Here is a 135,601-nt window from a genome sequence, read left to right as displayed (position 1 = left end):
TTCTAAAATTTATAATAGTTTCTTAATTATTTTGAATTTTGACAAACACCATCGGTAAACAAAATTATAGAATTGTTTACCAAAATAAAATAAATTATAGTATTAAATTATTAAAAGAATAAAAGTTAATTATTGTTATTCCCATTTATTCTAATTTGATGACTACTTTATCTCCTGTAGTTTTTCAAATTACTAATTCAATTGTAGACATTACTTGTTTTTACGGATCCTTCTGCCATTAAGTTCCATTAGTTAAGTGATGATGTAGCGTCTTTGTTTATTCAAAAACCTCAATTTACTTTTAAAATTTTATATTAATTCTTTATACTTGATATTAAATTGCATAAAAAAAAATTAACCTAGACTTATGGTGCTAAACAGTCTTCTTCTTTATGAAAAATAAAAGGGATAATTACTGTTGCCCCCTGTAGTTTGACTTTATTACTAATAAAACTTTGTTCTTTACAAAATTACTACTACCCCCATTCCTTATAACGGTGTTAAGTAGCCATTAAGTTAGAATATGTAATTTCTAATTTGCCTTTCATTAAAATTAAGAAATCAAAAAACGATACTACCCCATTTATAAAAACCAGATTAAATGTCAATTTTACCCTAAACTTCATTTATTTTGAATTAATGAAATGGGCAAAAACCAAATCCGATTTGGTTTCCCACCTTCACTAAACTTCATTTATTTTGAATTAAAGAAATTGACAAAATCCAAATCCAATTTGGTCTCACATTCAATAAACTTCATTTATTTTGAATTAAATAAATTAGCAAAATCCAAATCCAATTTGGTTTCCCACCTTTACTAAACTTCATTTATTTTAAAAATATTTTAGGTGATATTCATTTTTCAATTTGAGTTGAATTCGATTTTCCTTCCTCTTCGGTTCTATTTGTGTTTTATTCAATCATTATTTCTTTATTTGGTGGTTTTTTTTTAGAATAAAATGGATTATAGTAACTTTTTTCTCGACAGTTAATTAAGGGTACTACTGTAACTTGACAAAAGAGTAAATAAGTAAAGAGATAAGTATAAGGGTATTTTGGGGTTTTTGAAAAAATATAAAGATACCACATCATCAATAAACTAATGGAACTTAACGGTAGGGGGCAATAGTAATTGCAGACAAAGTTAAAGGTTGGATTAGTAATTTTGAAAAGTATGGGGGATACAGTAGTAATAAAATTAAAATACAGGGGGGCAATAGTAATTATCCCAAAATAAAAACTTGTCATTCTTCCCATACCATTCTCCTTTGACTTGCCATGTATAAAAATAAAAATAAAAATTTAACAAAAAAATATATTTTTTTCCTTTTGGTAAAAGAGATCACATAGTTTCATTTTCCTTTTTTTTTTTTGGTAAATTTGATTTCATCATAACTTTTTGATAAATATCACTTACTCCCCTTTTAGCTGGACAAATAGCACTTACACCCCCCCTCCCCCCTTTAATTAGATAGTATCACTTACCTCCCCTGTCTTACCTAGTAAATATATCCCACACCTCTCCTTTATTAATTTTTTCGGTTAAATTTAATTTTTACCTTTAAATATTTTTCTAAAATCCCAAACTACTCTTGGCTAAAAATAATTTTTTATTTTAAGCCCTAAATTACCAAAATCACCACCGTTAAAATACTAAATTATCCTCAATTAAGATAATTATTAAAAACCAAAACACCATAGTTAAAACCTAAATTTTGTTTATTATTAAAAGCCCAACATACCCATTTTAAAAAAAAATTATCAAATAATTAAAAAAACCCAAAATAATAGTACGTGTTTAATTTTATCAACATATCCTTTTTTTCTTTAATTGCATTTTTTATTTTACTCAATAGTAGTAAATGTTTTTTTCTAATTGTTTGATAAATTAAAAAAAAAAAAGTCGTACTATACCATACCATACCAAATCAACACCCTTACCTCCAAAATCCTCTCTCATAGTTCACCTGACATAGACTGGCTATTCTAGTTCACCTATGTCAAGTAGATTGTGAGAGAAAAAATTTGGAGGCACTAGGATCGAGTAGTGGGGATAGAGGATTTGGATTCGATTATGAAAACTATCTAAGTGTCAATTCTAGGCTCGTAGAGTTTTGACATTTATCCATAAAGTCAATATGGTATTGTAATTTACTTATTTATTTTTTAAAATTAGTAGTTTTATGTTAACTTTTTAACATACAATTTTTAATAAAGTTCGGGATGGAATATTAGATATCTGATCCAAGGAAATTCAAACACTAACTTCCTACTTGGAGGTATTAGTTTTTTACCAACTAAATCACCTCCTTGAATTGGTGGTTTTGTATTAGGAGGTGGGAACTACCATATATACCATAAGATGCATCCAACTTATGATCTCTTCACTAATTAGGAAAGATGTGCTAGCCATTTGATACTGAAAATCCCTTCTTTGGTATATTGCAATTGATTTCAAATCTATAACCACAATGCATATGTAAAAGTCATTTATTTGGTATCTGTGTTTTGATCATGATTTACATAGGAAAAAGAGATATATTAAAATATTTTGTAGGAATATAAATGTTTGAATTCAAATGAGTAAATAAATAATAAATTACATTTATACTTCCTGTGTTTTCAAATTACATTTACACATTTTGAATTCATTCTTTTACAAACGTCTTCTGTGTGTAACACTATTAATTTTAAATAGGGATAATTATTGTTGCCCCCCTATAGTTTGATTTTATTACTAATAAAACCATGTTCTTTACGAAATTACTGTTGCCCCCTTCCTTATAACGGTGTTAAGTAGCCGTTAAGTTTGAATTTGTAATGTCTAATTTGCCCTTCATTAAAATTAAAAAAAATCAAAAGACGATGCTACCTCATTTATAAAAACCAGATTAAATGTCAATTTTACCCTAAACTTCATTTATTTCGAATTAATGAAATGGGCAAAATCCAAATCCGATTTGGATTCCCACCTTCGCTAAACTTCATTTATTTTGAAAATATTTTAGGTGATATTCAATTTCCAATTTGAGTTGAATTCGATTTTCCTTCTTCTTTGGTTTCTATTTGAATTTTATTCAAACATTCTTTCTTTATTTGGTGGTTTTTTTTTTTAGAATAAAACGGGTTATAACAGTTAATTAAGGGTACTACTGTAACTTGACAAAAGGGTAAATTAGCAAAGAAATAAGTATAAGGGTACTTTGGGGTTTTTGAGAAAATATAAAGATGCCACATCATCAGTAAACTAACAGAACTTAACGGTGGGGGAGCAATAGTAATTGTAGACAAAGTTAAAGGTTTGATTAGTAATTTTGAAAAGTACAGGGGATACAATAGTAATAAAATCAAAGTACAGGAAGGCAATAGTAATTTTCCCAAAATATTAAAAAGATGACCTAAATGCTCAACTATTGACCCTATTTGTTCAGATGGGTATTTAACCCAAAGTGTTCCTGGACTGTATGCATACATCCATAAGTAACTTAATGCAACATGACAATTTTCATTTAGAAGAATCAGCAAAGACATACTTACCATAAGTCTTGATGTACAAAAATAAATAGATACATTAAAATCAGTCAATTTTTCAAGTAGAATCAGCTTTTTCCCATGAGACCTTTCTGGAAATTAGAAAAGACTTTTTTTTTTTGTAAAAGACACGATTATAATAAATTAAATAAAAATATACAAAATTACATTTCTATCTTTTGTATAAAATAAAGAAGGATTATATTAGAAATTTTGAAAATATAATGTATGCTAACTCATCAATTAACCATATTATTCTAACAACAAGGGTATGGTTGTTATATAATACAAAACATAAGGGGTGTTAATTACATTTCTATGAGATTACCATTTACCCAATCTATTTGTTACGGTAAATACCGTAGCATTTACCGTATTTATTGCTATGGGCATCTGTTTCCGTAATATATATCTTATTTTGCCACGGTTATTACTTACACTGGCATATACTCTAATAAACAGACTCTTCGTATGGTACCCTATACATGCTTCAAACTATGGCTACGGGTAAGTACCTACCGTGGCTTAGGAAATTGGAACTGGCTATTTGCCACAGTAACTTACTACCGTGGCAAAAATCTAAGTGCATGCAAAAATCTAAGTGCATTTAGTCCTTACCCTATTTCGTCAAACGGTTCAAGTGTTATCGATTTAGTTAATCTATTTGCCACGGTAATTTAGTACCGTGGCAAATGGTCTGTGTGCTACGGTAATAATTACCCTAGCATTTAGTCAATCTATTTGATACGGTTATTACTGTAGTATTTAATTGATCTATTATTACTGTAGGGTTTTACCGTCATATATATCAATTACCGTGGAAATTAGTGTAATTGTTATGAACAATTGTCACAGGGTGGTATATAATGAGTTTTTACCACGGATATTTTTTTCCGTGATTTAGATGGCCTTTTGCCACGGTTATTTTTTACCGTGGCAATTGCCACTTTTTCTTGTAGTGTTTAACTCTTAAATGCTTTGTATGTCTTTATCATTTGAGGAGAAAAAAAGAAAAAAAAATACCCACACTCAAAATCCATCTTCTTACTTGCTTTCGAGTTTGATTCTTCTATATTATCTCCTCTATTCGGGCGCGCACCTCGATGACATCCTCAGATGGGAACTTTGTCGTCCTCAACAATTAAGGAAGTTTTGCAGGATCTTGAGTTATGTCTTGCAGCTGCATGAAACTAATTTGATTCGCCATGGTTGGAAGTTGGAACAAGGGGTGATATTTTCAGTTGTTCGATTCAAATTTCTACATTCTTATTAAAAGTTTCTTCTTGTAATGCAACCACGGGGAGTTCTTAATGTTTGTTACAATGTATGTGTTATATAACTGTAGACAACAAATGTGAAGAAGTTACTCTTGATGCCCTCCGATATAGCTTGTAAAGAACGCGGTTCGCCATAGCTAAAACCACCCTTACCGCAGAGGCAACAATAATTCTTCGGTTATCGGGAGACGAATGGATTTGCTCGCTTGAAGCCCGAATCCCAATTAATTTGTTGTTTCCCGTTTGCTTCTCCTCAGAGTAGAGAATCTTTCTACGGCGAAATCCCATGAAACCTCCACTGGTAAAAGAAATCCTTGAAGAAAAATGATGACGAAATCCTGTGAATGAAGAGCGAAAACTAAGTTCATTGCCTCTACTATAAGAACACAGTGATAGAGATGGACTGAAACTAACGCATGAAGCATGCGTGTATCCCATTAAAAGGCTATAATTCTCACTGTCTTCTCAGGTATTCCGAACAAAGATGAATTTTGTAGTCCCAAGCACGTAGAAAGGGTGCCCTATGATTCTATTATTTTCTTGGCTAGAAGGTGCCAATGATCAACTCTTGCGTAGTTGGCACATTGGGCTCTCCTCCAAAGCCTTCTGTAGGGGTGTCGCTTGGGCTTCCTACGTGGGGTTTGTTGTCGGAGTTTTGGAGGCGGCGTTTGGGCTGCTTAGCCTGTTAGTTAGCGGGAAAGGGTGCTTGGGGGTTTGGAAAGATACTGTTAATGTCAAAAAGGTATGTGACTGCTAGAGAAGGTATGATTTTTAAGGGGTGCTATCAAAAAGGTATGTGACTGTTAAAGAAGGTATGATTTTTAAGGGGTGCGGTCGTTTGATACTGGGTTTATCGAGAAGGTTGTTGTCTATTTAGGAGGGGTAATTTGGTCTAAGAAAATACGTACCACAAGTGTTGGAGGTTTTCCTTTTATATAATAGTATGATATGATATGATAGTATGATATGTGTGGACGAATTTATGTATCCAAACACGGTCGGTTCACCAATAATTAAAACAAAATTGAAAATGGAGGACCTCTTGTACCAAATAGAATTTTTTTTTTTTTTTGTAGATACCTACTAAATAGTTAGGAGGGTGAGATTCCCTTTCAAGTTTCAAGCATAATGGAAAAAATCTTGAAAAGTTAAATAGCCCCAAAGAGATTTATAGAGTTTTTTTTTTTTTTTTTTTTTATTTTTAATGTCATATCATGAGTAACCTATTGTCCGAGTCGACTTCATGAGCCTCAGTTTTATGGTTCGGATTGTCACCCCTGACGTCTGTGCTCCCTCTACGGTTGTTGACCATGAATCTCATATCATGAGTACCCCAAAATATGGGTGTTGAGTTTTCTACATATTTTCATGAGCCTTTTTGTGGACCTTTCATAATTTGTTGTTGTGACTAAGGTTTAAAGTATCCCACGATACCATACGATACTAGCCGATACGTATCCATATTTGACCCACCGATCCATCGAATCTCCATAGGAGGACCCTAAAATAATTAGGGATACAATGACGATTTTTTATATATTTTATTATTTTTTATTTGTGGACCTTTCATAATTTGTTGTTGTGACACTGTTGGGGAGCACAGCACGACAGCACAAAGTTAAGAGAGATGATCCACACTCTCGACTAATATAGCTTTTTGGGAGAAATTTTGAGACACTCCTAAATAATTGACAAAAAAGTAAACACACTTCAAAACTCAGGTAAATTTATTTCATTAAATCTTTAATTGGTTTGACAAAATGACAAATATATACTTACTTTTATTGTTCTATATCTTATATTATAATATAAAACGATGAAAAACAAATAAGGAACTCATACACAAAGATAAAAGATGAGATTTTAGAGCCTATTTTACTAAGGGTAATTTAGAAATTATAACAGTTATCCAACCATGACTTAAGGGTCAGTTTGGTTACTTTAGTCAAGAGATTTCAAACATCTAGAGATTTCAAATCTATGGAGTCATGATTCATAAAATTATCTGTTTGGTTAACCTGGATTTTTGGAATGAAAACCCTAGAGAGCTCTTCATTCTCGTTCAAAGTTGAACTTCAAAAAGTTCGGTCAAAATGTTTAGCTCTTTTGTAATAGGGATGAAATTTATAGATTTTGCCCTATACCCATAAATCTACATATTCACGTTTTTAGTGTTAAAAAAATGAATCTCTAGATTTCATGAATACAAGAATTTTCACAACCAAACGGGTATAAATCTCGCATTGATGAATCCAAAGATTTGAAATATCTAGATTTATATAACCAAACAAGCCCTTAATAGAACTTGTTAATGAGGTCTACTATTGTGCAAATCTAAGAGAAATTTTACGCAGATCATTGGCAATTTAACTTAGTTTTGGATATTTGTGTTTTTCACCAATTATCTCAAGGAGTCCTTAAAATTTTTCCTAATTCTTTATATGTATAAAATTAGCATTAATAAATAAAATGATAAACTTTTTTTTTTTGGTGAAAAATAAAATGATAAACTTATTCGAAGGGAACATATATAATGGATCAAATACATCATTCTCCAAATCCAATCCACATCCTATTACCATTCTAATGTCAATCTATACAATAATTTGTATGTGATATTCATTTCCTCATACAAATATCTGAATAAATAGACACCAACCCAAGTAAGAATTTGGATTTTTGGATCATTAATTTTTATATTTTATCCTAAATTGAGCATAGGATTTAGAAAACCAAAATATATAGTTGAATAAAATTTGAAGAACATGCCAAATAAAAAAAAATGTATCAAAATTGACTTCACCTTCTTACATCATAGAATGTTAATGATATCCTAAATTTAGACATAAAAGAGCATTGTTATCGGTCTCCCAAACTCAAACATAAGAGTACACGAGATGGACGTATTGGACCTTTCTTCATCCCCCCCGCGATTTCCCGGTCTGACGATTTTGATCACGTTAGCCTTTTGATCCATTGATATTTTCCATCTCGACAAAAATTTCGGATCTGACAATCTGAAATTTGACTTGACAGTCCTGCCTATTAAATGCACAGTACAAGCAATTTCCGAATGTACTATCCAAAATAAAATAATAAATATCAATCAAATTTACATTGATGCATATATGTGCATTATCATTGGTCCCATTAAAGTGTAATTGTTGCATGACTATAGACATTGATATCTTATCTTTCAATTTTTTAATTAATTCTATGTTTAAGAAACCAAGAGCCAATCAAACGCCTCAGTTCAAAATTTCTTCCATAATTAAAATTGCAATGCCACCGGCCTTTCCAGCCAAGCAGTATATTGCAAGTAAATAGACAATGACCATCACTCAGATTTCAGCTGCAAGGAGTGGTCTACCTGTCACAAAGAGGTTTCATTAGTGCAAAAGGAACTTGCATAACACGTCAAAAGTAGAAGCTATGAGTCAAGTTATTTTGTCAACAAACTAAAAGTTATCGCAAAATTACTTTCTTTATTATTGTTGCGTCTAGAACTTCTTCGAGGGCCGGATACTGAGATGACCACCTTAAGAGCTCTTCATCCAAGTTGGAATAGCTGAGATGCCTGTACTCACAAAGAAACCAAGAACGGACCAGCCAAGTTTTGGCCGGGGAACCACCTCCGACGCCCAAGTCAGCCTAGGCAACAATAATAGTTCTTGAGAGAGTTCTCAAGCCGTAAGGAATAACTGATAAGATGAATCTCATACCTTTCTCCTCGTAGGATGTGGGTTTATATAGAAGATACCTAGAGGCGGCGCAAGATACCTGGAGGCGGCGCTTCCTTGGATCTCGCATGGTTAGTTGGAGAGTGGGTGAGATACCTTCGAAATAGTGACTCCTTTAGCGGGCCAAATAGAGCCGTTACTCGCTTGTTTATCTCCCCAATTTTCGGAATGGATATGTTGAGTTGTTATTCCTAACTAACTCCTTTGACATAGTCTAGAAGGTCTTCTGAAACTTATTTCAAGCGTGGCTTTCCAGGGAAGAGTACACACCTTCCCAAGTGGGGGTGTGTGTCTCTCCCGAGGGAGTCCTTCGGGACCTTGTGAGGGAAGGGATACACCAGCCCGAGTAGGGTGTGTATCTCTCTCGAGGGGGTCCTTCGGGACCTTGTAAGGGAAGGGATACACCAGCCCCAGTGGGGGTGTGTATCTCTCCCAAGGGGGTCCTTTGGGACCTTGTGAGGGAAGGGATACACCAGCCCTAGTGGGGGGGTGCATCTCTCCCGAGGGGGTCCTTCGGGACCTTGTGAGGGAAGGGATACACCAGCCCCGAGTGGGGTGTGTCTCCCAGGGGGTCTCTCGGGATCCATGCTCTCCACAACAATTAATATTAGGACGATGAGCAATGAAAAATTAAACGAATTAATTGAAGCAACACAAAGATTTAATATAGTTCACAATTCACACATTAATGTAATCCACTATGCTGGTAGGTGAATTAAAAAAAAAGAAAAGACTTCCACTATGTAAGAAGAATATTAGATCTTTCAACTAGTCGTCAAACAGACGTACGTTATAAAAATTCTCACCGAAAACCTTAAGACAATAATAGTCTTTAAATCACACAATGACTTCATAAGGGAACTTTTTTTTTTTGGTAAACTACTTCATAAGAGAACTTAAGGTAAAGCATTTATAGAGTTTTAATCAGGTAGTCGCCTCAGAGGCCCAAGTAGAATTGGAGGAGATTAGAGACATCAATCATATAACGCGAACTCTATGTTATTTATGTGGACTTGATTCTGCGTGACTGCAGGGGGTTGTAAGGGGGAAATAGATTACCTTGAGATTCTTCACATGATGGCCCAGATTACCCTGAGATATAAACGGTATTTTTTATTTATTGATTTCAAGTTTTTTGGTATAAATATGTAACTCTTCTCATTTTTAATTGGTTTCTCAATTTGTTGAAATTAGTGGATTATTTTGATGGCCGTGGGTTTTTTTCCCCTTGAAGATTTTCCACGTAAAAAATAAGAACAAATCGAATAGTTTTGATTACATTAGCTGTAGTATTTCTGATACCATTAAAGACATGTTTGTAATGTTTGATCCTGTGGAGGTTAATTTTGTAGTAAGATTAGGGAACTTTAAAGCATAAATGCTTGCCAAGGGATTCAGGATTCTAGATATTTCAAAGGTTTGGTGGCTGAATCCACCTTATTGTATCAAAAACTATGTTCCTGATTTGTTTAGGAGACTTTCTCTAGACTGATTTATATAAAAAAATGTTTTACTGTTTGATTCAAGGGAAAAAAGAAAAGAAATGTACCCAAGGTCAGGTACCGTACCATCTCTACTTCCATCACAGATCTCAGAATTAAGGTTTAAAGTATCGGTATCGAGTATCATATAAATCATGTGACTTTAAGAGATGTATCGAGTATTGTATCATATTGTCTATTGTATTTTTGTGCAATTCAATATAGAGACATATTAAGATGTATCATATCAGCTGTATAGATACATATCAGCTAGTATCATATAGTATTGTGGGTCATCCGAATTGCCCACCAAAATATATTGATACAGATCAATCGTCACAATTGAGTACAAGAATTTGAGTCACACATAACAATCTTCAAAGTCATCATGCTTTGTTCTTTGTGATCTTAAAACAAATCCATTTCAAATCTACTCATGGGAGAACCACTAGATTAGGAGTAATGGGCTTTGAGTGGGCTCGCCTGGGCTTTCCATTCTTCTGTAGAGAATGAAGGGGAGAAGGACAGACAAGGTATTGGGTCATGGCCTACCAATATTTTTTTAATGGGCCTCATGGGCTCTGTAGATCACCTTCTCTGGGTTCCAAGAGTGTAGGTTAGGGAATCAGCTTCTTCCTTGAGGAAAAGAGAAAAAGCCTATAATAGGGTATGGAAAATCTCTTATAAGCATATTTCAAAAGGAAAATTATTCTCCTTTCCTGAAGAAAGTATTTAAACCAACGTAGAATTAATAAAAATAATCAAATAATAGATTTTAATAATCATAATTACAGTTGTAAGACATACGTGGGCACATTCAAGACGTTGAGTAGCTGAGACTCTAAGAAGTCCTATGCTTGACATGTGTCTAATTCGACAAAATGTTCAGTCTATCCAACGTTACCACATATGTGGATCAAATAATACATTTTAATACCTTCACTTACAAAAAGAATATCCTTTTTAAGATATTCTATTGTAGAACTTCAAATAAATTCTTAAAATACAAAAAATGTCAATTTCATCACATTTTTATTATATTGACGAAAATATATTTTATCATACACATTTTCTGAAAATATACTGCTAGTTAAAATTGAGGGGGAAAATTATGTCATTATAAAGCAATAAAAAAATATATATAGTTTCAAATTTTTTGTCAAAATCGATTTATTTTAAAGATGTTAAATACTCAAAATGGTACACAGATGAGGTGAAACATAGATCCATTAAAAAATTTGACTAAATCAACCTAAACATCCATAGTATGTGGTTCAAAATTATTGAAAAAAGTTTTCATTATAAAATTGATTATGGAAATAATAACAATATTGAACACTAACAATAATGATTAAAAATGGGAAGTTTGGCAATTGTGATGCCATGTTTGTATGTAATAGTTCAATACAATAATATTTTTTACATTTCGTTTGAAAAAAAAAAAAAAATCCTTTGATGTATGTATAATGTTTTTTATCCTTTATTAATAACAATAATAATAATAAAAGAAAAAAGTTAAAAAAAAAAAATAAAAATTAGTCATTCAAAAGAGAAAAGAAAAAAAAAAAAAACAAAAAACATAAGAACCAAAGTAAGTTAACAAATAAAAATGTTTTTTACTCAATAATGGCATTTGCAACTAAACCAAAAATTAAGAGCTTCACTAATGATCTTCTATTAGTATAGGATTGCATATAATTATTATTTATCCATCCATTTTCTAATAAATTTTTTGTTAGTTTCGTACACAATGATTCTAAGAATGGTTCTAAGCATTGTATGGATTATAGATTATATTTGATATAAAAATGTCTATAAAAATATTAAAAAAAATTGTTTTACATTAATTTATTATGAATAGGGGTAGACTATTACATTTATGATTAAAATCCTAACATCTCCACTACTAGGGGTTGGTCAAAATAGTTGTCACCTACAATTCCAACAGCCTTCTCTTTACTATGATCTTTTAATTATCTATATATTCTTGGAAATTGTTTGAAATTCTCCCAATAGGATATTTATAAAGAATATTCTTTTCCATGAAAATAAAAATATACAACTCCTAGACTAGAAAGAAATACAAAAGCATGATAGGCATAATCAAATTGTATCCACAAGTTTAATTACAAATTAAAGCCTAAACAAAGATAAATTAATTGGTTCTTACCTCTTCTAATCAAATCCACAGATTCTAATTGATAAGGTATTTGAAATATTTTTTTTAATTATTTTGGGAAAAGAAGATTGAAAGAGAAAGCAAAAACCATAGGAGAGAGAACAAGTGTCAATCAACTATGGAAGAAAGGGAGGAAAACATATCATTCTTTCAAGAGTTTTAGTTAGGTTCCAACCCTTTTCTTCTATATTTTTAAGAGACATGGTTTCCCACACCACCATTGTGGGAAATTCCATGCAACACAAATGTCTATCTCATGTATGAAAAGTAGGAAAGATATTATGACTAAAATTAATATAAAAAATTCTTAATATTAGTTCCCAAATAATATGTGATCACTAATTATTGAATTTTAAGGGTTTTTTTTTTTTTACTAAAATTTATATTTAATTAAAAATAATAAAATTTGACTTTCAAATTTGAGAATTTAAAATGTCAGATTAGATAAACCAATAATAAAAATATTGGAAATTGATGGAATGTATCCCTAATGGTAGACACGTAGGGGGAGAGGGGAACAACGATCACCTATCCTTATTCTCATGAAAAACAGTTATGATCATGCCTTTATTTGTTGCTTTAGTTGCGACTCTTTTTTGTCTTACACATGCATAGGAAAATTAAAATTCTCCGTCAAAAAAATTATATTTGTGAAAAAAAGAAGATAATTTTTGGTAATTAAAAGTCTCATGCCAACCAGGAAAACATATTAGACCGTGAAGCCAACGATCGAGATCGAAATCTCGACCGTCCATTTCGATTTATGGAACACACCAAAATGGATGGTCAAGATCGAAATTTTGATCTCGACCGTCGGCTTCACATGATGTTCATTAAATGCGCCGCATTGAAGTCACACTGTGTTTTTTGACCTGGTACAAACATCGGATTCAAGTATGACTGAATTGTTTATTTGTTTATTTATTATCAATTAATAATAAATAAAGTCTATTAAAATTTTTTTATTTTTTAGATAGAAAAATATATTAAAAGTTGAAACCAGAGACTATCTGGAAGGGAAGATACTTCTTAGAGACCACTAATTTGGAATCTTCAATAATTAGGATTTCATAGGATATAATCCATTTTGCAAAGCAGGAGGAAAAGCAAATCTACTTATTATATCCAGTCCGTACATCGTGATCAGACCTAATTGCCGGTGATATCTTCAAAATGCCACTCATCGTAAAGATTCCAAATTAGTGGCCTTAAGAAACAGTCTATGACTCTATATAAAAAATGGAAAAATATATGACCGGGCCCACCAAAAGTCTCAAACGGCTGCGTGGTCAACGTCACAATTATTAATCCTTCGCTTAGAAACCAACAGCTATAGAGGCAGGCGCGCACACACTCGTTTTGTTTTTTTTTGCGCACAATAACAGTGGCCACTACTATGGAAGCGGCGCGAGCAGCCGCTGGCGTATATTTCAAGTTCGGTGGAACCTAAATTTGGAAAGAACGACGAAACTACATTTAAACCGCCTTAGATTAAATAAATAAAATATAAACCATGACTGCTAAGTAAAATCTGGTTAAAATATTAATAAAATAAATTAAATGTAAGACATCACCAAAAATCACCTAGATTATTCCTTGGTTATGTGCTAAGAGCCTGTTTGGTTACATGAATTCAGAGATTTCAAATTTCTGGATTCATGAATCTGAAAATTATACCCGTTTGGTTGTAAAAATCTCTAGATTCATGAAATCTAGAGATTCACCTTTTTACACTAAAAACGTGAATCTGTAGATTTATGGATAAATGATGAAATCCAAAGATTTCAAAAAAGCTATACATTTGCACATTCACAAAAATGACGTCGATCAAATAATTTTTTAAGATGGATCCACAGATTTCATTCCACAACCAAACATCTAATTTTATAAATTATAACTCCATAGATTTGAAATCTCTAGATATTTGAAATCTCCAAACTCATGTAACCAAACAGACCCTCAAGAATTGTAAGAGAAATACAAACTTATAAATGGATAGTCTAAATCCGTCTTCAAATTCACATCCGTATTCTTTTAAGGTAAGTAACTGGATTTAGATTCAAATAATTAATTATCAAACAATATTCCATAAAAATTTATCTGATTAGAAGATAATATTAAATAATTATTCTCTAAAATGGTTGATAAATGAATTCAAAAATTGAAAAATTGAAAATCGTAAATCATAAAGCAAAATAATGACAATTAAAATCTAGTATTCGAATAGTATATCAAATGGGATTATTATTGGATATCTAATAAAGTTTTAAATTTAAATTTAAATACTACCTAAAAATTTCTGCCAATATCAAGTTGCAATTTTACTAATTGGTAATGCATCCGGGCAAATCCAAGAACAAATCAGGATAAAGGATTTAGACTATGACCTTCACTCCCACAGCACAAGACACGCTTCCCTTACTCTTAGTGCCGCGTGTTTTCCTCTTTTAATTCTATACCATAGTTGGACACGTGGCAAATGCGAAAAAAATCAGAGTTGAAAAGGAAAAGTTAAAGCTCATTGAAAATCCTTGAGAGTATTTTACGCAAAAAAAAAAATCCTTGAGAGTAGAAAACATGTGGGACCCGAACTTCCGAGAATATAAAATTCTAAATTTTTCTTTCCCTTTTTTTCTGTACCAAAATTTCTATTTCTTATTTCTTCACTAAATGAATGGTCTAGAAAAATTCTCACTCTGTCTATATTTTGGTAATGATGCCGAAAATACACGTGGCGGCTCCCTAATCGGGTCGGCAAGTGAGGCTGACGTGGTTAAAAGTGCAAGAGAAAGTCCAATTGCTCTTTCTCGATCTACTCCGCTTTTCAGTCCACAACTGTTGGCATTATATATATATAGATATAAAATTTAATTTAATTTAATTTTCTATTTTACTAGGCAGAGATATTTAAGATTTTCTCCTCCTTACAAAATTAATATTTTAACCAAAAAAATATTATCTCCGTTGGGACTTCGTACATCACCCCTACAAAAAAAAAAAAAAACTTCGTACATCACCATTTTGCCTCGTATTCTGGTGGTGCTATTTTTGCGTGTTGTTTTTAGATTGGAATAGGTACCCATCCAAATGTTATAGTATTTTCAAATTTGAAGCTGAATATGTGACACGATGGGTCATGTAAGACAAGATTACATAGGATAGGGTTGTCAATTGATTGGTTCAATTTAATTTTGTTGGAGAAATTAACTTGATTTGATTTGGGTCTATCTTATTTCTTATGTAATTCGATTGTATTTTGAGATTGTGATAATTCGATTTGAAGTGTATGAAAAATAATTTGATAGTATATATGTAAAAGACATCCATATGTTTTTTTTTTTCTTTTAGTAGACAATACCAACATCATAAGTGTAATTCGATTGTATTTTCTTTTGGATCCATGTTGTGTGGATCGTGGGAGGTTTGGTCTTTTAGTTGAGCGAATTGGTGTTTTGCTGCATGAGATGGTGAGTACGCGATGCGTGTATGTTGGACGTGTATGCTAATAAGGCTGCTGATTGGATGTCTAAGTTTCCACTCGATTTGGAGTGCTCTTGGATGTTCTTTCAGGATGTTCCCCACGGGTTGGAGGAGATCCTTCAGGCGGATTGTGACGCTGCTTCCTTGTAGTTTCTCTTTGAGTCCTTGACTCCGTTGTTTTATTATCGAAAAAAAAAAAAAAATGCACTTCTGCCATAGTTATAGTTTCTTGTGTAAAGATAATAAATACGAAAAGATGTTATATTCAACCTTCCGTTGCTCTAAATGTTTTCCTCATCTCCTTCTGCAAGAGCCTTAATCCTTATGATTCAATTGAGACCAATAAAAAAGCATTTGACAACGACAAAACATTGAAATAATAATAAAATTTTGTTACTCTAAGTCGTTCATATGACCCATATGAATGCATAGGCGATGAGAAATTTTTATTATTTCCAAAAATACCCAATGGTTAAATTCTCACACTAAATATTAAAAAAGGTAGATCTTTGTGGGTTCATCCATAGATACTGACCTGTCCATAAAAATCCCTTTTAGACTTATCCAAAATTATTTAAAGGAAAAGCGAGGGAGACAAGATAAGGCCACGCCACGTGTCAGCGGACTTGTGCGACGTGAGCCACAAGATTCCAACCTTTCTCGAACTCTCCTTGAGTTCTTAAAAATTAATTAAAACAAGACGGTCTGATGTGGCAATCCCTGCTTTCTTCTTTCTTCTCAAAAGCCCGAGTTTTTCATTTCTTCTTCTGTGTTCCTCGTCTCTGACTCTCAACACTTTTATCTCCTTCTCTCTCTATCTCTCGTTTCTGGTATCTTCTTCTTCTTATACTCTTCTTGCTCTCTCTTGCTCCCTCTCCCTCTGTCTCTGTTTTCTGCCGAAGATAGGCTTTGATTTTCCTTTTCTGGCGACATTTGCAGAGACGGAGTTTATAAGCTTCATTGCTGGACCATCGATTTGCTTCTTCTATTGCTTCTCTATCAAACTAGCTTAATTTCATCTCTCTTTGGATTTAGATCCGTTTTACGATGTTTCTATCTGGAGTTGCTCTGTTCTCGTTGTACTGTTGGTGTATCTTGTAACAGTAAATCGGAAAGTCGGTTTTTTTTTCTTTTTTCAGATATTAATTTTGCCTACTGGTCATCAATTCTCTGTTGAAGAAAGAAGATTGTTTGATGGATGGTTTTCCGTTTCAACGAAGAAGTTGTAATCTGGTTGTGGTTGGATCAAATCCTGGAGTGGAAAGAAAGGCGACTGGACTGATCTTGTTTGTTGAAGGATCATTTGTTTCTAGGGTTTCGGTAGATTTTTGTAGTAAAGAAGTTGGATTGGAAGGGTGAAGTAGTTGATTCTATATTTGTATTCGGTTTTTTCGGACCGATCAAGATTCGTTCTTTGCATATGGACGGAGGGATGATTTTCATCTGTGTTTCTTGTGAAGATGAATTGGAGAATGCGAAACGGTTTATACTCTTGTAGATCTTCGTTGAATCTGTTTCTGTTGGTGGATAAATTTGATTCAATTTCCTAAGTCGTAGTTCTAGGGGAAAGGAAGGATTAACTTATGCGTATTTTGGTGCGAAGTTTCTGATTCGAGTTTTGCTTCCGTATGAGCCACTGAAAAAAGTTATAGAAGTGGAATCCTCATACAATCAATCTGCTCCTCTGAAACGGAAGCGAGATTACCGAGTACTGAAGTAGCTAAGGAGTTCTTTAACTATGGCCGACCAGGTATGCTATCATACCACACTCCTTCCCCTGCACTGTTTCCATGAATTTTTATGTACTTATGCCTTATTGTGTAGGAATTCGTTTGTCAATTTTATTGCAATTGTTTGTTGATAAGAATAGTAAACTGACTCATCGGATGGGAGAAATTTAATTGGAATCAGTCATTGATTGAAGATATTTATCTCTGAAGACGTATTTACCAGTTTAAAGGGATTCCTCTGGAACTGTGTTTGAACTTTGCACGGATATTGTTGTAGCTTTTGGCTCTCTGCATTAAGTAAAGTAGAATCATTTGTGATTAATGGGACCCGGCATTTCTAATTTCACCTTTTGTTCTTGCTTTGGATTTAGGATACTAGCGGAGGCACAAGTACACTTGCTGCTAACATCCTTGGCAATCCTGCTTCTTTGGATGGTGGTACACGATCTGTAACTGGAGTCCAACTCAAGGAGATGTATCCCTCTGCAGATGAATATGCTCCAAAGGTTCATTTTGTCTATAAATCTGAATCCCAGCTTCGTTTGAAAGAATTACCCAATGCAAACTTCTATTTTGCTTTATTATTTTTTGGCTTCTTAGGCCTTTGTTCTGTTAACAGGTGAGAAAACCTTACACAATCACAAAACAACGAGAAAGGTGGACAGAGGAGGAGCATAAGAAGTTCCTGGAAGCCTTGAAGATGTATGGTCGTGCTTGGCGTCGGATAGAAGGTTAGAATGAGTGAAACAGATTCCTGAAACGATTTTCAATTCAACTTCTCTTTAGCATGTATCCTGAATGCACTTTGTTTCTTATGCAGAACATGTGGGCACAAAGACTGCTGTTCAGATTCGAAGCCATGCTCAGAAGTTTTTCTCTAAGGTTCTAATCTCAGAACCAAGATACTCTTTTTTGTTCTAATTTCTCAGTAGCTATTTTCTACCATAATGTACATCAGAAGGTTGAAGTAAGTATGCTAATTCATAAGAGGAAGGCGTGAAAACCTTCTTCAAAGGGGTTTTAGCTGTAGAAGTTAATGTGTGTTGCTCATCTTATTTGCCTCTTCTTGGTTTAGGTGGTCCGGGAATCAAATGGCAACAATGCCAGTACTGTGAAGCCACTTCAGATTCCTCCTCCCCGGCCAAAACGGAAACCAATGCACCCTTATCCTCGTAAAGGGGTTGTTCCAGTCAAGAAGGGGAAGTCGGTTCAGGAGCAACAAGAAAGGTCTCCATCCCCAAATTTATCGGTTTCGGAAAAAGCAAATCAATCTCCAACATCAGTTTTGTCTGCATATGGATCTGATACAGGAGGGTCGTCAGCTTCCAGTTCACCAGGTGGTATTCATTCACCAATCCCGTCTGGTGCTGGTGCTAGTGCTATCAATTTGTTACTTACTGAACAAGGAAATGAACAAATGCCATCCACTTCATTGGAGGTTGCTGGAAATGGATATTCTCCATCCGTCATGGACACTGACACTGCTGCTCCAATTCTGCAGGACCAATCTTCCATGGTAATCTAAGCCATTTTTCTTAATTTATGTGACCTCCCAACAACGTTTAAAAATTTGGATCCTGATTAAATTACTACTGTGTTTATTTCCCTTCAGAACATGAAGAAAGTTGTCGTGGGATTGAAAGAAAGTACATCTGCCAAAGAAGATCCATTCTCAGAGGAACCCTCAACGAGTCTTAAGCTGTTTGGAATAACGTTGTCAGTTACAGATTCCCGCAAGTCAAGTTCTTCAAATGTTGAAGGTCACAACTCATTGCCCTCTGAAAACTGTCAGGAGACCCTGGACAGCAATGTGGAAAAGGCGGTGCAGACATCAGAGTTGAATGTACCCTTGGAGACGAGCAAGAATATTTGGACTCCATGGGCCTGTGAAACTCAGCCAGTGTTCTACCATTTGGAATTGCAGAAAGAAAGCCAAAAGCCAGTAGAAGCTGTATCTGCACTGCCTTGGTGGGCAACATCTGGAGATTCTTCATTCCTTCTTCCTCCCCAGAAATCAAACCCAACTCATACGCCACCGGATTCCTGTCTGGAAGGAGATTCAGACGAGAAGGCCATTCACAGAGAAGGATCTTGGACTGGTTCAAACACAGCATCAGTGAATGATGTTGGTCTAGGAGATAGGAATGGGGATGTTGTCAATTTCCGAAGTCGACGTGAAGAGCTGGGCATGTTTTTCCAATTGAAACCAAGTGAAACATCAGCCTTCTCAGAGCCAAAAGGCAATCCCAGTACGCGCACAAAGGGTTTTGTACCATACAAAAGATGTATAGCAGAAAGAGATACCCACTCGGCAATAACAACTGGGGAAGAAAGGGAGGGACAGAAAATTCGGCTGTGCTTGTAGATATCCAGTTGGATGATCATCCAACAACCCACATTTCCCTATATTTTTTTGCCTAGATGTCTGCTCTATTAAAAAATCGAGAGCAGATTCTGGCAGGTGTTGCCATGATCCAGGGTAGTCTCAGCAGTTGGATGGAGAGAGCGAGAAATCAAAGGATAGGGAGGCCCAATCATCCACCTCTGCACCCTTGAAAATAGTTGTTATGTTCATTCCCTTTTCAACTGTTCATAGGTGTTCCCCTCAAGAGAGTCCCTTCTCCAAATGTGCAAATTTTCTTCATTAATTTCTCAGGTTATCCTGTGTCGTCTACAAACATCTAGATGCTCTTTTTGGATTTTGGGTTTTATTCGTTTTTTGTAGTGCAAATGCTTAGATACTTGAAATATCCTTCAAATTGTTTCCTCTATCTACAACACTTCGAGGTGTGTTGGGTACAGCATGTGTATAGTGGTTGAAATGTGAATAGCGTATAACAAGTGTGAACAGCAATCCGGCATTTCTAGTTGGGACCTGAAAGCCCCATGTGAATTTAGTTAGGGGAAAGACAAAAGGAGTGAAGGACCACCATTTGATGACAATAACACTTTTCGATCAACATTTTAGGCCAAATAACGGGTGCATGAATGAATTGAGATGTTTGTAGCTGATGGGCATTCCTAATGAGGGATGAGAACAATAAATCTGAAGGATCTAGGTTGCTGAGAAAGGAACAAGGATACCGATCTTAAGTGAAGTTGCTGAGAGAATATGTCGAGCACATGGCGTGCATTTTTCAGTCATATCCAATAAATTCAAATCCAGATTAAAACGACAAGGATAAACATAAGAGAACCAAAAATTGATAAGAGACAAACAAAGGTGGGTTCATCAGAGGATTACCATATCTTTGCAAATTTGTCAAACGTTTAGATTTTCACACAGCATGAAGCCCTTTTCATTCTGCGTCTGGAGTAGCCATCGATCAAATGGATTTGACATGGGGAAAACGTGAGCCGTGGGACCTGAATCGTTCAACACCAGATGTTTTCGGTTCAACACGAGCCGTCACGTGGTGTCGGGCCCTAAATGACTCAAAACGCTTTCTTCTCCTGGTCCAGGCAAAAATTAATGATTTGACCACATCACCGAATTACTCTCTCCTCCTTGATTATGTGTGGGCCCCACCATCACATACGAACAAGTGTGATATTTCTGCGTACTCATTTGCTCTGGGGTGGACGGCTCAACTTCAGTGCTTAAACCAAAATTTCAACCGTTGGCAGCAGGTGCTGTGTATTAAATGCATAACATTCAAATCTTGATTGAGTGGAAGAGATAATGACAGAATTTTTCATAGATGTTAGTTATGACCAAGTTTTCCTTCAAATAAGTTAACTAAGACTTTCAATCATTGTCCATAGGAATCCTCTCGACCTGTAAGTTAAAATGAGATGTTCAACCATTGGTAAGGAATAAGGAAAGGAGGTTTGGAGGGGTGGGAGCAAGGGGGAGTGAGTTGAGATTCTCTACTCGTGGTTATAAGATTGTGCTTCCCTCACTCCCTTCCACCATATTTAAAAAAAAATCATCTTTAGTCCACATTGTTAGTGTTCATGGATAAACCCACCCCCACTTCAAAGGGTGGGTTGCAATTTTTTAGGGCCACTGATATGGTTGTGTGGTGAAGGAGAATTTCTTCCTATGTTCCATACACGTATATTATAGAAATACAATTTTGAACCCCCCCATACCACTTCTCTGGTTGGTTTAAGTTTCACCTGGGTTGTTATATGGTTGACCATCGGCTATTATCAATTGCAGAATCAGCTTTGGCCGAACCATTTATTCCTGCCTGGCTTTGTCTTCTCTTTTTTCACATGGGACTAGGGAATTTTGGGTTCTTTAAAGCCTGTTTTGTTATTTGAGTTTAGAGATTTTAAAAATCTATAGATTTCAAATTTATAGTCATAGTTCATAAAATTAACTGTTTGGTTCGCCTGAATCTTTGGAATAAATTTATATTTCATTCCAAAAAAACATCTATGGAGTCATGGTTCAAATGTAAAAAACTTTTATAGTAGAGACTAGAGATTTCACCCCTTACCCATAAATCTATAGATTCACGTTTTTAGTGTAAAAAGGTGAATCCCTAAATTCCATGAATCCAAGGATTCACACAATCAAACGGGTATAAATCTCCCATTTGTGAATCCAAAGATTTCAAATCTTTGAATTCATATATCCAAACATGCCCTTATCAATTTCTTAAGGTTAATCTCACCTGGCAGCTTACACAGAAAAGAGAATCCTCTTAAATGTGTCATCCAATAAACTGAATTGATTGTACAGAAACAACTCAAAACTCTCATGTACACTTTGTAGCTTGTCATGATTCAAAATGGTTTTGTCAAGAAGCCTCGATGTAGTTTCCTAGTACACTTGAAAAAAAATTCAAATCTCCTTGTATAAGCTGTAGGAAATGAAAAAACAATCTTGCATTCATCCTTCCAAGGGAAAATTAACGATAATATCCAGACAGATAACCTCGAAACTCGGAAGTCCTCATGTTGCACCCTTTTTCAATGCAAAAAAGGAAACAATTAGATGGTGATGCTTGATAATCCAAGGAACGCTAACCAAGCAGAAGTGTGATAGTACCTGAGCTGATGTGCAACATGAAAAAAGATTCATGTTATTTAGATGCTCATACCCAAGATAGAACCAAGAGAACAGCTACACCAAACTCCTCAATATTGTCTAGGAGTTTGCTTTTGGCGCAGCTCTGATCTTGGCTTTGCAATTTCCACGAATATGACTCTGCCATCCAGAAACTAAACACGAAAGACCTGTATTTGGTTAGTATCCCTAAGTCATCAAAAAAGACCTGCATTTATGAAAGAGATCTGAGACAACTGAATTGTTTATCTTCACTACATGTGATCTGACCTTTATTTTTTATCTTCTGACTGAATAAAGTAAAATTGTGCTTCTACATTGCAACTTCAATAACAGACTCATTAATATTGTTTTCATATTGTTTTCTAATGTGGTCTGATCATTGGTTTTGGGGGGAAAGATAAAAGGAGGATAAGTGGAAATACCCTGTGTACAAAACTAATAAAATAACTCCCTATTCCTGACTACTACCGTTATTTAAGTCCATTAGAAGACCAAAAGGTGTAGAACCCAACACCAAAGCTCATTTCTACTAAAATGAGCCCACTTTCATGATGTATCTGAATCAGGGAAGTAAACTATAATCTTAAACCATTAAAACTTGACCAGCGGTGGGAAGAACAAGTGAAGCCAAGAGATTCCAAAAATAACCCTCAGAGACAAGTGCTTAATGCAGTAAAAACCCACTCGGATCAATTCTTCATCAGGTTTTCACAGGACATGCTCAAATGGAAGATTCAAAATTTTCTCATGCACAACAATCCTAAAATGGAACAGAACCAAAAAAATTCTACTGCAACTTTATCACTGTGTCAGCACCTACCATGAAAGGAAAACTGAAATACCCCAATACACCAAGATAGTCAAACACCTCAGATCGTTCTTCATATGGTCTCACTTCCCAATATTAAAAATACAAAATAACTTCAGTATATAGAAATTCAAAATACTCTGTGGGATTCTATTGCTAATAAACTTTTTCCGAGACAAGAAATTAACAGTAGTACATTAGGTTACATCACACAGGTGCAGGTTATCCAACCTGACATGACCTAAGGTGTTGCGCTTGCCAAAACACTAATAAAGGCTAAGGATAATAGGTGTTTATACAGATATTTTGTAACTTTTAAATACCTTACCCAAGAAACTAACTTGTACTTACTACATAAAAGCAAGTCCATAATGGTTCACTCCGAGTAAACCACAATACTAAAATGTCTTTTTTATTTTTTTTGGGTTGGGGGGTGGGGGTGGTTTTAGGGGGTTTGTAGTCTCTTGTCAGCAATCCGATTAATACTTGATGCGTCCAAAATCTGCTCAGCCCTTAGATCTCCTCGTGATGACCTGCAAAACGAAAGCGTCAGATGTGGCCCGACCGCGGGGGACGGGACCCCGGGACAACCCCCCACCGCCCCCCCCGGGGGGGGGGGCGGGTTACGTCTATCAGTATGTATCTGAATCTGAGTCTTGAGTCTCAGATTGTGTGTTTTCGATCCTCCTCACCTCGTATGGTAGTGAGGTTTATATAGAGTGTACCTTCGAATCTCCTTTGTTGGATGCACTTGAACCTTCTTCAGGTAGTCGTTGGATCTTAACAGTTAGATCTGTTGAGCAATAGACTTCTACTAGTTTGGACTAGTAGAGGACTCCTGAGATAACCTTTAGGTTATGTGATGATTATCCCTTCGATAATGATTAGCCGCAGCCGTCAATTCGAGTCTGCCATCATTAGGGTAATTACCCTAATCCATAAGTAGGATTAGGGCATGCTTATAGCTGAATAAGTTTTCTTCCTCAGCAAGCCATCTTCTGGATCCGGTTCGCTCGGGAGCGAGTCGGTTCCCTCTGTCTCGACCGGGGTCGAGGGTCGAACCAGGTATGAACCCGGTCTGATCATAATTTCTCCATATCACGAGCCCCCCAGACCAAGCGTTCGGTCGATCCCGAGGGCTTGGTTTTTAACTGGGTTCTTCGTCAGGCGATAGTCTCTGCGTGCTCCATTAAATGTCATATCACATTTAATGCGGTGGTCACTTTTCCTCGAGCGTTGTGAGGGTAAGGCCACGTGTCTCCTTGCAGTCGATCTGTCGTGGCTCACGTAATCCAAGCGACGGTTTCCGAACGCCTGTTTCGGATTCGTGAGTTCAAACTTTCAAAACGTCTTTCAATCTCGATCGTCGATTTTGAATCAATCTCGATCGTTCAGATTCCCGAACACTCGTGCGGGTGTTTTAAAAGCGGTTCGTTGTCTTCGTAGGTTTCATTCTTCTGTCCGAATTTGAACCTTTGTTGTATGCCTTCGCGCCTTCTTGCTCTCAAGCTTTTGCCTCACTGAATCAGTAAGTTTACTGGTCTTTTTCTTTTTGTAGTTTACTGAAACAAGTAATGGCGGATAATAGGGCTTCTCTAGTACCCAGTGTTGGTAATAGTAGTGAAGCTTTTGCTTCTCCTCCTTCCGAACAGTCGGATAGTGATAACAAAACCCTAACTGTCCTCTGGCGCGAGTTTGCTGAAGTTTCTCAAAAAGGTTTAGAGAGAAAAACCGAAACTCCTTCTGCCCTCCTCGAGTCTGGATCTTCCAAGATTGCCGAGTCTTCTAGGCAGCCTCAAACTTCCAGGTCCGATGGTGGACCTGGCTCTGTTCCCTCCATTTACAAGGAGGAAACCCTTCTTTCAGCCATCCAAGATTTTGGTTTTCCTTCCTCTTATCGAGGTTAGGGCTCCCCATCTGATGAGAGGGTTGATTCAACCCTTTCGGGTGAATTTTCTCTGTACATAGATGCCTTTGGAAAGCGGGGTTTGCTTTCCCTTTTTTAATCCTTTGTTCTCCATGATTCTGAATCATTGGGACATTTGTCCCGGAATGCTCCTTCCCAATAGCTGGCGTCTCATCGTCGGCTTCTTGGGTTTGTGTTTTGAACTTGGCATTACGCCATCTCTTTCTCTCTTTGTACATTTTCATGTTCTTTCTATCTCCCATCCTCCCGGATGGGTTTTTCTGTCCAAACGCAATAAGGCTGAACTTGATTGGAGGGGCAGCATCCTTGCCAAAGGAACTTGCCCTTCTAACCACAAAAGATGGCGCGAACGATACTTTTTCCGTCGAGCGCCTCCATCGGATCTTAACTTCCCAACCGCACTGGAGGCGGTGTACTTCTTCTTCCGAGAATAACCGAGGCCTTCCCTTATCCAAAGAAGACGAGGCGGCCGTCAGGAAGATCAAATCCATTCCATGGTATCAAGAGATACATGGACTTGAGGTGGAGTATAACTCCATTCTTCGATCTTGGGGCTTGGCTCATTGTGAGCTTCTAACCATCATCCTTTAATTTCTCTCAAGTGATATGTCTTTAATTCGACTCTTGCTCTTCTTTGCGGTGCCTCCAAGAATGAACCCCGAGAACCTGCGAGTGAAGGCCGCTAGGGCCGTTGCGGCAGCCCGAGCAACGATCACCCCGAGCCTTGACCGTAGATCAAGAGGCTTCTGTTCCCTCTCCCGACCCCTCTTATAGGGGTATCGGGAATATCGGGCCCGTGGCTGATGCTTCGGGTAAAGGGAAGAAGCCAATGGTGGAGAGGTCTAATGTCTCCTCCTCCGCCCGGACCAAAAGGAGGCATGATACAATTGATGCTTCCTCCCATAAAAAATCCAAAACTTCAACGGATTGTGAGGAGGTCTTCACCCCCCGGTGGACCACGAAGTTGACCGACGGGGTGACTCGGGACCACTGAGAAAGGCTGCGAGTGGAGCTCCCTCGGTCTTGTTCCTTCGATCGCCGGGAATTTGAAAACCTGGATGACGTTGCCCTTGTTAGTCAATCCACAAGGTACCGGTCTTCTTGCTTACTTATTTTTTCATAATTTCTTATGACTTCTTCGATATTTTCCGCCTTCCCGGGGAATGCTTGTGTTGAGCTTCTATCAACACATGGAAGCATTGAGCCGGGTTGGCCGCAACGGCTCTTTGCTTTGCAAACTGTGAAGAGGATTTGGCCAAGGCCAATTACGAGATAGACCGGCTGATTGCAGCAGCTGTGAGGAGCTGCGAGAAAGGCATGAGGAAGAAGTGATCTCCCTCAAGGAGGCCCTTGATGCTTCGAAGGCTCGTGCCGCTGCTGCTGCCGAGCGCGAGGCCGGGAAGCAAAAGGAAGCTGCCACGTTGTTCGGTGACGGGCTTGAATTTAAATGTATGGAGAACGAAGAATATCCGAAGTGGGCGGTCCCTAGCAAGCCCGAGCATATCAAGCCGAGCTTCGGAAGGAGTGTGTTCGGAAGTACCGAACAGCGTACCTTTCTCCGAGCTGCTAGGTGCCTACAACATTCAAGCTTATCGCTTGGGGCGAGAATGACGTTTGGGAGCGAATTCTCGCATCAATCCCTTCCTTCGATCTTGCTCCCTTTCGTGAGGTGTGCCATAAAGAGGTCTTCGGGAAATTAGGCATGGATCTCCCAGACTGGGCTCGGGAAGAAAATGATCCTTTTCCAGTGACCCTCAATATGAGGCATACCTGGTGACGAGCCGGCGCTTCCAGAGGAGAGGTCACAAGCCGAGTCTCAAGCTGCTGCTAAAGAGGACTCGACAATGTCATTCTTGAGGAAGACTCTTCTCAAGATCTGAGAAAAGTCCTCCCGACCCGGGGTCCCTCGGGCAACAATGAAGAAGAGGCTTAGGGAGTTATCTTTTTTTTTTTTTTTTGTAAAGATTGACCTCCTTGCTAATGAATAGACATTTCTTTTTCATGTTGGCCTTCCCTGTCTCCTGCTGAAATCTTGTCTTGAATATCAAAATATAAATGATAAAACTTATCACTTAACTTCACATTCTTCGACGAATAATAATCTTGTAGAGATATAGTGAAGATGCGTTTCGGAAAGATGCATTAATCTTCCCCACTACTTCATTTATTGCCAAAGTCCACACGTTTCCCTTCTCGTATCTGCGAAGTCCAAACGTTTTCTTGCTTTGGTATACCATTCACTTTTCCAATGAATCGGAAATACACCCATTATTACAATGGCGGTGCGACGATTGGAGGTATCTCTGCATCGGGTGCTCGCCTCCACATGTTTCCATGTGGCATCCCTCCGACCGTTGATCTTGCTTTATGCCGAGTTTCGAAGCGTCATTTCGATCTGGGCCATTGGTTGTCCTTAGCTTTCAATCGTCGTCTTAATACCTGAGGCTATTTAAAGCCTTCGTGGGTACTCTCCATCTATCTTGCTATCTGCAAGTTAGATTTGCTAAAATGCTAAAGCGACATTCCGTCCTTCGCACTTTGCTCCGTATTCCTCGTACTCCAACAATAGCTCTATCAACTTCGAACAAGTGAGTTTTTTGATTACTCATCTCTTTCCCTACTTCCCCCCTGAGTAAACTGCACAGTAGTAGTACTTGGGGTTTAGTTAATCGGGTTTTTCATAAGTGTTAGAGAACTAGGGTTTTCCCTCTTTTTTGTCGTCGTTGGATATCCGTGCGATACGGCTTTTACTGTTTATATAGTGGCTCCCAAGATCAACCGAACTTTATCGGAGCGAAGTCTAGCAAGAAAATCGTTCCGTCGGCGGTGGTTGGGGCCGGTGAGGTGGTTTCAGCTAGTGAATCCTCCAAGCGTAAGGCGGCTGCTGTTGGTGAATCTTCAAGTCGATTCCCACGGTTTCTATTGATGCCGCCCCTACGCCTCTTTTGCCCGAAGTGATCGCTCGTCTTTCCCGGGGAAGATCTTGATCACTCCGTTGTTGATGGCGCTGCGCGCGCCTGCTGCTGCGAGACCGTTGGTGCACCCCCGAAGGAGACTCTTCGGGCATCCGAGGCAACTATGTTGGCGTACGATGAAGGTGTGGTCCCAGCGGTGCTGCTCCTATTTCCAATTCTAGTGCTTGTTTGGCATCCTCCTCCTCTCCTTTGGAGTTGGAGGATTTTGCCACTAGGAAGCGCCGTCGGGTGACAGGTGATGCAGCTCATCCTTCTCTTGATGTAGCTCATCCTTCTCATCCTTCGCCCGAATTAGTGTCAAACGAGTTTGTCGGAGCGTTGGAATGGTGCATTGCTTGCTCGAATGACTTACGAGAGCGCGGTGCTTTCCAAACTCTCGGATGAAGTCTTTATGAAGTCCTTTGGTGATGTAAGTCTTTCTTCATTATCTTTTGATTCCGAAAAATTACTCTTCTGCTCCTTTTTAACTCGGAAGTTGTTTGCGGGAGTCTTCTTGGTAACTTCCACAACCAAGTGGAAGCGGCCTCTAGGCTCAATAGGTTGAGCAATGAAGTTTCCGGGGCTTCGGGAAATCTACTGAAGCTAAAGATCTTGAGATTGCTCGCCTTCGGAAACTAGCTTGGGAGGTTGTAGGAGAAAAGAATTCGATGATCGGTCGTCTTCGGTCGGACTTGGATGATGCCGGGGAGAAGATCCGGCAAGCTGGAGCGAGCAGTTGGAAAGTCGGGAGCCAAAGGATCCGAAACGTTACCCCAAAGGCAAGCTGTCGTTCCTTTGCCCGAATCCCTTCCAAGCGATGTTCGCGAGCTGCGTCTTCAAGTATTTACACGGTAAGCCCTTTGTTGATATGCTGAATGCTTATAACTTGCAGGCGCGTACCGGGATGGTGAGAGCAAAGTATGGGAATCAATATTAAGGAAGGATCCTCATTTTGATACGACTCCCTACGGTCTTGTTTGCCATCTGAAGTATTTACCGACCCGGGTATTCCTCCTCCGACTTGGACCAAAGATAAGATTGATCCTCCACCTTCCGATCCGGATATTATGCATTATCCGGAAGATTCTCTGTTTATTCTCCCCTGGAAGGGAGTCAATTATGACGAGCTCGTCTTGAATGCAAGTTTGGTCGAGGACCATACTTCTCTGGACAAGCTGGACAAAGAGTATGAAATTGCGGAGGATCTTATGCATACCGAGATATTTTTTGTAATCCTCATTTCTCCTCTTCTTTTCCTTGAATCCACACCAATGGTTGACTCATATGTTTGTTCTAGCAAAGTTGTGTCGATCTTGTATAACTTCTTAATAATCACCGATGATGACTTTCTTTTTTGACCGAAGATTGTATCCAGCTCTTGTAATTGTTTTGATACTTGGCCTCTTTCGATCTTTTGAAGAAATAAGAAATTAACTTCATCTTGAACTTTGCTAGCCACTTGAATCGCTGTTGAATTAGGTCTTAGTTGTTTGAAACAATGCCTTTACTTAAAGATTTCCGGAGAAATACAATAAGTCGAGAAGGAACTCACTCGGGTTTTAAACCGATGCCTTTAAGTTTCCTTAAGGATTTCCGGAGAGATACAATAAGTCGAGAAGGAACTCACTCGGGTTTTAAACCGATGCCTTTACTTAAGGATTTCCGGAGAAATACAATAAGTGCGAGAACGGCGAACTCACTCGGGTTTTAAACCGATGCCTTTACTTAAGGATTATTCGAAAATTCAATAAGTCTTGAAGGAACTTACTCGGGTTTCAAACCGACGCCTTGCAAAAGGAACTCACTCGGATTTTCATCCGATGCCTCGACTTAAGAAGATCCGAAAAAATTCCATAAGTGTTGAAGGACCCACACGGATTTTCATCCGATGCCTTATAGTTGGATCTTGTTCTTGAATGTGGTGTATGATGCCCCCCAATCAAAAGATAATTTGTTGAAAGCCAAAAATTGCATTGATTGAGTTGAAAATGTTTACATCGCGAACAAAATTGAAATCATCATCAAGGATAAAACTTTTTGAGATGCACTGGCATTCCACGACCGATCCAACTCTTTACTGGGTGTTGATGTTCTTCAGCCTGTAAGCTCCTGAACCAAGCTGGTTTTACAACCATATAAGGTCCTTCCCGGGGAAGGGTCCAATTTTCTTTGGTGGCGCGGGTCGGAAGCTAAGGTGTTTCTCAACACCAAATCTCCGGCTAAGTACCGACGATTCTTCACTCGAGTATTATAATGAGGCGCTATCCTTCTTTGATAATGTTGAGTTCGTGCTATTGCCTTTGCCCGAACTTCGTCCAACAGATCAAGACTATCAAGCGATCCTTGTTCATTTGCTTTTTCCTCGAACTCTCGATCCCGTAATGTCCCCGCCATTATCTCCACTTTGGTGCCAATGCTTCGGATCCATATGCCAACCTGAATGGAGTTTCTCCTGTGGGTGTTCGAACCGTAGTTCTATAGGCCCACGAGTACATTATGAAGTTCTTCGACCCAAGAAGCTTTGTCGGCTTCGAGTCTTCTCTTTATTCCTTCCGGTAGCGTTCGGTTAGTAACCTCTACTGTCCATTGCTGCGGGGGTATGCCACGAGGACATACGATGCTCGATCATATATGTTCCGCAAAATTGCTCAAATTGCGGACGGTCGAACTGAGTACCATGGTCGGTGACGATAATCTTTGGAATCCCAAAGCGATATATGATTGACTCAAGCACGAATTTCTCCACTTTTTTCTCGGTAATTGCTGCCGGTGCAGCTTCAACCCATTTCGTGAAGTAATCAATTGCTACTATCGGATATTCCCGTCCGCTTTGCGCCTTGGTGAATTTGCCCATGATATCAATTCCCCACATCGCAAAGGGAATGGGATCTAGAATTGAAGTCATGGTTTCAGCCGGGCGCTTCGATCTTGTAGCATGAATTTGACGTTACCACACCGACGAACATATTCCATAGCAGCCTCTTGGACCTTAGGCCAATATAACCCAAGTCTTAGAATTTTGTGGGCCGGGGCTCGTCCACCCATGTGAGCTCCACAAATTCCTTCATGAACCTCGGCCAAAGCTGATTTTGCTCCTTCGGGGCCTATACATCTCATAAGGGGTCCGAGAATAAGATCTTTTGTATAGTCTCCCATTTGAATGACAAATCTAGCTGATCGTATCTTGATCAACTTTGCCTCTTTCGGATCCTCGGGTAATTTGTCATCTCTCGGATACTCGATTATCGGATCCATCCGGCACGCTCTGCTTCAATATAAGAAATTTCTTTCTCATGATAACTTGGAAAAGTTATTTCTTCAATATAGACCGAAGGGTCTAGATTCTTTTCTTTGGCATTGGCTAGTCGGGATAGCTCATCTGCCATTGAATTTTCATTCCTCGAAATCTGAGATATCTTCAAATTCCGAAATTGGTTTTGAAATGCTGCACTATCTCTTGATATTTCACAAGCGTGGTTCTTTAATACCATACTCCCCCTGGACTTGGTTGACTATAAGTTGAGAGTCACTATAAATAGTAACATCTGCAATAGACAATGCTTTTGACAACCGAAGTCCAGCTATCAGAGCCTCATATTCGCTCGTTATTACTTGCTTCAAATGCAAATCTCAAAGCATATCGAATAATAAATCCTGCTGGACTTTTTAATAGAATTCCAGCTCCTGCTCCATCTTTATTACTCGAACCATCCACATATACCTCCCAAGTGGTTGGTATAATGGGATCCTCGATGGTGGATTCCACCGGTGCGGTAGTTTCTACTACAAAATCGGCTAACGCTGAGCCTTGATTGCGGTTACGGGCTTAAAGCTCACTTGGAACTCGTTGAGTTCAACCGACCAGGACACCATCCTTCCGGACAAATCGGGTTTATTAAGAACTTTACTAAGAGGAAAAGTTGTAAATACCTCAATTGGATGAGCTCTGAAAATATGGCCTTAGCTTCTGGCGGCCATCATGAGAGCAGAGCACGCTTCTCAATCTGCGAATATCTTGTCTCCGCATCTAGCAACACGTGGCTTACATAGTAAATCGGCCATTGTTTTTTATCTTTTTCACGAACAAGTCTTGCCCGACGTTGAAAGGGACGTCGCTAGATATAGCTGTAATATTTCCCCTTTCTGCAGTGCGGGACAAGATCGGTGGTTGTCCAAGTGCTTCTTTTAACTCCTCGAAAGCTTTCGGCACTCTTCGGTCCATTTTGCTTCCTTGCTGCCCTTCAAGTCTTTGAGTGCCTTGAAGAAAGGCAAACATTTTCTCTCAGGACTTGGAGATGAATCGATTCAAAGCGACAACTCTCCCTGTTAAACACTTGCACATCACGAGCGGTTTTGGGAGCCTCCATATCAACCGAGCTTGTATTTTGGCGGGATTAGCCTCAATTCCTCTCTGTGATACCATGAAGCCCAAAAATTTGCCCGAGGAGACTCCAAAGGCGCACTTTTAAGGTTCGGCTTCATTTGATACTTTCGCGATCTTGAGAATACCTCGGTCAAATCGCAATATGATTTGCTTTTGTAAAGCTCTTCACTAGCATGTCGTCAACATAAGCTTCAACATTCTTTCCTATCGGATCTTTAAAAATCTTGTTGACGGCCCTCGATATGTTGCTCCTGCGTTCTTCGGGCCAAAAGGCATGACCTTATAATAATAGCTTTCACGATCGGTCATGAAAGCTGTAAACTTCTCATCCTCCTTATTCATAAGGATCTGATTATACCACTGGTAGGCATCCATGAAACTTAGAGTTTCATATCCTGCGATCGCATCTATCAAGAGGTCAATCCGAGGCAGCGGATAGCAATCTTTAGGGCAAGCCTTGTTAAGATCTGTGTAGTCTGTACACATCCTCCACTTCCCATTCGCCTTTTTTACCATTACCACGTTGGCCAACCAAGTTGGGCATTCAATTGGTTCTATGAAACCAGAATTCTTGAGTTTTTCAACTTCACTACGACGGCTTCATACTTTTCAATGGAGAAATTTCTCCTTTTACGTATCCTTTGGTTTCACCTTAGGATCTATCCGAGTTTATGCTCTGCGACAGCCCGATCGATTCTGGCATGTCTTGACGAGACCATGCAAATACGTCTTTATTTTGTTGAAGAAATAACTTCAACTCATCTTTAAATTCCTCCATCTGTTCGGACCCGATATAAGTAATCTTTTTCTCATCCTCGGTACACGGCTGGATTTGTTCCAGCTTCTCCCTTTGGTTCGGGTCTTTGCATCTCTGCTTCTTCCCGATCGTCTCGAACTTCTATAGGTAGGGCAGTTACCTTCCTCGGGCCCTCCTTGTCTTTTAAATAGGCAACGTAACATTGCCGAGAGATCCTCTGAGTCGGAGGAGACTTGACCAATTCCCATATCGATCGGGAATTTTATCTTGGTGTTTTGTCGAAACAATAGCACCTATCTTGGATAAAGATGGTCGCCGAGGATAATATTGTAGCTGGCGGTTCCCGAACCACCAAAAAATTGATTCGGACGGTTGTTTCCTTAGGAAAACTTCCAATAGATAAGTCCAAGCTGGACCGATCCTTCCGCCACATGAGATGACCTGCAAAACCATATAGATGTGTGGATGAAGGTTCCATCAAGTCTGATCCACCTTCAATTTTTGATACACTTCATAAGAAATTAGGTCAGCTGCGACCCTGTATCAACAAAACTCTATGCACTTCCCGACGTGCAATCTCTACCTTGATGACTATGGCATCATCATGAGGTAAACAAACGCCTCTTTCGTCCTCCTCGCTAAAGGTGATAGAATCTTCACCATTCAGCTTTTTTTCCTCTCTCTCGGTTCCAACAAATTTGGATTTTGTTTTCAAACTCCGGAGTGATTCGGGCTCTGGTCCCCCGAAGATGGTAAGGATCGGTGGCCGAGTAGCTTCAATCACCTCCTTGCCCTTCTTAGACTTCGGAGCCTCCCTTGATCGTTCGAACTAACCGAACGATCCCTTTTAGGAGCGGCCGCGCGTGGCTCACGTGGCTCCTCCCTCCTTCTGCTAACAAAATTGGACAAGTGTCCCTGAGATATTAATCTCTCGATATCCGCTTTCGGATGACGACAGTCATTTGTATAATGACCATAGTCCTTGTGGAATCGGCAATACTTTTCTCGATCCTGCTTTGCTCTCCGGGTTTCAAAAGAATTTTAGGCGGCCACTTCAAGATATTTTTTCTTTTGATGATATTTAAAATATCAGCCCGAGGAACATTCAATGGAGTGTACTCACTTTTACCGGGAGACCTTTGGCGCCAAGCACGAGATTTTCCAACCCGATCACGGACATTTTTCTTTGGCTTACCTCTGCTCCGGGGAGCCTTACATTCCTTATTGGAGACTTTATTATCTCCTTGGCGCGCATCTAGAATCTCCATGACTTCAGCACTTCTTGGCATCTCTGTACCAACTCGGCATAAGTCGCGGGCATATCCTGTAGTAATAACTCCGGGGAGTTTCCGATTAGTGAGTCCGTGAATAGAGCGATTTTGGCTACTTGCTCATCCAAATTTTCTATCTCCATCGTTACTTTGTTGAATCTTTTGGGAAACTCTCGATTGATTCGTTTTTTCCTTGTCGACGGTAAACAAGGTTTCTTCCGTTTTCTTGACCTGTATTCCACTCTGGAATCGCCCTATGAATTTGCGCGCCAATTCATCAAAGTTTCTGATCCTTCCGAGAGGGGAGGTTCGAAAACCACTTTTGTCTTGCTCCGGTTAGAGATGAACCAAAAACCTACATAAAATTTCATCGAAATTACACGCGCCATGGGTGCATTGGTAATAGCCAATGTGAGCTGTTGGATCTCCGGAGCCATCGAATGTAGAAAAGGTAGGCAAACGAAAGTTATGGGGAAGGCGATATCCCGCAATTGGCTCGGCAAAGGGGTCTTCCGAATGACTGAGTAAATATCCTCGGTTATCCTTCCCTTAGCCAACTGCCCTAATTTCTCATTGATGTTGGCCAATTCTCGACCAATGTGGGTCGGGTGATCTTCGGCGATATGATCACGACCTCGATTAACACGATCATCCGTGCTATTCGATCATCACGAACAGCCCGTCCTTCCCGAACATTCCGCTCGTCGCGAGCTGCTCGATCATCACGAACGGTTCTTCGACGGTTGGTGAGTGAGTTCTTACCCTTGTATCCAACCTTGTATTTGAATCGGTTGTACTCTCTTGCGGTCTGTCGAACCGATCGTCTCGCCTAGGTTGATCGTCAATCCTCCTGGGTCCTCGGTCTCCTTCACGAAAATTTTGACCGATATTCCGGTCTTCAGCCAATCTTTGATCACGTGGCAACGCACGTCTCCCTGAATCGCGTTGATCAGGTTCTTGTGGTAAAACCACTCGTCTGGTGAGCATGCGGAGTGCTTGGCTCACCTCCAAAAGTTGAATCTTTACCTGATCCAATTGATCTTGGAATGTATCGGGGAGGATTACGTCCTCCACGACCACCATCTACCTCGATAGGATTTTGGCTTCCCTGGGGAATATCTGGATTATTCGCTCCGGGGATACTGAACACCGGAATTGCGGCGTGCGGCGCTGCGGCTGCTGCTGCTCTTGATCTAGTCACCATGGCTTTTCAAGTCGTTTCCCACAGACGGCGCCAAATGATGCGTCCAAAATCTGCTCAGCCCTTAGATCTCCTCGTGATGACCTGCAAAACGAAAGCGTCAGATGTGGCCCGACCGCGGGGGTCGGGAGTCCACCTCCGAAGGCTAAGTCAGTTGATGAACTTAATCACAAACGGCTCTGCTAGAAGCACGAGCTAAGGAATAAAGAAGCTGGGAAAGGTGATCTAGATCGTAAGCCGCGCGATAGTTTACGTCTATCGGTATGTATCGAATACGAGTCGAGTCTCGGATTGTGTGTTTTTCGATCCTCCCTCACCTCGTATGGTAGTGAGGTTTATATAGAGTGTACCTTCGAATCTCCTTCGTTGGATGCACTTGAGCCTTCTTCGGGTAGTCGTTGGATCTTAACAGTTAGATCCGTTGAGCAATAGACTTTTACTAGTTTGGATTAGTAGAGGACTCCTGAGATAACCTTTAGGTTATGTGATGATTATCCCTTCGATAATGATTAGCCGCAGCCGTTAATTCGAGTCTGCTATCATTAGGGTAATTACCCTAATCCATAAGTAGGATTAGGGCATGCTTATAGCTGAATAAGTTTTCTTCCTCGGCACCGGGGTCGAGGGTCGAACCAGGTATGAACCTGGTCTGATCATAATTTCTCCATATCAATACCAAGATACAGATAGCCATCCATAATTCCCACTAATTCAACCAAGAGAAAACCTTAGTTTCAAGGGATGTACCATATATGTCTAACTGAACGCTAGAGGTAATTTTCAAGCACATACCTTTCCATGCATTCCCTCAATAGCTTTCTTAGATTCATCCTCAGTTGCATAACGAACGGAAAGCAAAACCTTTTGGTCTATTTGCTATTCTATCCATCACAAGTTTGACTGCAAAACAAATAGATTATGTGTTTTAACTTGAACTGTGAGTTTCACTGAAAGTAAGAAATGAAGTTAAGCATTACTGGGAGGTTTATGCCCAGCTAAAGTTTATTCACTTATTTGGGAGAATAGCAAGTAAATCAACACCTTCAACAAGATCACCAAATTTCTGGAAAGCATTTCGTAGACTCTCCTCAGTGGTTCGGAATGAAAGTCCTGCATTAGTGCCATGCAATAAATACTTGCTGAGTAACCCGGAAGGTGCTTAACAACAGTGAACTGCACATGTGAATTTCCTATCAAGCATTCTTGGGAAAAAAAAAAAAAAAAAAAAAAAAAAAAAAGAAGAAGAAGACAAAGATTTGAAAGGACTAGAAAACAAATGAGGTTACCATTATAGAGGAAAAGAAAAGCAAATCAAGAGGTCATGACAGTTTTGGAATCCCACAAAATCTTAGCACAGCCTCTCTCCTGAGTATAATCATTTCCATGTTTAGAAGACCCACATGATGTCTATATACATTATTAATAGCTCATACACCTGACATATTCAACTATGCCAAATAGGCAAAAGGCAAGGTCAGAAGTTAATAATTTTCAATTATTTATGATCCATGTGGCATAATCAACATGATTCAGATTTCAGAATCAATATTTCATGTGACTTACAGAAATATACAAAATGCAAAGATACTAACTAGATATGCATGGCAGACTTTTAAGAGCTTGATAGCAGAATGAGATCATCGTCCAACCCATTTAAAGCCACAAATGAATCTAAACACTAGTTTTCCAGCTAGCTTGCCCCTGAAAGCTCTCTCTCAGAACTGAAACCACTTGAATTAATTGGAGGACCTAGTTCTCTGATACTTCTGTCTCTTTCTTAGTGCTTTCTTCCTGACCATCAATAGAAGGAAGCTCATCCTGCTCCAACTAGATAGGCTTGTAAAGGCAAAAGCCCAAGGATATTAGTTGATAGTATTTCATTCAGTTGTCATATCTTTAAGAAGAGAAATTTACTAAGCGCTCCTCTGTATTTTGCCCATAAAAGATCCCTTCCCTCTGCTTTCAATCATTATGCTCAAATCCCCTCAGGCTGACAGTATTACCCTTCTGTAAGTAATAGTTCATAAAAAGACTATTTTACCCTTGGCTGGTGTTAGTTATAGTTTAATTTGATATAACAGATGGGATCTACCACTTCTTTAGACACGGTTGCACCCCATCACACCCTCCAACCCTCCAACCCCACACTGCCCCAATTTGATGCAATCTCCAATAAATTAAGGTAGCCAACCCCACCCCTGCACCCTTCCGCGCCCCCTCCTTTCCCCTCTGTTCCCCTGTTCTGTCCTTTTCCTCCCCCGCCCCCCCCAAAAAAAAAAAAAACCCCAACTTTGGTTGTCAACCACAGGGGACTTCATTTCTGGTACATATATCTATTCTCAGCAATGCTTCAAATATGAGAAAGGAAATATATACTACTATATGTTTCAGAAATTCATGGGGTGCAGAGTTGACCTAATTGTGTCAAAAATATTGATTCAAGACCAAATGGGAAGAACTCTACGGATAAAGTTGAGTAGCAGATGCTTCCTCAGACCCTATATTCCTGATTTTGATCTCTTATCATAGGCTTGTTTTGTTTTAAATTTTTCAAGATTTTGCATGTAGTAGCTGCTTCATTCAGAGATTTGAGTTAAATGTGAACATAAACTGTTTGTGCACAATATGATTTTCTGTTCCAAGAGCATATCTTTGAATGCTTGAAGCTAGCTGGTCTCAGTCTCCTGCTTTTGGAGTTCTCAACAGCTAGTCTGAGATCCTGCCAAAAATCTCATGGTGGAACAGGAATTTGGTATATTAGCTCAGATTTGTTTACATGTGCATCCCCACTGGACTGGCCATGTATTAGCTGTAGGAAGTATGGTTCCATAGGTGAATTAGGTTTGCCAGTCCAGGCTCAACTCTCACTTTATGTTAGCAGACCTCTAATCAAGATGCCTCAAAGAGTTGGAAATCAGTCCATATAACTGTTAAATATTACCTCATTGCTTTTATTCATCCCAGTTTACAACTGACCAACCTTGTCAAAATCCTTTAAGTTCAAAATTCTTGCTGTAGATTTGTCGATAGCTTTGGCACTCTATAATGGCTGTTGGTTGGGCCCTAGGGAAATCATTTTCAAGTTTGCCTTATTTATTTATTTATTCTTATTATTTTTAAATCTAGGTTGAGTCTTTGTGAAGTGATGTTATTGTAAGTATTTTATAAGCTGAGCACAACCTTAGAGCAATCAAAGGGGTCCAATAGTCGAATGGACGATTATTTAGGGAGCCAGGGGCTGTTTTTATCTTGGAGGCCGATTTGCATTTTCACAGTTGCGCCATTGAGGGGGCATCTATGGTCTTAAGGACAATGTCATCTGACACGGTTCAGCCCCATCTTGTTTTTCTAACAAATTTTGTTGCAGGTATCAAGGCCGGTGAAGGAGATATTGTCAAAACCAAATTCTGTTCAAGGCAAAAGTTAGGTCCTATCTCTCAATATTCTGACAATAATTTCCCAACAATCATCACTACTAAATCGATAGTGGAAGTATTGAATCAATGCACACAAATAAATCAGATAAAATTTAAGAACAATTTCTAGGAAAAAAAGAAAGAAGGCAAGAAAGAAAGAATACCACAAGTTAAAGCAGCCATTTACAGCATAAACCTACATGGCATACGGAATCCATGCCATGGTTACTGAGTTGAAGCAATAAATGCATTTTCCATTAGAAAATGAAAAAAAGCTAAAAGTTCAAATGAACCCAGTTGAATACTGAACAGTCTAAATAAAACTGCAAGAAATGAATAAAGAACACAAGGATAGGAAGAAACAGAAAGATGTCACAGATTTTCATAAACTGCCACAGACCCAAAAAAAAACCAGAAAATTACGGTTTAGAATTGAATCAGAAAGGGAAAAAAACGAGCGTATCAAAAGGAGAAAAATCTAACCACTAACAAAGAGCCTGGTGTAGCCTCTTGTACTACTCTCGGAGGAAGAAGGAAGACAACCCACAACAACCCAGCTACGGCTGTCACTCAATCGAGTTGCAGAAAGAGGTGAAGCAAATGGGCAGCAAGATAAAGACAAAGTGTGAGAAGAAAGTGACTTGCAGTGTTGAATTAAGGAAGAACGGTTCAGTCTCTGCCTCCAGAGATTTCTCGGAGTAGGAAATGAAACTGAAACCCAAAGAGCAACTGTCGAAGAACTCGCTGCCATTTTCAATCCAAAAATCCAACCATCGGAGATGTTTGAAGATGTTTGAGTTAGGATATACTGCACCGGTCACATCCGTCCTTGGGCTTTTGATGGGCCTCAACAGGCCCAATAATTAATGGTTTTAACATGTAAGCCCACTCCTCGGTGTCGAATGAATAAAAAAGAGAGCATGGGAAGAAGGAAAAGCAATTCCTAAGCTATTTTAAAGTCTAATAAACCTTCTCTGGTTGTCCCATATTCCCATGATGTGAAAATCCAAATCAACCGAAGCTTCCTTCTTCCCTCCCTTCCCAGTCTCTTTTATCTGTCTCTAGTCTCTACTGAGGTGTTTGTTTGGCTCCAACACTGGAAGAGAGAAGTAAATCAAGCCAGTGATGTCGTTATGGTTCATACAGGCCCTGTCATTAATTCTATACTTAGCAATGGCCATCACCACAGCCCACTATTCTTCTTCTTCTTCTTCTTCTTCTTCTGCAGCACCGGATACTTGGGAATGGAGGTCTGCACGGGCGACCTACTACGCTTCACTGAATCCTCGAGATACAGTAGGGGGTGCATGTGGGTATGGTGATTTGGTGAAGCAAGGTTACGGCATGGCTACTGTGGGTCTGAGCAGTGTTCTCTTTGAGAAGGGTCAGATCTGTGGTGCCTGTTTTGAACTCAGATGTGTTAATGATCTCAAGTATTGCATACCTGGAACATCGATTATCGTCACTGCTACTAACTTCTGTGCTCCCAACTACGGCCTCGTCGCTGATGGCAGTGGTCACTGCAATCCTCCCAATCGCCATTTCGTTCTACCCATTGAGGCTTTTGAGAAGATCGCCATTTGGAAAGCCTCAAACATGCCCATTCAGTATCGCAGGTGAGCTGAGCAGTTTTTGAGTTTCTTCCATGTTTTCCTGTTAATTTACTCCTGGCTTGCGTTCTTTCTAGTGCATTTTGTTGCTTGTGCTGTTTGTGCTCTGTGCCTGTCTCTGGGTTTCTTTGGGTGATTAGAGAGAAGGCTCTAATCATCTCTTGAACTGATGAAACAAAAGTGTAAGGGAGTATGTCATTTTGCTCTCCAAAGTGTAAAAAGGCTGAGAAAAGATGGTGAATCATATTCCTCTCACATGGTGTGATCTAGCTTTATTACCAAGCATCTTTCAAAGTTGGTCAAGAAAGTACCACCAAGGTTATTGCTCCAGGGTGTTTCGGTGGATAACATGAAGCTTTGAGCCCAAGAAAATGACTGATGGTGCTTTGTGCTCTCCTCTTTTTGGGTTAAGCCCAGTGAATGATTCTTCCCCCTTTTGATGCAATTGGATCTCTGTTGGGGGTTTGGCCACCTTTTTATGTAGCTAAATCATCCACACTAGATAAAAAGGCATCTTTGGATGCTTTTCTAGACCAAGGAAACATCCTTTATATGCTTCTTGTGCTTGCATGTGGCTGAGCAAACTGGTCCACATATCACTTTCCTTTTTACCTAGCATTGAAGAATACGTTTGTATGATGGGAGTCTGGTCCATCAACCCTGACATCATATTTTTCTACCACCCTTGAGAAGTGAGAACCATACCCTGCTCATGAATCATCTATAGGTGTACAACACTAGCTCTCCACCCTTAGTATGCTCTGCTAATTTATTGTTTTGTTATTGTTTGGCCTTTGAGTAATGTTATCTTATGAGATTTCTCCAGAATCATATACCCTGTTAACATTGTGGGTTCGGTTGGAGCAGGATTAAATGCAGAAAGGAAGGAGGAATGAGATTTGCAATTGATGGTTCTGGTTATTTCCTCTCGGTCTTGATCAGCAATGTTGCAGGTGCTGGAGATGTTGTGGCTGTCAAGATCAAAGGATCACAATCAGGGTGGCTACAGATGGGGAGGAATTGGGGCCAAAACTGGCACATAAATGCGGATCTAAAGAATCAACCCCTATCATTTGAGGTTTCTGCAAGTGATGGGGTCACTATTACATCTTATAATGTTGCTCCCAAGGACTGGAATTTTGGGCAGACTTTTGAAGGAAAACAATTCAAATGATAGGAAGGGAATACTTGCAGCAAATACAAACACATCACAAAGTTAGGAAACCAATTCCACTCATTTTCTCTTCTCTAAAAGAGGAGGGGTGTTGTTTACTGATACAAATGAAGATTCTGCATCAACATTTTGGTCTGACAGAGACTATCAGGAGAGATTATAGTTTAGAGTTAGTCTAAAGGGAAAAGCAACAAACAAGGTAAGAGGGTATTTACCTATGGTTGAATGCTAAGTGGATGGGCTATTTTGGGGGGGGGGGGGGGGGGGGGGATATTGATAATTTTCTTGGTTGAGTTTCTTTATTCTCTCCCAGATGTTATAACTTCCTCTGTTTACCATAAATATAGAAGGCATAACATGATCTACCCAATATAATTTTAGAATGTTCTCAAACCTCAACATAAGCTAGTATTTTCTTTTTGGTAATCTGCAACGGGTCAAAATAATCAATGTGGAAAAATCAGTAGCATTCTGCACCTTGGCACACAGCAAGGCAAGAAGGAACAGTATTGAAGAGACCATGCGTGTATTCTACAAAAAAAAAATAGAAGTCTATGTAAACTCATATGGCAAAGCATAATTGACAGTGCAACCTGAGCAATTTCGCCACAGTATGACTTTCTTCTCATGAAGCAGATGCCGTCCTCCAAATTCCTCAATCAACCAGAAAATTCAGAGTGACTTCAAGATTCTTTAGATTACAATGGTGAGCTTGGACATCCTTGAGGGTCTGGCTCCAACAACCATTTTGTTAGAACCAAACAGTAAGATGGAAATAAGGAAATTGGGGAAGGAAAAGTAGGAAAAGACCTTCATATACAAATACATCGATAAGCAAACGGATCTAGATACAAAAATGTACAATTACAGATTTTGGAATCATTGATGAACAATACTACCTTTCATGATTTAGAACAAATGGTAGATGCAACAAAGCAATTGGAGAAATAACAGTTGGAAAAGGGCCTTCATATGGTATCCAGAAACATAAATGCACCATGGTGTCTCCTTATTGCAGTTTTTTTCTTTCAGTTTCAAACAGAAAGAAAAGGGTATCTTCCCCAAACACAGCATAGAATATATTAAAAGTTATAATATGACCATAGCCATTCACGGGATTGTTCTATTATTAACTAATGATCTCTCAGAAAACTTCTTGTAATTTCCTCAGAACCCATAATCATTGTGTTAAGGATTGTTAATACGATATCAAAAAACTTTTTCTTCCTTGACAAGTATTTATATGCGCGAATTGTATATACCATCATTGTTTTTCTCGTATGATTCTGAGGGCTTTGTAGTAATTATCTTCAGCCATTATTATCCTTGGTCTTTTAATATATGTTGTGTTTGATACCAAAATTTTTTGGGGCCGGTTGAACCAACCCCACATGACCAATTTTTAGCCTGACTGGTAGCATTTTTTTTTTTTGCAAATTCGTATATCTCCCAAGACTAATTCTTACAAATGAAATTTTATCACCCACTTTCGAAGCTTTGGCATTCCGGTGAGAAGGTTATGTCACCGGAGTGCCCTGGTTTCTCGTGAGAAGACAAAATGAGAGAGAGAGGGTTTTGGGTAATCGGTGAATGAGAGATTTGATTAGTAAATTAAGAAAATTTAATCCCTTAAAATGTAAAAAAAAATAAATAAATAAATATTATCACATAAACCTTCCTTGTTTGAATCTCAACCATTCGTTTAAATTTTGCTGACATGGCAAAATCGCAGCCGTCGGCAGTAGCTGCTTGCTGCTGCCGCAATAAAATCCAATTGACCAACATCTGATCTCACTTCTCTTTTTAGATCTTGATGAACTGCAATGCCAGTATCAAGGACAGAAGATGCTGTATTCCAGCTGCAGGCAGTAAAATTTACCTTGAATAGTGGGAAAAAGCAGATCCCATCTCCCATTAGCTTTGTGGCAAAAGGCCTTAGAGGGAACTTGTTACTTATGCCATTGATTGCTTAGTTTGTGAGATGAATCCTACACAGTTTATTTCAATACAGGAACATAAGTTTAGTGAGGAAGGGATTTGTTCAATTTGAAAGAAAAGGTTTTAATTAATAATGTTATTTATCTTTTTCTTATGCTTTGAGGGGGACAGTGTTCGTTGATGCAGCTACATTAAGTATTAGATGCATAAAGGTTTGATAAAAGATAGAATTGTAATTCTTTATATTGCAATTCCAGCTATCCAAATTTAAGTTAGAAATTTAACTGTTATTCATCACCGGATTTTCTTTCATAATATAGAAGTTTCGTTGATTTGGTGCTTGATATATAAGATGAACACAACCATGTCTGTAGGACTTAAAGTTCTTTCTTTCCAAATGTTGCATTGGCTTGAGAGACTAATATTGAAGGGCTTGGGAAACTAAAGGCTTCATTGGCAATTGCTACAAAGCCATCTCTTCCAAAGCAATCTCTTTTCCGTATTTACACATTGTATCTCCCTTTTCCCCTGCATACGTAAAGTAAACAATCCAATTGAATGTAAGAAAGAATAATACAATTATGAGATATGTTATGGAATTTCATTATTTGTGTATCATATTAATGATATTCAATTAGTTAACGAGAATGAGGATATTTTAGGAGAAAAAAATGTAGCCATCTCTCCCAGTTCATGCTTTTATATGTTATATGTATGATGGATAACTTGGGGTTGGAATGTGGAGCTGCATTGGGGCTACGGGGACCATCACCCTTCCCCACTCTCAATTTCTTGAAAATTTGAAATTTCTTTGATATTCTTCTTTCTATATACGAAATATAAGTCGTTTACAAAGGAGTAGCAGTGACCATGCTGTGTGGATGGCAACCCCGAGTGGAGAGTTCTCTTTAAAAACTACGATGCAGGCAGTGTGTGGCTCTAAACTGACGGCTTCCTGGGCTCGAGTGGTGTGGGCAACAAAATAACAAATGGTCAAAACCGCTTTTCTTTGATTTCATGGTTAGCTATCCTCAAAAGACTTTCAACTAAGGACCGTTTAATAGGTTGGGGGTATTCAAGTGAACCCCACCTGTATGCTTTGCAAGGTTGGTAATGAGAGTTGTGATTACTTGTTCTTTGAATGTGGCTTCTCCAAAAAGGTTTGGTCAAACATATTGATTTTAAATGGCCATCCTAATCACCATATTAGTCGGTGGAGTGAAGAATTACAGTGGGTTACGTCCCATTTTTCAAGTGACTCAGTTATGAAGTGTGTGAAATGTCTCAATTTTAAGGCCACTGTGTACTGCATTTGGAAGGAAAGAAATGGTGGTTTCCACAACCAAGGTGAGTAGTAGGCGGAGTAGGTGGCTCGCCAGATCGTGAGGCTGGTTTAGTTACGATTCATGGAAGAGTAGCCCATAGTGAAGGATTCGGCCACCAATCGGGCGTTCTTTGACAGATGGAATATTGGTTGTAGCTTTGTGTAGGCCATGACATCAGTACATCATTGGTTAATTGAGACCTCTAGAGGGATGGTTGGCAATTAACAGTGATGGTTCGGTGGCTGCTGGTAAAGGCAGGTATAGGGCAATTGGGAGAGACCACAAAGGAAAGGTTATATTTGCTATTGTTGCTGGTTCTTTGGAGAACAATATTTATTCTCATTTGTGATTTACTTGGCATCCGAGTTGGGCTTCAAGAAGCAATATGGAGTGGGTTCCATAGTGTGGAGGTTCGATTTGACTCTCTCAATGCTGTCCAGATTGTGAATGATGATCTCAAGATTCCATGGTATGTTATGGGTGTTGTTGAGGATATTTGGGAGTTGAAGGGTTCATTGGTTCAATTTCGGTGCTTCACCAATTCCGTGAGACTAATTGATGCGTTGACCTTTTGGCGAGCTTGATTTCGGTGCCTTCTGTCTAAATTGTGAATGGTGATCTCAATATTCCATGGTATGTTATGGGTGTTGTTGAGGATATTTGGGAGTTGAAGGGTTCATTGGTTCAATTTCGCACACTTCACCAAGTTCCTGAACGATTCAGTGCACTGACCTTTTGGGTTCATTGTTATGGGTGTTGATTTCGGTTTGCCTTACAAGCTTCATAGATTGGTTTGTGAAGAGGTGCAAGGTAGACGGTTCTTTCACTATTAATATTGTAATCCCTTGATTATTATCTTTATATCATTCTCGCCTTGGTCAATATATATATACCCCTGATTGGAGAAAGTTTTTAACGATCAAGATGATTAAGATAATGAGTAGAAAATTCATTGTGTTTATGTAAAATATATGCTACTTGACCTCTTCTTATGTTATGTCTTGACTTCACCCCATTATCCTCTACATGATCAGATTAATTGAATTAATTTGTGTACATGATCTCCCATGAAAGTTATAGTATTTTTTACAGTAATGTTTAATGTTACATGGTTTGACTTTGAATGAGATTTGATGAATCATTTCGATCAAAAAAAAATCAACTCATTGTGTTTAGAAATGATCTGTATCTCAATAAATAACGCCTTCACTTTGTTATTTTGTCTATTTAACTCCCATTTGTCTTCAAGAGACTTTAAAGATAGATCGAATAGTATTTAATTTATTATATGTTACCTACTATATTAAAAATAGCGTTATCTTCTATAATATGGATTAGATTTTTAATCTCAGCTTCACTCGATATGTACTTACTACCTATCTTCAGAATGCATAACAAATAGAATGTTAGTGTCGTCATATCTTGAATAGGGCATAGGGTGATGCATTCACTTAGGTAAGCTTGCAAACAGCTTCCAAGTAATACAAAACATACATAAGAGTATCCTTTCAATTAATCACTTAATTATCAAATTCCATATCTCAATACGATATAGTTTAATTCTCTCCTCTCTCTCATGTATTAAAATTCAAATTTTAGTTGTTAACTTATCTATTATTGGATATATTTCTTGGATTGGTTTGATGATCCAAAAAGTATTTTTATTTCGAAAAACATCAGAGACCGTTCTAAAAGTGAAAACATTATAACTAGGGTTTTAAGTACTGAGTTCTTATGTTTAGAATGTTAAATTTAACTAGCACCCTCTCTAATCTCATTCACTTAAACTTGGCATCTAACTTTTCATAAATTTTAATGTATGCTTCGAAGATAACATTTTTATCGAACATGGTTTTTATTTATTTCTCGAAGCAAAAACACCGGAAATTGTTTCTCGATGGATTATCAAACAGATCTTTTTTACTTATAAGTAAGAAATCAAGAGTTCAAAGGTTCAAACCTCTTTATGTCTCTTCAGGGTTGGGGTCTCTTTCCTTCATTTATAACCTTACCTTCAAGACGAGTCAAGCGTGTGTATGAAGATAAAATTGTATGAAGTAGAAGAATTGAAACCTCGAATTTTTATTTTTTGGTGGGGGGTAGAAAGGAAATTTAAGAGCGCTTTTCGTAAAGTTCTTAAAAAATGTTTTTGCTGTTCTTCTACAATTTGGAACGGAAGAACAAGTTAGAGGTGTTTGTTAAAATGATTCGTTTTTCTGTTCTTTTATAACAGACCGGCCAGAAAAGTAGTGTAAACGGTAAAGAACGCCTTTTACAGAAATAGAAATAATAAAATTGGTCATAATTGAAACCTTAAAACGAATTTATCAAACACCAACTTATTCTAATAATGTCCTAGAAATATTTTAAAAAATAATTTTGCATAAGAACTGGTCTCTTAGAATGGAAACATTACTAATCGCATAGTTATTGATTTCCAAGAACATAAGAGCTAATGTCTTAGTACTACTTCAAACTTTCTAAAATGAAAAACCACTGGAAAATCTGAAGAGGCGAGAAAGATAAGATAGTTTTATTAGCAACCAAAAGCTTCAACTCAGCGTGTCGCAATACTAACTTTATTCTATAAACTAATTACAACACCATTTAAGCTTGCTTCTGCATCGCAACCGTCTTGATCCAAGCAGGCCTGGCAGAGATATTCTTAGCCCAGGCAATCACATGCGGGCGAGCTTCGAATATCTCTTTAGTTGAAGTTCCCATCAAGTAGTGAATCGTTGGCAAGTGATGAAGATCTGCTAAAGTGAACTCAGCTCCGCCCAGATACTTGGATTTCGATAGCCTTGCCTCGTACACTTCAAGAATCTGACCCAGCTTCTTCTGGTTCTCTTCCACAATCGCTGGGTCTGTTTCCATGCCCATGAACAAAGGCTTCATCACTTGCTCAAAGACCAACTTGCTAACAACTGGGTCATATTGATGGCCTTCCACTTCAATCCACACAGCTACGGTTGCCATCTTCTTGGTGTCATGGTAAACCAGTTCAGTTCCTTTCCCCTTGTACTCATACGCAATATAAGATGTTATTGCCCTCGATTCTGCAGAATCAAGCAAGAACCCAGATCAAAATCAGCTCAAATCGTTCGATTTACTGAACTAGCAGAGTTGATTACCTACCGAAAAGCTTTAGGTCTCCATCTTCAAAGGCTGGAACTTGACCAAATGGCTGCAACAAAACGGGAGAATTTGGAAACAGAACTTTTAAGTAAAACGGAGGAGCCGAATTTAAAATGGGTTTGAGACTTACGCTGTAGGAGATGAAGGGTTCCTTCTTGTGTTGTCCAGATTTGAAGTCAATGGGGATGAGTTCGAATTCGACGCCTTTCTCGTAGAGAGTAGCAAAGGTTCGCATTGTTGCCGTAGAATATACGTTTCCGTGGACCTTGGGAGCCATGGCCGTCTGATACTGAGGTTTTCTGAACAAAAGCAGCCACAGGTAGTAGTAGACCCGAGAGAGTGAAGTCAAAGAAGAAGGATGCAAGAAGAGAACTCCATGTTGGCTTTTTATAGAAGCTTAAGATGAGGGACAAATATGTCAATTTGGTACAGACTGGGGCCCATTGTTACTAGAGTATAAGAGAGAGTGAGGTGAAGGGGAAGGTGTGGAAGCACGGAGAGTTTGAATCCAAAATTTGAGCGAGGTAGAAGAAAGTGTGGAAAGACAGATGTTTAAATCCAAAATTTTCTTGGTCCCACGTCTCCGCATAAGAGATTGTGATCATTGTGCCAAAGAATTCAGCTGGGGTGCTCCGTAATTAATGCGTAGCGCCTGCACTGAACAGTCAAAGATCAAAATCTCGGTCAAAATCGAGATCTCGATCGTTCGCAGCACAGTGTTGCGCTTGAAATCGAACTCCTGAGCCAATAAGTACATTCACCTTTCAATAATATAGTAAAAGTAAAACCCATAACAAATGACACCCTTGTCGAGCCCCTATGCCAAGAAACACATTTACCTTTCAATACTATACTAAAACCTTATCAAATGACACCCTTTAAAGACTTTTACCTCAAAAAGCTTAAACTAAAGAATAGTCAAATCTTTTTAAGACAAAGCGTGTCAATTCATCTACTCAAATAAAACAGACAAATTCTTATTCTAAAATGATGATGAAGCGTTCCACATAAGAATGAGATCATAAGTTTGAATTGAATAGAGAGGAGGAACAATCTTTAAGTTCATCTTCGTTAAACAAGAATGAGATTACAAACATTATGATTTTCACTAAAATTTGGAGTGACACGGGAACCTCACTCGCTGTGTACTATCAAATTCTACCAAATTTTTTTATTCAAACTAAATTATCTACTAAAAAGAACAAAAGAAAGAAAGAAAAAAAGTTTACCCACTTTAACATATCTGTATCTCATTAAATATTTCCCCCCTTCCAAATATCCACCTAATTCTGTTCCCATTTGTGTTCTAGGGACCATTAATCACCTTGAGTTGTATTGATTCCCAAAAGCATATTCAATTATTAATCTTAGATTATGTTTGATTTGCACCAACAATCCATTTTGAGAATGCACAACAAATACAACTTTGATGTTAATCCATTTTAAAATGGACGTGTTTAACCATTGACCCATTCATTTAGCTACGCTACATAGCCCCAAAAAAACATTTCAGATTAATCATTTGTCAAACTTTATAGTTTTATTTAATCACCAAAACCCATAGGTTTGGGTGTTTGGCAGGCATTATTTTAGGGTCCAGATCAAGTTTAGATCCTCTACCCATATGGAGAGGTAAAGTTTCAATCCACGTAGTTGAATGCTTGTCACCCATTCGACCAAAATACAAAATTCTATTATTTAGGAAAAGCAAGAGAATATTTGAAATAATGAACTTTTTGGAGTTTTCCTAAAATAGAGGAATTTTTATTTAGATCGAACATGTGTCAAGCATGTAGACTCTTATTTATAGGGTTGAGTTCATTATTTAATAAGTCACTTCCTTGTTTGGAAATGGGCGTTTGGTTAACCTATTCTAGAAATATTTCCAGTTGGACTTGCAATATGAAATTTTTTGTTAAGAGTAGAGACATAAGGCAAGAAAGCAAGGTAAAAGGGTTCACGAGTAGGGACGAGGGTGGGGTGGTCTTGAGACACTTTTACCATCATGAACATTTTATTGAGATTTTGTTCCATTGACTGAACGTATATTACATTGTTATATCAAATCCATTATTTAGACCACTTTTTTTTTTTTTTTTTCTTTCATTGGTTTGTTCTTAAAGAACAAAAGAATGAGCCATTTTTACAATTGCCAATCAACATATTTTGTTCTCTGAATGTAGTTATTTTCTCTTTCTCAAAGAAAAGAAGAACACCAGAATTGTTGTTTCTGAACACTACCAAACACATCATGGCCTACATGTCTATGATCTTTGCCAAATGAGCAGTGTTAAATTACTAATTGTGTAGCCCAAGCCCATGTTGGTAATGCTGACATTGCTGAGATTGGTTATGTTATTAGGAAAATATCTATGTAACCTTGCAAATGTTTTCAAGTGTTCCTCGCTTGGTTCTAGACCCGATAAACCATTGATTTCCATTAAAATGCTTTAAGGTTTGCACCTGTGTATTAAGAAACAACCTCAATAGGAAAAATGGTTGAATAATTTCATATGAGAGAACTTCAAATATATAGGCAGCATACATCCCATGCTGTTAGGTAACTATGAACAATAAAAGAAAGATATAAAACATGGAAATATAATACATGAAAATGTTTGTTTGGAAATACAATACATGGAAATGATTTAATAGAGAAACCAATCAGGCCAAATTAGGATACTAATGAAATGGAAGGATGAGATGGTATGGAAAGAATGATAAATGAAAAGAATTCAAATGAGAGGAGGAAATGATATGGAAATAATTCAAATGAGAGGAGCAAATAATATGGAAAGAATTCAAATTAGAGACAATTAGAGAAAGGATAAAAAATCATCCTTATCATGTCTAATACTCCCCCTCAAGTTGGAGAGTGAATGTCATGAACTCCCAAGATTGATAAATAAATATTTTTCAAGGGCCTTGGTGAAAATGTCAGCAACTTGAGTAGAACTAGTGGTGGAGGTGGGTTGAATAAGACTATGTTGAACCTGATCACGAACCACATGACAATCACTCTCGATGAGATTGGTGCGCTTGTGAAAGACTGGGTTCACAGCAATGTGTAAAGTAGCTTGATTGTCACAAAATAAAGATATTGGTCGAGGGACCATGACACCAAGATCTTTGAGCAATGTAACTAACCACATGAGTTCACAAGTAGTGACAACAATTGCACGATATTCAGCCTCAACAGATGAGCGAGACACATTAGTTTGTTTTTTAGATTTCTAAGATAAAGGGCTAGAACCAAGGAATACTTAATTTCCAGTAGTAGATCTTTGAGTCATAGGGCAATTTGCCCAATCTGAACAACAATAAGCACGAAGAGATAACTCACTATCAACAGATAAAAAAGTCACTTGTCCTGGAGTGCCATGGAGCTAACGTAGTAAACGATTAGCAGAATCCATATGAGGTTTATGAGGCTCATGCATGAACTGACTAAGAACATTCACAGTGTGAACAATATATGAAGACTCAATAACTTGAGGTGTTGGTTGGTCCATTGGAAATTGAGTCGAATTAACACTTGTGAAACCAAGTTAAATGTGAGTTGTATTTCTACAACTTCATTTCCGCCTGATTGTGAGTTGTATTTCTACAACTTCATTTCCGCTTGATTGTCTAAAGAAGACCCATCAATATTTAGTTTTACCATGACACCAAAAAATTTCTTGTGGAGGAGGCACTAAAGACAGAGAAGTGAAAGCCCAATCTTCTTGCATCCGAAAAAAGAGAGATTATTTTCATCTGGAGATGCGGGGTATCGATCCCCGTACCTCTCGCATGCTAAGCGAGCGCTCTACCATCTGAGCTACATCCCCAAGATTGGAAGGTTTCACATTGTTATCGTGAAAATAATACAGTGGCAGATTTTTTGGCAAATTCGGCAGCTAGGACAGGAACTTTTGACATTAACATTCCTTGGTCGCTTCAATCCTTAATGAACTTGATGTGGATGCCTCTAGACGTCCTAGATTTCGTTTTATGAGTTAGTGGTTTTCTAATCTGAGTAGGAACCAATGAGGAATGGTGTATTGGGGGCAACAGTTGTTGCGGGTAAGGGAGGTTGGTTCCTTATAAGGTTAATTGATGTATTTGTAATATTTCTTCTTTGCTTAATATAATGATCCGTTTATCGAAAAAATTGTTGTCCATTAACAATTAAAGTTTGAAAATTTTAACGGTCAAAGGGTTAAAATTTAATTGTGAATGAGGTGTTGTTCCATTGGAAATTGAGTCGGATTAGCACATGTGAAACCAACATCAGTTAAATGTGAGTTGTATTTCTGCAACTTCATTTCGAAATACTCCTCCACCTGACCTTCCTGAATTGTCTAAAGAAGACCCACCTGAATTGTCTAAAGAAAACCCATCAATATTTAGTTTTACCATGACACCATAAAATTTATTGTGGAGGAGCAACACTAAAGACAGAAAAGTGAAGGCCCAATCTTCTTGCATTTGAAAAAAGGAGAGATTATTTTCACCTGGAGATGCGGGGTATCGATCCCCGTACCTCTCGCATGCTAAGCGAGCGCTCTACCATCTGAGCTACATCCCCAAGATTGGAAGGTTTCACATTGCTATCGTGAAAATAATACAGTGGCAGATTTTTGGCAAATTCGGCAACTAGGACAGAAACTTCTGATATTAACATTCCTTGGTCAACTTCAATCCTTAATGAACTTGATGTGAATGCTTCTAGACGTCCTAGATTTCGTTTTATGAGTTAGTGGTTTTCTAGTTTGAGTAGGAACCAATGATGAAGGGTGTATTGGGGACAACAGTTGTTGCGGGTAAGGGAGGTTGGTTCCTTATAAGGTATTAGTTGATGTATTTGTAACATTTCTTCTTTACTTAATATAATGATCTGTTTAGTGAAAAAATTGTTGTCCATTAACAATTAAAGTTTAAAAAATTTAACGGTCAAAGGATTAAAATTTAACTGTGAATTGAATAACTTGATATTTTTCAAAAAGCCTAGTATGAGTAGTTTGAAAAATTCCCACTTAAACGGACACTCAAAAACTTTGGCCAAGTTAAGTAAACTTCATGAAAAAAAAAACTCAATCATCTACTCTACTTTTATTGGCAAATTTCAACTCATCACCATTTCCCAACTTAGTGAACCTACAACAACCTTCATTCTATGAATCATGATGACCTTTCAAACGTGGTCTTGTCATACAACCCAAAATATCCTTTGCTCAGCGCATTCACATGTGTAAATGCTTCTGATCATTCATCGAAATCTTCCCCCACTTTCAATATTTTCGAGGGCAAGTTTCTATGCATGGATTGATTTAGGGTTTGTTTGGTCACTTGAGTTTGGAGATTTCAAATATCTAGACTTCAAATCTATTGAGTCATAATTTATAAAATTAACTGTTTGGTTAACTTGAGTCCGTAGTTTAAAGAGTTCCATCAAAGTGATTTTGTGAATGTGTAAATATTTAGCACTTTTATAGTAGGGGTGAAATCTTTGGATTTCACCTCATACTCATAAACCTACATATTTACGTTTTTTGTGTAAAAAAAATGAATTCTTAGATTCATGAATCCAAGGATTCACACAATCAAATGTATAAAAATTTCTCATTTATGAATCTAGAGATTTGAAATTTCTGAATTCATGTAATGAAACAAGTCATTAAGAAATTGTTAAAAATACAAATAACTATAATTTCTTTTAAAATCCAGAAAAGCTCGACATTCTAAGTACTTTAGGGGACATGATCCATTCAACCGTCTGACCCGTTGGAATCTCGACCCCCTCCCGTGGTTGGGCTTGCTCTTTGCCTCACCGCTGTTTTGGGCCCTTCCCCCACTCTTTTTTTCTCCTGTTGTCCTTTTTTCTCCTCGCCGGCGGAAATGAATTCATTTTGAAATTTATTATTCTATATGTCTATTAATGGATTCCACGTGAACCATTGGAGAGATTTGACTTCATGAATGGATAAGAAAATGGTCTGCTGTGACCCCATCATGCACTCACACTGAAGAGTTAACAATATTGTATCATCTAAAGAAAAGATTCCATAGATTTATTATCAACTGAAGACAATCGATCTCGATCTACAATAATTGCAGAATAAAGAAATCTTTCTTCATTTTATAATTAAGCTAAGAACAGAAGCTCAACAAGCAGTACTCTTCAGTCTTCAAGCTTGGTCCTTCATTGCGAAGGTCTTGACCCAAGCAGGCCTAGCCAAGATATCCTTAACCCAAGCACTCACAAAAGGGCGAGCCTCGAACACTTCTTTGACTGATGTTCCCATCATGTACTGAATCGTTGGCAAGTGATGAAGATCTGCCAAAGTGAACTCATCTCCACCCAAGTACTTGGATTTTGATAGCCTGGTTTCGTATTTGTCAAGAACCTCTCCCAGTTTTTTCTTGTTCTCCTCCACCACTGCCAAATCTGGTTGTGCATTCATAAAAAATGGCTTCACTCGGTTCTCAAACATCAACTTTGAAGCAAGTGGATCGAAATGGCTAGATTCCACTTCCATCCACACCGCCACCATTGCCATCCTCTTCGTGTCATGATAAACCAACTCGGTTCCCTTTCCATGGTATTCGTAAGCAACATAAGCAGTGATTGCCCTTGATTCTGCAAAATAAAATAAATATCAGTCACTAATTTTTAAGGATGAATTCGATCTACTCAAGAAAATGAGAAGTGGGATCTATATATATACCAAATAGCTTTAGATCTCCATCTTCAAAAGCTGGAACTTGACCAAATGGCTGCAAATTAAAGAGAAAGGGTTGATCAGGATTGATTTGGAAGTTTGTATTGAAATTGATCTGAGATTTTGAGACTTACATTGAGAGAGATGAAGGGTTCCTTTTTGTGTTCTCCGGTTTTCATGTCAATAGGGACGACTTCGAACTCCACACCTTTCTCGTGGAGAGCAGCGAAGACTCTCATTGCTGCAGTGGAGATTAAGGGTCCGTGCACCTTGGGAGCCATGGTGGTGATGGATAAGAAGGTTTTGACGAAGACAAGGAAGAACAGAGCGAATATGGAAAGACAAGTATTGTGCCTTGGAAATTAACGTTGCCCTATATATATATATAGACAAGCAAAGGGGGAGAGGTTTTTTTTTTGGTAAACAATAGGGCTAGTTACTCTTTGCTTATCTGGCTCAGGCACAAAATTAGGTCAAGGAAAAACCTTTCTAGTTTCTACAATGTGACTTGCTGGTGCACTTGTTTAGGTCGACGTGCTTTCCAAGGTGAAGATGTGCTTGGTATTTTTTTATTTTTTATATTTTTATATATAATGGATAATTTAGGGTTCCAATGTGGAGCTCGATTCTTGGATATTCCTTTGTTGATCTTCTATTAGCGTATATCCATGGCATCACCTTGTCGGTGTTCAGAAATGAGCAAATTTGGAGCAGCATCTTTTGTGCTCTCCTTATAATTTTTAACTTCAAAATCATTTGAGGCCTACAGATTAAAAAGTAAAAGAAAAAAATTTTAAGAGTGGATGGGATCCATAGTAGTACTCTGTGGTCTTCTCTTCTTGTATTTGTGGATGGCGACCGTTGATCCGGACTCAAAGTGAACCTACTTTTCAAGTATGTGATGAAGGGTAGTGGTGGAGCTACATTAGGGTCGGGCCTATGTTCCCTCTCCCCATTTTTTGAAATTGTTTCTATAGTCTTATTTTCATGTGTGAAATATTAGCACTTGCTTCCTCTAATTTTTTTAAATTTTCTCTTACTAAAATATAAAATTTCCCCATATGTAAAATATTGGTCGTTGGACCCTATATAGGAGAAAGCTTTTAATGATAAAGATAATGAATAAATAATTTATTATATTTAATATAAAATATTAATACTTGCTCGGATTATCCTCTACAAGATCAGATTAATTCAATTAATTTAATTATGTACATGGTCTCCGATGAAAGTTACAGTATTTTCTGTAGTAAAATTAATGCTGCATGGTTTGACTTTGAATCAGATTTGAACTCGACCCACTAAAATGAATATTTTAATCATCTACAGTAGAAGTGACTCATTAAGGTTGAGCCTGTTGTTCAAAATATTCTTTCTGATCAATAGAGTTGTGTGGTCGTTGCTTGGGTGTTGCGCAATTAATATGTAATACCTGTAACAAATGGTTGAGATTGAAATTTCGATTGAGATTTAGATCTCGAACGTCCATTTCCAAAAAGTGTGTTTTTATATTTTTGCTAAATGGATGGTCGAGATCGAGATTTCAATAGAGATTTTGATCTTGATCGTCCATTTCTGAAGAGCGTGTTTTCACATTTTTGCCAAACGAAAGGTCAAGATTTCGATCTCAACCATTCGTTGTATATTACTGCACAATTATTCTAATGTCTGTTTCTGAAGAGTGTATTTTCACATGTTTGCCGAACAGAGTTTCAACCATTCGCAATACAATGCTGCACATTAGTTGTGTAGCACTGAAGTTGAGCCCGAGTTGTGTTCATCTTCTTTTAGTTTCATTCGAAAGAATTTTAACCATTTTAGTCGAGTCATCTGATCTTTTATTAAAGGAGTTGTGGAAAACTATGTTAGGGCTTGTTTGGTTACATGAATCCAGAGATTTGAAATCTCTAGATTCATGAATCTGAGAATTATACCCGTTTAGTTGTAAAAATCTCTAGATTCATGAAATCTTGAGATTCACATTTTTACACTAAAAACGTGAATCTGTAGATTTATGGGTAAGGGGTGAAATCAAGAGATTCAGAAAAACTATACATTTGCACATTCACAAAAATCACGTCAATCAAATAGTTTTTTTATGATGAATCCACAGATTTCATTCCACAACCAAACATTTAATTTTATAAATTATAACTCCATAGATTTGAAATCTCCAGACTCATGTAACCAAACAGGCCCTTAGTGAATAGATTAACTATGTACGAAACAAACAAAAAAGGAAAACACTGATTTGGGAAATTCAACTAGTAGTTTTTCTACTAGGCAAATAAAAGTTTATTACTTAACATCAAATTTGGTTAACATACTTTTTTTCAAAAAGTTTATATAATCGGAAGTCCAACACTTAGTTATCCAGTATTCTATAATTTTAGATGAGAAACTAAACTTGAGTCTGAACATTAATTTTGGTTAACTCTAAAATGAACTCATTGAGTTTAAGAAATGATATGTATTCAATAAATAATGCCACCACTTTGTAATTTGTTGGGGAATTGTATTATAAAATTTAAAAATATAATAATGAAATTGCAATACAATTGGAAGATGAAGATTTTCAGTCAATCGATAACTTAATGTTGCAATTAAAAGAACCACCAACGAACGAGGTTGAGTCACACCTTGAATGTTGTCTTTAAGATAATTGATGCACCTTATTATCAAGTGTTTTTCGCACCACTATCTCCAAAATAAAACAACCTCCATTAGAAGATGAGATAGTTCTTCTAGTCACTTTAAAAAGCCAAAAGCTACAGCACAATACTAAAACAAACTCAAAAGTAGGAAAAAAAATGACAAGCAACAAATAATGCAAGTCTAGGGAGTGTATCTATTGTACACCACATGCAAGGAAGGGGTTGGGTTTATATAGACTCAAACCACACCTTACACCCTGTTGTTCCATTGGCTAAGATTGCACATGTTGTCATTGTTGGCAACTAAAATACAGTGTGTTTTAAGAGTACATGACTTGTACTGAAGTGAAGCTCCCATATAAGACTTTGGGCATTTGTTATATATTTTAGAGGGTGATTAACACTATTGCAACAGTTTTGAGTGTTTGTGAGAAGATTTAAGTGTTTTGGGTGAAGTGAAGATTACTCAGAATAATGGATTTCACAGGTCACTGCATAAGGGTCACAATGGATGAATTTTTGAGTAGTCATCCAGTTGTTTTATGGGTTTGACTTAAACTGAAGAAACATAGTTCATGAAGTTTTCTTTCCAACGAACTTTTCGGATTGTGATTTCAATGTTCAAAAAATGGAGTTATGAGGTTTCTCGTGAGAGTGTGCAATATGGAAGCAAATCTGGGTATTGTGGAAGAAATATCAAATTTGGCTACTGTGATGTAATCTACTCTCAGGGGTTTGAAAATTATTTTTAGGTGTTTGGGAGTCTTTGTAAAATATGTTTTACATCTCAAGGAGGAAAGTGTAATTTTGAAAGATTGAATGATACAATCTAGTGGTCATTAGAAGGACGTGGATGAAGATCCAATTTTGAGGGTTGAAATTGATGTGCTTGGTTTTCAAGTGCCCAAGACGCAAAAGATTCCATCGCGCGCCTTTTGGTTGGTCAGGAGGATGATAATATGGTGCACTACTAAGTATAATGATCAACATGATCCTGTGTATTGCAGCTCAAATGTAAGATTAGAAAATATTCTATTGAGATAATCTGGTGAAGGGTACTCTAATCTTACATCACTTAAAGGATCTGACGGCTCAGATCTCACCCGTCTTTTTAAAGTGGATATCCAACGGCTGTGGGATTAGATTATCTTTGGGACTCATCTAGAAGATGATGAAATCCAATGGTTCCTGTGCATCAATGTTCATTCTCTTTAAAAGTCGAATTTGAGCGAAACAGAGGAGGGTTTTTGAGTTTTTTTGGCTTGAAGAGACTAAGAAAAACGTGGAGGAGAAGCCAAGAAGCAATATGGGTATGGAAGAACAAGCTTGGATGTGTATTTTGGTGAAAACGTTGAAGAAGAAGGTGAGTAATCTATTGTAATCTCCCTTAATTTGAAAAGTTTCACCTTTCAATTAGTTGCTTATCAGGGTTTAGTTGTTTGAGGTTGTGGCCTTATACTTTTGTGGGTGCAAGAGTTAAATACTGGAGTGAGTGCTCTATGTTTTTGATTAATTGAGAGTAGGTGCTCTCTGATCATTGTAGTGAAAAGTTTCACCTTTCAAGTAGTTGCTTGTTAAGGTTGAGTTGTTTGAGGTTGTAGCCTTATACTTTTGTGGGTGCAAGAGTTAATACTGGAGTGGGTACTCTATATTTTGAATTAATTGATAATGGGTGCTCTCTGATCATTGTTCGTGATCAAAATTTTAGTTGAAAGGTATTGAATAAATACGAAGCTCTATTTAGGACATTACTCGGTGAATGTAGGCAATTTGGCTGAATGACGTAAATTTGGTGTCTTGCGTTTCTAGTTTACTTTTCATTGCATATATTGGAGTGCTTTGATTGCAGAGTGGTGATGCACTATCTGGTAGACCCAGTCACATTGTGGTGTGTGGTGTATGGTGGACATACCCTCGTGTAATTGATAATTACAAGATTATCTTGACCAACCTTGTCTTGAATTTAAAGAAGCGTCACATCAAAGAGAATTTTAGAAGACATTAATTCACCCTTCCTCTCAATGTCAACCTGGGAATAACACACCCCTTGAGATTCTCAAGATAATGAATTGAGTCATTCAATCATAATGACTCACATCCTCACAAAGGGGAGAATCAATGAACTTGTTCCTTCTCCACTAATGGGAGTAAACCACCTTGACCTAACATCCCTATTAAATGGAGAATTAATTCTCATTTTCACATCTTTTGCATGAATTTGATTTAATCCATTCAATAGTCTTACCCCATTCATCGTAATGATCATGAATGGTCATGAAGGGGCAATAAGAATTTAAAGTCATTCCACCCTACAAGTATGCCCACACCATGATCAAAACTTTTAAGATTTCCATATCAATTGCAATTGACATTCATAACCACCTCACACCCCATAAACAATGTCATGAAGCTAGAGTGTTATAATCTGAAGGACCCCCTTTACTCAAGGGTGCCTCATTACCATCCTTTGCTCATGAGTCCCACACATTAGCAAAATAATTAAAAGAAAAAAAAATCAAAATTTAATTTAAAATAAATTTTAATAAAAATCTAACATAATTTTATCTAACTTCCATTTGTCTTTAGACTTTAAAGATAGAATAATATATTGTTATATGTTATATATTATATTGAATATAGCGGTATCTCTAATGATATAGATCAGATTTTCAATCTCAGGTAGATGTGGATATATACATACTACTACCCAGTCTTCAATGCATAATAAATAGAATGTTAGTGTCATAGGGTGATGCATACACTTAGGTAAGCTTACAAACGGCTTCCAGTAGTACAAAACATAAGAGTATCCTTTTGATAAGTAAAAAATAACAACCATCGGGGTTGAACCACTATCAATTCAATCACCCTGGTCTAGATTAGTTCAAAAATTAAACCCAGAGGTACTGTAAGCACGAAGGAACTTGACAATTATAAGAAGAAACATGATCCCGCCAAGTTCGGGATTAGCGATCGTGCTCCATACAAAAATTGTAACCAATTCAGATTGAGGGAGGAAAACCATACGATCAGACAACTATGAATGGGACGTGTGAATTAATCCAACGATTGGCAATGAGATAAAACCTTATATGAATCAAAATATAACACGAAGAAAAAGTAACTGAATCATTTTCCCTCCTCATTTCATCCTTCTATTAAGCTTTGCAACTCTTCAAAGCTTTGTGGTGATGTTCTTATTGACTTAACCATCGGAGGTGGTTTTCCGACCGTAGAATTGACTCACATCTGACGTTCATTTTGCAGGAATCCTAAGACCTCCGGTGGTTAAACAATTTTTGGACGCATCACCTTTCAATTAATCACTCACCAAAATTTCATAAAGCTAAAATGAAAAACCATGGGAGAATCTGTAGAGGCTGGAAAGATACTTTTTATTTGCAACCAAAAGCTTCTAACTCAGTGAGTCACAAGACTTCGACTTTATTCTGTAAACCAACTAAGAACACCCTTTTAAGCTTGCTTCTGCATCGCAATCGTCTTGATCCAAGCAGGCCTAGCCAAGATATTCTTAGCCCAGGCAATCACATGCGGGTGAGCTTCGAATACCTCTTTAGTTGAAGTTTCCATCAAGTAGTGAATCGTTGGCAAGTGATGAAGATCTGCTAAAGTGAACTCATCTCCACCCAGATACTTAGATTTCGATAGCCTTGCCTCGTACACATCAAGAACCTGACCCAGCTTCTTCTGGTTCTCCTCCACAATCGCAGGATCTGCTTCCATGCTCATAAAGAAAGGCTTCATCACTTGCTCCCAGACCAATTTTCTAGCAAACGGATCATATTGATGGCCTTCCACTTCAATCCACACAGCCACAGTTGCCATCTTCTTGGTGTCATGGTAAACCAGTTCAGTTCCTTTCCCTTTGTACTCATACGCAATATAAGATGTTATTGCCCTCGATTCTGCAGAATCAACCAAGAACCCAGATCAAAATCAGCCCGAATCGTTTGATTGACTGGACTAGCAGAGTTGATTACCTACCGAAGAGCTTCAGGTCTCCATCTTCAAAGGCTGGAACTTGACCGAATGGCTGCAACAAAACAGTGGATTTTGGAAACAGAGTTTTAAGTAAAACAGAGAAGGAATTGAAAATGGGTTTTGAGACTTACGTTGTAGGAGATGAAGGGTTCCTTCTTGTGCTGTCTAGACTTGAAGTCAATGGAAACGAGTTCGAATTCGACGCCTTTCTCGTGGAGAGTAGCGAAGGTTCTCATTGCTGCAGTGGAATATACGTTTCCGTGGACCTTGGGAGCCATGGCCGTCTGATACTGAGGTTTTCTGAGCACAAGCAGAACAGGTAGTCTGTCTAAGAGAGTAAAGTGGGAAAAGGTGTGAAAGGATGAAAACTTCACTCAAAGACTTTCTTGGTCTTCCTCCCTATATTGATAGAGGTTGCCATGCATGTATAATTTTTTTTTTTACCTTAAACTACCCAATAGTCCAAATCTTTCTAGAATGAATTATATAAGTCAAAGATGAACTTGGTGTGTTAATATTATATTGCCAAATCACTTATTTTAATGAAACATTTGTCTTATTGGGGTAGAGAATTCAAAAAATCCAATACAAATTGCTAGGTAGGTATTGCTGGGTAGGTGAGTTTGAATCTTTGTGTTCAATTCCTCCAACGAATCCCAAAAGCCTTGACCAAGTATGCTGGTGCGAGAAGTTGAAGTCTAATTATTATGTGTCACCGTCGTCCATTCCGTCGTTATCGTCGTATTTATTTGCTGGAGTTGGCGACTGAATGTAATGATACAAGAGCATTTGTGATTCAATTTTGTGTTTTAGTTGGATAGTTACAAGAACGTTAGATTAGCATATGACACATGGCTAAATCTAATAGTTACTAGGCACTCCCGATAATATTTCTTCCTTGGAGAGAAGCCAAACCCAAGAAAAGTCTATTTAAGTTAACATAACTTTTATCTCATTAAATATTTCTCCTGATTTTGAATTATCCACCTAATCCTATTCCCTTTAGTGGTCTATGTCCCATTAATCACCTAAAATAGAATTTAGTATTGGTTTCCTAAAAAAATATACTTTATCCTTATATTCTTTATTCGCCATTATATGGATCGGATATTAATCTTAGATTATGTTGCCAATGCAGAACTATTCTAGTGGTGAAACCAACACCTCTTAGTGAAGATATCGTGGGTTCAACTCTAGAGGCATATTAATGTCCCTAACCCTCGGCTTAATAAAGCCCCTATGTACCCAAAAAAAAAAAAATATATCTTAGATTATGTTTGATATACACCCACAGTCTATTCTAAGCATGCATAATAGATACAACTTTGACGTTAACACGTTTTAAAGAGGACATTTTTAGCCATTGACCCATTCAATTGGCTAAGCTATATAGATAGCCTCCTTTAGTATAAAAAAAGTTTTCAAATTAACCATTTGTCAAGCTTCATAGTTTTATTTAACCACTAATTAACCACCACAAACCATAGGTTTGGTGGCATTATCATGGGGTTGGGTTCATTATTTAATACTTCGTTCTTTGTTTGGAAATAAGCGTTATAATCTGTTCTAGAAATATTCACAGTTGAGCGTTCAATATGAAAAATCTCCTTTTTGAGTGAACGCACGGAATAGGAGAGCAAGACAAAAAAGTATGCGAATAAGGGTAAGGATAAACGTAGTCTTGAGTGATTTTCACCATGAGGACAATTTTATCAAGTATCCGTCAGCTAGATAGAATGTATTTTATATATTTTGTAAAACCATTCTTCATACTAGTTTTCTCATCGGTTTGTTATTAAAAATCGAAAGAATGAACCGTCTTAACAAACACCTATCACCTCGTTATTCTCGGAGTATAATCTTTCGCTTAGAGAATAGAAAAACACAATAACCATTCCCCATGCACGTAGGGGTGTAAACGGACCGGATTCGGATCGAATAGTGGTATATCTATATTCATATCCTATTATATTCTGATGGATTTGGATAATATCCGATCGGTTCGAACGGATTTTGTTTGATTCGAATGATAATCGGATAGTTATTTTCTTAAGTAGATTCTTCTAAACGGACATGAATATAGATTAAATACAAGTTTTGATTACCTATTTACATATTTACCTTTTTATTTGTGAAAATTAGGTTTGAAATTTAAGAATTTAACAACTTTGGTAGCTATTTTAGTAGAAAATCTAGAAAAATAATTACAGTATCATAGATAAAATTTATAAAAATAAGAATAATAAATCTAAATAACGGATAATTTATTGGATGGATAATATTTGGTAAGAAAGGGGTATACCATATCCGCATCCTATTAATAAGATGGATTCGGATACCTCTAACGGATGCGGAAGATTCGGATACCTCAAACGGATGCAGATTTCAGTTATTCCATTTACACCCTTACATGCACGGTTTGATTACTAATTCTCTTATCCAAAAAAAAAAAAGAAAAAACTAATTCTGTGTGGCCCAAGCCCATAGCCCATAGCCCATAGCCCATGTTGGTAGTGCTGAGTATGGGTGTAGCGAATCATTTCAACTAAACTTAGGGCCCATTTGATAGACGTAGCTGAACTCGGCGTACTCGGTGCGGTTTTTCCAATTATAATTCAAATAATTAGGGATGTCAGGTCGGTTGGCTCTTCGCTTGATTCCAAAGAATCCAAATTTCCAAACCGGGAAGCCATCGATTCCAAAGGATTTGCACCTGTTGAACAATTTGTTCTTTGTTCTGTCATGAAAGTTCTGAAAAGAGCTGCAGTGCTCTACCACTATCCTTGCCCAGACGGCGCTTTTTCAGCTCTTGCAGCTCATCTCTTCTTCTCAGCTACATCACGTCCCGCAGTTTTCTTCCCCAACACCGTTTATAGTCCCATCAGGTCAGTGAATCCCTCTCTGGGTTTTCTTTTTAGTTTCTCTGCAATTGATTATGTTTCACAATGTTCACTTAGGGTTTTGACGCTGATGTTTAATTGCGTACTGTGGAGAACTTCCCCCACCCCCTCTTTGCGCGTCTTAAGTATTTTTTGGATATTCTTGTATGATGTGTAATTCTTCGTTTTTCAGGGTAGAAGATCTTCCTCTACATGAAATTAATGAACTTTACCTCTTGGACTTTGTGGGTCCTTCTGGTTTCGTTAGGGATGTCTCTTCCAAAGTTGAGAGGTTTGGTTTCTCCCTCTCTGTCTATCCGCACACACACACATATTAATGTAAAGGTTATGGAAACAATTTAGATTTTTTTTTTTGTTAATTTGAGGAGAGGCAATGACTTTTCTGATTTCCACTACTTCGTTCTATTGTGAGCAGAGTTGTAATTTTGGATCATCATAAGACTGCACTTGAGATGTTAGGTGGGAATTCACTTGATAGTGAGAATGTGACTAAGATAATAGATATGAAAAGGAGTGGGGCCACCATTTCTTATGATTACTTTAAGGAGAAGCTTGTAGAGAATTGCACTAGAAATTCAAATAACCAAAGATGTGGCGTTCATAATAGCATTGGGAACAATTTGGTACCTGAAAGTAAAATTGAGAAGGTCAGTCGGCTCTTCAAATACATCGAAGATGGAGATCTATGGAGATGGGAGCTTCCAGATAGTAAAGCCTTCAGTAGTGGGTTGAAAGACTTGAATATTGAATTCAGTGTCCGATCAAATCCACTTTTGTTTGAGCAGGTATATTCTTTATTTGTGTATCTTGTCTCTTTTTTTCTTTTTTCCCTTTATTGAGACAGATTCTTGAAGTTGCTGATTGTTAATAATGGAAGCATTATGTAATCATGTGACTCGTTTTTTATGGTTTTATAATTATCATTTACTCTTACATGTCAGAAGCAGGCCATTCAGTTCTCATTATCCATTCCCCTGTTCTTTGACCTCTAAATTGTATAGTTCTCTAGTTGTTGCCAGGTTACTCTTATGTATATCTTTCTGGTTCAGTATGTTTTCCCAGTAGTGTAAGACTGATGAATTTTAAAAATTAATAGTTGCTGGAATTGGATCCTCAGTCTGTGATCAATCAAGGCATGACTAGCTTATCGCAGAAACAAAAGTTGATAGATGAAACACTTGAGATGTCATATGAAATAGCACTTGGTGCTGGACTATTTGGACATTGCCTGGTAAGTTCCTGTTCCACTTTTCTTTTACTTGCGGTCTTCAGATGTTTTGGTTCTTGTTCCAGTGAAATTTTTTTAAGTTTTAGATTTGGATCAAGCAAAATGACTTTTGCTCCACTGAACCAGGTAGGCCTTCCCACATAGCCCAGTTAATTATGACAAACGGAGTGATGATGTTGCAATATTGACTGGGGATATAGAAGACATAATCTGGACAAATCACACGATGTTCAGTGCAAAATGTGATAAAAAATCTTTTCATTTCTTGGCATTTGCCTCTTTGTAGTTCATGCATCAGTACCTGCTTGGTAGTCCTTGAATTTAAAGCATTGATTTCACATTTAGCAAACTCCTTTTGGGCTGAAACTTTATAGCTGATTGAGGCACCTAGGGTCCACTTGTCCACAAAATTTGAGCCCCATCTTAGTCCCCATGTAGCAGATAATTGAGTTGAAATAGTGCTACTTCATGGCATGTCCTATAGGGCTGAAATTTTGTGGACAAGTAGACCTTAGTGTGTCCTTATTCACTTCTCAAGTTTCACTTAGTGGAGTATGCCAAATCTCAAATTAAAGCAATGGAAATTTCAAGACTATTAAAAGGGTGCATGAACATACGTAAACGATAAATAGGAGAATTATGATTGCATTTGAGCCTGAATTTGATATGTGGTGAATCCATATTGTTGTTTCTAAGGGTTGAAATTTTATCATAATTGTTCAAAGTTTCAACTAGTGGTGCTAGTATAGGAACCTTTCAGATGTGTCCAACTAGGAACTTTTTTTTTCCTTCGTATTTTATCTTTTTATGTTTAAATAGTCAAAGAGAAAAAGTGGACTCACAATTACCTATTGTAGTCAAAGTTGAGGGAAGTGGTTTGCTTCTTAATACTATTATAAGGTACATATTGGAACTAGGAGAAGCTCATGAGTGGGTACAATTCTTCCTACCACTCGTAGCTCCGACCATTTCTTTCTCTTGATGCTTGATGCTTATTGATCTACTGTGATTTTAAATTTCTACTAGTGAAGTTAGCGAGAGATGCCTTGAAAGTTAGAGTTGAGTTTTGTCACACATCCTTCTTTGGTCAAGCATAAAGAAAATTTATTATATTATCCTTGATGTAACAGTTTATATAATCAGGAGAATCTAGATGATAATATGTATGAAAATATATCTATAAAAAATATCTTGAAATTGGAAGAATAACCAAAAACCTGGACTGATAGCATATGAATAATGAGGAAAAAACCTATTGAGGCACGTCAATTGCTTTCCTTAAAACAAATTCATCCCCTTGGGCGAGTGCTTGAGGATCCAATGGGCGTTTGTCTCCGAGGATACAATGAAGAGTGCGGCTTACTTGCACAAGGTAGACCGTTTCGGCGAACTTGAAATTGTGTCTTACTTCTATCATCGGAAACTCAAATGACAAGACTCTCAAAAGAAATTTAACAAGTCTTTTAAAAAAAATTCGGAAGAGATAAAAAGTTGAGAGGCGTATGTGAGTTGTGTTGTGAAATTGTGATTTTCACTAGGGGGTCTTTTATTGTTGGAAAATGGCTCTTTGAGCATGTGTGAATGAGAAATTGCTCATTAAGGAGATTTATGGGTGATAATAGTGCATGAAGTGTTCATGAATGTTATGGGCCTTCCATTTCCAAACTTAATGATTCATGAATGATATAAGCTTTTTATTTCCATACTTAATGGTGTATAAATGAAATAAACCTTTAATTTCTAAGCTTAATGGTGCATGAATGACATAAGCTTTTCATTTTTCCAAGCTTAATGTTGTTTAATGAGGCATCACTGGTATTGAGTTATGTTCATGGTACCTACCAAAATATCCTCTATAAATAAAACTTATCTCCTTGGTGAAAATCACAATTTCACAACACAACTCACACACACCTCTCAACTTTTTCTCCCTTCCGGTTTTTTATTTTATTATTTTTTAAGAGTGTTGTTAAATTTCATTTGAGAGTCTTGTCGTTTGAATTTCCTGTGATAGAAGAAAGACACAATTTCAAGTTCGCCGTAGCGTTCTACATTGTGCAAGTAAGCTGCCGCTTGTTGTTGTATCTTGGGAGACAGATGTCCATTGGATCCTAAAGCACACACTGGAGGGGACAAATCTGTTTTGATGAGAGCGTTTGATTGCCTCGATTGGTTTTTTTCCTCATTATTCATCTGCTACTTGTACTATACAGGTTCCATTTGGTTGTTCTTCCAATTTCAAGTTAATTTTTATTGAAATATTTGCATACCTGTCATCTAGATTCTCCTTGATTATATAAACTACTTGGATAATATAGTCCATTATTAACTCTCATATGTATTAAAACTATTCCGGTCCAACAGGCTTTGGTAGTTGCATCTCTTGCCATATGCCTTACGGATTCCACATGATCACATTGTCCGGTTCTCTTCTGTATTTTTTTTTTTTGGGTATATCTGTTCTCTTCTTTTGTGTAGGCTGTCAACGCTGATAGCATTTCAGAATTTCGGAGTGAGCTTGGGCACCAGCTAGCTACCAAGAGCCGTAGCATAAATTTGAGGTACGAGTATCTTATTTCCCCTTCTTTCTTCCTATTCTTCTCGTTCTCTTTCTGGGAAAGCCCACCATAGTAGGCCATTCTCAGGCCTGATTACCTCGTCTCTAATATTGCTTTGTTATACCTTTTGCTTGTTTAATCTAAAAATTCAAGCCACTATAAGGTAGACCCATTGATAGTTAGTTTGTGGTATGGTAGCACAAAGCTGGTGTTTACATGTGATATATGAGTCCAAATCCATTGACAATTATAGACCTTTATCTTTTCCAGAAGTTTCTGCCAAATTTTTTGACCGTTCAACCTGAAATAGGTAGGATGACATAAGTTACTGATCAATCTTAATGCTTCGGAACTGATGCTTCACGAGCCCTCTCTTGCACCTGCTTTCACTGTGCCGTGAGCGTTGGTCTTGTCATGATCTACAAATGGTCCCTTGTATTCTTACCAAGCCTACCTTTATTTTTTCACTTTGGCATAGTCATGCTTGAGGTAATGTGGATGGGTTTCTGCCGATGAATTGGAAGCAGATGAAAATAAAAAACTCGGTTTTTTGGTTGCATTTCTTCAGAAAATCAGAGAGAAAATTATCACCTTTCTGGAACCCCTCATTCTATGTCCTCCAAAAGTTGAACGATATCCACTCTAATCTGGATGAAACTAGAGACGACCCTTTAAAGTAGTTGATATTCTGGCCGGATTATCAAATTTTGGTTTCACATCTGAACCAAGTTAGACACTTTTGACTTTCATGAGCCGCTGCAGATTATATAAATTTGAACAAGCTATTCGCATTTTATCTTTAATTTTCTTGCAATTTATTGAGATTAATCCATCTTCCATGCACTTCCATTTCTCATCTTGCTACTTGGGTCCTCTTAGGGGCGTTGGAGCTGTCGTCTATAAAGTTCCAGAGCTTGAAAATGATAAGATGGTTAAAATAAGTCTCAGAAGTGTGGATGTAGAGGACACAACAGCTATTTCACAGGTTATACCCACCTTCCCTTTTTTTTTTTTTTTTTTTGGGGGGGGGGGGTAGGGATTTGCAGAACTATCAGTTCATGGCCAAATCAACAATATATTGAGGAGTTAGTCCTGAGGATTAACAGCATATTTGGCAATTGCATGCAGGAGTATGGAGGTGGCGGACATCGAAATGCCAGTTCGTTTATGTTAAGCTCAGATGAGTTTGAGCGGTGGAAGGTTTGAACAGCTAGTAGAACTAGTAATCCCATAAGTTCACTGCTGATGTTCATATTTCAAGCTAAAACAAAGTGTACAACAGTAACATATTTTTGCAGAGGTTCAATGGCTTGCCCTGATCAGCTACCGGCCACTGCTTTCGGCAATTGGACCAACTAAATAAGTTGGCATTTGATCTGGGTTTAACTATAAAGATTTGGTTGATGAACTGAGTTCAATGCTTGAATAAGATGTGGTTGTCTGACCTGAATCTCACAAGTCAGGAACCAGTTGCTTGTTTCAACATCAAGTCGAATGCTTCAAGGTGTCCATTTTTCTGTGGTGGGGTGTATTCAGTCGACCACCTTAACCTTCCTTCAAGCTTGGAGCACTGTATGCTAAAACAGGATCTGGTTGATCCCAGAACTGCTTTATCTAGTCAGTTGTATTTCAGAATTTCCTCTTTCGCTTATGATGTATACTACTAATGAAAATGAAACTGGTTTAAAATTGAATCTTCTCATTTTGTCCTTCAATGGAACCTATTGATTTCTAATCTATACATCTAGAAGAAACGAAATTTGTAAGAACATTGAAGAAATAAATGGAATTGAGCCCCCATTGAAGGAAACTTCATATTGACACATAATCATGGCAAACTGGTGATGGTGGGAGTTTCCCAGGTTTATTTCTTGTAAAATGGTTTTAATCCAATCAAGAAGATAATGTGGAGTGATGCCCAGGCCTCGGTCCTGGTCGCGGTCTGAAAGAGATTCAAACTATTGGCATCTTATTTATGAGGGGTGAGACTTTTGTCAACTGAGCAGCCCTTGGGTCAAATGGTGGGAATGTTCTCACCAAGTTGACATGATTTGAACAATTCTGAATCAAATGTGGGAAATTAAGAACAAATTAAGGATTTCAACTAAATAATCAGTGGAGAAGAATTTAACGTTTCAACAAAAAAAGAATGAAGAATTTAATGGTTTTTTGAGTTTTTTAGAATGGATAATTTTTTTATTTTATATATTGAAGATTGGAGACGATGTATTACATAGTATATTATCAGATATTCCATGATATATTGGAGATGTGTTGGTCTTACCGATCGACCAATGCTCAATGCTGCGATGGTTGAGAAGAAGAAGAAGAATTTAATGTGGGCATCGGCTTGTTGACTTCGTTAACACTCTTTATCAGATAAATTCATCACATTTATGATTTTAGTTTACATTGATCCGATACGGATGTTACACTGATACGATCCGGTGCCGACACTGAATCGCCGATTGAGTCTTACGGTAAGATTTAATCGCAACTTGCTATGTCAAAGTAGTCTTTAAGTAAATGAATGAAGTAAAGACGGAACCATTCCAGACACAACTGCTTCTGTATTTCTTGTTCGATGACGTTTGAATAGAATTAAAGTTCTGAAAGCGTCTCTTCGATCACACGGCAAATCAGAGCATCGAAGGGAGAAGTGAAGTAAAATCAAGATATGGATGTTGGAACTCGAGCTCAGAAATTCGTTTGGCAAGGAGCGATTCCCCTACAGATCCATCTCGACGAATCCGAAGTCACCACGCTCCCACCTCCTCCACCTGCACTGGTAATCGAACCCTGTTTCTTTCTTTCTCTCTTTACCACTTTGCTTGGTTTTAAAGTCGCATATATCTTCTTCTTTTTTTTTATGCGAAACAACTGATAGCAACTTAAATTGTTAATCTATTGCAGGTTTAATGGTTTTATTTGTCTACGGTTTAAAGCCGATTGTGATAATAGTACTAGTTTTCTTTTCTTCACAGCTTTGCTGTCGTGGCCCAGTGTATGTTTTGAATGTTGGCGCGTGAGCTGTTTTAGATACTACGGGTTCAAGTTGGTTGAGCACGACACTGTTTAGTATTGGAGATTCTTGTTAGTTGATTCAAGATTAGACATAGGTAGAATGCCTTTTAGGGGTATTCATTTCGGTCGTCCTCATAGGGGTGCCTGAATCACTATCATAGTGTCATGTTCTAGAGTAGATTATTGGTTGGATCTTGTTTTTGTTATCCTAATTAAACGTAGTTAATACTAAATTACTTGGCTTGTTGTGACCTTAATAGGATCCCTGTAGCAACTATAATGTGGGGTTGGGATACCCAAAGAAGACGAGGTCTTGATGAAATCCATAACCTGAAACTAATCAGCCCAAAAGAGTGAAATCAGTTACTAAGTAATCCTGTAATTTTAGTAGGATGTATATGGACGGTTGCATAGGAATAGTTACAATCAAATAAAGAGTAGGGTTCTGAACATATCTGTTGAGTTGAGGTCTTTAATGGATTCTTTTGTGCAATGATAGTCAACAGAAAGTACAGAAGCCACCTAGTGGACGAGGGCTTATTGGGTTTGAATGGAGCTGTTAAGACTCTGGCAACACAGGTTCTGGGTGAAATCTGATATTAGTTTAGTATTCAAAAGAAGACCAATTGTGTGTATAAACAATGGTTGAAGCAGCCAATAGTAAAAAGTCGTCAAACTGGAGAGACAAATAAGTAGACATTCTTCAACTAACCTGGGTTTTGTTGCTAGCTGAAAACTAACGCTTCAGTTCAAAGGCACCGACTACAGTAGCACTAAAGATGAGAAACAATTGCACTTTGATTGACATGCACTACAAAATCTGTTACATGCTTTGGATGTCCTCTTATGAGGTTTTGAACCTTTGGCTATTAAATATTCCATTTTCATGCTTTGGATGCCCCGTCTCCTCTTCTAGGTATCTGAAACTAAGAAATGTTTTTGAAACTTGAAACATTACATTTAGCCAAGGACTTGGAAAGGTACCTAGCATAAATGATTGCCCTATGTTCTGCCTAGGTGCTTGTCATTTCATACTTTAGCTTAGTGCTCCCAATCATAGCTGTCATAGGTGACCCCGGGCATTAGAGGGGCCTAGGTGATGTGCATAGCATACTTACCCCTTAACCATACCAAGCTTAAAATATCCTATAAAGTACCTTTGTTTCCTTCTTTATTTATTTATTTTTTTCTTTGGGGGGGGGGGGTGCATTATTTATAGGATATTTGAAGCTTTTGATGTGGTTTAGGGATAATTTGCATACAAATATGAGGGATTTTTTTCAGTTTGTTTGTTTTGGGGTAGATTGGGGTGGGGTGGGATGGATGTGGAATAGGGATGTCAGTTCTCTGTGTTTTCTTTCTTGGGGAATCTTGCTCTTCATCTATCTGGGATTCTAGTCCAGAAAGAATAAAGTAATTATTGGAAAGGTAGAGCAGAAGATATATTGTCAAATTTTTTATAATTTTTTTATGGGAAAAAAAAAAATACCCTTGTATCTGTGCTTCCTATCTTGCATGTCCTATAGTCTATTGCTAGGAAGAAGAAGAAACTATTTTCTTTTGGAAGGAAACTGGGGCAAGAAGAAAGTGAAAAAGTTTCAGCTTGAGATGTGGAATTGGGTTTTTCAACTGAATATGGTTGCCAATCTAGGGGCTCAGCTTCTGTATAGGGATATATGGAAAGGTTTGTGGTTTGGTAGAGATTGTAGAGGAATCAGTTCTCCTCATAGAACACTTTAAGGCTATATGAGATCTATTTTAAAGGTTAAATTTTGATATATCTCATTGTTAGGCCATTAATTAAACAAGTCTATACTCTTAGGGGTAGAACGGGCTTCATGGAAAACATAGGTTAGAGGCAAAGTACGTATGGAAGCAACTAGTTGGGAAGTGGGGAAAACAGTTAGGAAGGGAGAAATGATTCTGATTAATGGAGGAACAAGAGAGAGGAGAGGCAGTTTTTTGAAGCTTTAGTGAAGGGTTGGGCCGACAGGTTTCTGCCAGAGTTGGGAGGACTTGCACCTTAGTTTACTGCAGTTGTGAGTTCTTTAATCTCTATCTTTATTTAATTTCCAATCCAGTTGTGTAGCTGAATTACAACTAGGTCTCTGTCAATTCAATTAAAATTTAAAGTCCAGCAGTACTGTCATTTCTTGAATTTTGGGTTTCTATTAATCATATATGTTATTTGGTTTGCTATGGACAACCTTTTCTTTCAATTCAGAGTTGTTTCATCACTGGGAGTTGTATTTTCATCAGGTGCATTTCTTTTCCAGGAAGAACAGGATTCTTTATGTCCATACTCAAAGTTTGACTACTTTTAACATTTAACTGAGAAATATTCATAGGAAGAAATATATTGCCTGTGAATTCTGGTTTTTTTTTTCTTGGTAATGTGCATTTACTGTTTTCTGTAGTGTGAGGATCTGATATACATGTTATTTGGGCAGGCAGGCCATTCTTCTGTAGCTTAGCTCCTTTTTTTGGGTAAGAGTAGCTTAGCTTCTCCAATATATAAATTTAATTTGATTTAAATGATATATATTTTTTTGGTTTTCATTATTTAGAGCACTGTTACTTTTGTCTTTTTATAAAATCGAATAATAGGATTTCTTATGGGGAATGTTAATTTGAAGGAATAAGATGATTCTTAAACTATTAAGAAATAGTGAAAAATTGTTGGTCTGCCATTGCTTTCCAGTGCTATCTCTGTTCAATGTCTGGCTTTCTCATTGATTTTTAATCTGACTGAACTGTTGTAGCAATCGATTTTGTAAATTTTTTTCCCCTTTTTCTTTTGTAAGAATAATTGTTGTTGTTGTTGCTGCTGCTTTTGTTGTTATGAGTTATAACTATGATTGATTTTGGCAGTTTGTTACTTGGATATGCATACACTACAATGGAAAATGCATAAACTAGGTGTAACACCATTACGAGCAGACGTATTGTAGCATATTTAGCTACTTAGCTTAGCAAAATATCATATATCCCCCCCCCTCTTAAATCATGTATTCATTTCGTTAGTTTAAAAGTTTGGGCATAACATTTTTTTGTGTTTCAGATTCTAGGTCCTCGGGTCGGATACCTGCCTTTGTTAGTTCCTCTCATAAAGCCACATTTTAGTAGCACGCTTCCTCCTGGGGTTGATAATGTTTGGTTTGACTATAAAGGATTGCCCCTAAAATGGTATGTTATTCTTTCTGTTGTTACATGTTGATAAATGTTGTTGTACCCCTTACTTAATAGCTCCACCATTTGGGATAAGTAGGTTTTAATATGACATCAGCACCAGGAGGTCTGGTGTTTGATAACTGGTAAGCCAACCTCAATTAGTTGGGATATGGCAATGTTGTCGTTGTGTGCGTGTAGAATGCAAGTTGAGAGATAAAAAATCACTTTCTATAACCTAGCAAATGTATGGTTTCTTTTTTTTTTTGTGGGTGGGGGGGGGGGGACAAGTCTTGATAGAATCTATCCAGATGGTCAGTTGGATGTGGTCGCCATTTTCTTTGCAAATCAAAGCTTCCGCTGTTGCATGTAAAGTTTCTGCCAACATAGAGTTTGCCAAGTAGCGAAACAAGGCATTGAGCAATCTCAGACTATCAGATTGGTCCTGGACCTCTGAGGGGATTCATCAACATATATGGGAGGATAAGTGGTTTAGTTTGAGTTGAAATTGACATGTGGGCGGTTCAGACCATTTCTCAAGCATCAAATGGTTGGGATTGCCACATTAGGTTTCCATGTTGCAGGGTTACAAATTGTACATGGCCTGCTGACCAGTAAAATTCTCACCACTGTTACTGATAGAAACTGAAACACTAGAATGTATGTTTGCATAACATAACTATGTGGGTAAAGATCCATGCTTCAATTGCATTTCTATACTTTCCTTATGTGCGAGTTGCTGAAGACAGAATTATCTAGTCTTGCTTATGTTCTGTGTGTGCTCGTCATCCCTTCCTTGGGAGTTGTTGTTCACCTTCTATCTGCTATCTGTTGGTCACATGTAGGCATGATGATTATGTGTCCTTTTATTGCTTGCAGGTACATACCAACTGGTGTTCTTTTCGACCTTCTATGCTTGGAACCTGAAAGGCCATGGAATTTAAGGGTAAGCTGTTTTTCTACTTAATTTAGTTTGTATCTATGAGTACCAGTCTAGTAAGACTCTCATTTCCTTTCGAAGGAACTTAAGGAGAGTAATCTCTGGAGAATATAAAAGTAACTTTTTCTTTTTTCTTGACCTCTAGTAACTTAATTATCTGGGTTACCTCAAAGATGTTTCTTCCATTCTAAAAGAAAAATATAAAATAATAAAAAATTTTATGCAAGGGAAATTCTTTATTGTACAATGTGTTTATGGGTATTTCTGTCCTTTTACCTGTTCTGGAATGTTCTCATCTATTATAAATATAAAGGAGCTGTTATCAATTGGTCATAACTCATAAACTGTTATTCCACAAATTCACATGGTACCAGAGAGAGTTCCTCTGTAGGATGACCTAATGCCCTAATGCCCTAATGCATTTGTCACTGGTCAATATGCTGTAACTGATGCTTATGCCTTTTTAGGCAGGTCCCAGAAACATGACACTTTAGAAGAATATGATTCTCAGGTTCTTACTTATATGTGTTTCATGCTAATTGTTAAAGACAGTCTTTTTTTAGCCGATGCTTGTTCCTGTTGTTGTACAGTCTTTTTTCTCTTTTTAAATCAGTTATGTCAATATATAACATAAATTTGGCTGCCTTTGTTGAAACAGTTTTATGTATTCTTTCCTTTCAAAAGCCAGCTGACTAGAATAGGTTCTGCAGGTGCATTTTAGAGGATATCCAGAGCATCTTTTGAGCCCCTGTGAAGGTGAAGATAGTGTAAAGTGGGGCTTCATAAATTCACTAAAGGAGGTTAGTCTACTCTTCTCCCCATCATGGGTTTCCTCAAAGTATTTGTTTTGATTTTCAACTTAATTATTTTCTTGTGAAAGTTTCTTTTTGGACATGGGTGGGCAAGCCTCTGGGATGCACACCCTGTGTCTCTCTTTCTTCGATTTCCATGGGAAAGGACCATCCTTCCCCTCCCATCTGACCCCTACCTGGTCTAGGTAGGCCGCTTATGTATAGTGGGTGGCAAAACTTGTGAAATTTTGACTAAAATTTCCCATTTTGGGAACCTCGAAACGAAAAATAGGGGACCGAAAAAAATTCCAAGTTTCGATTGAAATTGTCAAAATTACGTCGAAACCTATCGAAACCTCAAAACCTCGAAACTTGTCGAAATCTGGTTCATGGGAAAAAAAATTCCCAAATTTCGTGGAAACCTGGGACTTTTTCATTCAAGTTTCGTAGCTTTCAAAAATTTTTAATTTTTATGTTTCCTCAAATACCACGACAAATACCCCCTCTATCAGGACTTCCCTATCCAAATTGTGTATTCCCTTAGACTGGTTATCTTAGGTATGTTGATGATCAGACTTATAAAGTTGCAGTTGTTGATTGCCTTGACAACCATAGGCATAAAATGTCATGGGATGTTTATGTTCGTTGGTTAGAGGAGAAGATGTTACATGCATTTTGCTAAAAAAATCAATGTAAATATGTCATTCAATGTATATAACACCAATGTAGAGTTGTCCAAGAAATACACTATAAACTTAACTACTTAAGTACATAACATTCAATGTATAATTTCTAACTTCAAAACGTCAAATACATTGAATGTAATGTACTATAGTAGGTAAGTTTAACTCGTGTGCTTCTTGGGAGTGCAACTCGATGGATCCATCCGGTGAGCTGAGTAGTACTAACATTTACATTGATTTTTTTAGCAAAATGCATGTGCCAATATATTATTTATATTCTAATTAGTTTAAATGCAGAGTCCCACCCTAAAATACTCCCTAAAACCTGTCGAAACTTGCACGAAAAAAGTCCTAAGTTTCCTCGAAATTTTCCAGTTTGCCACCTAGGTTTCCCATTTTCACCTGGTTGAAACTTGAGTTTCCATCGAATTTTTTTCTATGGTCCAACCCTCCATCTGACCCCTCCCTGGTCTAGGCTGGCCGCTTATGTATAGTGGGTGGCGCGTCCAACCCTCTCATGTTACATTTATATCTTCCAAAATTTGTTTACTTCTACAATTGGCTGGAGATGAATGAGTTTGTTTGGAATGTTGCCTTGTACCTCTCCCCTTTTCCTGCCACTTGGTATAATATGTTTCTGAACTTTGGTTTTTGAGGATTGCTAAAGAGGATGCCTGGCTTCTTGATGTTAGTAAAGTTTTAATAAGGAGTAAATACCCTCTATATTCGACAAAAAGCACTCCCAGCGATACTTAAGAGAGTCTCGTTTTCAGCAGTCCTATGCATTCGCGGCAAATTTGAGCATGAAATCCTTCTTATTATTAAATTAATTTGATCATCTATACATCTTTATTACATTCGTTAGGTTTCTTTTGAAGAGTCCTACTCAAGTGCTGATTTTGTTATTAATTCGATAGATGTAATTGCTATAAATAAGAATAGTAGATGGATATAAAAAGTTTATGTGAGAGCCATTGCTCTTGGGTAGCCTAGGAATCACCTCTGCTGGTAGATTACATTGTTTCTTATTCAACTTTTATTCAAAGTCTCGTTTTTCTTCTTGAGTTATTCCACTTGTTAAGTAACCTCATTCAGTTTCCTAACAAATTGGCATCGAGCCATCGATTCTAGGGAATGGTCAAAGTCAATGGACGAGGTAGAGGATTGGAAATATTGTAAAAGATTCAAGGTCAAGTGGGACTCCTAGCACAAAACATGAAAGAGAAGGCCAATCGGTTTAGAGATGAATTAAGGTTCATGTTATCCAAGAAAATCAGCAGAGATGCATACCTTAATGCCGAGTGACTAGACCGATGGAGTTCCGTTACCAGCTCTCGAACCGAGAAACCAGAGACTTCCTTCCTGACATCTTGAGATGCCAATTTTCCGGGAAGATCCGATGGGATGGATCCACGAGCTAAAGGTACTTTGATCTGTACAAACTCAGCGATAAAGAAACTTTCAACCCTTTGTTTTAAGGTGCCACTAGGATGGATACGCTTCCAGAACTGCAGCACCATTGTCATCATGGAGAAACTTGAAAGAATCAATGATCTATCGATTTAACTCAGCAGCTGAAGACTCCCAGAAGCATTATTAATCACAAGCAAAGTGAACGTTTCGCATATGAGAAGGTTTGAGAAATTACACCCGAGCGTAGATGGAGAATGGTTGAAGGGGTGTTTTTCGCTGTTTAAATGAAAGTAGGGCTAAGTTCATTATTTGGGCTCACCAATTTGGGCCAAATAATGGACCGGCCCAAGCCGTGGAGGACAAAATGGAGTGGGGAAAAATAAGAAACCTCTTTTGGCCCACCCACTCAATCAGCCCAAAATCTAACCTCACTGTTATTAACTTCAGCCCACCCAACACCAATATTAAAGGAACCAATACGGTTCGGACCGGAATAACCAAAGCTTTAACGGTTCGTTCAGCCAAACCAAATAAGTGAACCCGCGTCTTCCTCTTCCAATCTCGACCCGCAACTACGCTGCGACGGAGCTCGCGCTCACTTGGTTATCCCGGAGAAATCAAAGATAAAATGGACAAAGGGGTATGTTTCGGTGTGACCCCATACTCCAAAGGCCATCGATGCCCTCTCAGCAACTAAGGTTTCTTCTCCCCGATGATAGTCCGTGTTCCCGAGGAGTGATCATGATGACATATGGAGCCGGTGCTTGAGACGGAACTCTCGCATACCTCTTTGGTGGGGATCGATTCACCACACACACCGAAACTAACGGACAAATAAATGGCTATGAAGTCATCATTCGATCGATTGTGGAGCAACGCACAATTTCGTCGCTCAGGTTGGTGGAGCCGTTGGGATTGGAAATCCGAACAATTTCATTGCTTTGGGCGATGGGCGTTACAAGTACGGATTTGTCCATTCCATTCAGCTCCGGTCTTTGTGCAAATTTTTACCCTTTCAATTTGGGTAGCCTTGATATAATCTTGGGCGTAGAATGGCTGCAGACACTAGGGGAAGTACGTAGTAATTGGCGCTTGAGAACCATGAGCTTTGAGTGGCGGGACGACCCGTGAAACTAAATGGGGATCCAACCTTCTCGATTAGAAACAACATTAAGAGTGTGCTCTCGGTTCGCGTGGTGATGGATATCGGCTACAACCTCGCATCCCGTCGAGCGATATTAGTACAAGAGAGTACTTGTCACATTTATTAACCGACTTTGCTCATTATTTGCTAACCAACCATCGCCGCCAGAAGGAAGCAAGACCACCGATACTTAGCCAGAGGAGTAACCCACCTAATATTCGACCCTATCGTTACCCACATTCTCAAAGACGAGGTCGAAGATTGTCGAAATTTAACCGATTGGTCACCTAGTGTGAGTCCTTACTCCTCCGATCGTTGGTTCAAGAAGGATGGCGGATGGCGTTTCTCTGACTATCTCCAATAAACTCCGCTCCCACAAGTTTCCCATTCCCGCAATTGACGAACTGTTGGATGAGCTCGAGCCACGTTTTACCAAGCTTGATTTGAGCGATACCACCAATTAGAATGACGAAGGTGATGAGAAAAACGCTTTTCGTCACATAATGGCATTACGATTCCGGTGATGCCGTTTGGGCTCTCGATGCTCCCCACATTTCAATCACTAATGCATGAGGTATTTCGAGAACACTTGCAAAATTTATTTTGGTGTTCTTTGACGATATTTTGGTGTATAGCAAGACCATGGAGGAACATGTGGCCCATTTGCGAACCACCTTTATACTTCTCACACAGACCACCTCGTAGTCAACCGAAAAAATGCATGTTTGGGGTTGCTCCTGAGTATTTAGGACATATCATATCTAAAGCAGTCACGCGGACCCACGGAGATTAAGTGCATGGTGGAGTGGCCCCAACCTCCAATCTTAAAGCCTTGCGAGGTTTTTAGGATTAACCGGGTATTACCCGGATTCGTCCAATTATGGTAAAATTGCCGCTCCACTCACAAACTTATTGAAGAAGATGCATTTCTGGGGTACCACCGCTTTAATGCCCTCAAGACAGCCATGACAACCGTTCCGATTGGTGACGCCGATTTCTAGAGTTTTTGGTGAGCCGATGCTTCGTTTTGCTGTGCGTTTTGATGCAGGGCCATCCCATTGCCTCCGGAGCCAAGTGTTGTCCCTCCGCCACCAAGTCCTGTCTTGAGAAGAACTAATGGCAATAGTACTTGCCATTCAAAAATCTCATTACTTTGGGGAGACATTTCAAAGTACGAACGGATCAGAAGTCTAAATATTTGCTGACCCTTATCTCTATCACAAGTGGGTCTTGAAACTTTTGGGATTTGATTTTGAGATATTGTATCGTCCGTACACAGCCGCCATGCTCTCTCCTCCATGATCCTTTATTCATGACCACTTGCGAGTAGGGACTATCCCTCACGCCTCGGACCGTTACCAGATCGTTCGCCTTCTGGTCCCCTCCCCCTACCCTTCAAGGGCACCTTACTCTATAGAATCTTAGTCATCCCCGTGGGTCCCATTAATTCCCAATTCTTTCGGTATCATTCTACCCCATTCGTGGGCTTCTTTTTGACTTCCTTCCTTTATCTGTGGATGTTCTGTCCTCATTTGTGGCTATTTTGCTTTCCAATATCCCATAAACCCCTACTCCTTCCCACTACCAATTCCTCGCTTTGGAGACATTACATGTTTTATTGGTGGTTCCGGACTAGAGTGGAGATCCTCTTTTGTAGTTGCCCTTCCATCCCATTTCTCGCTCTTTCCACCCTTATTCCGCCAGTGTGCTTCTCTTCCTTATCCCTTCTGGGTTCCCTCCCTCGTCTCCGTCTCTTCTTCCTTGTATTTTTGTGGAGCTTTTATTCGGTCCAACCTCGTTCCTCCTCCATCCTCCGTGGTCCTGTTCCCCTTTTTACCTCATGTTTTTCCTCCCCCCTGGATTTTGTTCCTGGCCTTTTTCATCCTTTCATTCCCACTGCTCCCTTTCTTTGTTGGCGCCCCCTCTCTTCCGTGTTGGAGTGTCATCTGTGGATGGGTTGTGTTTCCTCCCCAATCGGTGTTGGAGGATCTCAAAACAAATCTGCGGGTGGCCCAAGATAGGATGTGCAATTCCGCGGATTCAAAGCGTAGGGAAGTGCATTATCAAGTGGGGGATGAAGTTTTTCTTAGCTACAACCTTATCGCTTCCAAACTCGCCAACGGCCCAATGAGAAACTCCCATCGCTACTATGGGCCGTCCGATCATTGAGCCGTGGGACCAGTCGCCTATCGTCTCGTTTACCCGATGATTCACGGATCCACCCGGTGTTTCCGTTCACGTGAGCGGCACGGGGCAGCACATTGCCGCAGCGCTTCCAACTTGTTTGCGGGAAATGGCGAGTTGCGCTCACACCCGGCCTTGCTCAACATTCGTTTCTCTACTCAAGGGTTGCTGGAGGTTTGATTCAATGGAAAGGACTGCCGCCTTGTGAAAATACTTGGGAATCTTATGCTGAAATACAATCTCACTTTCCAGATTTTCACCTTGAGGACAAGGTGAAACTTTTGGAGGGGAGTATTGATAAGCCCCCGATATCAAGAGTCTATATTCGACAAGGAAAGCACTCCCAAGGAAACGATTGCGTTTGAAGAGTGAAGAGAGTCCTGCGTTTTCAGCGAGTCCTAGTGCATTCGCGCGGCAAATTTGAAGCATGAAGAGTCCTTCTGCGTTAAGGTTATTAGAATTAGATTTAGAGAGTCAAGAGTCATAATACATCTAGGTTAGAGTTACATTACAGTTAGGTTTCTTTTGAAGAGTCCTACTCGAAGTAGGCTGATTTTGTTAATTAATTCGATAGGAATGTAATTGCTATAAATAGGGGGGAGGATGAGTAGAAAGGATATAGAGAGAAGTTTATGTGAGAGCCATTGCTCTTGGGTAGCCGTAGGAATCACCTACTGCTGGTAGATTATATTGTTTCTTATTCAACTTTTATTCAAAGTCTCGTTTTTCTTCTTGAGTTATTCCACCTTGTTAAGTAACCTCATGGCCCCCCACCAAGGGGATAGAAAAATTTCCCTACCCCCAATTAAAAGGGGGGGGGGGGGCTGCCGCTGGGAAACAGCGACTGGGGGTGGGGTTTTAGGGGGGGGGGGGGGGGTTTGGGGGGGGGGGTTGGGGGGGGGGTGGGAATTTGGGGGTTTTTTTTTTTTTTTTTTTTTTTTTTTTTCTTTTGGGGGGGAGGGATTTGGATTCCATATACCAAAGGTAAATTTAGCTCCAAAATCTTCATTTGTTTCTCTATTGCGGATCATCTACGCAAATTAATATCAGGATAATAGCAGAGTATTTTTGTATTCGAGTGTGACAGAAGATTTAAGGCATTGGATAAGAAATTAATGTTAAAATGTATTGCTATTTATATTTACCAGAAGAATTGCAGAGGTGGTTCCTATTTCCTCATGTTCACTTAAAAAGATCATACTAAATGGTAGACATTTAGTTTTCTTATTTTACCTTTGAAATTGTGTAGTATGCCATATGGGTATTATTTCTTCATACAATGGTTGCAGGATAGACTGTTCAGATAAGCTTATATGTACCACATGGCAGATGCCACAGAGCGGATAGACATAAATTTTATTGAAAGGTAGACTTCAAGGTCCCCTGCCTACATGTCAAGTTTTTACCTGGGTGAAGTTTGCCATGTGGCAGATTATGTCTAGGGACTATAGGAGGGTGCATAGGCTTATGAGCTGGCTTAGAAAAGTGATACATGGACGCATGCCCAATATATGGAGGTGTTTGATTTAATGTGGCTACTCCAAACATTCACCTGTCTATGTACTGGTTATGTGGCTCAAAATAGTGGACTCTTATGATAATCTTATCAGCATGGGGCCATGATTATTAAATTGTCCCTGTTTCATATGGCTTGAGCATTTACAAGCTGTCATGGGTTTGGCATATTACTCCTTTTAAAAGCAGCAAAAGTTCTTATTTGAAGGAATATTTTTTGATCATTTGGATCCCCGTTATCCATTCCCCTGTTCTTTTGGCACCACTGTGGAAGGTTCTGGTCATAAATAAAATTATATAATGAGGAGCCAACTGGGCTGCAGCTGATGGCACTTTTGGAGATCCCAGCGTATCTTTTGTGCATGGATCCACCTTTGATAATTCAATACGAGATGGATTCTACTGCTTTGGCAGCTCAACAGGCGACTTGTTGTTGACTCCTGTTTCCTGCTTGGGGCCAGTCACCTTGTATAAATTGGCTTTCCACCTAAATCCTGGATTAACCTGGTCTTGTGACTTTGTGGCTTGCACGGACCCAGGGGAATAGTCTGATCAAAGGCCTGGATTTCCTAGTTCTAGCATCAACACCCCTCATCAAAAAGGGAAAAAGGGAAGAAAAAAAAAAAAAGAAAAGAAAAAAAAAGTACCACTTCAGCAGTCTTCTCTAGAAGGAATGACTGAGCAGAGATTAGTTTTTGAATGGCGTCTTTGATTAGTCTGGGTTAATCTGGGTTAATCTGATATTGGAAGGTTGGATTGGTATGTGTTGAGTAAACAATTTACTCATATGTAATTAAAGATGACCCAGCACACATTATTTGCTTGAATGGTGGTGCTGCAATGGCATCTGAGAATTGTCAATGAGATGACATGATTTGCTAATAGGGTGTCATGCAACTGGATTTTTCCTCTGCAGGTTACCTTTTGCAAGATAAATTCTTGTAGGAGGGATGGATTTTTTTATTTTATTTTATTCAATACATATGTTATAGGTGTTGATATTTGATTTCCAGTTTCTAAATTCTGTTTCACTCTGTTTTTACTCTCTCTTTCTAATTAATAAATCGAAAAAAGAAGTGGGGGGTGGGTAGTGGTGGAGGCAACAACGTTTCTCATCATACTTAGTTACTGACACAGGCAGCTTATGTTATAAATGGGAACTGCAAGAATATAATGAACATGTCGCAGCCTGATCAATTGGATATGTGGCGATCTGTGGTTAATGGTATGTATCCTTGACTAAGAAATTTTCTGCTTATTTCAGAAACTATGTTTTGTGCATTTGATGTATGTTAGAACAATACATTCTCCAATATTGGGAACCTTAGAGAAGTTTAGTCAGCAATTTAAATACTCTCAAGAATGGTCTTCAAATTAGAATTTGAGCAAAGATTAATGTAAAATAGCAGGTATGGTATATGTGATCTCCAATATTGGGAACCTTAGAGAAGTTTAGTCAGCAATTTAAATACTCTCAAGAATGGTCTTCAAATTAGAATCTGAGCAGATTAATGTAAAATAGCAGGTGGTATTGTGAATTGTGTATTCTTTTTTTTTTGGGCTTTGTGGGGGGGGGGGGGGGGTGTTTAAGTTGGTCCTAACTCCACAGTGGGGAATGAGACAGGATTGAAGTTGTCTGGGTATCACATAGTCAAAAGGCGACAAGATGTATGGGTTTGTGTGGAGTGTGGTAGTCTATTTTGTTGAGTATGGTACTTAGACAATGGACAATGTGTTGCCTTTTGCACCTTGGTGAGGTTTTGATGTAGGCGTGGTGTCATATTTGTCAGCTAATACAATTTTAAATATTTTTTATATCACATACGCTGTATAAATAGTAATAGAAGATAAATGGGGAAGAGGAGAAGAAAGAGAGAACAATGAGAATGAGATGCTTGTGTAACCTTGGGAGTTCAAAGTACTAGAGCTACATCAACGTCATAGCCTTATCTAGGTTAATGGGGTCAGCTACATGGATCTTAGAGGAGAGAGTAGAAAAATTAGGAGTTAGTAAGGTGGGGTGGGGCATGCAACCCGGACACAACATAATAACTCAAACTCAAACTCTAGGGCATTGATGATAGATGTGGGAAAAGAGGCAACAGCAGTACATCAAAGTCCAATCGAAGGGGGTTGACTAAATGGATCTTTATTCTCCACTCAGTACTTGTTGTGAAACACAATATTGGCAGAATGGCTTATTGATCAATGTGATCACAAGCCCTTTATTTATAATTAAGTAGAAAGTACACTATTACATGAATACCCTTACTTGGGTAACAAGAACTTTACATGAATAAAAACTCTAATAGAGTTGGACTCCTTGTAGAACTCAACCAACACTCCTCCTCAAGTGGAGGCATATATATTAGTCATGCCCAACTTGCCTACAATAGGAAGGAAATCTCCTTCTTTCAAACCCTTAGTGAAAACATCTGCCACTTGGTCTCCGGACCTCACAAAAGGCATGCAAATAAGCCCTTGTTCCAACTTTCCTTTGACAAAAAACCTGTCAATTTCAATGTGCTTAGTTCGATCATGTTGTACTTGATTATTAGCAATACTAATAGCAGCCTTGTTGTCAGTTTGTCACAATATAACATCATAGGGTTTGGAACTTGGACTCCAATATCTTGTAGCAAGACTTTCAACCATAGTAGCTCACAAACTCCACGAACCATAGCTCTATATTTAGCTTCGGTACTGGATAAAGCTACCACATTCTGTTTCTTACTTCTCTAAGTAACTAGATTACCTCCAACAAAGGTATAGTAACCTGAAATTGACTTTTTGTTTGGATATCCCGCCTAGTCAGCATCAGTGTATGCTTCTACTCTTAGATTATTAGTGGGTGACAAAAGTATTCATTTTCCAGGAGTTCCCTTCAAATATTGTAGTATTTTAGTAACGGCCTTCATATGAGATGAATATGGATCATGCATGAATTGGCTCACTATCCCCACGGCATAGGCGATGTCTGGCCTGGTGTGGGACAAGTAAATAAGCTTCCTTACTAGCCTTTGGTATCTTCCTTTGTCCACTGGTTCTCCCTCTTTTTCTTTAAGTTTAGCTCCAGCTTCAATAGGGGTATCAACTGCTTTACATCCCAACATTCCCACTTCTGATAATAAGTCTAGGACATACTTTCTTTGGGATAGGAATATACCCTTCTTTGATCGAGCCACCTCAATCCCTAAGAAGTACTGTAACTTCCCTAGATCTTTAATCTCAAACTTTCTGCCAAGAAAGTCCTTCAACCTTTGAATTTCTTCACCATCATTCCCTGTGATGATAGTATCGTCTACATAAACAATGAAAATGTTATGTTAGTACTGGACTTCTTAACAAATAGTGTATGATTAGCATTGCTTTGGTTGTACCCAATAGAAGTCATTGCCTTCAGGAGGTGTCCAAACCAACATCTAGGAGACTGTTTTAACCCATAAATTGACCTCTTCAACCGACAAACTTTCTCTGTTGTATTGATATCGGAGAAACCATGTGAGATTTCCATATAAACTTCTTCCTCTAACTCCCCATGTAAGAAAGCATTTTTTACGTCTAGTTGGTGCAGATTCCAGTTTTTGTTCACAGTTACAGAAACAATAGGACTCTTGACAGTGTTCAGTTTTGCAACAGGAGCAAAAGTCTCCTGATAATCAATCCCATAGGTCTGCGTAAACCCCTTTGCAACTAGTCTTGCCTTAAACTTGTTGACTGATCCATCTATGTTTTGTTTGATCACAAACACCCATTTGTAGCCCACTGGTTTTTTTCTTGGACAAAGTGTAACCAGCTCCCAAGTATCATTTTTCTTTATTGCTTGCATTTCCTTTACCATAGATGCCTTCCATCTTTTATTAGCATAGGCTTTTTGCCAACCTTTAGGAAAAGATATAGATGATAGAGAGGATATAAAAGCATGGTAAGAGTCAGACAAAGAGTCATAAGAGACATATTTAGTTATGGGATGCTGAGTACAAGATTTGATTCCTTTTCTCACAGCAATAGGAAGATCAGAAGAAGATACCTCAAGGGGAACAATAGAATCTGATTCTGGAGCAGGAGACTGAAGTGGTAATGTATCACCTTTCTCCACGTGCTTTAGCAGGTTGTAATTCTTCCTCTGATAAGTCTGCACCTCCTTATTCTGGTCAATTTGGTTTTGGAAGACCTCAACAGTGTGCCTCACAGGAGTGGTCTCCACCTGGCTAGGTTCTTCACATGGTTCAGAAAACGAAGGGGGAGGATTAGAGTCCTCAGGTATACTGGCCGAAGTCTCCCCCTGGCCAGGAAACTCTTCTTGAACTCTTAAGTTGTGTTGGTGTGTGATAGAAGATCTAGAGTTGGAAAGAACACCTCTCCTCGAGGACTCTCCCCTTGGAGAGGTGTATAGGAAGGGCAAGATTCATGAAAAATTACATCCATTGATACAATGGTTTTCCTAGAAGGAGAATGATAACATTTGTACCCTTTTTGAGTAGCAGAATACCCCAAAAATATGCAGCGTAGGCTGCAGGGAGCCAGCTTACTTTGGTGGGCTATGATTCTGGCATAACACACGCATCCAAAAACCTTTAGGGGAATAACAAAAGAAGAGACTCCTTGAAGAATCTTATTAGGACATTTAAAACTAAGTATCTTACTGGGCATCCTATTCATAAGGTAAGAAGCAGTGAGGATAGTATCACTCCAGTATTGGTCAAGTACATTCATAGCAATCATAATTGAACGGGCTATCTCGAAAAGATGCCGATTCTTCCTTTCGAGCAACCCCATTTTGGGCAGCCGTATCAACACAACTAGTTTGGTGTATTATGCCAGAGTCAGAGAGATATCTCTAAAATTCACCATCAATACTCTGTATCATTGTCACTGCGAAGGATCTTCACAGTGGCGTTGAACTGAGTTTTAATCATATTATGAAAATCACGAAAACATTGGAAAACCTTATTTTTTTCTTGTTTTAGAACGAGAGTGACAATCGATAAAAGTAACAAAGTACCTATGGCCAATAATAGACACATGTCGACGGGGACCCCACACATCAGTATGAATTAGCATAAAAGGAGTAGATTTTCTATTATGAAGAAAAGGTAAATAAGTAGAACGAGTCTGCTTTGCAAAAATATAGGCTTCACAAAAAAAATCATCCTCATTACAAGAAGAAACCAAATCAGGAAATATTTTCTTAAGAGTTTCTAGAGGGGGGTGACCTAGCCTACGGTGCCACTGATGAAGGTCTGATATTACCGAATGGACCTGATTAGAAGATGTAGTCAGAGCAGAAGTAGATCCTCCAATCGGCTCGAGCAAATAAAGTCCATTGTCTAGTTTACCACGTCCAATCTCCTTCCTCGTGACCAGATCCTGGAAGACACAGTAACATGGGAAAAAAGTCACTTTACAATTCAAGTCATGTGTAAGACTACTGATAGAGAGCAAGTTAGTAGAGAAAGAGGGAACATGTAAAACTTTAGACAAGGAAAGTAATGGAGAATGCTGAATGGTCCCTTTTCCAACAATGGAAGAATAGGGGCCATTAGCAATTCGAACTTTATCCTTTCCAGAAGTTGGAGAATATTGTAAGAAAAAAGAGGATAAACGTGTCATATGATCTGTGGCTCCTGTATCAATGATCCAAGGAGTAGAAATTGAAGAAACTTGGAGCATGTAAAAGCTTTACCTAAAGTAGCAAGGTAAGAGTTGGTATGGGTAGTAGAGGAAGCAGTGGTAGAGGCTATACCGGCAGTAGAAGACTGCAGATTACGGTGCAGAGTAGCTAACTTCTCGGTGAAAAACCAACGTTTGCAGAGGATGTTTTGGAAACTGTCTCAGAAATATAAGCTTTCGGTTTTCCTCTTCTTTGTGCTATTTTTTGCTCAAAATCAGCGGGCTTCCCATGGAGCTTCCAACAATTGGCCTTGGTATGATATGGTTTGTGACAGTGCTCACACTTGACAATCTCCTTAGCTGAATCAGATCTAGTGCTAACAGATTGCAAGGCTGATTTCTCCACAATAGGAGTATGAAGTATGGTTAATCAACGGTTTTCCTCACATTGAACAAGGGCATAAAACTGTTCTAGTGTAGGAAAGGGATAACGATTTAATACTTGCACTTTGATCTAATCATACTCCACATTCAAACCTACCAAGAAGTCATATACTTGAATCTTGTCAACGTGCTTCCTATAAGTAGTCACATCATCTAGATTAGTGGGGTGATAATCTCCATAATGGTCCAAATCTTGCCAAAGAGATCGTAACTCAGCATAATATTGGGCCACAGTCAGTTCCTTTTGGGTAATCTCATGAAGCTTCTTTCATAGCTCATAAACCTATGCATCATTCCCCAAGTGTCCATAAAGTTTCATTAATAGCCTTCCAGATTTGGGCTGCAGTATCAAATAATAGGTATCCACGGGCAATATTTGGATTCATGGAATTCAAAATGAATGACATAATAAGAGAGTCATTTAAGATCCATTTATCCTGTGAAACACCAGTGGTAGCAGGTTTGATAGTGGTGCCCATAATGTGTCCAACAAGCCCTCTTCCGGTGATAGTCAAGTAAGTAGATCGAGACCAGATCAAATAATTTGTTCCATCAAATCTTACCGAAAGAGGATGAAGAGTGGGGTAATGTTCAGAGCCGGTGGGAGCAGTAGTACCGTCTAAAGTTGCCATGTTGAAAAAAATTGTCTACAATTCTTCAGTCTTCACCCTTCAACTGAAACGTCGCAGAATGCAATAGCCACACAATTCAAAAAGTGCATATAAGGAACACCAAATTCTTTTTTTTTTCTTCTTCTTCTTTTTTTTTTTCTTCTTTCCCGGTAATTACAAATACGTCCCTGAAAAATCAGATTTTGCAAATAGGTCCCTGTAAGTATGTAAATTTGCAAATAATACCATAAACTATGCAAATTTACCAATAGACCCTTGATAGAATGCAAATTTACAAAATTAACCCCTCAAACATCTGTTTTATTTGGGCTAATCGAAACACAGCTTCAGATTGAAGAAACAGAGGAAAAAAATTGCAGGAGCAGCTTCAGATGAAGAACCAAGGTAGAATGGTTGAAATAACTCATTGTAGGGCAGCGGCAGCGGCAGAGGCAGGAGCAGCAGTGGAGTTTTTCTTCTTCTTTCCCATTTCTCCTGTTCTTGATTTTGTCGAATCGAACTCACCGTATGCAGCAGTACTGAAGAGCAGCCAGAAAGGGCGATGAGTTTCGATGGGTACTGAAGAACATCTAGAAAGAAAGGGCGATTGGTTTTGATGGGTCTTCGATGGTTTTCGATGGGTACTAAAGAACATCCAGAAAGAAAGGGCGATGGGTTTCGATGGGTTTGAAGAACTGTCAGAAAGAAAAGGCGATGGGCGATGGGTTTCGATATTCTTTCTGAGACAGCGAGAGCGCGAGAGAGGCAATGAGGTAGGTTCTCAGCGACAGCGAGAGAGAGAGACGAGGAGGTAGGTTCGACACTCTTTTATTTTTCTTTCTCACTTCCCTAATCGTACTTAGGCTTTGATACTATGTTGTGAAACACAATATTGGCAGAATGGCTTATTGATCAATGTGATCACAAGCCCTCTATTTATAATTAAGTAGAAAGTACACTATTACATGCATACCCTTACTTGGGTAACAAGAACTTTACATGAATAAAACTTCTAATAGAGTTGGACTCCTTGTAGAACTCAACCAACAGTACTGTTTAGGTCATATAGGAATGAGGCCTCAGCTAAGCATGGTTCTTTTGCCCTCCTCAATTAAGATCAAGTCACTCCTCTGAAGTGGGGCATTTGGAAGCCTTCATTGAACGTGATCATGCTGCCTCAAAATAATGTTTTGTAACTAAAATGAATAACAACGACAACCTTTTTGGGTGCAAGGATGGCCAACAATGATGCATTTATGAGAGTTGGCATCCAACTTAGAAACACTGGGACGACAATCATGAATGAAACAATCAAACAAACACTTCTGAAGAACCGGCTTTACAGTGCCTACTTCTTGCCTATTAGTTCAAGGATTTTGACCTTGAGCATCAAAAATAGAGATAAATAGCCTTGTTCACAGGATTTTGAACCCTGCTTTGAGTTTTTGTGGTGGTCAGCTCTGGTTGGTGATTCTTCTTCCCTCAGCCTTTTCTTGTTCTGATTAGTTTGGGCTTCTCCCATTCTCCCTTTACAAGCCCTTACCTTTGCTTGGCAGGGCATTGTTTTTGGCTTGTATTGTTTGCTGCCTCCTCCCTTTTTTGGTGGTGAAAATCTTTATTCGTCAAAAAAAACCTCATTAGAGAGACTGTAATCCACGGTCTGTCTGTTTGTGTCGTGATGATTAAACCAATTAAAAGATTACATCTATCCAAACCCTTACTTATTAAGTACTAGACAATTATAAAATGAAACTCTGGTGGCAATCAAGCCTGTACATCAGTAGCTTTCTCTGAGCTGGGTGGCTACCACTACAGAACTGTTCGAACAACAATGGAATGAGCTGCATAGATCAATATGAGAGAACAGGGCATACCAACATTATATAAGGAAGTAGAATACATTTTTTTTATTTTTGGGGGAAATCATACAGATATAATAATCTCATCAATGAGTTCAAACCTTTCCAAACAATGCAATACATATTAAGGCCTTCAAGTAAAAATAATGCACATATATGACTGGTTGCCATTGCATGAACATATAAATGAGAATATGAGATAATCACAGTGATCAGCCAGCTATTCCCATGTTTTGAGGGTGGATAAAAACAATACTATCACAGCAGGTGGCACATCCTGTGGCTAGCAGGTCATCTTGTGGGTTTGATGAGGGCCATGAGGCAACATTGCTAGCATCCCAAATGGCACATTCCTTGGCTGGCAATGCATCTTGTGGGCTGAGCTAGGTCAATACTACCATGCCAGATCGGTCAACCCATTGGTCAGATGGGGCATCTCACAGCTAGCGAGGCAATGCATTGCATCTCATTAGGGTACCCCACACAGGGCCCAGCACATAACCATATTATGAGAGTTCTTGAGGTCTCGACAACATCATGGTATTTTCAATACCGAGACAAGATTGCCTGGACCTAGAGTGATGTGAACAAGGATCTAGGGTTGGTTGATAGGGATGATGCCCCTAGATATATGTGCTCTTGAGTATCCTCTTCCTGAGAATCAGCAGTGTTCTAGGGCTTAGAGCACCCTATGATTGACGGGAATGGTTTGGTTATCGGATTCTAGGGTTAGGAAAGGCTTAGGGTTAGGTACGACTAGGGTTTATAGTCTAGAGTTTGCTGAACCAAGTCTGAAATTTGCTGTAATTTTGATTTCAGAATTGAATTTACTATTTTAGGTTTTGGGATTTAAGGTTTTGATTGGAATTAGGGTTTCTAGGGTTTGGATTAGGCTAGGGTTTAGGTTGAGTGCTAGTTGGGTGTTTGGGAATCCTAAAAGTGTTCAATGTTTGGATGAAGGATTAAGGAGATCTAAGGTTTTGAAAATTCTATGGTTAGGGTTTCCTAATAAGAGGATGATTTAGTAGGTTTATCAGTATTCAGTAAAAATAGTAGCCTATTGAAGATCGTGAAAAAATTAAGCATCTCTACTACTCCATCGTCTTATGAAATTCAACACTTTTTAACTCTTTCTCCCCCCAGCTCTTGACTTTTTGCTGCATTGTGTGACTCCATGTGCAATTGAAGTCAATTCAATTGGTTTTCCCTGTTTACTTTCCTTTTTGTTTCCATGACTGCATTACAGGAGCATTGCCAAACATGCACTAGATGTTGCTGCCACAAGTACACACATTTCATTTTTTTTCCTTTTCATTTTGGTCTACCAAAATTTGGAGATGCATTATACAATGCGAGTGCAATTACATTCTTAAAAACATCTTGTGAACCTCCTTATTAACAAGCTTCAGAAACTCCTCACGCTCCCTACTCATGGAGTGCATAAACAGGCACAAAACAAAAACAAGGTTTTAATAGGGTTAGGGAAGGGGATTCTGATCTAATAGGGTTAGGTCAGGTAGAGGAAATCTAGGGTATAGATTTGGGTTCCTGGTTTTTAAGATTCTGGTTTTGTAATTTCCAGAAATTCCAGAAGTGTCGCATGGTCGAAGGAGGAAGAAGAAGAAAAGGAGGAAGAGAAGGACTGGGATTGCCAACCTAAGGTTGGGGAAGGAATTACAGTGCCGCCGCAGGGTAAGGGAAGGGGAGGGGAAGTGATTCTCGATGGGGGAAGGGGCTGTAATGGCAAAATTAGGGCTGGGGATGGGGGAAAGAAGGTTGCAGATGGGAGAGATGAGAAGGGAGGGGCTGGATTAGGGGTGGGTTGTCTTACTTGAAGGATGCAAAGAAATTCAGTGTCTCATTTAATTTCTGCAGAAAATTCTCTCTCTCTCTCTCTCTAGCTGCCACAAGTTCCCCTGAGGGAACCCACAACTCTAGCATTATGTTCCTTCAAATCTTAATTTTATTTAATAATCATCAACTGAACTTTACATTGTAGAGAGGCTTATTTATGGTGATGTAACCCAGGGTCACTGGGCCAATCTTCAGGATCTTAGATTAGGGTTCAGCAGCAGTCTAGGACACTCAGGGTTCTGGATCTTGAGTTTTTGATGGAAAATAACTTGGACAGAGGCTAATTTAGGGTTTCTAAGGTCTGCTGCAAAGGGATAATGGCCTCTGGATCTGGTTGAGTGTTCTAGGCTTAGGGGATGGTTTAAGGTTGCTGTAGTGTTCTACTAGGTTCTGCCAATGCTATATTGATGTATTTTTAACTCCAAAATATCTGAGACTAACTGAAACTAATATGGACTCAAACTAGGGAGGATAATGACCAAAATACCCTAATATAGTTTGGCCCCTTCTGGTAGTTCCACAAGTTGGCTGCTAGCTTGGGCTTTCCAGGAATTCCCCTCCCTGGTTACATGATATAACCTTTAGCAGGAACTCAGAATAGGACTCTAATTTAGAAGGCAAGTCAAACTAAAACCCTACTTGACTAAAGACTCTTACTCGTACAAGGACTCTGTCACATCTCACTCTAGAAGGATCCAGATTGGTAACTAAGAGTAGATATGAAATCCATGCAAGAAGTGGACTGAAACTAGGGGACTCCCTTACTGCTTAGGAATCCCATCCTAACAAGGGCTCTTCAATAACGCAACAAATAATGACTCAAATGAAAATAAAAGTACCCATAAATATATTGGAGTCAAATAAACCCCAAGTAGACTCAACCACAAAATAGAAAAATTACCAAAACACCCCTATGCTTGGACAGAATTGCTTGGGTTGCTGGTAGGGCCACATGGTATTGATAAGCTCCCTGGGCCCTCTTTCATCATAAAGATAAAAATATCTTGGTTCAAGTGAGATCCTGGCCCAACCCCACATAGAAAAACACAATATCTCAATCAAGTTGGTCAAGATCTCAAAACTCAGCCAACTCGATCCTCTCGCTGTTGCAGACTTCTGGGGTGCTGCAAAATCACTTATGAGGTTCGCTTTTGACGGAGAATTTACTGGAGCATCTGGAGATGATCAATCATCTTTGCTTTGTTCAGCATCTGGAGATAATCAATCATCCTTGCTTTGTTCAGCATCTGGGGATAATCAATCATCCTTGCTTTGTTCAACATCTACAACAAAAATAAGCTAGGGTAAACCATTTTCTTTTAATTTTTTTTTTTCAAAAAAATTGTTCTAAAGATGTTGTTTGGGTGTTGGTTTAATTCTTTAGCACCACTATGACATGGGCAAGCTTGTTGATAAAGCTAACATGCTTTGGAGTTGCAATTGATTTGATATTTTTCTTTGAAGTGGACTTTTGAACATTTTCCCCCTCTTCTTGGGGATGAATAAATAAACTCGTCAACCAAATGAGAGAACAAGGGAATATGATGTATCAACAGTTTAACAAGTTAGATTTAGAATGATGTACAAATGAGTCTAGTGACTCAATCAAGTGAGATTTTGACTTCCTAAAAACAAAGGAGTGTGTCAATTTATTGATGAGGTCTATGTTAGGGTTGATGAATTTTACACTTTCCATTTTAGTGGTTATTGAAGTAATTTTACTTCAAATATGTCATTTGATCATTTTGTATTGGTATATTATGGTTAAAATAAGTACTCTAGACTTTTAGAGGTCTTTGCTTTAAACAGCCCATGGTCCACCGTCAAATGCATTTTTGGACTTGGTTCTCAGAGAATCTTAGAGTGCCATTCTGTCCAAAAGGCCCAAAATAGGCTGTATACAATGTTTCAGACTGAACTGCGTAAGATACCCACCTGAGATGGCCAAGAGTTCCCAACCCAAAAATACACCAATTTGGTGAGTTCTAGGTCCAACTCGATTTTACGAGCCACTGAGTTGGCCCAGGTTCTCAAATCTATGAACATAACTACCAGTTGGATAATGTTGCAGTCAATTCCAATCCAAAACCTTGCAAAGGTCTGATGTTTCTAGTTGCAACATAACACACTATTCTCATAAAGATACATACAGCAGAAATGCATTGAGAATTGTAACAAAAACTGTACACTTACAATGCTTACCAAAGTTAATAAGGTTACAACTAATTGGATTTTCTGACACTGTTGCTTGTGTAAAAGTTTCTGTAAAGTTGGGGTGACCTTGCGCTAATGGTCAATTTCTACAAACTATGCTTTTAGTTTTGAATCTTAAAAAGTGTTAATTCTCCTCTTCACTAACTTGTTTGTACCTTAATTGATTCTTGGTTTATACTGTTGTTCTCTCTCTCTCTCTCTCTCTCTCTCTCTCTCTCTCTCTCTTTAATTAGTGATTATTACAATCGTTCTCTAATTTTAGAGTTTGTTTCAGGTAACATGGAAGTGTACCTCCGGATTTCATCCAAACTTAAGCTTGGAATTCTTGGGGAAGAGCATAAAATAAAATTAACACAGGCCCGACAAACCAAAGATGAGATGGATACTGCAGGACCAAGCCGAACAGGTTTGTTCTCCACCTTCACCCCCCCCCCCCCCCCCCCCCCCAAAAGAAAAAAAAACCCGCGGGTGTTGAAGTATGCTAGTCATGAAATTCTTTCTGAGTTCAAGTCTTAGCATTTTGCACAATGTCTTTTTCTACTTCTGGACTTTTGACTCACATGCATTTGTTATTCAATACGTTGATTTATTGGATACAAGAATTGGGATCAAAGAGTGGTCTCTACAAATTGTGTACCTAGAGGGAAGTTTTTTTATTAACACAACATAAAGTACTTTCTGCTAATTTAATAAAGAAATTTATGCAGGTATAGAGAATCTAACTCTTGCTAGTTTTCCATCCCATACAAACTTCACTAAATGATTTCCTGTTTAATTTTTCTCAATCGTAATCAAGGAGGTAATGCTATCCAGATGAGACCCTTGTGTTGTCCTTGAAGAGCCTGGTAGTTATTCTTTTTGAACATCACATGATCTCAGACAGAAAAGGAGCCATAGTTGTGAGGCTTTTGCAAAAAACTGGATTCTAGAATAAATTATCATACTCAATTCATTTGGCTATACCTGCAACCTGTGATTTGATCCCTTTGAATGGGGTTCTACAAATGAAAATAAAAATAAAATGTGAAAATGATTTTTTTGGTTGGGGGGGGGGATGATGCTTGTGGGGCCAGGTTTGATCTCCCTACCAAGGCAGCAGCTTGTAATGACAGATCTCTGAGGACTAATTCTACAGTAAGAGGAGTAAGGATGTGAGTACCTGACCACCAACAATCTTCCTGGACTTTAACCACTAGGGAAACCAATACTTGGAGTCTTGGACTTCTAACTCCAAGCACAATGAGCTACCTGGACTTCAAACACCAGCAGCTCGGGTGTTTGGACTCCAATGCTCTGTAAAACTCTCTCACAGAGAAGGAAAGCAGCAGCCAAGCAACTTAATGACTATGATAGTATTGTCAATTGTTGCCTCTTTCGAGTTGAATAACTGTCTCGGAAGTATGGAAGCCACAATAAAAATAGGATGGCCTCTTTTTTCTTGTCTTACACTAATATTTTGACTTAACAATTTCTTTTATCAGTCAATTAGGTTATTGAGGAGACTTTTTTTATTTATCAAAACCGCTCAAACCTGAAAAGAAAATTTTCTAGACTTCAAAGCATGTTTTATTTGAAGTACTCAAGACATTATCTCCATTTTGAACTTAGGAGATATAATTGCTTCTAGCCAATGTTTATTAAATTGCTATTCAATTTGGGAAAGGTCCTGGGAAAGCAGGAGCTCTAAGTTTCCTAGACAAGTACCTATTACCCAAAGAAATGTGAATGGCTGGGACAACTGTCAGTATCCGAACCCAATATCCTGTTAGAACACTTCTAGCCATGATTTGAAGAATGGATTTTGTTAATAATGGATAATTGCTCTTATAACATACCCTTTTTTTTTGGTTGGTAGAACTCTTATACCATTCCACGACCAAATTTTTTTTAATTTGCAGTGGTTCCTGCTGTTCGATTTTCAAATTTAAAACTATTCCTAGATAAATTATGACCCAAAATATCTTTATTTTTCAGATTCCTACAGGCCCCTAAGAAGATTAACTGTGTTGATTTTTAGATTTACATCTTATTCAAATTCCTGAAGGCTCCTAATATGGCCAATTACAATTTTGTAACTCCCATAGATAGTTGACCCTTTCCTTAAACAAAATAAATAAAATATAGGTTAGTTTTTTTAATGAAATTGTTAATCTAATAACATTTTCCAAAATAAATATCTGCTGTTGAAGAATGGTAAATTTATACTAACATTCCCATCATCAGAATTACTTCAAAAGAATGTTGCTAAATGGTGTCTTAAATTGATATGCTTGAACATTAACAGTAAAGCTAGGATTCTCCTTGAATTTTTTTCCAGCTCTTTAGTTTGAGCAATCTTAGGTCAACTGTTCAGGCATGTGTGAGACTTTTAATTAGTTATCTTCTGCTGGCAATATCTAAGGTATTTGTTTCCATGGTTTAAGCTTTTCAAAATAATTTCCTTAATAGGTACTTCATTTTGTTTGCCATGAGCACAACACAGGTGAATCTGTGTGAACCCTTTATTCTTGTCACGTTTATTGTGGTCTCTTATCCTGTTGAGTGCTGTCAGGCAGGGTTCCTGTCCGGTTGTATGTGCGGAATATCACGGAGGATCTTGATGATTTAGAAGATTCTCCTCCTGTTGAAAGTTGGGACAACATTCTATACATAAACCGACCTGTTTTGATTCATGAGGAAGAAGGTATGGTTGCATAATTTTTATGTCCTTTGAAGAAATTTACCAGTGTATGTGAATGCTAAAGTGATCATAGTCTTTCTATACTGTGTTCCTAGTGGAGATGTAACATGATTGACCCGTTGCTTATCAATTATTCTGCTAGTTTTCTCTAGAACACCTGTACATTGCATTGACTTTGCATTAGTGGTCACTATTTACTTTGAACAGTGTCCATAACTAAGGTGAGTTTGAGGTCAGATTATCTGCTTTATCATTGATTCGCTGAACAATTAGGCAGAATATGAAATGTGTGACCTTAGGACTGTATCAATACATTTCTTTACTTTATTACCTAATACAACATACCTTCACCCATTTTGTTGCAGGCAAAGCCTTCACTTTACATGATGCAATCAAATCTCTGCTGCCTGAGTTTTTCACTGAGGAATTGACTAATGAGCAAATTGCTGCTATAGATCCTGAGGATGGACAAAGCAACACTGAGACTGACTTGTCTCATTGCGATGAAGAGAGTGGACGCGGGGGAAAGAATGGAGAGGGGGAAGAAACATCTGATAAAAGGAACCAGCTGCCCTTTTCAGCTAACAAGGCCGACATTAAGCTTATCCGTGTCCAAGGGATTGAACCTAAATGGGAAATACCCTTTTCTTGGGTCGTCAACAACTTAATGAACCCTGAGCACTTTCTTCATATTTGTGTTGTTGTCAAACTTCCATCAGGCCAAATCAATAGAATGATGATGTGATGATGAATCTGGGTTTCTATTCTTTTGGGATCTCAAATCATTGTTCATTCGTTTGTATAGAAATGTACAGAAAGAAACATCTTCATTCCTTTATAGTAAATGATCTAGTTCCGTTTTGAATTTTGCCTCTGTCAATCATTCTGTTTCAATTTAATGTTATCACATTTGAATAGCCTCTGAAATTCTGAAGAGAGCATAAAATAAACTGCTCTTATATCTGAGAATTGGCACGAATCACTCGTGAGTCGGATCGGTGAGAAACCAAGAAATCCAGAATCATTGGCCGGGCTGAATTCCAGAATCACTGGCTGGGCTGGAACCCAATCTAAAATACATACAGATCCTCTAGCCACCATTACTGCCATGCCTCCAACATTTTCTTCTCACAGCCCACCTGACATAGGTGGGTTATGGTGGTTTGTGTTGGGTGGGCTATAAGAAGGAATTTTGGGGGCATGGGGGTAGAGGAAGCTTTACAATGGAAGTTATTTATCTAATTAGGAGACTTATAAAAAGGTGTAGAGAATATAGGAAAGACCTTCATATGGTATTTATTGACATAAAAAACTTATGATAGAGTTCGTAGAGTGTTAATTTGGCAAATATTAAAGAAAAGAAGTGTTGCAAGTAAATATGTAGACATAGTTAATGATATGTGTGATGGTTTAGTAACCCAAATTTGGTCTATGTCAATTTTTAGTCCAATAAAGTAACTTTGCATCTTCCCCTAATTACTATAGAAAAAGTCAATCTAAGGACAAATTATCACTTCTATGGCGAATTTTCTCTACTTTTTTTTTAACTTAATTTTTTTTTTAATTTTTACATTTAAAGGGATTAAAGATCACCCGAACTTTGGTCTTTCTAATTTGAAAACCCTTTTTGTTAATGATATTGTGTTGATAGATGAGTCTCAACCGTCGATCAATGGATTTTTTTTTCCTCATTTTTAGTAGCTTTTTCTTCTTGAGTTCTTTTTTGTTTCAGATTTTAAAGATGGAATAATTTCTCTTTAGTCTCAGCATCTCCACTTTTAATATTGGAGAAGAAGGAATGAGGTGATGAAACTTGACGATGAGAGAATATGTAGAGTAATTCTTTTAGGTCCTTGGTTCAATTATAAATGAAGGAACAAAATAAGTGAAGTATACAAGTGAGAAAGTCATTTCACCTCCTCTGGCGTGAGATTCCTCCGATCGCTCAAGGATGATGTTTCCCAAAGAATTAAAATATGGTGGATGAAGTGGAGATGTGCATCCGAGGTCTTATGTGATCGAAGTATTCTATTAAAGCTTAAATGAAAATTCTTTAAGCCACTTAGATTGGATTCCATCTCGATTTCTATCTATGTAATTTGTATTAAAGAATCAAATGGATCAATTAAGTGCTCCCAATCTTCATCTCAATCAATGCTAAGATGGATGAATGGTTTCTAAGAAGGATCTCAACGATCAAAGTTAATCGAACACTTTTAGAATTGGAAGAATGGGGGTTCCTTGTTCCCATAAGTGATTAGTGTTTGAACCCAATTTTTTTTCATTTCTTAATTTTCAAATAGGATTTGGAAAATAAGGATTTAGAATTGGTAGAACCAGGATTTGGGAATCGGCAATGAAGGAGGGTTTGATTTTGTAAATAATAAACTTTAACCCCTTTAAATGTGAAAATAAAAAAATATAATATTAAGAGAAGTGGTGAGAAATGATATTTATAGTTGTAAGCCTTATATCGTTAAATTGACTCTTTCTATAGTACATGGGAGGCAGATGCAAAGTCTCAATTTTTTTGTACTAAAAATGACATAGACTAAACCTCTGGGGGTCCAGATGAAAATTATCCTTAATGATATGTATGATTGTTCAGGACAAGTGTAAGAACAGTGGGAAGATAAAGTAATGAATTTTCAATTACACTTGAGTTACATTAAGGGTTAATTTTAAGCTCATATTTATTTGCATTTGTAATGGATGAATTGATTAAAGACATTCAAAATGGGGTCCCTCAATGTAAGCTTTTTGCTAATGATATTGTGTTGATAGATGAGGCTCAAGTGGAGATTAATGCCAAGTTTGAATCATGGAGAGCACCTTTGGAATTAAGAGGCTTTAAATTAAGTAGAACAAAGACATAAAATCTACTTTGTAACTTTAGTTTTGATCGGACAAACGATAAGGTGGTGAAATTTGACGATAAGGGATTTTTTCAAAGTGATTCTTTTAGGTACATATGTTCAATTATAAATAAAATAGGTGATATAGATGATGATGTTTCTTAAATAACTAAAATATGGTGGATGAAGTGGATGTCGGGTTATGAAGAACCCACCGAATAGAACAATCAGCAAATAAGATAAAAGAAGAATACAATATCTTACTTATTTTTCTGATGTGAAGGATCCACCTAAGTGGCAATCCCTCCAAGGATGAGATTCGACCCTAAACCAAACAAACAAACTCCCCAAGGATTTTTCCTTTGGTTCATTGTGGAAGCTCGGACTATCAGTTTTGGTGGTGATTGTTCGGATACCACTGTCGGGTAATGAAGAACCCACCGTTTACTTGCAAATAAGATAAAAGAAGAACACAATAATAACAACTAAGAGAAAAGAAAGACACAATAATATATGGGCAAGAGAGAAAACTCCACTATAAATAAAGAAATATCCAAGAGAGAAGATATTTGGGATGATTAAAGAAGAAGGAAGAGGCACTTATAGCCTCTTCCTCTCACATATTCCCACATCGACGGATCGATGTGGGACTAATATTACAACAGTGGAGAGTGCGTCCGAGGTCTTATATGATCGACATATTCCATTAAAGCTTAAATGAAAATTCTATAAGACCGTTGGACTATTTTAGAATGTATGATCTAAAGTAATCTTGGGTGTTAAAACGAGGCAAATAGCCAAATTCGTGCTCAGCATGAATCATCATCCATAACGATGGAGGAATGCAAAACTACATAGCAGGATAAAATAAGGCATTTTAGCAAACAAGAGTTCCTCAAGTGAGTTTTCTCATAGATTAGTTTTGAGAGAAGCAAATTTTGTTTGATGTGATACAACCATGTTCAACGGAGATCTATAAATGCTCTCTTTTCTCAAAGTGATCATACATCTAAATTGCAGCAACTAAACGTATTTTGATTATTTTCATAGATAATCTTCACGAGAAGTGGTGATAAATAAATTATAGTTATTATGCCTTATATCTAACATGACCTCAAATAGAATTGATTGGAATATATATATATATATAGTTATTTAGTTGGAAAAATATTTATTGGGGTTGTTATTATTGGGGATAGAAGATATATATTCATTAAAATCCCTCAGAGGGGATAATCATCAACATGGAGATCTGTTCCCTTCAGTTAGGGCGAGAAAGGCTATTTTTCACAATAACTATTGGATGTGGCGCTTGGTTTGCTGGTCTTAAGTGCTCTCTTGTTGATACTCGATTGCTCTTGGAAACAACCTCTTTAGAGGTAGGAGTGTAGGACTAACTATTTGACCCTCTGTAAACCCAGTTAGATATGATCAACCTCCACATTAGTTATGGTTTTATTTTGTTTTTAAATTTGTTCAGGAATAAATAAAACACCTCACCTCTTGAAGGTGTTAGCTCCGTACAGGTCCTAAAAGAAAGAACTGTATTGTGATTAGATAGACTAGACGGTGATGCCAATAATTTGAAAATGGGCTCCCCTTCCTGTAAAAAAGTTTTAGAAACCCTATAAAGTTTCTCATTTCTGGTCTGCAGTGGATGCTCTCAGTCAAAAGAAAGGCTGAAAATTTCATCTTGTCATGATTAAAGGCATCAGCAACATCAATCAAAGTGTTACTTTGCATGGATGTATCAATCACTTCTCCAGTGGATTCTCTAATGAACACCATAACAAATAATAATTGGTAATTCTTGTTGCCATAAATGGAAGAAGGGTCTATGATAATATGGAGTTAAAACTTTAGATTTGATTCAAAGTTAAAACCTTGTAATCATGATTAAAGAGTCATTTATTCAACTAACCTTGTAATCATGATCAAAGATTCATTTATTTAACTGAGACTACAAAAGGCTATTCGACCCATCTTTAGTTTCAAAAAGATATGAAATTATCAGAGTGTTACAAGAAAATATGTTAGCTATGAATACTTAAAGCTTCTGGGGTCATGGGCCCTCTAGAAATATTATTAGAAAAGGGTTTTGCTCATCACAAGTTCACAACTCCAAGCCAGTGGTTTGAGCTAGCAGGGGAATTAGGCTTTTGGCTACTACCTCCTTTAATTCTCTCTCATTCTTCTCTAGCTAGGTAGGGGGAACAGAGAACAAAGCAAAAGAAAATACAAAATAAGGCCTCATATTAGATAAATGAAACTCATCCATGAAGTTCCTCTTTCCAAGCATAAGCAGCAAGGCTTGTGGGGCTAAAAGTGTTCCCTTGTCCTCTCTCAATGTGGTAACCTATATTTTGTTGCTTCTCCTAAACCTTCCAAGTGAATGGGGGACACATGAGGAGACCAACACTGCAAGTTGGAATTCTGAAAGGGAAACACATACCCCAGGAATTGCCTTAAGACTTGGGAGAGTGACTGATATTGACATACTTCTCACAAGATGTGACCTAATTGGTACCAAACCACCAGTTCTATGAAGTGGGACTCTATTCTGTTCACTTTGCCCAGAACAAAAACAAAAAATTGGCAGGTTACCTACTACATCATCTGTCAAGTGTCAAATGTGTGGGTTGCTGCACATATCTCAATAACCTCCCAACCATTAGATGAATATCACTAAAATCATAGATCCCAGAAATGAAATCCCCAACTTTATGATGCAGAGCTGTTCCTTTCCTTCCCTGGCTCCCTTACAAGGAGATAATGGATTTAGACTCATAGAACAACATCATCTGCAATATTTGCTGTTCCCTCCACAGTTGGGCAACTGGGGAGTAGCCCCAGTGTTTAGTTATAGCCGGCAAATGCATGTGGGGGGTCACTGCAGCAGCCCACCCACCCTTGTGATTGATAGCAAGCTTGATGCAAAGCAGCTTTGAAGGGGATATATTACATTATTACCAGTAGATACATTCTATTGACTAGAATTGTGAGAACGACCCATAATTCTCTTTCTCTCCACCAGGAATGATATGAGTCCGGATCTTCTACATGCCAGCGCAGAGGTCTGTGTTTCTTTCACATTTTTTTCACATCATATTATGGGTGGAATCCATATGAGTCATGCTGGGTCTCACCTTTGATTTATTTTGTCGATGCTTAGAGAGGTGGATCTTACTCCTAATGTATAGTGAAAAAATGTAATGCGAGTATACACCTCTACCTTGATGGGTAATGGGTAGAGGATCAAACTCTGGTGATATACAGATCCTTTTGTCTCTATGGAATTCAGCTTTATTATGTTATACATTTCTTTTAAGTAGTCAAGTGTCCACACTAATAACAGGTTGTAACCAACAGGGAATAGAGTTGTAGAGCTAATACAATTTATTGGAAGTGGAAATCCCCTAGATATCTCAGTTAGAGAATAACCCTCCAATAACTAGAAAAGGATCAAGGTCCTACCTTCTAATGCTATCTCCAAAAGGCTAGTCAAGTTAAAGTTTACCCATTAAAAATTAAGTATGTGGGATGCACATTCTCATCTAATTAATGACCAAACCTAACTGTACTTGTGAAAATAGAGCTGCAATTATATATTCAACTATTGCTTCAAAAGGCAATGACACACTGTGTTTAATTATAATCTCGTACTGCTAAAAAGGAATAATGCCTAATTAAAGTAATCCCATGTAGTTTGTAAGAACCCTGATCTGGGTACTTTTTATCTAGAATACTAAAAGTTAATATATTAATAATTCACTATTAAGAAGAGACTAATCATCTTGCACAACAATTGAAACCCCATCTCTATAGACATGTAGCCCACAACTTTTTACAATGTATATATATATTTCACTAGAAAGGATAATGTTCATATAAACTCATAGAGCAAGGACAAATAAAATAAGAGCTTGTCGTGTTTTTCCTCAGAAACAAATGTGGAAAAACCATGTGAGGTGTTCCAATGCCCATAAGAAGAAAACAAAACACATTTCTTAATCAAGTAAGAGGATGCATGCGCAAGCACATATCAACAATTTCGAGGTCTTGTGACATTAAAGTCAATCAAGCATGGCAGCTTATTGATACAAATAGTCCATGAATGATGGTAAATCGTATCAAAATGTGATTTTGATTGTGTTCTCAAGATCTTTTAACCTCAAAGTTAATCTAACACATACCTTCTTTTTTTTCATACAAATACCATAAGAGTTTCATATGCAACTATGCAAGTGATTTAAAACATGCATGACTGTGTTGTAAACCTCTTGGCCACTAATAAGGCCAATTCACAAGGATAGAAAGGTCATTTTACAATAACCCTTAACAGATCTTTTAACAGTGTTAGTTTTGGTCCTTTTGGAGGGTTTATATTTAAGGTCTCGTATTTTGAAGGGCTGCCTTGTGTTTAGTATGATTTTAAGGGGATGCATATTAAAAACTTCAAAATTTACTGTGTGGGATACAATGAGAAATAAAAGTTGGTTTTCAAATAAAGGAATCAGCAACAAGTCAAGCTGAAGGGTCCCCAGTGTCCCATACAGGGTGGCAATGCACAGGATGTTAACTGACTTTCCAGTTTCACAAAACTTAAATTTGGAATCTTCCTTCTCATATGGGTCTGGTTTCCAAAAATCACTCTTTGAAAAGATTTGAAAAAAAAAAAAATACATAATTGTTATGGAATGACAGATATGGAAGATTCATTTATCATCTTTCTTATAATATCCAGAATAAAAAAAAAAAAAAAAGGCAGAGAAAACTGAGTAGTTGGGAAGCCAGGGAACTGATCATGGAGGTGAAAATAAGAAGAGTTCATGGTGTGGGTCTGCTTCTCAGTTTGTTTAACTCACACAACCATACAGCTTTTAAGCAGGCAGCAATAAACACAAACTGTAAAAAATGGGTCTTAACTTGTGTTCATTGATGACAAGGATAACAATAATAATAATAATTGTAACTTAACCCTGATTTGACAATTTCATCACATTAACTGGTTTTTTAGCCACGTGGACAGATGAAGGATCTGAGTGGTCAGAGGTAACGTGGCAGAAGACTATTGGATACTTGTTTCATCCTGGTTTACCACGTCAGCTGCCAAAAGGTTGGGAAACTAGTTTAGGGAATAGCTAGAGAACCAAAAGAGATATCATTGGAGCATGTGGTGCACACGTGCAAATGAGGTTTTGTAGTTTCCTCTTTTTTCTTTTTCAAAATCCCTGTGCAATGGTCCAAATGGAAGAATCCATTCACTAGAAAGGAGAAGGAGAAAGAGAAGTAAGACTGAAAATTTTGCCATTCCATGTTTACATGGTTGATGGTTCTCTGTTTCTCACTTTTCTCAGAAAACTACAGTAGCAGAAGCAGAAGAACCTGCAAACTTCACTCTCTCACATTCCCTTGATAAAGTTCCATTTTGGGGAACTATAGCCTTACTTGCTTGCTCAGAGCTGTTGCTATCTGGGTTCTCTTTTTTTTGGGGGTCTTTATCTTCCATGTAAAATGCAGGAAAAGAAGCTAAGTAGGATGGGTGAAGAATCACTAACAACAGAAAGAGCAGTTGAACAGGTTTGTTTGTTTTCCGACCCTTTTGGGAGTTGGGTTGTTAGTTTAAGTGGACAAAGTGGCTTTTTCTATTGGATTGCAACTATCGCTTCCATTTGAGAGTTACTTGTTTTTCTTTTACCCTCATGTTTTTCTGTTGTTTGTGGGTGATGATGCGATTAGAAAATTGAACCTGGGATGTAGTGAAGAAAGAATTTTTCATTTCAGGTGTTAGTTGCATTGAAACTCTTAAACTTTTAGCCCTCCCTGTATGTCTTTCTTTGTTTGTTGGTAAGCGGCCTCTCTTTGAGAAATTCAGGTTCTACTGGATGTTCTGTTAACTTTAGGATAGCCATTTTGGTGTTGATGCCCAGCTGAAAAAAAGGCGTACACTGAAGTCGGTGTCTGTTTCAAGATTTTAAATGTGATACCTTTGGTATAAATTAGTATTTTATGAGTTTTAAGGAGCTGGAGTAACCAATTCTTACATGCACTAAAATGGCTATCTTTAGTGTTCTTAATTCAGAGAATCCAAAGGGTACAGGTATTTTCTAATCTCATTCAGCATTGGGATTAATTGGGATCAGAGATCTTCCAGTAACCAAGATCTCTTCATCTGAAAGGAGACATCCAATGTTTGGTGGGTTTTGACTCTAAATTAATAAAATCCCATGTTGGTGTTATTCTCATAAAGTTTCTACTTACTAATAGTTCAATATCTTTGGGGAGGCATATTTCTTTCGATGCACTTCCTTTTTCAATGTTCTTTGTATTTCTTGCCACAATTGTGCTTTCTGGTTATTCATCTTAATATGTTCAACATTGAATGCTGGATCAACTTGTCTTTAGTTATTGGATTGGACCCCTAATTCCCTATAATTTACTTCTTATCCTTTGTTTTGACTTGCTATGAAGATCAGTTTAATTGGGGCTAATCTGTTACTTCAGTGACTCTCTGAAGATCCTCATACTTCTAGATTAGTTTAGTCAATGTAGTATCGAGGATAGGTAGATGTGGGGGTAGGAAGATATGTATTTGCTGTTCTGTATTTCATTATTTCATTTTGTTTTACTGGTTCTTCTGTTTATTTCTAGTTGTGCTAGAAGTTTGATTCCGGAGTAAATACTGTGTCATGTAGGCAATTGTTTCACTGAAGAAGGGTGCTCATCTTTTGAAGTTTGGTCGGAGGGGAAAGCCAAAATTCTGTCCTTTCAGGCTATCTAAGGTACATCATTTCAATGCTTTCTGCAGCTGATAATTATGCGAATGGTATGAACCTGTTAGGAATAATTAAAAGAAATAAAATCTTGGCATGAGGATTATAATGTCATTAGCATCCTACAACAAGAATTTCGATGTCAAAAGAATAGTCGGAAAATTTTCTTTCTATTCTAGTGTAAGAAAAACTTCCATTGCAATTTTACTCTCACATGACTTCCCACCCCACCCCCCTTCCCACTCTGAATATATGGTCCCCATGTAGATGATACCATATCAAGACTAAGGACAACCATGATTTGACATGCTGAGTCCTCCCCAGACTGGTGCTTTGGGGAACCCTTTCCCTTCTAATGTCTAGAACTATTGAACGTGTTAGCGGAGTAGGCATAATTAAATGTGAAACATGGGATTGTCTTTTCGAGTTTTTTAACAGCATGATCAAAGCAAGAATATTGGAATTTTCCTTCTTATCCATTCATTGGGTTACATGAAAAAGACATAAAAGATCCATTTTGCCATACGGTCCATACGATGTTTTTGCTTTTAGTGTCATTCTATGGTGTTCTGGCCATGAAGATTGGGATTAGCTTTCTGGTGCATTTTGGTTGCATGAAGGGCAGTTGGAGCTCCAATTGTCTGTACTGTTTGTTTTATACTTTAGGTAGCACATCTATTGCATTCTAAATAGATTTGGAGCCTAAACTGTCACTCACTTTGTATCATTTAAAAATTTGTGGCACCACTAACCCTTATTTTTCTTTTCACTTACTCTCCTTTCTGATATTCGATATTTTTATCAAGCACGTCTTCCCCCTTTTTGTGCTTCAGGATGAGAAGCTTTTAATATGGTATTCCGGGAAGGAAGTAAGAGAATTGAGGTTGAACTCTGTTACAAAAATTATCCGTGGGCAGGAAACTGTAAGTAAAATAAACCTCATATTTCCCAAGGTATTTGATAAAAAAAATATTTTTGAACTTCACGGTAGTTTTACTTAATATTTTTTGCATTGATATTTACATTGCAAGCAAATTCCACAGGTAAATTTTCATAGGCACCCTCAACCAGAAAAGGAGTCACAATCCTTTTCACTTGTTTATGCAGATGGTGAATATACTCTTGATCTGGTAATCCTTTTCCTTTAGGTTTCAATACTTTGATTCTTTATCTTTTCGTGTTGTTTGGCTTTTGTCAATCGTTTGAGACTTTTTCTGTCTTGTAGATATGCAAGGATAAGGAGCAGGCAGACTCTTGGTTTCTAGGCTTAAGAGCCTTAATATCCAGGTCCAGCCTCCTTAAGTCTTCGAGTTTGAAGAGCCTCCAAGCACCTCAAACCTGTGCCAACAGCCCAGTCAGCTATTCACGGAGAAAGCAAAATTTAGGACTGCTGGAATGTGCCAACAAGGTTTCTCAGGTTTGAAACCCAGAACTGTTTCCATTTTCAAAGATATTTTGCACACATAAGGAGCTATGCTTTAGGGTCACACAACCTCATAACTGTACAGGTAGCAAACAAACATGGCAGTGGTCCAGTCATTTGGAACTTAAACTATCTATTAAATATTCTCTGGCCTAGTCAAATATGATGCTCATTGTAGTGCTGGTCTTTGACCCTTATCATGACCTGATCCCATTGAAGAACAAGGTCCAGCTTTCTGCGTCGTTGGCACCATGTAGTCAAGACTACTAGGTGATGAGTTGTAGACTAGGTTATATTCCTATAGGTGTTTACTTAGACAATATCATACAATTACTAAATACTGGTGTTAATATAAGCATGATGAAGATTCATAGTTTAGTGGCTGCAGAAAAGTAAATCCCAGGTCTACTTCTATCCCTGTCAAAAGCATAATGGGGATGCTTTGTCTCATGATGGATTTTTCTTTTTGGGGTTGGGGGTTGTGAAATTTACATATTTACAACTGATTATATCATTTCCTCACTTCAGTGTAAAAGAGGAAACAACAGAGCATTCAATTTGGTCTTGGCTGCTAATGAAATGAGTAGTCAATCAAGTGACAACTAATCAAATGCCTAGCATAGCTTGACTAAATTAATGTGCTCCTGGTTGCCAAATTAATCTAGCTATTGATCCCCTTGTGGCACCAACTACATTGTCATGGACCCACGATATCATACCGACAGCATTGGAATGCTGCTATACACAATAATTTTATTATTCAGTCTTCAGTTCCTAATAGAATTTGGTGTTAAAAACGTATACAATCTTTCAAAATTTATCCTTGACTTATACATCTGGACATACTTATGTCTATTTAAATTTTTCAATAGCCTAATTGCCTGAAAGATACATCAAAATATCCTCATATGAGCCTCATTTCCAATTTATGCATTATGAACTGTCATAGGTTTATTTATGGGAGTTGTCAAATTCCTTATAAATTAGAACTCTTTATTTTGTACTATTGTATTATTAACTGATTGCATGTTTTTTCTGCTTCAAGGTGCATAACTTATGTGGGAGTCCACAGCCAATGGGGGAGAGGGGTCTTTCAGATGCCTTGTCGTATTCTTCTGAGAGCTTCTACCCATCCACACGGAGAACTTTGTCAAACATCCAAACTGTAAAGGACCTTGTATTTCCACATTCATTCTATTTGGAGTCAGATAATCCAAATGAAAAGAAAGAGTTTAACACCAGCACAGAATGCCACAAGAATCTCCTTAATGGGGTCAGTTCCCATGCTCAATACATTTTCAGCATCAGATGTGAATGATACTCTGAGGGATGTGTTTCTATGGGGTGAAGGGTTAGGAGGAACTTCAGGCAGTTATGTGGATAGATATGATACATCAACTCATGTTCAATCTGATTCTTTACTCCCAAAATTATTAGAATCCACAGTGATGCTAGAAGTGTGTAAGATTTCGTTAGGAAGAAAACACGCAGGGTTGGTAACCAAACAGGGTGACATCTATTGCTGGGGAGAGGGGGATGGGGGAAAACTTGGGCACAAAACTAACATGGATATTTCTGATCCCAAAATTGTTGAATCCCTTAATGGGGTTCATGTGGAATCCATTTCATGCAGTGAACGCTACACATGTGCTCTAACACTTTCGGGTGAACTGTATACTTGGGGTGACAGTGTTCATGAAGCTGGCTTTAATGGGGATGGAGGAAATAGGAGCAAGTATTTCCCGCTTAAACTTTCTGGTCCACTGGATGGAATACATATATCAAGTGTTGCATGCGGAGCATGGCACATGGCAATTGTTTCTTCCTCTGGGCAGTTATTTACATTTGGAAATGGGACATTTGGGGTTCTTGGGCATGGGAATCTGCAAAGCATTTCCCAACCGAAAGAGGTTGAATCTCTGAAAGGTTCAAGGGTGATGTCAGTTGCATGTGGGCCTTGGCACACAGCTGCTATTGTGGATATCATGCCTGATCATTTCAAGAATGATGTCCACGGCAGAAAATTATTTACGTGGGGTGATGGGGATGAAGGAAGGCTTGGGCATGCTGATCAGGGAAAGAAGCTTATGCCCACCTGTGTTGCAAAACTCTTTGATCATGATTTTGTTCAAGTATCTTGTGGAACATTGCTGACTGTAGGGCTCACAGACACTGGTATAGTATACACAATGGGGAGTAAAAAGCACGGGCAACTGGGGAACCCACAAGCCAGAGATAAATCAATCACAATTGTTGAAGGCAAGCTCAAGGATGAGTTTGTTAAGGAAGTCTCATCAGGATCATATCACGTGGCAGTCTTAACATCAAGAAAAAGAGTTTATACATGGGGAAAAGGTGCAAATGGCCGTCTAGGATTAGGAGATGTTGAAGATAGAAACTCTCCAACATTAGTGGAGGCTTTGAGAGATAGACAAGTAGAAAGTATTGCTTGTGGATCTAGTTCTACAGCTGTGATTTGCTTGCATAGATCCGTATCTAGTAGTGATCAATCATTTTGTAATGGATGTAGAATTGGATTTGGGTTCACCCGGAAGAAGCATAACTGTTATAATTGCGGCTTTTTGTTTTGCCGCCTATGTAGTGGTAAAAAGGTTATGAATGCATCTTTGGCACCAAACAAATGTAAACCCTTTAGGGTCTGTGATCCTTGTTTCAGCCAACTGAGGAATAATGGACTTTCAGATAGAGGAATAAAATCAGAGAGTCCAAGTCCAAGATTGACTGTGTCTGCACGCAAGGCGTGTTCTGACTTGAAAGTAAGCAGGGGAGAAGCAACACTTGTACAGATTCCAGTGTGTTCACCCAAACTTTCTAATCAAGAGAAAGTGAAATACATTGAGGGGCAAAACTTGTCAAAACAAGGAGGAAATGATTTCCTTCTTGAACCTATTTCACCCTTTTTATCCATGTTGCCAAGATGGGGGCAAGTCCCTATGCCACCTTTATTTGGCAAATGTGATAGAGAAAATTTTCCAGCATCTCTCCATATCTCTGGGAATGAATCACCTGTTGCTCCATCTATACACTCAAAACAGCTGCTTCCTAGATCAAGATCTACTCATCTAATGGGTATGGGTATTAACAATGGCTTTTATGAATCCGAGAAGATTCTTGCTGATGAAGTTGAGTGTTTAAGGGCTGAGGTAATTGTTTCATCACACTCTATGCTTGAAAAGCTTCATTGTTTACTTTTTCTGTGTGTTGATATATATATATATATGTATGTATTGATCCTGACCCTTAACAGCTTGAGCTTTTGTGGTTTGTGGTTGTAACAATTACATTTACAAGGTTTTACATGTTGCCTTCATTTTTGTTCTATGATATTCCTCATGTATTTCTATGCACTGGTGTTTCTTGTGTGTGTGTGTCTGAGTTGTTTCATGTATATGTGCAGAACTTTGTCTTGCTTTGTATGTTTACCACTTTTATAGCTGAAATGATTTGTTGCAAACATTCAGCAGAACTGCAAAACAGTGAGTGGGCTCCTTGAATTTTTTCTTCCCCCCCTCCCCCACTTGTATGCAACATAAAGAGGTGTACCCAGTGCATGAATCTCCCAGCACTGCAGGGTCTGCAGAGATCATAATGTGTTTAGCTTACCCCTGGTTTCTCAGAGTCAGAGAGGGACTCAAACCTGTCACTACTTGTTCATGATGAAGCAACCTTATTGTTGCCCTCGGATGATAATTTACTGCATGCTACCTAAAATTGTGGATTCTGTTCTTATGTGTCATATTCCTGGAGTTTAATATCTAAGTATGTTCTAGGTAAGTTGATTAAAAATATTTGGGGGAGGAAATATACTTATGCATGGAATTGCTGGTTAGGGAAATGATGTTCTTCCGAAGACAAAGTGAAGTTGGATATTGCAAAAGCAGACAAATATCAAAGATTTCAGAATACTTCTAACAGAGGGCTGATAACAGGGTCAATGCCGCGGAAGCCTTAGACACAAGCTGAGTCCCGGGGGGGGGGCGATTTTCCTTAGCTGCTTTACCCCAACAATTTTTGCTGAGAGACTGTTTTGATACCTTGACCTCAGGCTGCAAGAGAGGGCTGGTGTTCTTTCTTATTTTTGTGCTTCTTATTTTTCCCCCTTTCTGTAGGCTAATCCTACATATAGTACAGAGAAAACTCTCAATGATTTTCCCTACAAATTCCATGATCAAACTGCATTTTTCCTTCCATTATTCTAGCAGTGAAGTTTCTCTCATTGTTATTAGAGCAAATTGCACCAGCACCCCAAAATGGAAGTCTTAAAAGCACGACACCCCACTTTATGTTTAAAAAGCATAGAGACCCCAAAATTGGATTTTTATTGGATATATTTGTCAAATTTATCACTGAAAACAGTTAAATCACTATTTATTTTAAAAAATATCCCTATAATAAATAGTGTCTAAAAGATTTTCAATGACAAATTGGACAAATATATCCAATAAAAATCCAATTTTGGGGTCTCTGTGCTTTTCAAACATAAGTGGGGTGTCAGTGCAATTTAAGGCCTCCATTCTGGGGTGCCGGTGCAATTTACTTGGTATTAAGTTAGAAGACTCAGGATAATTTATGAGGCCCAGCATACATTTTTTCAGTCTTTTGTTGGTCAATTTCATGTTGGAAAATTTACAATCTTTATATGTGCAAGTTCATCATTTGGCACTCATCTTACAAACCTTTCATTTCATCTGAGAGATGATCATGTTGTACAGCAAACTTGGCCTTACTCTTTTTTGTCAACCAGTTATTTGTTACACATTTAACTGTTCAACTTCAACCTGTGCTTGCCTTTGGATTCCCATTATAATGTGTGGATCTTTATACTGCCATAGTTCTTTCATTCTGGTCATGTTATTCAAATATTTACTTTTTCTTTTTGTTATTTTGTACTTTCCTCTTTTTTTCATTCTGTCATTTCTCTGTTTATAGGTTAATAACCTTGGAAATCAGTGCCAAATGAAAAGCAAGAAGATACATGAATATCAGCTACAGATTGATGAAGCTTGGTTAATAGCAAAGGAGGAGGCTGCTAAACGCAAAGATGCAAAAGAAGTTATTAGAGCTTTAAAAGCAAGAGTAATTTTCCTACAGAGTAGAGTGCAAGGGATTGGTTCTTAAATTTTCTGAATTCGAATGTTTAATTGGTACCATTACTAGTAGTTGAAATTTTCTTGAGTAAAGAGCTAATCTGTCTCTACCTTTGTAAATTCTAATGTTCCATAAGTATCATAACTAGTGGTTCAAATTTACTTTGAGTAAAGAACTAATCTGACTTTACTGTCTTTCCTTTGAATATTAACTTGTTTGGTTGAAAACCATGCATTTACCAGCCAATTGGTCCATAGGCAATATGAATGGTGTTACTCTTGGCTTCTTCAAAAGCAGCATCCTTCACAAAGTGGAGTTGACCTTAATATTTTTCTCATGAACCATGGGTTATTGGCAATGTAGATAGCAGCTTGATTATCTTAAAAGCTTCATAGGTTGTGTAAATGATGGGTTAGAATGCTGGAATAGAACAAGATAGCCTCCCCGCTCAGATATGGTTGTATTGGGGTTTTGTTTGATTTTGATCCAGTCAGTCAGATTGCATTAACCTCTTTATGTTGGGATCTGGGGGCTCCTATAACTTCAAAAGCAGTGTTTACTGTGATTTGCCTTTCTTCTACAATGCAGCTACAGGTTATGTTGGAGAAACAACCCACTGTGACAGAATCAAACTCTTATCCTGTGCTGGCTAATGAAGCTGATGTGCACCTGCCTGATACTCCAACCTGTGAGGACACCCTGCTCATTGCCAATCAAATGCCTGCTAAAGTTGTAATGCCTAGGGACAATGTAAATGGCCAATGCTCATCTATATCATCTTGTGACAACCTATCTTTTATGTGTGTGAGAGACATGTGTAACAGCTGCACTAGATTGGTGGACAATATAGCAATGATAGATTCAAGGCAAACTATCACTAACACAGAGTGGGTAGTGCAAGATGAAGCTGGTGTGTATATCACGTTAATGAGCTTATCGAGTAGGCGGAATGGATTAAAGCGGGTGAGATTCAGGTAACATTTGGTTCCTAGAAGTGGATTCTTTGGTTATCTTGCATTGCAATACACTTACCTATTCTGGCATAATAACTCTACTGCAGTAGAAGACTCACTTGTCTTGTTGGTTCAAACTCCAATTCATCTTTCTTTATCTCCATGATCTAGCAACTATTTCCTGCATTTTAGCCACCCCCCACAAGCTCTATGTATACATGTATTTGGAAGTTCTAACATTAGTAGCATTTGTGTGTCCTTTGCAGTTGGAAAAAATTCAATAAGAAAAATGCTGAGCAATGGTGGGAGGAGAATCAATTAAGAGTATATGAAAAATACAACATCGAAAGGCATATAATTCTGAGCTCAGAAGATATTTATTGAAGGTTGATATTTCTTCTCCATTGAACTTCATATCCCTGCCAGTATTGGAGTTAATTTGTCAAAATACTCCATTTGTAGTGTGCAAATCACTGATCAACACAATTGATATAAGTCATGCTTGCCACATGAGAATGAGATTTGTAGAGCATATAGCCTTTTTTTATTTCCCATTGTACATAAGAAAAGAAACATTCTCTCTGTTCTCTCTTCAAAATTGTGTTTCAACTAATCCTACTAAGTACAAAATGTAAGGGGGGGAGAAAGGTTCAGCTATATGACCAGAGCTTTTAGTAATTTAACACAATTTTTACCACCAAAAAAAAGAAAAGAAAGTAATTTAACACAATTAGGGATGTGATGGGACCGGCTGATGTGGCTTGTGGGCCTACTTTCTTTATGGGCTTATGGGCTTGATAGTTAGTTAAGTGGTGATTTTTGCGAGCGACACTCAATCTAGTAAGGGTTCGTTGGGCCTATAAATTGACATGGGACGGTGGGTATACCACCTTTTACAAGAAGCATTTCGAAAACAGGTAACTGGATAAGGATTCCCTTCTACCTCTTGTTTCAGTTTTTCTTTTTTTTTGGTGCCACCTCTTGTTTCAGTTTGAGTCTCTGAGAATATTAGATTCTTTAGTTTGTTTGATCTGATCTTTCTCCCGTCAATTTTATTGTAGAAACACAAAAATCTTAAATAAAAATAAAATAAAATAAAATAAAATAAATAAAAAAGAGAAGAATTTAGGAGTCTCTCTCCCTGCCTCCCAAATTGTATTTGGGTTTTGATAAAAAGGATCAAAATTGTTTCATAATATGAGTTCAAGAGTTCGAACCTCTTTGGGATTAAGGGGTATAATCTTGACGTTTACTTAAACATAAAACTACCTGAGGGTGTAGTCGAGATGTACGTAAATTGAACCAAATGAATCTCAAATCCAAGATAAATTTCTTTCTGGAGGACTGTTTCCCCTATGCCAACACATTTTAGGGCAAGGGAAGATGGCCTTGGAAAGCTCTGCTCTTCCTCATCCCCACCCCAAAACCCAAAAAAAAAAAAAAAAAAAAAAACTCTTAAAAAGGTGAGTACCCAATTGAACCAAATACAATCTCGACGTATATTTAAATTATACATAAAACTACTCGAGGCTGTAGTCGAGATGTATGTAAATTGAACCCAAAATCTCAAATCCAAGATAAAAAGGCTTGATTTTTTTTCTTCTTTTCATTACCATGAAATATAATTGTTTGATGGAGACAGTTTCTTTCTGGAGGACTATTTCCCCTATGTCAACACATTTTAGGGCAAGGGAGATGGCCTTGGAAAGCCCTGCCCCCCCCAACACACAAAAAAACTCTTAAAAAGGGAATAGTGAGTACCCTATTGAAGTTGTCACGCATGTACTCATACATGCACAAGGGCTAGAGTTTGGATATATTATCAACCGCGGGGAGGGAAATAGCTCCACACCACATACACAGTGGGGGTTCCACTTCTCAGACCTCGGGTCGTCCATCAGATAGAGGGATTGTCATATCCATATCTGATTGACTTCTAGATGGATTCAAATTCTCCTAAATGTATACAAAAAATGGAATACATACTTGGGTTATTCATCTTCATACTTAGTTCTAAAAGTAATCAAGCGGATTATCACCCTCGTATGTAGCTGGTTTATAATAGTAGAAGAGAACAGGATGGGCTCTCTACTTGGGGTTTGAGGAACTTGATAGTTCTTGTAATACTATTTTGAATCGTTAACCATTCATGTTTGATCTGTTCTTTATGGGGGAAAAAAATCATAGATTTTAGGAAATCTTTACTTTTTCCAGAAATCTAATTTTTAGGGTTCTCTTTGAGAGATTATACACAATTAGATATCAGCTGTATTTTTCGTTTTTCTTTTTCTTCTCACACAATGACAAAGAAAGGTAAGAAGATTCAACCTACCCAAGAATCAAAATCTGTCAAAGTCTTCTGTAAATCGGATTGGAAGATCAAAGAAGACTGTAAAACAGCTTTTGTCTCTCAGCGAAATCTTATCTTTAATATCTTAGGAAAAGAATTACCAAACGATGATTTTGATTAGTCATTATTACCTAAAAGGCCAGGGTAAAAGATAAAGAAGAGGATAGAAAGAGGTAAAGGAAACGCTCCAGCCAACCAAGTCTTCTCTTCTCCTTCAAGATTTCACAATTTGCTCTTTACCAGTCCATTAAAGATTGTCTACTTGCTCTCTCTCTCTCTCTCTCTCTCTCAGATGAAATATAGGGATATAAGAAATGAGAGGGGAGGTAACTGTATAAGAGAAGGGTTGATATATGGTAAGAGAGAATGGGCTTCCAAGGAACGTTTGTCTGAGAATCTGGAAAAGAGAAAGTGAGATGACTCAAAGACAAGGGACTTTGAATCCTTTTATATGTGATGATGATAGTATAAGAAAAGGGTTCACTGGTAGAGGAGAGAAGAAGGACTGAAAGAGAAAGAAAAGAATGGCGCCGGTTGGATTACCTCCTGGGTTTAGGTTCCATCCCACAGATGAAGAGCTTGTGAATTATTATCTCAAGAGGAAGATCCATGGCCTCAAGATTGAACTCGACATAATTCCAGAAATTGATCTTTACAAATGCGAGCCTTGGGAGTTAGCAGGTTTGGTTTCTTTGATCTTTCTTTGTTTTTGTAAGTTTTTTTTATCTTTTCATTTAATGCTACTTGTTTCTCTTGAACTTTCTTGAACTTAAATTTCGTTTGCATTATGGTTGTGGACATGTCAAGCACCATATATCTTATAAACTCAGTTTGACAAGTTCCTGTTGTTGATTTTCTCTTGTCAAAATAGATAAGTCATTCTTACCAAGTAGAGATCCAGAGTGGTATTTCTTTGGACCTCGGGATCGAAAATATCCGAATGGATTCAGGACAAACCGAGCAACTCGAGCCGGATACTGGAAGTCGACGGGGAAGGATCGGAAGGTTACTTACCAGAATCGAGCCATTGGAATGAAGAAGACATTGGTTTATTACAGAGGTCGAGCTCCTCAGGGGATAAGAACAGGTTGGGTGATGCATGAGTATCGGCTGGATGACAAAGAATGTGAAGACACAATGGGAATTCAGGTTGTTCGTGTATTATAATGATGATTACAAGAGCAAAGTGATGATGATGATGATAGTCATTTAAACATCAAATATGGGAAAGTTGTACCAGAATTTTGATTAAGTGACACGAGCTTAACAGCTATTTGATCTTGATAGGTGATTTTGGAGCTAATGCAAGGACCCCAATTGCTATTAGTTGCTAAGTTGATAGGTTGGCAATTCTATCAATGAATGAGGTGTTAATGATCCTCACACCTCACAGCTATCAAATCAAGATCAAATGGTTGCTTAAGGCCACTTAAACAGAAGGTTGGACACAACCACTGCCATCATCGTCATCATCATCATCATCATTATTGTTGTGTCTGATTTTTCTTTTTCTTTCATTGCTAGAAAGGTATAGTTCAAGATCCATTCAACCAATACATAGTAGAGACCTTCAAAATCTTAAGTCTAGGGCATATTCAAAGTGAGCATCAGTATCCTACTTCTGCATCTTTGCTTGTCAAGAACTCAAAAGAAAGCTTATATGTTGTTGAATGAGGTGCCATATGACTAAGTTAAAGAGACCCTTTACATGTGTTAGGCAGTTGAAAGCTTTAATGCTGCTAAATGGGTATGGGTATTTCCCCCATGGTTGGTTAAGAGCCCTTTTAACAGCAAGAGCTAAAGACCTAGGGGTGGTAGAAGGCGATAATGAACGTGGTTACCCATAACGTGCATGGAAAGTAAGAGAAGCTTTCACCTTTCTCTTTTCTTTGCTCTCTTTCGTTCTTATGCTTGAATAGAAAAATACCCAGTTAGATATTCTTTACTTGCAGAACTCCTCCTACACTTGGATAGATCCTTATGGGACAGAACCAGGCTTTACTTTGGCTATTCTAATGAGACAAAAGTTTCATTCATCTATATGACACAAACTCTAACTTTGTATTTAAATACTATATAGTACTATTTTTTTAAGGAGGAGAACATTTGATGTAGACTAAGCTAAAGCAAAATTCACCTCTCACTTTCATATTGTCGGCAGCTTTTTTTATTCCTAAAACAGCCTCTGCTCCTTCCATCAAGAACTTTATTCTGAAAATACCCAATCATGTAAGCATTAAGATTCAGCTTTACCTTTATTTATTAGCCTTCAATGCATCACCTTCTCCCCAAACCAAATCCTTTTCTTTGTGGGGGTGGGGTGGGTTTCAGTCTTAATGAGGTACCCATGTAGATAGAAGATTTATTAATTAGACCTAGTTATAGTTTTTATTATCAGAAAGGGAAGTTCTTAGAACTAATTACAAAGAAGTACATGAGGGTGACGAATGGACTATCAATGTTTTATCTCAGGATACTTATGCACTGTGTCGTGTTTTCAAGAAGAATGGTGTATGTGGAGAAATTGAAGAGCAAGGGCCAAGCAGTCTATCAATGGCGGAGAGTTCTCAAGGGATAATCAATGATTATGAAACGATGTCACCAGATGTGCCCATAGGATCATCTTCATACGTTGAAGATGAAGATAGAGATGATGAATGGATGCAGTTCATCACTGAAGATGCATGGCGTTCAAATAACTCCAATTTAGGTAGCGAAGACACATCTTGTGTTGGATTCTCAAATTAATATGAGTGAATTGGGAAATGGGTTGGCAATCCGAATAACATAATTCAATATAATTTTGTTGTAATAACAGATAAAACTGTAAATTTTCTTATTGTTTAATTGTATGATTTCCTCCATGAGAGGTTATGACTGGCAGTTTAATGGCAAGTCAATCTGATGATCTGATATGGGTTTGGGTTTTCTTTTTATGTGAGTTTGTTTGGGTGTAATGTGGAATAATGATGTAAGAAACTTTTCTACTTCTGTTCACCGTTCCAGTCTCTTCTTGAGAGCATATACAAGGCAAAATATAATGCCATGCATGCATTGCCATTTAAGAGAGAACAGTGTGATCTCCACTGATGGCGCTAGAATCTCTCCTTTAGATGAGTCTATATCCAATCCATGATGCCAAAAGAGAAAGAAGATAGCTGTAGTAATTATCTTGAACCCCAAGCCTTCGCTTTCATGTTCTAGCATGTGTTTAACCAAATAAACAGGTTCAATCAAGAAGGATACAGAGGATTAAAGTTTCTGATAAATTTAATTTGCTATGCTACTTCAGTGGGCAGAACGTTATGTGATAGAAGAAAATTACAATGGAAATATCTGAAGATCACCAAAAATCGTAGCAAGAACCCTCGCTGGAAAACCGTAACACGAAAAAGCCCAATTGTGCTTTGACCCTTGCTTGCACAATAAAACAATAGAACAAGATGTACTCTCCCAATTCAAGTTGGCCAATCTATGGGGTTTGGTCAGACTCTATCACTGGGGCTTTGCCCCTACAACCCATACAAGGCCTTTGTCTTGGGCTAACAGCAAACTGCAAACCTCAAAAAATGATTCTTCCCAAAAAAAAAAATATATATAGAAAGTAGGGCAAAATCTGAAACAAATACATGAATTCAACACAATAATTTTGTTGCTTCCTTAATCTTTAAAGGAGAATTGGAGACAATGTCAGATGCACACTAATTGTTAACAAATGTTACAAGCTGGTTAGCATCTGTACAAACAACCCAAGTTGATTAAGAAGCTAACTAGCAAGTGTCCTTCCCCATTTTACGAATGGTAGAAAATCAAATTACAAGGTTAATTTCAAGGCATCATATGATGGAAGCACAAGATATATACAGCCAAAATAATGGTGAGTGATAGCCATTTCTTGTGTAAAAGCTGGGTAGAAATGCTTCCAAATGTAGAATTAGCAAACCAAACATTATTCTTTTTGCAACTCCATTTATCTCTTCTGATCTTTTTCTTGTCATTGACTTGGTGAGAGCATTGGATCTCTTTCCTCTCCATCATGTCTTTGAGCACCATTTTATCCGAATGGTCTTCAAGATAGAAGCAAGATGTTAACAAAAGTGCAACTATTTGGATGCATGTGTTCATTGTTTCATTGATCAGGCTCCATCCTTTCCATCCCTCCATGGAGCTCTTGATCCCCCTAAATTTATCTTTAAACTTACTATAGAAGGAGCCATTTTGAGGTCTTGCAGGTGTATCTGTTTTCAGCACTGGGAAGTTTTGTGTCACCACTGGATTAAGATGGACCCGAACAGTTTCTGAGGGTTCAATCCGGTGGAAGAATGTCTCCGCTACTTGACAGTTAGAAATGAACATCCCATGGTTAACTTCAACTTTCTCATATACTTCAAAAGTGGGGGTACTAGGAAAATTTTCCATGTCATCTTGAGAGAACATCATATTTGGGTTGTTGCTGATAAATTGCAATTCACTTGTCTCACTATCATTGAAGTTGTTGTACTTGCCATTACCAATGTTTAAACCTGAAAAGCTGACTTCTCTATTAATGACCTAAGTGAAAATGGATAAACAAGGGAAGCAGTCTTGGGCTAAGTATGATTGATGGCATATATAGAACATACCCTTCATGCTAGACTCCTCCCTTTGGAAATTTGATGCAGTTTCCATGGGCACAGTCTTCTGGTTCTCCATCACCCTCTGCTTCAATACAAGTATTAGATCAGGGCAAAAACTAATTTTTTTACAAGATCAACTTAACCCACTATTTGTTGGCATCTTGCTTTAGTATTTGATCAATGAAATAATATTCCAATTTTGGTGGCTAATTAATAATTCCAACATCCACACCAATGAAATTTAAAGAACCAGATATTTCATGGATGCAATGCCAAGGACTATAGGATATGATCTTATTTTTTTTTTAGGCCAAACAAGGATATGATCAGTTGTGAATAGTTTTTTCCTTGTTCTGTAATTTAGCCATGTAAGCAGTGCCATTCAATTCAAAACCTTTCAGCATTTACATCTATTCCATCTCTTGGACGGTAAGCAGAAATAAAATCTGGTTGGTTTACAATCCAAGAACCAGAAAAGTAATATTGCTTTAAGAAAAATGTAGAAATTAAAATTCTTGAAATGGCTGATATTTTTCCTTTGAAATTGAACTATTTATCATTTGTATTTCCCACATCTCTTTAACCCTAATCTTAATTATGGTATCACCAAATTAAGATAAGCAATTAAAAATTGCATATTACCTTTTCTAGATCTTTGTTGCACGTTACCCTCTCAATCTTGAAATCTTCCTCCAAGTCCCCTATGTCTATAGACCTTGAAGACTGAGCCATAGCCCATGGTTCCTCTTTGATTCTTGAGGAACACATTTCATTAGCTTTACAATGTTGTGTTTCGCCCACTCTTTCCATCTCAGCTAGATAAGCAAATTCATCCAAACCAGCATAGTTTACTGGCCATTGGACATGACATTTGGATTCATTCATGAGATCTTGAGAAGCACAAGCAACTGAAAGTATTTCCTGCAATATATCTGATCCATCTGTGTTATTTCTGAAGGAACCCACTTGAGGCAGCAGCTTTGAGTCAGTCATTTCAACTTGAGAGTAGTCCTCAACTTCTAATGGAGGCAATGAGAGACGATGTTGCAACCTTGCACACTCTAGCGCGACGTCAACCTACAAACGCATTCGTTGTCTCTATTAAAATCGAAATACAAGCTTTGAATAAGATATTGTAGATGTACACTCTTGTTATATAATTTTACCTTAGGTGTAAGGTAGGAACTAGTACTGCAGTGATTTTGGAAGGCTGGATTTGTGGAGCCAAATGCCTCGTCTGCTAAGTATTGCATCCATCTCGCATCTGTTGCATCGTTGTTGTCTAGATATGAAGATCCATGAATGGTGTTCGGTGAGCATGTGTTTGATTGGAAAGCATAGCAAGAGCTTTCTAGTTCATCTCCTCTTTGCTCAGCAGATAACTCTAGAAAGGAAGAGCTTTCACTAGGCATCATTTGGTAATGGTTGACATATTGGCTTCCATGTTGGTCGGCCACCTTAGGGCCAGGAGATGTCTTCTTGAATATTCGACATAGCGCATAAGCATCCTGAAAGATCACAAAAAAGCAATTCGTAAGCAACAGATTGAGAGAAACAAAAACACAAAGCATTAACAGAATTAGGGTTAACTATGACTGCACCTGCAAGCCTGAGGCAGTTTCGCATTCTCTCTCATCAAGCCTATATTCATGCATGACCCAACCAGTTCTAACACCATGGGGTGCCCTTCCTCGATAGTAAACTAGGGTTTTCTTCATTCCAACAGCCCTAGTTTGTGAGTTCACCTTACGATCCTTCCCTGTTGCTTTCCAATAGCCTGCTCGAGTTGCTCTGTTAGTCCTTGACCCATTTGGGTATTTTCTATCTCTAGGGCTAAAGAAGTACCACTCTAGATCTTTGCTTGGTAAGAACGATTTCTCTGCAAAACCCGATAAAATCAAACTTGCATGAGAAGTCCATTAACAGAGACACAGTGAGTCAACTCATTGAATATACAGTGCATGAGAAACCGAGTTAACTCATTTATAGGGTCCTTTTCCCTATAAAATCCCTAGATGTACTTGGAACAGAAAAGTATAATCTTGCGCGCAGCTGATCGTATCTCTTGGAGACCATGCAACCTTTTACCTTTTGACTATCTCGTTCCATCTCTCTCAAATAAATTTCCTTTCTAATCAAAGAAACTATCATGGAATCTATGTAGTTTATAATCAAACAGAATAACTGAGTTCCCTTCTGCAAGCAAACAAAAGAGAATTCAAGTTTGAAGAGATGGGTTTGAAGGAAAACGGAGTCCTTCATGTTTAAAATTTTGAAGTTCACCATTAATTGAAGTACAAATTAAAACTCTTTAAACTCTTAAGTTGCTATCTTAAAAGCATCAACCCCCTAAACCTAAGATGAAAATTACTATGAAGATGAAGAAGATATACCTGGTAGATCCCAAGGCTCACACTTGTAGAGATCGACTTCAGGAATGATCTCAAGCTCAATCTTGCGCCCATTAATCTTTCTTTTGAGATAGTAAGCGACGAGTTCCTCATCGGTAGGGTGGAACCGGAAACCAGGAGGAAGAGATACTGGTGCCATTTCTTCGGACCTTCTCCTTTAACTTGAAAATCACAAACCCTGAAACAGCAATCCATCATCAAACCCTATTAGCAAAACATGAGAGAGAGAGAGAGAGAGCCCATGAAATCTGGTATGATAAAGAGATGGAGAAAGAAAGAAAAAGACTAGCAGAGAAAGAGAGAGAGCACCTCGATGGAAGAAGGTCCAAAGGATGGGTGCTATGAGAGGATCTTAATTACTGTGGAGAGGGGAATGGGATTGGGAGACTTGTTGAGCTTTTATAAGAAGACAAACACAGGAGAAACCGCCCACCCTTCTCTTCATCATCTTTTTGGTTAGCATTTTGGAGTTCCCATGTTTTGATGCTCGTTATCGTTCCTTTCAAGCTCTCTCTCTCTCTCTATAGGGATATATGATGATCTCATGCCTAGCTTTTTGTGCTTTTCTTAGAACATGGGTTCTATGTGTCAAGGCATAATTCGCATCATTTGGCCTTCTGATCCTACGTGGCTAATTTTGGCGGCGGTGTTATGAAGTGATATAGAATCGTTTTCACAAGCTGATACTTCCCTTCAATCCATCGTCGAGTTGTTGGACCGTTTTTATGGTTAGCAACCAGATTAATTAAGACCAGTAGTCAGTAAACTGAGTCTTACTTAAGTATTTGTTTGCAAGTTAATAGCTCAAACACTGATTTTGATTTCGTACCAAAATCCCAACTACGAATGAGCTGTTGCTAAGTACAGGATTTAAATTTCATATCTAACATGTGACCAATAGCATTATGAGTAAAGACCAACATTTCTTTTACGTTGATATAAGTAATTACGTGGGCATATGATAATCAATCAAATTTAATCATTATTCGAGCAGAGAAATCATTTTCACAAGGAAAAAAGAGATAGAGACGTGGGTGCTTTGCATGACACTAATCAGAAGCAACTTTGATCCTCTCTCACACACAATATTCGAAAATTTATCAGGTCCATTTCCGTCAGATGTTTGTCATGTGTCCCAGCATCACATCAGATAGTTAAAATCTATTTATCAGTCACATCAATCGGACCTGATATTGGTTCGATCTTGTTTGTGACTTGTTTGTAACTATTGCCTTTAGTAGAATTTGTTTTATGGTATATTTCTGGTATAGCTAGAACCCAAGGAAAAAAGGGAAAAAAGAGAGGCTTATAGAGACAACAATGGATGATAAAGCTTTTCAGGTTGTTAGCATGATCCATGCATGGCTTTTTGTTCTTCCCTTACTTGAGCTGATGAGACGAAATAGATATTTTTTTGCTTTAAAAGAAGAGACAATCTAAGATACCCACATGAAATCACTATTCTTACCATGGGGATATGGGCTTATATACCCTTTTTCTTAATCCCTTTTCCTAATTTGTTCATTTTAAATTTGTAAATTTGCATTAAATAAATCAAACCAGAACTTGGGTTCACATGGTTGCCCCATCCAGTGCGGTCCATTAACAAATTTGGACTGAATTTAAGACTAATATAATGATTAAAAGCTGTTAATTACAGTATGTTTCTTAACTGTCAGATTATTAAAATAGTTTGGTGGGAAGCCTTTGTGTCCATGAAGGAAGCAACAAAATATCTTTTTCCATAGTAGCTATGGCTAACATTTGCCCCTAACATGTCCACCAAATCTACAAATTAATATGGTCATTTACTCCTTTTATTTATCTTCAATTTATCGTAAATAATTTTGGGTTGGTTCTATTCAAACCGGTTCATTTGGATAATCGATGTATGGCCTCAAATTGATTATGGTTTGGTCATTGGTGTCTTAAACCAGCCGGTCTAAGTCTGGTTTAGATTTGTGTTGGGCTTTTCTCAACCGAGTCCAGCTCAATAACAAAACTCATCGGCGATTAATTGAAATTTATGTGAATTTAATCAACTCTTGGTGGAGTCAGCTTTTGACACATGAGGATTCCACGTGGAAGGAGGATCACTTGTGGTCCCCTCTTCAAATTATTCTCTGCCCCCACCATACTTTTCCTTTTGATCAATCCATCGTTGGGTACCTTTCCCCTTAAAGAGTTATACTTCTCCACCAATCAGAAAAAAAGAATTCAAAATTTTAACTAAAATTAAATGAATACAGGATACTAGTGACAACATTATTCCAATCTGACGTTTCGGAGCTCAGCACATGGAAGCAATATCCATATCTAATGGTAAATGTTTATGGAATAGTGCTTTGGCTTACGAAAGAGGCAACAAAGCAGGTTGGAACTGGGAATTAAAAAAAATCCCAAAACCTAACTTTTGGGTTATACATACGCATGGTGTGTACATGGACAGAACAACTTCAACTTCATGGAATCTAATGCTCAGATGAATCTACAACAAGAATAAGTGAAGGAATCCACAACAAGAATAAATGAAGGAATGAGAAGGAAATTACCCTAGTGCTAAGTTTTGGCATTGTTTATCATATTAGTTTTGGTACACTGACAGCACATCCTTTGGTATACTTTTATGCTCAAAGTATATGTTAAAACAAATACCAAAATATATATCACGAACAAAAAAATAAATAAAAATTAAATGAGTATAAAGATTTAACGTAGTTTACACACTAATGCAGTGTGCTACGTCTACAAACAAATAAGAAAAACTTTCATTGCATATAAACAAGGTTATAATGGAGACATCTCAGCCAATCACCAAAGTAACATTACATGCAAAAACTCATACGATCTAAAACTCCGAGGAGAAAACTCCAAATCTCACCATGACTTAATAAGAGAACATAAAGTACATATTTATAGATTTTAGTTGATCAACAAACTCAATCCATTGAGTTGCGTCATACAGTACTACCCCCTAAGTCCTCTTATTCCATTACAAATGTCATGAATTAAATTATTTAAATGACCCACCAAAATATATTGGTACAAGTTCATCTTCAAAATCGTGTACAAAAATTCAACTTAGAACATATCTGGATATGTAATTAACAAAAGGTGAAAAACATAATCCTTTACATGACAAACTAGCTTGAGTTTCAATCATCCACATTCTCCTTAAAAAAAAAAATAATCCACATTCTCTTTTATTTATTTATTATTATTTTTTATTATAAAAAAAATCATGATAATAAGTAATCATACAAGCAGTGACATCTGCTTCATATAATTGCAGAAGCTAAGAATTAGAAAAAGACTATCCAATCGAAAGCTCAATCCACAAGGCTAACCTAGACAATGAACTCTTCTTCCATCACTAATCTTTGCAATTTCACTCTATCATCCTAGCTAGTGAAATGCCCATCTAATGATTGACATTCAAGCTTCCAACTCTAACATATGTATCAAAATGAGACCAGCTTTCTTTCTGTTTTTTGTTTAAGAGTCAAAGTAGTGCAATCACCACGACAAAAGGCATACAGGTGTTAATGCATATCTTGTTCACAAATGGCGTGCAGTGCATGCCTTGGTGCTCGTGATACTAGCTGTGCGGTTGTGCCAGCCAATGCGCATTGCACCCACCGAATCATGTTACCGCTGTCGGCTGTCCCTTGTTCTAACTGCTCTCAGGTGCGTTGATCGCGCCCACGTGCACGATATGAGCTGCCCCCTCAAGCCATTAAACCCTACCCGTCCGTGAATCAACAAGTACCGGTTGACTAGTAGCGTGAGCCTTGAAGTGTAAACCTTAATAACTAGGCTATAAATAGATGGGATTTCGATGGGATAGTGGTAAAACCGTAAAACAATATTCATATTTTTTTTTATAAACAATATTCATATTTTCGATAATATTCTATTTGTTTTTGGACAAATTCGATCGTATTCAAATGATAATCGGATAATTATTTACTTAAGTAAATTCTTTTAAATAGGGACAAATACAAATTGAATATAAGTTTTCGACTACTTGTTGACATCTTTACCATTTTATTTATGAGGTTAGATTTGAAATTTAAGAATTTAGTAACTATGGTACTTATTCTATTAGAAAATCTAGAAAAATATGACAGAATGAAAGACCAAGGAAAGGAAGATAAAAACACCAAAATGCAAGTGCTGCACCAAACGCTAGTGGTTGTTTCGTATTGTAAGTGAATGCAACGAATTTTGATTTTGTAAGTACCATTGTCTGTGTGCCCCTCTATGGTGTACTTGTGTGGGTTGAACCTTCGTATGTCCTCTCTCTAAACCATTGGTTGGGGGGCTAGATTCAGATTTTATGTTTGCCAGATTCTAATCTCACAAATCTCAAGTTCAAATTTGTAAAAAAAAAAAAAAATCTAAATAAGTACTTAATCGGACGGATAGTAATCGTTAAAAAAGCGGTATATTATATTCACATCCTATTAGTAATCGGATGGATTTGGATACCGCTAAACAGATGCGAATGTAATTTTGGAGCAAATTTCGATTATCCATTTACATCCCCTGCTAATAAGTTCCTTTTAGATTTCAAGCAAGGTTTGAAGTGTCTACTAGTCGACATGAATATACAATAAAACATATTGATTAGTACAATATAATACTCTATAAAAGATGATGTATTTTTTAAAATCACTTGACCGATATCATTGTCTATAGTCGATATAAATACTCTAAACCTGAATTTCAAAAGGTGAGTTAATGCATTTTGGTTCACGGTACGGTCCAGAAACCAAATCCGAATTCTTTGTTGTGGACTAAATGAGCCGAACGGTCACTTAGTGGAAGAGTGACTGACGATGACTGACGAGTCCCATTTAGGGTTAACGTTAGATAGTACAGCTACAACACTAGCGGTGCATTGCACATGCTTGATAGAAGTTCCAAATGAAAGAAGCAAGCAAGCATGGATCAAACCACCACTACCAGAGATCCACAACCATGGTTTCTACAAGAGATAAAAGCAAAATGACAAGGCATGGTCACGGGTTGGTTTGCCAAGTTGACCTGAAAGTGATTCCCAACATAAACTAACAAGCCTGTGATCAAATAATTCACCACCACCATCATATGAGCTGACCCCACCACTAATTAAAACAAATTCAAAAAGCCTGCAAACCCACTATTCCCCATTCAAAATCCGGTATTCGGATCGGGTATATGGGTTTATAATCATCATCAAGCATACCATTTGGTTCTATTCCATATTTCCATTGCTATATCAGAGAAATCTGTTAGGCGGGCAGGAGTATATGGTTCGGGCGGATTAATATCACCCAGCAAGAATATGTTTTATATAGGTAATCATAGGCTTGGCCTTAATAGTAAGTTACCTGTTTACTACCAATGCCTTCTTCTGGTTCTTCTCTGCAACTGCACTTTTTTCTACTCTCAGTGTCTCTGTGGATTCAATTGGTAAATGGAGCTGCGCCACCGGTGCCCGCCGGCAACATTTCCCATGTCGAAGACGCTGTGTATTTCCGCATATATTATGGGCAGACCTTCAAAGTCATCAAGAACAGTGTTGATGGCAAGAGCTATCTCCTAATTCAGGTACTCTCTCTCTCTCTCTCTCTCTCTCTCTCTCTTTCTATGTTTTGTGATGTCTCAGCTTGGTTTTGGGGTTCTGACTCAAATTTGAACTCCATTGTGTCCAAATTTAAAGCTGGAAATGTTTGAAGCTTTGGACACATTAAATGTTAATGCAGTATATATAGCTTCATTTGATGTTACTCTGCTGAATTATGTCCTTGTTTCCACACGCAAACTAAATCTTATTTCCTTGTGGAATGCCATGACATGAAGAACAACTCAAAAATGGCTACAAAGACAAAATACTGCACAGCAAGAATCAAATCTTTTGTTGTTCCTCTATACAACTACTCCATCAACACAGAAGATTTCCCAGGCGTTCCAGGTATTCTTCCATTAACTCCATGAACCACTGCTGTACTTGAAATGGGTTGTTTGGTTTTGGGACTTTTGAGTGCACGGGTTGCATTTTGACAAGAACTTGTTTGTCTTGTTGGAAAGATTTCAGTCCAATAAAAGTTGGCCATGTGGCAAAATTGCTTCATGCCAAACAGACCCAAACGCTTTAAGAGTACCTGTGTGTGCACAAAAAACCCATTGGGCTTGGGTTGGATCCATTTGTTGTACTTATCAATTCACGCCCAACTTCTATTGGGCTATTGTTTTAATTTTCATCTCAAAGACTCAAACTCAACCCAGACCAACTTTGTGTATTTATCTAACCCTTCATCTCTTTTTGCCTTTTCAGTGTCTTTCTTTGAGGTGAGGATTACTGCCTTCTGTTAAGTGGTAATAATGCCAATTAAGGCTTTTTATTTCATTGCAAGGTCCATGGGTTGTCTTAAGCTAAGTATGAGCTGGGTTATGTCAAAATAGATTCTTGATTAACCAACTAATGATAATCATTTAAAAACTGGATTGGTCTTAAGATGACTTATTTGATTTCATATGATAAGACCAAAGTAATCTCTAAGTGGTAGTTCAGGAAACCGGTGAAGCCCATCAATATAAATAGGACCTTAGCAGTTAGCCAAGAAACTTCTCTCTTTTCTGTGTTTACAAATTTTGAAATTTGAACAGCTCCTAGGTATGCTAGGGAACTTGAAAGGCATAACATCAGATTCTGTGGTTTCTGAATGCTTACTGAAATCATATGCCGATGGAGACATAACAGTAATAAATAAGAGTGATGATCAACAACTTGCACAATTTGCTGCACACTTTACCAGCAACAATGATCAACAAGATGCTTGTAATTTTGCCATGTTTCTACCTTCTGCTGAGGATACCCCTCTCCAGGTAAGATGCAACATCTCTTAATACCTCTATGATTTACACTTCAGTATCATGCACTTAGTTGAACACAAAAAGTGTTTGTTTGTATTTCTCAGAGAGCAGAATGGATCAAGTACTTGGGGGTCTTCTCGAATATGGAAGTTAGAGCTAGTCAAGTCTATGATACAGTAAGTGTAAAGCATTCTCTACAGTAACAGCAAATGTGTAGCAGTTATTACAGACATTGAGAATCAACATTTACCATAATCTCACAAAAAGGATCACATAGATGAAGAACTAATCTAGTTGCATGTTCTTGACTGCCTCATTTAAATCCCCATCAAGAAATCATTCTTTAAGTCTCTTTCTAATTAATAGCAAGAAAGCCAGGAAAGGTGCTTGTGAGATCAGATCTTACAATTAGTGTGGAACTAGGAGTGTTCCTTCACCTGCTCGCTCAATTGCTTTTACAGGTGAAACAAAACTATATTTGCTTAACTAAAGCTGCAGCAAGCAAGACAACCTCATTTAAACCAGTAGTAGCCTGGCTTCAGTACAGTGAGGTTAGTCACACACGTGAATTCCATTAAGCTTATCATGTTATTATGGTGAAAAACAGAGAAATGTCATAGAATCCATGAAGATAATTCAGCGCATATTGTTATAGATTTAGGCTAATCGTTGTCACTCAATTTTGTTACACCTTGCAGGGTGTTTGGTATTTCACAAATGAAGCATACAAGATGCAGGTAAATTTTTTAGAGACGCTAATCTGAACCTGACAAAACCTCCCATTGTTTGTTTTCAAAGCGTCACTTATATTTATAAACATGGCATGCAGTATGTGCAAGATGCAGGGGGAGAGAATGTTGATGAAACCATCAATAAAATTACCTACAACATCTCTATTCCTGATGACTCAGAGAACTTCCATGCAATCTTATGTGTAAGTTTGGATGGAATGTGTTTTGAATTTCCTCATAGAACCTTACCTTTCACATCTATTTAATAGATGTCATGTCCTCATATTGTTTTTGTTATTTCACTTTTTCTTTTCAGACACTTGATGTTATAATAGATGAAACCTATGCTGATGATCCAACACAATACAATCTTGCAACATTTCTTCACAACATTAATGTCGATGATCAGTCTTGTTTTGCTTTTCTTGCTAATCAAAGTGTATGGAGATATGACAAAAGAACTCACAATTCTACTTCCATTGGTATGATTATCTGATCTATATACTAAAGGCCATGTCTCATCCCATAAATATTCGTTCATTCAAAAATGCAAGTGAACATAAACTTGCCACAGTCATCGGTTTGATGGTACCTATATAAGATATCCTCTGCCTTGGAAATCTTTGTCATAAGTAGAAAATGTAATTTTTTGTCTCAGATTTGATATTAACTCTTAATTTGTTCTTTTTTGCTGTGAAAATTGGGTATTGAAGATTGGTTTGATGGTGCCATCTCTCAGCCTCAGCTGGTTCTAGCAGATCTTCTTGAAGTCTTCTACCCTACAGGGAACTATACAACAACATATTTCAGGAACCTTGCAAAGGTTGGTTTCTCCTTTTCCATCCAAATATGAACAAATTTTGTTTGACTTCATTTACTAATCAAGTACGGATACAGGACGAAGTGATTGTATCTGTTGGGCCTGAGATGTGCAATAGAGATAGCTCTACAGCAATGGATCCCATTGTAGTACCTTGTGAATGAAGCCAAATGACGATAGTACGTTATGTGTTGTTCATCTTTTTAGTTGAGAAGGCCGAAGATTTTGGGTGCCAACTACTAGTAGGGACTACATCCATTACATCTACTATGAAATGGATATTTGATCGAAGAATTAAATCCTTGTCAAGGTATTTGGAATTGACAATGGACAAGGATACTTCAAAGTGTGTAAAATGTGCTGTTGATTTTTGACATTCCAACTGCCACAACAACTTTTCAAGCTGGAATCAACCCCCCGCGGTGGCTTTTGGTAGGAGCAAAAATCCCATGACAGCCTTGTATTTTGATCTTCCTGTCGAAAACTACTGCAGGGATTGATTCAGTCTTGAAAAGTTATTGTAGAAACAGAGTGTCAATAACCAACAGCATTCCCTTTTTAGCATACGTGAACTGGTGAGATTCCTCTTGTTTCTAGTGTACTTCATCTCATAAACATTTTGTGACTTGAGTTAGCTTTCTTTCTTTGTAATGGACAGTTTTAAATATAGTTTCTTTTCCTCATGGTCTAAATCAGGTGTAGAAATGAATGATCCAGCAACATTGGTTTTCATTTTGATTTTACATTTGCTAGTAAACTGGCAGATTTCATGGCAAAGAGCCACCATTACGAACACCTTTAACATGGCTTTCGGTGGTTTTCTTTGATGAAGAACAACTTGCAAAGCATCTAATATAACATGCTGTATACAGTATCTTAACGAGTAGGTGAAGTATGAAGGAGGATTCTGAGCAACTAGCATAGGGAGGACACTAATGAAGAATGATGAAATGGTACTACATACTCTCTGAGCCAATGCAAAGTTTCTACACTTGCAGCTCTTACAGTGACAGAGCTAATTGTTGAAACGAACAACAAAAAATCACATACAACCTAAATAAATCACTACAACACAGAAATTTAAGTGGTTTACACACCAATGTGATGCATTACCTACATCTATGAACGAAGAATAATAACTTTTACAATGCTTCGAAGATTAGTGGAGATCTATCACTAATTGCCTTAACATTACAAAACTCCCACAAAAAACCTTAAAACAAAAACCCCTAAATATCACAATGGCTTTACAAGAGAGTTTGAATCTGATAACAGGGTCAACCCAGCTGATTGGATTGTACTGTACCTGCAAGCTGGGGATCGAGCCGATCGATTCACACCCTTAAATTCATTGAGTCTTGATTATGTATCCGTAGGATTAGAAGATTAGACTCCCCTCACACATTTTCACCACATATTGACTGAAATGATGAATCTCCTCTTAAATATGTGACGAAAAGGTTTGAGGGGAGCATTGTTGTCCCCTCAGGAGGGTAGAGAGTCCCATCTGAAATTCCCTTTGCCATATGTTCGTGATTCAAGTCTCCAGTCAATAATATTTTAACACAATAGTTGCCAGTGTTCGGCTTAAATCACCACTTGCTTTTAGCACATGCATGGCTATTTGAGCGTAAGAGTGGTGATGTCATCTAAAGGCTAAATAATTTTGTGCCCACCCATTATTATTTTAATCATAAATAATTATTGCAAATAATGCTTTTTCAAGCTTGATTCTCTCTTTAGATATTTGAGCCATTTCAGTTCATATATGGGTATAGTCTTCATGAACATGAGTTGTTAGAATCTCATATGCTGCAAGTTTGAAAAAGCTAGTTTTGCCCATCTTGATGCCCTTCCTCATAATTGGTATCTGAAACCCAATTTAATAGAGGAATAGTATCACTGGGTGAACTTTTCTTTATTCCCCTAAAAGACACCACTATGGGTTTGCCCGGAGACTACACTAAACACTTACTGGTCCCATAACTGGTATTTTTGCTCTATATGTGTGTTTTAGGTAAACCAATAATTACCGATTCGCACTGAGTCGACTGGTGGTCAAAGCGTGATGCGAAGTCGAATAATGAGTTATGTGGAGAATTAATTGAGATTATTGATCTAGATTTAAGCATTTGACGATCCGGACAAGATCTAAACAGTAATAAAAGCTTA

At 37.9% G+C, this 135,601-nt stretch overlaps 11 protein-coding genes, 2 non-coding genes and 1 pseudogene across 16 annotated transcripts; 7 read left to right on the top strand and 7 right to left on the bottom strand.

Moving 5' to 3' along the window:
• Positions 1-16,428: 16,428 nt before the first annotated feature.
• RVE1 (Homeodomain-like superfamily protein) lies at positions 16,429-20,724 on the top strand. The gene is made up of 6 exons (XM_089159845.1): positions 16,429-17,438; positions 17,790-17,924; positions 18,038-18,149; positions 18,239-18,300; positions 18,494-18,934; positions 19,031-20,724. The coding sequence occupies exons 1-6, from the start codon at positions 17,427-17,429 to the stop codon at positions 19,781-19,783; spliced, it is 1,515 nt and encodes a 504-aa protein (XP_089015971.1). The 5' UTR covers positions 16,429-17,426; the 3' UTR covers positions 19,784-20,724.
• A 1,621-nt stretch (positions 20,725-22,345) lies between these two features.
• On the bottom strand, positions 22,346-40,130 carry LOC149012958 (uncharacterized; annotated as a pseudogene). The gene is made up of 4 exons (XR_016174056.1): positions 39,643-40,130; positions 36,785-36,853; positions 36,536-36,643; positions 22,346-22,593 (listed from the first exon to the last, which is right to left on the bottom strand). The product of XR_016174056.1 is annotated as an uncharacterized LOC149012958 (transcript).
• Positions 40,131-40,133: 3 nt separating this feature from the next.
• Positions 40,134-42,180, top strand: LOC149012957 (expansin-A13-like). Its single transcript, XM_089159433.1, has 2 exons — positions 40,134-40,775; positions 41,637-42,180. The coding sequence occupies exons 1-2, from the start codon at positions 40,285-40,287 to the stop codon at positions 41,941-41,943; spliced, it is 798 nt and encodes a 265-aa protein (XP_089015559.1). The 5' UTR covers positions 40,134-40,284; the 3' UTR covers positions 41,944-42,180.
• Positions 42,181-47,712: 5,532 nt separating this feature from the next.
• LOC149012956 (glutathione S-transferase-like) lies at positions 47,713-48,684 on the bottom strand. The gene is made up of 3 exons (XM_089159563.1): positions 48,475-48,684; positions 48,345-48,393; positions 47,713-48,265 (listed from the first exon to the last, which is right to left on the bottom strand). The coding sequence occupies exons 1-3, from the start codon at positions 48,619-48,621 to the stop codon at positions 47,814-47,816; spliced, it is 648 nt and encodes a 215-aa protein (XP_089015689.1). The 5' UTR covers positions 48,622-48,684; the 3' UTR covers positions 47,713-47,813.
• Positions 48,685-52,101: 3,417 nt separating this feature from the next.
• Positions 52,102-52,174, bottom strand: TRNAA-AGC (transfer RNA alanine (anticodon AGC)). The gene has a single exon. It is a non-coding gene; the product is annotated as a tRNA-Ala (tRNA).
• A 667-nt stretch (positions 52,175-52,841) lies between these two features.
• TRNAA-AGC (transfer RNA alanine (anticodon AGC)) lies at positions 52,842-52,914 on the bottom strand. Its single transcript has one exon. It is a non-coding gene; the product is annotated as a tRNA-Ala (tRNA).
• Positions 52,915-54,376: 1,462 nt separating this feature from the next.
• On the bottom strand, positions 54,377-55,400 carry LOC149012953 (glutathione S-transferase-like). Its single transcript, XM_089159100.1, has 3 exons — positions 55,183-55,400; positions 55,055-55,103; positions 54,377-54,966 (listed from the first exon to the last, which is right to left on the bottom strand). The coding sequence occupies exons 1-3, from the start codon at positions 55,327-55,329 to the stop codon at positions 54,515-54,517; spliced, it is 648 nt and encodes a 215-aa protein (XP_089015226.1). The 5' UTR covers positions 55,330-55,400; the 3' UTR covers positions 54,377-54,514.
• A 5,296-nt stretch (positions 55,401-60,696) lies between these two features.
• LOC149012952 (glutathione S-transferase-like) lies at positions 60,697-62,128 on the bottom strand. Its single transcript, XM_089159224.1, has 3 exons — positions 61,836-62,128; positions 61,708-61,756; positions 60,697-61,628 (listed from the first exon to the last, which is right to left on the bottom strand). Exons 1-3 carry the CDS (start codon positions 61,980-61,982, stop codon positions 61,177-61,179), a joined length of 648 nt encoding a protein of 215 aa, XP_089015350.1. The 5' UTR covers positions 61,983-62,128; the 3' UTR covers positions 60,697-61,176.
• Positions 62,129-64,313: 2,185 nt separating this feature from the next.
• Positions 64,314-70,271, top strand: LOC149012951 (DHHA1 domain protein). The gene is made up of 7 exons (XM_089159804.1): positions 64,314-64,589; positions 64,777-64,875; positions 65,020-65,389; positions 65,701-65,835; positions 68,311-68,393; positions 69,270-69,375; positions 69,519-70,271. The coding sequence occupies exons 1-7, from the start codon at positions 64,447-64,449 to the stop codon at positions 69,594-69,596; spliced, it is 1,014 nt and encodes a 337-aa protein (XP_089015930.1). The 5' UTR covers positions 64,314-64,446; the 3' UTR covers positions 69,597-70,271.
• A 655-nt stretch (positions 70,272-70,926) lies between these two features.
• Positions 70,927-99,382, top strand: APG5 (autophagy protein Apg5 family). The gene is made up of 8 exons (XM_089157838.1): positions 70,927-71,178; positions 74,476-74,600; positions 75,462-75,528; positions 76,233-76,322; positions 84,390-84,477; positions 96,122-96,253; positions 98,399-98,530; positions 98,893-99,382. Exons 1-8 carry the CDS (start codon positions 71,068-71,070, stop codon positions 99,270-99,272), a joined length of 1,125 nt encoding a protein of 374 aa, XP_089013964.1. The 5' UTR covers positions 70,927-71,067; the 3' UTR covers positions 99,273-99,382.
• Positions 99,383-106,632: 7,250 nt separating this feature from the next.
• On the top strand, positions 106,633-116,024 carry LOC149012949 (PH, RCC1 and FYVE domains-containing protein 1-like). The gene is given in 10 exon segments (XM_089157685.1): positions 106,633-106,962; positions 108,078-108,164; positions 108,989-109,078; positions 109,199-109,285; positions 109,381-109,572; positions 110,624-110,872; positions 110,874-112,742; positions 114,529-114,675; positions 115,276-115,661; positions 115,907-116,024. Coding segments are annotated over 10 exon segments (3,291 nt in total). The 5' UTR covers positions 106,633-106,896.
• Positions 116,025-118,427: 2,403 nt separating this feature from the next.
• Positions 118,428-120,945, top strand: LOC149012948 (NAC domain-containing protein 54-like). 2 transcript variants are annotated; one of them, XM_089159797.1, is made up of 3 exons: positions 118,428-118,671; positions 118,862-119,139; positions 120,463-120,945. In XM_089159797.1, the coding sequence occupies exons 1-3, from the start codon at positions 118,515-118,517 to the stop codon at positions 120,736-120,738; spliced, it is 711 nt and encodes a 236-aa protein (XP_089015923.1). In that variant the 5' UTR covers positions 118,428-118,514; the 3' UTR covers positions 120,739-120,945. The 2 variants fall into 2 exon arrangements, with proteins under 2 accessions (XP_089015923.1, XP_089015922.1); XM_089159796.1 differs by having other exon boundaries at positions 118,862-119,142.
• Positions 120,946-121,655: 710 nt separating this feature from the next.
• LOC149012947 (NAC domain-containing protein 54-like) lies at positions 121,656-125,379 on the bottom strand. Of its 2 annotated transcripts, none has more exons than XM_089158997.1 (7): positions 125,327-125,379; positions 125,000-125,195; positions 124,208-124,485; positions 123,773-124,114; positions 123,249-123,683; positions 122,613-122,688; positions 121,656-122,525 (listed from the first exon to the last, which is right to left on the bottom strand). In XM_089158997.1, exons 2-7 carry the CDS (start codon positions 125,154-125,156, stop codon positions 121,819-121,821), a joined length of 1,995 nt encoding a protein of 664 aa, XP_089015123.1. In that variant the 5' UTR covers positions 125,157-125,195; positions 125,327-125,379; the 3' UTR covers positions 121,656-121,818. The 2 variants fall into 2 exon arrangements, with proteins under 2 accessions (XP_089015123.1, XP_089015124.1); XM_089158998.1 differs by having other exon boundaries at positions 121,656-122,513.
• A 4,919-nt stretch (positions 125,380-130,298) lies between these two features.
• Positions 130,299-134,652, top strand: LOC149012946 (plant/protein). Its single transcript, XM_089159815.1, has 11 exons — positions 130,299-130,612; positions 130,865-130,976; positions 131,340-131,353; positions 131,672-131,890; positions 131,983-132,054; positions 132,340-132,429; positions 132,577-132,615; positions 132,708-132,812; positions 132,926-133,091; positions 133,323-133,432; positions 133,507-134,652. Exons 1-11 carry the CDS (start codon positions 130,406-130,408, stop codon positions 133,591-133,593), a joined length of 1,221 nt encoding a protein of 406 aa, XP_089015941.1. The 5' UTR covers positions 130,299-130,405; the 3' UTR covers positions 133,594-134,652.
• Positions 134,653-135,601: the final 949 nt, after the last annotated feature.

This window comes from Hakea prostrata, chromosome 6 (genome assembly GCF_041222555.1).
Source record: "Hakea prostrata isolate BN-2017 chromosome 6, UWA_Hpros_2, whole genome shotgun sequence".
In the NCBI taxonomy this organism is placed as follows: Eukaryota; Viridiplantae; Streptophyta; class Magnoliopsida; order Proteales; family Proteaceae; genus Hakea; species Hakea prostrata.
Note: the sequence above shows the minus strand (reverse complement) of the source record. Positions and strands in the feature narration are given on the sequence as shown.

Coding starts and splice junctions, on each gene's coding strand:
- RVE1 (XM_089159845.1), top strand. Junction 17,925..18,037: donor CAGATGAATATGCTCCAAAG/GTTCATTTTGTC, acceptor TTCTGTTAACAG/GTGAGAAAACCTTACACAAT. Junction 18,935..19,030: donor TGCAGGACCAATCTTCCATG/GTAATCTAAGCC, acceptor ATTTCCCTTCAG/AACATGAAGAAAGTTGTCGT.
- LOC149012957 (XM_089159433.1), top strand. CDS start 40,285: ATGTCGTTATGGTTCATACAGGCCCTGTCATTAATTCTATACTTAGCA. Junction 40,776..41,636: donor ATGCCCATTCAGTATCGCAG/GTGAGCTGAGCA, acceptor CGGTTGGAGCAG/GATTAAATGCAGAAAGGAAG.
- LOC149012956 (XM_089159563.1), bottom strand. CDS start 48,621: ATGGCTCCCAAGGTCCACGGAAACGTATATTCTACGGCAACAATGCGA. Junction 48,394..48,474: donor AACCCTTCATCTCCTACAGC/GTAAGTCTCAAA, acceptor GTTTTGTTGCAG/CCATTTGGTCAAGTTCCAGC. Junction 48,266..48,344: donor TGGAGACCTAAAGCTTTTCG/GTAGGTAATCAA, acceptor TTGATTCTGCAG/AATCGAGGGCAATAACATCT.
- LOC149012953 (XM_089159100.1), bottom strand. CDS start 55,329: ATGGCTCCCAAGGTGCACGGACCCTTAATCTCCACTGCAGCAATGAGA. Junction 55,104..55,182: donor AACCCTTCATCTCTCTCAAT/GTAAGTCTCAAA, acceptor TTTAATTTGCAG/CCATTTGGTCAAGTTCCAGC. Junction 54,967..55,054: donor TGGAGATCTAAAGCTATTTG/GTATATATATAG, acceptor TTTATTTTGCAG/AATCAAGGGCAATCACTGCT.
- LOC149012952 (XM_089159224.1), bottom strand. CDS start 61,982: ATGGCTCCCAAGGTCCACGGAAACGTATATTCCACTGCAGCAATGAGA. Junction 61,757..61,835: donor AACCCTTCATCTCCTACAAC/GTAAGTCTCAAA, acceptor GTTTTGTTGCAG/CCATTCGGTCAAGTTCCAGC. Junction 61,629..61,707: donor TGGAGACCTGAAGCTCTTCG/GTAGGTAATCAA, acceptor TTGATTCTGCAG/AATCGAGGGCAATAACATCT.
- LOC149012951 (XM_089159804.1), top strand. CDS start 64,447: ATGAAAGTTCTGAAAAGAGCTGCAGTGCTCTACCACTATCCTTGCCCA. Junction 64,590..64,776: donor ACCGTTTATAGTCCCATCAG/GTCAGTGAATCC, acceptor TTCGTTTTTCAG/GGTAGAAGATCTTCCTCTAC. Junction 64,876..65,019: donor GTCTCTTCCAAAGTTGAGAG/GTTTGGTTTCTC, acceptor TATTGTGAGCAG/AGTTGTAATTTTGGATCATC.
- APG5 (XM_089157838.1), top strand. CDS start 71,068: ATGGATGTTGGAACTCGAGCTCAGAAATTCGTTTGGCAAGGAGCGATT. Junction 71,179..74,475: donor CACCTCCTCCACCTGCACTG/GTAATCGAACCC, acceptor TTTGTGTTTCAG/ATTCTAGGTCCTCGGGTCGG. Junction 84,478..96,121: donor GTGGCGATCTGTGGTTAATG/GTATGTATCCTT, acceptor AGTTTGTTTCAG/GTAACATGGAAGTGTACCTC.
- LOC149012948 (XM_089159796.1), top strand. CDS start 118,515: ATGGCGCCGGTTGGATTACCTCCTGGGTTTAGGTTCCATCCCACAGAT. Junction 118,672..118,861: donor CGAGCCTTGGGAGTTAGCAG/GTTTGGTTTCTT, acceptor TTGTCAAAATAG/ATAAGTCATTCTTACCAAGT. Junction 119,143..120,462: donor ACACAATGGGAATTCAGGTT/GTTCGTGTATTA, acceptor GTTTTATCTCAG/GATACTTATGCACTGTGTCG.
- LOC149012947 (XM_089158997.1), bottom strand. CDS start 125,156: ATGGCACCAGTATCTCTTCCTCCTGGTTTCCGGTTCCACCCTACCGAT. Junction 124,486..124,999: donor TGAGCCTTGGGATCTACCAG/GTATATCTTCTT, acceptor CGGGTTTTGCAG/AGAAATCGTTCTTACCAAGC. Junction 123,684..123,772: donor GTTCCTACCTTACACCTAAG/GTAAAATTATAT, acceptor ATGCGTTTGTAG/GTTGACGTCGCGCTAGAGTG.
- LOC149012946 (XM_089159815.1), top strand. CDS start 130,406: ATGCCTTCTTCTGGTTCTTCTCTGCAACTGCACTTTTTTCTACTCTCA. Junction 132,055..132,339: donor CTAGTCAAGTCTATGATACA/GTAAGTGTAAAG, acceptor TTGCTTTTACAG/GTGAAACAAAACTATATTTG. Junction 133,092..133,322: donor TCACAATTCTACTTCCATTG/GTATGATTATCT, acceptor TGGGTATTGAAG/ATTGGTTTGATGGTGCCATC.